This window comes from Rhinatrema bivittatum, chromosome 14 (genome assembly GCF_901001135.1).
Source record: "Rhinatrema bivittatum chromosome 14, aRhiBiv1.1, whole genome shotgun sequence".
Lineage (NCBI taxonomy): Eukaryota > Metazoa > Chordata > Amphibia > Gymnophiona > Rhinatrematidae > Rhinatrema > Rhinatrema bivittatum.
The window spans coordinates 75,318,838-75,463,016 of NC_042628.1; the positions used below are offsets into that span (position 1 = coordinate 75,318,838).

General features: G+C 44.3%; 1 protein-coding gene across 1 annotated transcript; it reads left to right on the forward strand.

The window, feature by feature from the left end:
* Positions 1 to 45,411: 45,411 nt before the first annotated feature.
* On the forward strand, positions 45,412 to 97,827 carry LOC115076266 (phospholipase A2 inhibitor and Ly6/PLAUR domain-containing protein-like). Its single transcript, XM_029577521.1, has 5 exons — positions 45,412 to 45,544; positions 65,569 to 65,685; positions 67,779 to 67,931; positions 83,499 to 83,645; positions 97,288 to 97,827. The coding sequence occupies exons 1-5, from the start codon at positions 45,493 to 45,495 to the stop codon at positions 97,404 to 97,406; spliced, it is 588 nt and encodes a 195-aa protein (XP_029433381.1). The 5' UTR covers positions 45,412 to 45,492; the 3' UTR covers positions 97,407 to 97,827.
* Positions 97,828 to 144,179: the final 46,352 nt, after the last annotated feature.

Sequence of the window (144,179 nt, forward strand, 5' to 3'; positions counted from 1 at the left end):
GTGTGATGGTAAATGGAACCTTCTCTGAAGAGAGAGCGGTTTTAAGTGGTGTACCGCAAGGATCGGTGTTGGGACCGGTCCTGTTCAATATCTTTGTGAGCGACATTGCGGACGGGATAGAAGGTAAGGTTTGTCTTTTGCGGATGACACTAAGATCTGCAACAGAGTGGACACGCCGGAAGGAGTGGAGAGAATGAGATGAGATCTAAGGAAACTGGAAGAGTGGTCGAAGATATGGCAGCTTAGATTCAATGCCAAGAAGTGCAAAGTCATGCATATGGGGAGTGGAAATCCAAATGAACTGTATTCGATGGGGGGGGAAGGCTGATGTGCACGGAGCAGGAGAGGGACCTTGGGGTGATGGTGTCTAATGATCTGTAGTCGGCGAAACAATGCGACAAGGCGATAGCTAAAGCCAGAAGAATGCTGGGCTGCATAGAGAGAGGAATATCGAGTAAGAAAAGGGAAGTGATTATTCCCTTGTACAGGTCCTTGGTGAGGCCTCACCTGGAGTACTGTGTTCAGTTCTGGAGACCGTATCTACAAAAAGACAAAGACAAGATGGAGGCGGTACAGAGAAGGGCGACCAGGAAGGTGGAGGATCTTCATCGGATGACGTACGAGGAGAGATTGAAGAATCTAAATATGTACACCCTGGAGGAAAGGAGGAGCAGAGGTGATATGATACAGACTTTCAGATACTTGAAAGGTGTTAATGATCAAAAGACAACGACAAACCTTTTCCGTAGGAAAAAAATCAGCAGAACCAGGGGTCACGATTTGAAGCTCCAGGGAGGAAGATTCAGAACCAATGTCAGGAAGTATTTCTTCACGGAGAGGGTGGTGGATGCCTGGAATGCCCTTCCGGAGGATGTGGTGAAGACCAGAACTGTGAAGGACTTCAAAGGGGCGTGGGATAAACACTGTGGATCCATAAAGTCAAGAGGCTGCCAATGAAGAGTTGGTGACTCGCCAGAATGATGGCTACTGCCTGGAGTCAATACCCTTATTAAATAAACATACACATGCTTACTGTGACTCCAACATCGCTCTAAGCTTCAACAGCAAGAGGAAATGTGGAAAAAAGGATTCACACTCACAAAGAGGGGAGTAGCTGGCTTGTTACGGCGGTTACTACCTTAAATCAAATAAGCCTGATACTTCACTTTCAATGCATGTACAGCATAGTTCTCTGATTCAACGGCAGGGGAGAAGAAAAACTGATACTTCACACATCCAGCAGAGCTCTCTGCTTCAACGGCAGGGGAGAAGAAAAGAGGGTTCGCACTCACAAAGCGGGGAGTAGCTGGCTTGTTACGGCGGTTACTACCCCAAACCAAATGTGCCTGATACTTCACTTTCGATGCACATCCAGCATGGCTCTCTGCTTCAACAGCATGGGAGAAGACTGATACTTCACGCATATTCAGCATAGCTCCCTGCTTCAACGGCAGGGGAGAAGAAAAACAACCAATAAGGGCTGTATAACATAGTCTGGGTAAAACAAATAAGCATGGGTGTAGCTTGCTTATTGCGGCGGCTACTACCCCTAACTAATCAAGCTAGATATTTCACTTGGATGCAGCTCCATCACTGCTCTCTACATTAAAGGTGAGGGTGGAAGGGAAATAGAACCAAGAGCTAAGAGAAACAGATAAGTATGAGAGAAAAAATGTGTGAAGCTTGCTGGGCAGACTGGATGGGCCATTTGGTCTTCTTCGCCGTCATTTCTATGTTTCTATGTTTACCACTCCACCACCTCGCTTGGGAAAGTAGAACATTTTTGAGACTTGAGGAATATTATTATCACTATACATAAGTATTTTCTTAAGAAATGTTTTGAACATTACCTATGGAGACATTAAAGGAGTTGAGGAAAATTTACCAATCTAAGATTTTTTGATCAAATTAAATTTTCAATGTTATCTATTTCACCATGTAAAGCTAGGTTGTCTTTAATATACATACCTTATGAGTTTTGTATTAATTGATATTTGGAGGTTAATTGACCCACAGTTGTTTCTAAATTAACAATTCTTTTAGCTTGTTCATCAATAATGGCTCTATTTGCATTTATCAATGAAGTCAAGTGTACATTTATATGAGAGACATTCATAGCTAGTTTAGTTATTAAACTCCACAAATCCATCAAAGTGACATTAGATGGAGGTACAGTAAGTTGTTGTAATCTACCTACATTTACAATTGTACCTTCCTCAGTAAGAGACTGATTCAGTTATAGCTACAGTCTGTGTTGAACCCATTACCAAGGTATTTTCTTTGCCACCCATACTTATTACCTAACACCTCTAGTTCTTAGGTTACCCAATGGTTGAGGAGGAGAAGAAAGACATTTGCCAGGACTCAAGGTGGTTGAAAAACCATCACTCTCGCAGTCCTCTATGGGCGTTTCGGACATCCTGATCACATGGGTATCCATTGGGCCATGGGGTAGTTGTTGCTTGGGAGGAGAGGTAGTTATTTTTACCTTCCTTTTCTTCCCCATGCAGATATGACCAAATAATCAACAATAAACAACTAGCCAAACAATCCGCACTATGCCGGACAAAGCCGCGCATAGGTAACCTGCCGGTGGCGGCGGGGTGCCACCCTGCTGCTGGTTTAAAGGGCCGTCAGCCACTCCCCTCCGATGCTCCAGGCCACGCCTCGAGGTCTCAATTGGCAGCAAGGCTGAGCTGTTCAAACAACCAGATCTGATGAAAAACACTCGTTCTGCAAGGGGAAGAACACAGGAAGCTCAGCAACTCCTCTCTCTCATCTCCGGAGCTCCTTTCATTTTTTAAATGTAATCTGGCTCCCTCGTGGCAATCCCCACCCACCTCCCATCAGCAAACATTTTGTCATTTTCCCCCTCCCTAGATCCTCTCTTGGATTTCTATAACCCCCAGAGAGGTTTGAGGTATTCTCCTCTGCATTCCTGGTGCTTTTGGCATCACTGTCAGAGACTGTTATTAATGCAGTTTAGGAAGGATTTGAGGATGTGGTAGGTGATAGGCTTGACAAGGCCATTTGTAAATTTTTGGGTGGGAAGGAGAATTGCTTTGCAGGCTAGCGAAGTACCACTTAAATGTCTTTATTTTTTTAAATATAAAAAGTTAAGTCTTAAGTTATCTGGCCAGACAAAGCCGGACTTTGATATCTAATGGTTATCTTCAGACATAGCTGGTTAGAATATCAGAACAGATTAATTCTGTGCTGGGTCAGACCAAGGTCCATCAAGCCCAGCATCCTGTCTCTGGCAAAGTCCAATCCAGGTTGCCGGTAAATGGAAGATCTCATAAAGTAGATCTAATTCCTGTTACTCACTCCCAGGGATAGCATCCCAGTGATGTCCAATACGTTTTTAAACCCTGCTTTGCTAGTTGGCATGATCACATCTGGTAAGAGATTGCACAGCTGTTATGGTCCCGGACTGTACCCCGGGACCTCCGCTTACCTCGCGGCCAACCCGGGCCGCTGGAAGCCTTCTCCGGTCATCTAGGCCCGAATCGCAGCCTGCCGCAGTGTTCCCTCTGCGAGGGAGATGCCGCCGATCCTCCATCACTGGCCCCGCCCTCTAGGTGCGTTCACGCGCAGGGGTTCCAGATTTAAAGGTGTCAGAAAATATTTTAATATTTTGTGCTTTATTGATAATTACTTATATTTAGTGTAGTCAGTAATCAATTAGCCATAAAGAGACATGTTAGCGTTAATACCCATACGCCTTTTCTTCTTTTAAAAGCCATGGCTTTAGTCAAAGGCCTGTGCTGGAAAAACTCCAGTCCCCTTTTCTCCCCCTTTACAGACCTTGAGAAAGGTTGTTTTCGACTTATTGCTTATCTCTAGTGAGAAAGAAGTCTGCATTTTATGGCCTTGGGCATCCTTAAACATGTGGTCACTCAGGCGTAAATCCTGGGATGGAGGGGAGTGCATAAGCTCTTCTCTCAGAACTACAAAGAAAGTTTAAAAAAAGACTAAAAGATTGTTTTTTTTTGCCTGGCACACCTTGGCATTAAATAAAAGACTGAAAATGGGCACTTCTTTAAACAGGGTAAGAAAAACTCCTATTTTCCAAATTCTGATATGGATAATATTGTTTGAACCTCATTCAAGGTTTTTAGAACTGAAGTTCTTCAAAGGCTAAAAAAGATAGATGTATTGACAGAAAAGATACAGTTATTCTGGATCAAAAGGATTCAAAGAGTTTTTCAGGGTATAAAACTTGAAGCAGTCACAGAAGGAGAGGAGTGTGACTTTGGATTTTCCTTGCACGTGACTATAGAGAGACAAGAGCGGGCTGCTTCAGATATCTGGTAAAGATATAATCATTTATTCAAGTATATGAGAACCTTTAAATTGCTATTATTTCTAGATTGGCAGATGTATTAGAAATGTAATAATTAAGCAAAAAGATGACTGATATTTACCTGATTTTAATATTTTCAGTTACCCTATTAATGGTTGTCACATTGATTGTAGGATATACTCTGGTAAAGTTAAGATTTGAACATAAAAATGTTTTAGTCATTTAGAGATTTTTATTGATACCTTTCTTTATCTGAAATAAAGAAAATATTTTTTACTACAAACTGACTGGTTTATTTTAAATGCATGCTGTGCTGCATGAATTATTGGTGAATAAAGTTCTGTGGTAGATCAGAACACATATCTCTGAAATTAAACAATAAGGGGCGGATTTTCAGAGCCCTGCTCGCGTAAATCCGCCCAAAACCGGGCGGATTTACGCGAGCAGGGCCCTGCGCGCCGGTGAGCCTATTTTACATAGGCTCACCGGCGCGCGCAGAACCCCGGGACTTGCGTAAGTCCCGGGGTTTTCGGAGTGGGCGTGTCGGGGGGCGTGTCGGGGGCGGGGCCGGAGCGCGCAGCGTTGCGGGGGCGTGTCGGCAGCGTTTTGGGGGCGGGTACGGGGGCGTGGCTACGGCCCGGGGGTGTGACCGCGCCCTCCGTACCCGCCCCCAGGTCGCGGCCTGGCGCGCAGGAGGCCCGCTGGCGCGCGGGGATTTACGCCTCCCTCTGGGAGGCGTAAATCCCCCGACAAAGGTAGGATGGGGGTTTAGACAGGGCCGGGCGGGTGGGTTAGGTAGGGGAAGGGAGGGGAAGGTGAGGGGAGGGCAAAGGAAAGTTCCCTTCTAGGCCGCTCCGATTTCGGAGCGGCCTAGGAGGGAACGGGGGTAGGCTGCGCGCAGGCTATACGAAATCGATAGCCTTGCGCGCGCCGATCCAGAATTTTAGCCGATACGCGCGACTACGCGCGTATCTACTAAAATCCAGCGTACTTTTGTTTGCGCCTGGAGCGCAAACAAAAGTAGGCTGTTCGCGCTCGTCTGAAAATCTACCCCTAAACTTTTTGTCTGTAGGCAAGAAGGGTAAAAGGGAGGATTTAAGTAAGGGGTTTTCATCCAAGTAGGATTTCCTGGTAATAGTTTTAATTGTTAGTGGTAGAAACCTCTATAATTCCATCCAAACTTTTTACATGGCACCCCAGATGGTTTAATCTACTGTAGAATTTATTGACCAGAGAATAATTGAATTTGGATTTATTTTCCAGTTTTTGTGATTTTGCCTGTTGCAGCTGTTTTTGTATTCAGTTCTTATGGCAGACCCTTATCGTATTCGGGCTTCACAGGAAGTGACGTTCCGCCAGTGGGTTGAAGCCAATCATATCAGGGAAAATCAGTCCTTTGTGTTGCATTTACAGGTGGACAGTGATTCTTCGCCATGCTTTCATATTGACATATGTCGTTTAAAAAATCTTACTGCACAGGGCAGACACCAGGGTTTGAATCGCAGGACTGAAGAGGAATTTGTTCCTTTTGCACTTCCTGACTGTCAGATGTCTTTCTCACTTAGTAAATGTTTGTTTGTGGAACATCCTGTGATTCCGGTTTCTGAGTAAAGGGGGGGTTTGGCATTCACTGAGCAGCGACCCCCTCTTGATGCCATTTTGTCATTTGATGCACCGACCGTGGACCAGGTACCGGCTGGGAAAAAGAATGTTTTCTACACTGCTGTCTTACGCTGCTTTCAGACAGAGATCATTATGGGATACATTCTGTTTCCATGGGGACGCCTGTGGAATTCGGAGCCTGTAGTGAGATCGATCGTAAAGCAGACAGAGTAAGGCGGGCATTGGGGACACTTCCAGCTGATGTTAATCTGGTACCAGAGCATCTGGCTACAAGGCTAGTTGCCCTTGAAGCCGTTACTGGCACGAGTGATGCGCGTACCAGACATTATATTATTTCTACTCTGATGCCACAGAATTTGATTCCTCCCCCCCTCTGCTTGTGATTCATGGGGGAGCTATTATGCATGGACTTATCATGCTATTTTTGGCAAGCCTTTGATTACAAATCTTGGTGAGGTGTTGCGTCATATTTTCCAAAAGTTTGGTATTTCAGCTGCATATTCTCTTGGCATGCTGGTTACAATGGGTAATTTTGAACAGGTTAGGGAGATTTTAAAAGACATAATGCCTGATACCTCTATTCGTGTTGATCTTAGTAATCGTTTAAATGCATTAGCGCCAGGTGAGAGACATGAGCGCTTTCCTTTCATAATCCAGCAGGTTTTTGAGGCGGCTGGTCAAACTTTAATCCCTTGTAAGACCCTTAAACAGGCGCAGCCAGGGTCCGACAGGCAAAGGGAGAGGGGCAGAGATATCCAGCACACTCAGACTGAGAAACCTTCCAGAAGGGTGAGTTTTAACTTTAGGAATCCTTCTTCCCAGGATAGAAATCAGAGGGACAATAGGGGGTTTGGGAATTCTAGACAGGATTATACACCCCCCCCCCCTCCACGAAATCCCTCTAATATTGGGTGGGTTGCACGTTATCCTGTAAGGGATAATCGAGGGACCTTCCCCCCTGCCCGCTTTCCAGCTCCTGAGAAACCTCCAGTGGTGTCTGGGGCTGTAGCTAAAGCTGAGCGCCCACCCTATTCATCACAGAAGAAGCCAGCTAAACGTGCCTCTCGCCTTGGCAGTGCTGGCTCCACGACTCAACCCCCTTTGGGTCCAGAGTAAGGAAAGGGGGGATTTATTTGTGGGGATGGTGGATTCTGGTACTTCTATTAATATTCTGCCTAGAGAATGGGACACAATTCAGTACTTAAATGAGGATGTTACAATGACTATGTTTGCAGGAAAGCAGACTCAGGCTCCCTTAGCAACCATAGAGATCTTTTCTCCTTACTTCAAAGGGTCTCACACCATAAAAGTGGCTTGTTTATTTGATGAGGAGGATCAGTTTGCTGTTTATTTCACAAAGGCTGATGTGCCTGTTTTGCCTTCAATGATGAGGGAAGGACCCATTGTATGGCTTTGAGGCTGTAAAAGCTTCAATTTCTCCCCAGCTCAAATCCTAATAGGAGAAGCAGAGCTGAAAAATATGTTTACTGAATGGCTTAAGATAGGGGTTGTTCAGCTCTACCATACACACACAGGTTTAGTGCAAATCCCTAAGCCAATAGAGGTTATTTTAACTAAGCCTTTCAGTGCTCAAAAACAGTATCCTGTACATAAGAAATTTTGGAATGACCTAAATATTATAATTTCTCAGAAACTTACTCAAGGTGTTTTAATTGAAGAATATTCTGAATTTAATTCACCCCTCCTTCCTGTGCCCAAACCAAATGGGAGTACCGGGTCCTTAATGCCTCTTCTGAGACAGTAGCGGCGCAGACTTTAAATCTTGCCTCTACAATTGATAATTTGCCACGTCCTAGGTGGAAAGCCACCTTGGATTTAGCTAATGGTTTCTGGAGTATTCCTATTAGCTCTTCACCTATCACTGCTTTTACATTTAGGGGTAAGCAGTATCAGTATACCAGGCTCCCTCAGGGTTTAAAAATTCCCCTGTGGTGTTTTCTGCTGCTGTTGAAGAACTCCTTCAATGACATAACATTGATAATGCCATTCCTTATGTTGATGATATATATCTAGCTTCAGATAAACTGGATGTGCTTTGGAATTCTGTTGTTAAACTGATACAGGTACTGGGTGAGAAGGCTTTGTAATACATTTTGCCAAGGCCAGAATTGGTTTTGAGGAAGTTAAGTTTCTGGGATTTTTAATTGGGGTAGCAGGTGCTAGCCTTGCCCCCAAACTCCAAGAAAAGATTATATCCTTCCCAGTGCCTAAGACATCTCGCCAACTGCAAGTAATAATGGGGACCCTCAATTTTGCACGTAAAACTGTACCTAGTTTTGCTTCATTAGCAGCCCCCTTATATGATTTGCTTAAAGGAGATGCCGTTGTGGCAAGGGATTGGACTACTGTTCATTCTGAATGTTTGAGAGCACTACAGGAGGCTGTCAAAAATTCAGCCCCGTAAGCCATCTTAAGATTTAGATGTCACGCTGCAGGTTTCTGACTCTCATTTCTTGGCTATAATTAGTAACCATACTGAATCTCAGCCCATATGTTATATCACACACACACTTTCTCTCAGCCTGAGAGGAAATGTAATATTGTTGAGCGTACACTGACAGCTGTCAGATATTGCTTGTCTAAAGTCTCTACTCTAGCACAGGGTAATACCATTCATTGTTATACTGGGATACCCCAGTTACAGGCTGTCACTTGCCATTCCCTCCCAGAGAGTAGGGCTCTCTCCACACGCTGGGTGCAATGGAGAGCTGATCAATATAGAGATGATGTACAATTCCATTATGAGAATGGTTTGGCTGATTCTGACATTGTTTTGACATGTGAGGATCTTTGTGCTGATCATAGCATTACTCATCGATTGTCCTACCCACATCGTCCAGAATCTAATGGAATGGTTGAAAGGATTAATGGTGAGGTTAAGCGTAGTCTGCAAATTTTTGCCTTGAAATCTAGCCCCAGTACCATAACTGCCAATCATGAAGCTCCCGCTATGTCTCTCTTTGGGCTCTCTATGCTTGAAAACATGGCTTCCTCAGATGCAATGGTTACTTCTGACGAGGCCTCTTGGACTCCAAATCCTTTTCAGATTGGTTCCGTAGTTTTGAGCAAAACGCATGTTCGTGGCTCTTTAGAACCATACTGGTCTAATCCCTTTATTGTTACAGAAATTCTAGGTACCTCGGGACTGTTGCTTTCTGACTCTGAGGATCCAGAGAACAGAAAAGTTGTGTCTATTAGAGATGTCAAGCTGGTATCCGAGACATTGGGGTTTTCCAGTGCCAGAGCCTCCGTTCGATCCCCAGCCTCTGCTGCATCCGCAGTTTCCGCTGACGCCAATGAGTCAGGAGGAACTACCGCTGCCCAGCGTTCCCACTGCTCCAGCAATTGATGTCATTCTGCGCTGTGACATGACTGTGCCTACCCCGGAGCAGGAAGGCCAGGTCGTTCTCAACGTAGCTAGTCCCGTGTCTGAGTGGCCTCCATGTTTAACCCGCTTTCAGCAGAAGCTTTTGCTTGCATGATGTATGGTTTGTTCCCCAATCAGTACCTTTTTGCATGCTGTGTTTCTTTTTTACAGGCCTTATTGTAAGTATGTTATTGCATGTTGGGTGTGTTTGATTATTGCATCCCCTATCTCACTATTTTACCTCTTGTCTCATATCCAGCTGCATTCCACCTCTTCTCCCGCAGCTTCACGGGAGCTCTGTTTTTCTCACTCACATGTCAGTAAGCGCTCACTTTCTGAGCCCTTGTCTCTTCTAGCTGTGCCTTTGCCTTCTGGTGTCATTCTTGTTCCATATCATGGCTGGCTGGTGCAAGATCCTGTTTTGTTGCATATTGATGTTCCTTTCAGGTTTTACACTCACCAGGTCTGGCAAGGCATCTCTCCGGAGTCCCTGTCTGCGGGTCTTGAGTCCAGACTATTTGCTCTGTTCCAACAGCTGGAGTGTTCCTCCTTGCAGCTTTCTTCCATCACTTCGGAGTCTCCTCTTGATGGCTTCCGTGCTGAGTTCTGTTCAACCAGGTATCAGAACTTGTTCCTGGGTTTCAGGAAAGTGAGTGTCAATCTTACTGGGATCCTTGAAACTCCCTCCTGGAAACTGCAGCACTGCTCTCAACCACATATTGGTGCTTCTGAACAGTTCCAGCGGCTGTTTACCATTCATCCTTATTTTCGTGATGGATCTTGTGCCTGCATAAATCCCCTTTCAAAGGTGCCTCCGGAGGACTCCTTGTCTGGACCTAATTATGGATTTTCAGGTTTGATTAAAGGTCTCATTTTCTCCTGGATGGACATCTTTCCTGAGATAACACTTTCTTACGAGAATTATTCCACATGGGGGGAGAGGATACAGGATTCCCCTCCCAATGCTTAAGGACTCTCTGTCTTATGTTTGTAGACTACCATATGAAATTCTGTTTTTAAATAGTACACATTATCATGTTTTTTGTGATGAATTGCATGTTTCTTTTACACATTGGAGTGGAATCCCTTATCATAATTTACCTTTATGGAATAATGCATGTGGAAATAATAAGTTCTTTTGTACCCATTCCTTGTCCACCCAGGACTACTGCTTTTGTTGCCCTAGTTGGCGATATCAGGTTAATCTTTGTAATAAAAGGTTTTTCAATAGGGTATGGGGACCCTTCTTTACTCAGGAGGCTAATTGTTTTCAAAATGCACCTGTGCTAGGCCGGTCTTTGACCGCTGCCTGTATCAGGGGTTTAGCTGAGGGATTAAATGACACTGAGGTTACTTCTGTGTTAGATTTAATTGTACAGACAAAATGGCTGAATGACTCATTTCCCCTGCCTGCTTGGGTGATGAGAACAGCCAACAGAAAACGTAGGAATGCTTTGAAACATGAGTTTCAAAATACATTCCTTAATCTTAATGATAGAATTAAAACTGCTATAAAAGGTATCCAATCCAATGAATATCAGCTAAGAGCAGGTATTTTTCAATTAAGGGATTAGCTCAAACCTTACAGTTGGGGATTGAAGCCATATCCACAACTGATGAGAAGATACAGGTTCTAGCAAGAATAGAACATCTTACTCACTTTATTGATGGTCTTACTTCCCCAAAACCCAAATGGGGAGACCTTCAATTGGGAAAAATGTTAGAGGAAATAAACCTCACAGCTGAGCAAATTCAGTATGCCCATGTTGAGGCCTCACAAGTTATTTTGCAGGTCAGCAAACATGAAATGGATAAAGAACCATGGGCGACCTTAGGTTCAACTCTAGTACAAGGGGTTAGACGTATTTTTCTCCCAATCACTACCCAGGTCTATAAACATTGCTGGGAAATCTAGAACTTTGGTCAGTTCTTGGAGAGCTCAAATGGAAGCAACACCTGGATTAAAACAATTAAAATCTTTGAACCAACACACTTGTGTATTAATAATGCCGGTTATTTATTTATTTATTTATTTTATTTATTTGAGGTTCTTTATATACCGCCATTCGTTTAGTAACATCATGACGGTTCACATACAACAAAGTTTCAGCAACAGTGCTTTACAAATAACGTTCAACTAAAGAAGGACCATTAGAAAAAATATAACAATGCTACTAGAGCAACTGAAAGAAGGTATATGGCATATAGGGGGAAACAGCAGTAGTAGTGAAATAAATACAATATGTTGATGCATTCATTACAAAAGGTTGATGCATGAAATATATACATATAGTACAAATAATGCAATATTTATATAAGGGGGTAATAGGGTAAAGGGGTAATAGGGTGAGGGTAGTAGGGTATAGGGTAAAAGTGTAATAGGGTAGTGGGTAGCAGGAGGGGAATTAAGGTAGCATAGAGAGATAATACATATTTACAGAGCTTAGATTCAGGTAAAAGCATAGGGGGAAATGCTGGGGAAGATGTTTGATGCTTTATGTGAATGCTTTTAAGAATAACCATGTTTTAAGTTTTTGCTTAAATTTTTTTGGGCATGATTCCTGCCGCAGATCAGGTGGCATAGTGTTCCAGCAGGCAGGGCCGGCTATAGCGAAGGCGCGTTTTCTGGTTGTGTCTAGTCTGGTAACTTTGTGAGGGGGTAATTGAAGTGTGGCTGCATGTTGAGATCTGGGGATTCTAGAATGTTTGCGGAACTGAATGGCATTACTAAGCCAGGTCATATTCTCAGTGTATAGGGTCTTATGTATTAAGGATAATATTTTGAAGATGATTCTTTGTGCAACAGGTAGCCAATGCAATTCTTTAAGTATGGGAGAGATATGATCTGACCTTCGTGTATTGGTGAGGATGCGGGCCGCAGCATTTTGTAACATTTGTAACGGTAGGGTGGTGGAATTGGGAAGGCCTAACAAGAGGGCGTTGCAGTAGTCAATTTTAGCAAATAATAGAGCCTGAAGCACTGTACGGAAATCACATTGGTATAGGAGGGCTTTGAGCTTTTTTAGAGTGTGTAGCTTGAAGTATCCGTCTTTTATAATGTTATTGATATGTTTTTTAAAATTAAGCTGGTTGTCTATAGTGACACCTAGATTTTTTACATATTCAGTAGAGATAGCCGAGGGGAGAGGAGAGAGTGTGGAAGAGTCTTTGTTGTTGTTTTTGTTGGGGGAGAGTATCATAATTTCGGTTTTGTCAGGGTTGATGGCTAAGTTAATGCTGGTAAGGAGTGCGCTGATGTCAGTAAGGGCAGTTTCCCATTTTTTAAGGGCATTGTTCAGAGAGTCAGTAATAGGGATGATGATTTGTACATCATCAGCATAGATAAAGTACAGGATACCCAGTTCAGATAGGAGGTGACAGAGGGGGAGGATGTATATATTAAAGAGGGTAGAGGATAGGGCAGATCCTTGGGGTACTCCGTGGTTTATATTATATAATTGCGATTCTTTGTCCCCAAACTTGACTCTGTATTGTCTATCCCGTAGGTAGGATTCAAACCAGCGCAGGGGGGTATCGGCTATACCTATTTCACTGAGGCGTGTGATGAGGATATTGTGGTTTATGGTATCAAAGGCTGCCGATATGTCAAGCATGGCTATGAGGTAGGAGTGCCCTTTGTCGAACCCAGTAAGGATGGCATTGGTGAGTGAAATGAGAAGGGTTTCGGTGCTAAGATGCTTGCGAAAACCAAATTGTGTAGGTGCGAGAAATTTATACTTTTCTAGGTATTCTGTAAGTTGTGTGTTGACAATTTTTTCAAGAATTTTTGCTAGGAAAGGTAGATTGGAAATTGGACTGTAATTAGAGAGGTCGGAGGGCTCAGCTTTGGGTTTTTTTTAGTATGGGTTTGATGATGGCTTGTTTCATTGCGGTAGGAGCTTCACCATGAGTAAGGGAGCAATTGATGATGTTGGCAATGTGGGGAGCAATTATTTGAGGGATAGATATGAGGAGTTTTGTAGGTATGGTATCACTTGGGTGTGTGGCTGGTTTCATTTTTTTTATAGTGTTTTCAATTTCTAAGGAGCCGGTGAGGTCAAAGGAGTTGAAGGTGGCAAGAGGCATATTGTGGATAGGTTTGGTTGGGAGATTATTATTAGGAAAACGAGTCATGATTTTTGCAATTTTCTCATGAAAGAATTTGGCAAGTTCTTCGCTTCTCTTTTCAGCATTTTTGTCAGTGCAGGGGGTAGAATTGGGTTTTGTCAATTCAGTGACGTATGTAAAGAGTGCGTTTGAGTTAAATTGCAAGTCATGAATTCTTTTGGCATAGTAGTCCTTTTTTGCCTTGTGGGTTAGTTCTCTGTATTTATTTAAGGTTGTTCTGTAAGCATTGCATCGTGTAAGAGAGGGGTCATTACGCCAGTCTCTTTCTAGTTTTCTAAGGTTGCGTTTGAGCATTTTTACTTCGGGGGTGTACCAAGGTTTTTTTGTGGTATTGGGGGATTTGATTTTCTTTGTGCGTAGAGGGCAAATTTCGGTTGCTACAGTGTTGGTGAGAGTGTGCCATGATGTGAGTGCAGTGTTAGCGTCAGATAGGTTAAGATTGCGCAATTCGTTATTGAGGGCATTGGTAAGTTCATCCTTTGAGCATAGTTTGCGCACCTGAATAGTTTTACCTTCTGAGGATTTTTGAGATGTGTTGTATTGAAGTGTAAGTGTGGTGTGAATAAGGTGGTGGTCTGACCAGGGTATTGGGGTGCAGGTAGGAGCGGTGGCGTTGATGGAGTCCTTAGTGAAGATCAGATCTACTGTATGGCCTGCTTGATGGGTAGGGTTAGATACAATTTGAGAAAATCCCATAGCCTTTAATGCTGTGATAAAAGTTTCAGAAGCAGGAGAGAGTGGTAGGGCATCAACATGTATGTTGAAGTCACCTAGAATAATGGCTGGTGCGTCAAATTTGATATTTTGAGCAATAAATTCGATAAGGGGAGAAGGGTTTTTTTCAAGTATGCCTGGAGGTATGTAAGCAAGTCAGATTTGGAGGTTGGGTGATTTAAACAGACTAATTTCACATTTTGTGTTGATTTGGACTGGATATGAGATTAATTTTAGTTCTTTTCTAGCAGCGAGTAGAAGCCCGCCTCCCTTTTTTTTGGGTCTTGGGATGGAGTAAATGTCATATGTATTGTTGGGCAGTTGGTTAAGAAGGATCGAGTCGGTATCCTTCAGCCAAGATTCAGTTATGGCACATATGTCAGGTTTGTCGTCCAGTAGTAAATCATATAATATGTCAGGTTTTTTTTTTGTGATGGATTGAGCATTAAACAATAAAATGGATAGGGTCGTGAGGTCTAGGAATTGCGTGAAAGGTGTGAGCATGATTGGGATAAGGTGCCTGTTTAGATGCCTGTTATCACTGGATTATAGCACAAGGTTGTCACAAAGTTCCTGTAACTGTGTGTAATTCCCTGGTGCAGGTCTATAATACTTGCCTCACACTAAAGGGAGAAGCTGATTGTCCTCTAGAACCGAATCCTGGTCCTCTAGTAGAAGTTTTTTTGAAATTACCCAATGGATCTTATATCCTTCGGTCAAACAAGGCACAGTGTGGGTTTCAACCGGGAATATTGTATTTAGTTACTGCACAATCTGTCATTAAGTTTGGACCGTGGGAATTTTATCCTACATTTAGTGCCTGGTTAACTGAAACTATAAAATATATGGAATTTAATCCAATACAATTCACTGAGATAAAAATGTTATTGACTCATGTTTTAAATGTAAATGTATTATTGAGAAATTTGTCTTCACTTTGGTTAATGTCAGAGGATGAGTTTCTTCAGCATCTGAGAATGATAGAACTAACAGCTAGTGAATGGGAACTGATCCTGGAAGAGCTACTGAAGCCAGAGGTATTTTCAAATGCACTGGGTCATGCTTTCTCTGGATTAGTGGGTGGAATAGTTAAAACAGCTGTTGGTGTAGTTAAAACCATAATGGAAGGGGCAGGTGGACTCCTTCATGATTTAGGGATCAATTTATTCCCATTAATCCTGGGAATCATAGTAATAATTGGTGTTCTATTCTTCTGTCTTAGGAGAAATTAGAACGAAGAACAACAAACCAGAAATGGCAGGTGTAAACTCAAAGATACATTTTCCAGCTAATCCTAAGAAGAATGCAATGATTGTCAGCCTGGGACCTGATCTCATAAATGAGTATGCTGATTATGGAAGCTGGATGTATTCAGAAAACAATCCTGATACATGTGCGCCTTATTGTCTGCATAAAAACTGTGATGTTTTATTTAAGTTCCCACAATATTCCTATTGCTGGACTTGGCCAAGAAGACTGGCATCTGTTCGTGAAGCACTACGAAGAACCGTGAATGCCCACATTTGTCAGTGCGCTCCCTGGGAACTTGTGCCCTGCTATTTCAGTATCTACTCTTTAGCAAAATATCAGTTAGGATATAGATGTGGCCTATCAGATGCCTCTCCTGTTGCTTCAGGTGGAAACCCTAGAGCCTCCAGCCCGGGGGTAAGCTCGAATTGGTTTTCAGCACCTAGTCCACAGTCTCTTGCGACGGATGAAGAATTGGTAACTCTGGATCCAACGCACCCTACTCCAGTTAATTCTCCAATGGATGAAGGACATGACTTTGTGGTTTGGCTGGATGCAGCTCTCTCTCTTGAGGATGGTCAATCAGTCATCCTGCAACATCAGCAACCAAATCCTGCTCAAGATTCTGCTCTAACTAGACCAGCAGTGGAAGGCGAGCAAACAGTTCCCACTACCTATTATTATTCAGGCTGACCACAGATATCTGAAACGTCTGATCCGGCTGGATCTACTGAGAACTGTGAATAACTGTCTATCATTGACTGGACTGGTATGTGTCTTATTCATAATGCACCTTGCCATTTCAGGATCGTTGCTCATCAATTGGTAAGTAGAATAGGCATTTATTGCCCACAGATCCCTACACATGATGGAATCGGTGAAGATACATCATGGATTTCTAAAGAGTAGAGATTATTGTAGTTATGAACCCTCATCTTAAGTGATTGGATGAGCAGCTTTAAATTTAAAATTTACATTCCCTGGGTATGAATGTTCTTTATTTCCCATAAGGAAATATTGAGAAAATCTTTAGATCCAGTTATCATTTGAAACTAATTCAGATTTGTAAACCCATATCTCTTTTTAATCAATTTGGTAATGTAACCAATTTTTATTACACTTGTATTATTACACTTGTATTTTCACTTGTATTTATGCAATGCTGAGCACTAACACAACTCATATGTAGTTTATTGTGTGATTACTTTTCCCCCAGGCTTATTAGTGCCTCACTGATTTATATGTATCTAGCTATGCCTGGTACTTGCTTTACTGACTCCATGGGGGGGTGTCAGAAAATATTTTAATATTTTGTGCTTTATTGATAATTACTTATATTTAGTGTAGTCAGTAATCAATTAGCCATAAAGAGACATGTTAGCATTAATACCCATATGCCTTCACTTCTTCTAAAAGCCATGGCTTTAGTCGAAGGCCTGTGCTGGAAAAATTCCAGTCCCCTTTTCTCCCCCTTTACAGACCTTGAGAAAGGTTGTTTTTGACTTATTGCTTATCTCTAGTGAGAAAGAAGTCTGCATTTTATGGCCTTGGGCATCCTTAAACATGTGGTCACTCAGGTGTGAATCCTGGGATGGAGGGGAGTGCATAAGCTCTTCTCTCAGAACTACAAAGAAAGTTAAAAAAAAGACTAAAAGATTGTTTTTTTGTCTGGCACACCTTGGCATTAAATAAAAGACCGAAAATGGGCACTTCTTTAAACAGGGTAAGAAAAACTCCTATTTTCCAAATTCTGATATGGATAATATTGTTTGAACCTCATTCAAGGTTTTTAGAACTGAAGTTCTTCAAAGGCTAAAAAAGCTAGATGTATTGACAGAAAAGATACAGTTATTCTGGATCATAAGGATTCAAAGAGTTTTTCAGGGTATAAAACTTGAAGCAGTCACAGAAGGAGAGGAGTGTGACTTTGGATTTTCCTTGCACGTGACTATAGAGAGACAAGAGCGGGCTACTTCAAATATCTGGTAAAGATATAATCATTTATTCAAGTATATGAGAACCTTTAAATTGCTATTATTTCTAGATTGGCAGATGTATTAGAAATGTAATAATTAAGCAAAAAGATGACTGATTGATATTTACCTCATTTTAATATTTTCAGTTACCCTATTAATGGTTGTCACATTGATTGTAGGGTAAACTTTGGTAAAGTTAAGATTTGAACATAAAAATGTTTCAGTCATTTAGAGATTTTTATTGATACCTTTCTTTATCTGAAATAAAGAAAATACTGACCAGAAGAGCAGCCCGAAGAGGTAGTCCAACGAAGCAGCAGAGCCCAGGAGGTCAGAAGAGACTTCACCCTGGGAAGCCCGCGGTTCCCCCGGGAAGAGCCTATGAGGACCCAAGCCGCTGGGACTTATGCAAAACCTCCAGGCAAGTGAAGAACTGGATAACTGCGGAAGAGGAGAGAGCTGAAGCCTGAGTCCAGGGACAAACCAAGGTCGGAAGCCAGAAGTCAGATGCCGAAGACAAGCCAGGAACGGAAGATGAAGCCGGAGTCAATAGACTAAGCAGGGTCAGAAGCCAGAAATCAGAAGCCGAAGACAAAACCAGGGACGGAAGCTGAAGCCAGAGTCAATGGACGAAGCGTGGTCGGAAGCCAGAAGTCAGAAGCTGATGACAGTCAGGGATCCTGATGCAGCAACTAATAACTCAAACTGAGAGAACCTTGTTGCAAGGCAAGGTATTGAGGCGGCTGTAGGGTTGAAATAACCCAGCAGCATCTGACATCAGTAGGGGCTGTCCCTGAGTTCTCGCGCTGGCCGCTTTGTAAAAAGTTTGGATGGAAGTATAGAGGTTTCTACCACTAACAGAATTAAAACTGACTGGTTTATTTTAAATGCATGCTGTGCTGCATGAATTATTGGTGAATAAAGTTCTGTGGTAGATCAGAACACATATCTCTGAAATTAAACAATAAACTTTTTGTCTGTAGGCAAGAAGGGTAAAAGGGAGGATTTAAGTAAGGAGTTTTCATCCAAGTAGGATTCCCTGGTAATAGTTTTAATTCTGTTAGTGGTAGAAACCTCTATACTTCCATCCAAACTTTTTACAAAGGGGCCAGCGCGAGAACTCAGGCTTCTGATTTCTGGCTTCTGACCCTGCTTAGTCTATTGACTCCGGCTTCATCTTCCGTTCCTGGCTTGTCTTCAGCATCTGACTTCTGGCTTCCGACCTTCTTTTGTCCCTGGACTCAGGCTTCAGCTCTCTCCTCTTCCGCAGTTATCCAGTTCTTCACTTGCCTGGAGGTTTTGCATAAGTCCCAGCGGCTTGGGTCCTCATAGGCTCTTCCCGGGGGAACCGCGGGCTTCCCAGGGTGAAGTCTCTTCTGACCTCCTGGGCTCTGCCGCTTCATTGGACTACCTCTTCGGGCTGCTCTTCTGGTCCTTGGTCACAGAGGATCACACCTAAGTCCAAGAGGCCCGGGTCCCTACAGGCTCCTCCTTGGGGGACCTCGGGCTTCCAGTGGTGAAACCTTCTCCGGACCACCTCTTCAGCACTGCCTCCCAGCTGCGACGTCTACTGTGGGCTCCCCACAGTGCAACATCATCAGTCTCAGCTGGCCCAAGAGTCCACTAGCAACAGCTTGATAGTGTGCTAAGTAAATAGGTACTTTCTATGATTTGTTTTGAATCTGCTGTTCTTAATTTCATGTAGTGTCCCTTGTTTTGGTGTTATTTGAGTATATTCAATGTGACGTTTATCCCACTGAACATCCAGGGCAAGTTATCTGGCTAACTTTGGCCAGATATGTTGTCCGCTCGCCTGCTTACTGAATATTGATCACACAAATTCTTAAACTCCTATGGGTGGCATTAGGTAGGAGAAAAAATGAGGTAGCTAGTGCTGATTTACAGTGTTAGTCACCTAACTTGGTCAGCCAAATCTAGTCACTACAACTGCAGGCCTAAATCTAGATAGCTGATACAAACACCTACATTCCCCAGATCCACTGATCCCTCCTGCTTTCCATCACCCTGGAAGCTTTATGTAAAAACTCATCTTGGCTTTCAATCCTGAGTCCCGCTCCTTGAAACTTCAAATAACTCTTTGGAGCATCCAAGCCTGAAACCACCTCTCTCTGCCCCTTCTTCCACAAATACTTCACATAACCTATCATATCCCAGCATTTGATCTCGTCTTTTCCTAGACTCATCTTTTGCCCTTGGCAGTATTCCTCTATCTGTTGTGAGGGAAGAGCTCAGTAACCCACAATCAAGTGGAAGCACTGAAAAGAGAGGATCACCTTGCTAGTGGCTGAAAGAATCGGTAAGTAATACTTGGGGAAATTTTAGAACTGAAAACTTTTGGGGAAAAGTAAACTATTGGAGTATGTTCTTTAGTGTGTTTGTGTGTCTGTATTAAATAGCTAGTCAGCAGGCAAAATAATCAGGAGTTTTGTGTGTTTGTTTAAATAGCTAGTCAGAGGGCAGGCAAAAACCAGGAGTTTGTGTGTTTGTATTAAATAGCTAGTCAGAGGGCAGGTAAAAACCAGGAGTTTGTGTGTTTGTGTTTGTCTCCCTCCCATCTGTCTCCCATCCACCCCTAGCTCATCCTTTAATTTATAGACAAGTAACACTTTCACACTAAAAACAATTCCCAATGCCTTATTAAGAATTTAATCATTCCCTTATAGGTCATTACCAGATAAATAGTGAATACACTAATACATTTAAAGGGATCCTAATTGTACACATTCCTACTCCCATAGCAACCTAAATTTAAATAGGAACTGAAGAAATTTAAGATGAAGACAGCAGCCCATTAGCAAGAGGGGAGCCTCCCAGTCTTTTGCATCACATCACATGTATGATTTTTTTTACCCATCAGTGAGAAGTTGTATGTGTGCAGTCAATGCAGAGCTCCTGTCTCCCAGGGCATGAGTCCTATCTCTGGTGGCTAAAGTGGCAGACCTGGTAGTGGTGTGGCAGACAAAGAGGTATATAGATGAAACCTTCATAGACATAGTAGCCAAGTCCCACTCCAGTCTGGCAGCCTTGGTTGTTGAGGGGGATGCTGGAGAGGTAGTGTACCCTTGGGCATGATGTGCCCGCAGAGGAGCTCTAGGACGTGCTGTTGCAGGCAAGGAGTGCCCAAGCACGGGCAGACAGGCTGAAGATGCAGGACCCTAGCCTCCGCCGAACTTGACACTTTGGAGAGACCCAGCAATGCAATGTTGGTCTCTGAAGTAGCCCTCCAGCCACTTGATAGCCCTTTCGGACCTGCTGTAGGGAATGGCAGATGCGACAGGACGGACAGAGGATGAGGGCAGAACACACGGACAGATGAAGACTCAGACGAAGGTTCAGATGAAGATTCAGGATGTGAAGAGGTGTTGCTTGAAGATTCAGATGGGGTTCAGGATAAAGAAGAATACTGAAGGAGTGCTGTCATGCACCCTACACAGCCAATGAAGACAGGTCATGGACCACGTTAAAGGTGAAGCAGACTCCAAACTCTGACATTGACTCAAATTACAAAGAGTTCAAGATGACGGTGAGTATTGAATGAGTACTGCCTCACCGTGCACCCTACACAGCCACTCTAGGCTGGTCGTGGAAGCCAGATTTAGGTGCTTAGGTAGAAAGCTGAAATCCAGAACCTCCATGATAGCATTCTCTGAAATGCTCCCTGTTCCACACCTAGGTCCCCAGAGGTGGGCAGAGCTCCCGAGTGTCAACGCGTGGTGAGCCAATGGTGCAAAGAAGAAGCATTCAGTTTTTACAGGAACTGGGGAACCTTTTGGGGAAGGTGGAGTCTGTTCCAAAGGGATGGGCTCCACCTTAACCAGGTTGGAACAAGGCTGCTGGTGCTAACCTTAAATAGCTAGAGCAGCATTTAATAGGGATGAGCAGCAGGGACGGATTTGTCCCATTCAGCATTCATATTCATGGGGACCCAAATCCATTGCATCCGTTCTCGGGGGACCCCGATCCGCTCTTTGTTACATATGTATTTGTTTTCCCCCCCCCAAAAAAACCCCATCCCAACCCTTTAAATTTAATTAACTACAACCCCCCACCCTCCTTACCCCCCCCCCCCCAAGACCTACCAAAAGTCCCTGGTGGTCCAGTGGAGCTCCTGGAGTGATCTCCTGCACTCAGGCTGTCGGCTGCCGGTATTCAAAATGGTGCCGATAGCCTTTGCCCTCACTATGTCACAGGGGCTACCGGTGCCATTGGTCGGCCCCTGTCACATGGTAGGAGCAATGGACGGCCGGAGCCATCTTGTGCTCCTACCATGTCAGATGTCCCCCCATAAATTGTTCTTTTATAGAAACATTAGCTATACAAGCTTTGAACAGTCTATTTGATTAGAACTGTTATACTCGACTTTTTAATCATTGATTTCCAGCCATTATGTAGAGTGGTATGGGACACTTAACTTTAGCTTCAACTTATGTTTTGCCTTCTTTAGTGTCAAACCGTAAAACATTGTCTAGAGTCGCCACTCTCCCCTGGAACTTTGCCCAAGAGCCACCACTCTTTTGTTCGGGAGCCGCCGCTCTGCTTGCTCTGACTTTGAAACAGGCTGAATACTATAATTGTATTAGATCATATTTTTCAACTGTTCAATGCTTGTATAGCTAATGTTTCTATAAAGAACAATTTATGAGATTTCCAGTCATATATAGTAAAATATTTTGTTTCCATATATGATGTTTTCTTGTTGAATTGTAATTGTATTATATCATATTTTTCAGTTATTGTAATATTAGTGCAATAGATTTAAACAACACAAGAAACTGGGAGTTCAAAGGTCTTGAGAGTATTTCTGAGTTTAAGATTTTTTGTGACAAAAAGTTCAAAGGATACACCTTCATAGCACATAATTCTAAAGGCTATGATGGTTATTTTGTAGTTAGAGAGCTGCTAAAAGAAAAGATGGATGTAGCTTATTAGCTCAGGGTACTAAGCTCTTACAAATCACGATAGAACCCCTGGGTATACGGTTTAAAGACTCTTTAAATTTCCTGCCCATGAAGCTTAGCAAGCTTCCGCAAGCCCTGGGGTTTCAAGGCTGTAAGGGCTATTTCCTGCAATTTTTTAACACCAGGGTTAATCAAAATTATGTGGGGTCTATGCCCGGTGTTGAGTATTATGGACATGGGTATATAATGCCTGGAGAAAGAGAGGAATTTTTAAAGTGGTACAGGGACATGAAAGCCTGTTTCCTGCACACATTCACAATCATAAAATATATATTTTTCAGATATTTGTGCATGATCAATAGGGGGCATAAAACTCAAATGCTTGTCGCCAGCAGTCAAAGGTTCAGAACACAGATTACACTGTCTGCCCCAGCATTTATGTCTCTTATCCACATATGCTGCACATTTTTCACACAGTATTTTAAGCAAGCACTCAACCTCTTTTTTTAAAGCCACTCTTTAGAACGGCAATACAGTCTGCATTTGGAACATTTCTGTTGTGTACCAACATTGTCTATACATGTTGCTGTTAAGCAGAGATGGTACCATTATGATCGTGACTATACGGCTTCTGGCAAAATTTACAGAAGTTTTGCTCCCCATAGAGCTTTTTTACATCTAAGGTTCCATAAAAATGGTCATCATGTAGCAATATAAAAACATTTTTCTGGAATTCAGGCCTGTCCTTTGTCTTAAAGCAACCCCATTCTTTTGTATAAAGCATAACCCTTATGTTTATACCTAAATGTTGTTCAAATGTTGAGACATCATCTAGCACGATCTTTTTATGTTCTGACCACCCTAGCTCCACGTGCAGTTTTTTAGCACAGTCTAACACCTCTGCATCTGTGAGCTTTATTGGCGACATGAGGGCTGTAAAGCAATCTATTAAATGTATTCTCTTTTTATGTACAATTTGACTGTATAGAATAGACCTTAAAACCCTTCGTGCCCCTCCCCCCGTTCCTTATAACAAGAATGACTATACAGAATGTATCACCAAACTGTATCTCTCTATAACTCTGCAGGAGTTTACTAACTTGATCTAAGAAATCATCAGCATTCAGATCCTGAGGGTTTAACTTTCTCGAATACAAAGAATTATGAAAACCTGTAGAATGTAAATGTACCTGTATATAATCATGTGGCAAAATTCTATGGTTTATTTCGTTTAGAACATGCTGTATGCCTTGTCTCACAATATTTTTTGCATCTATGAATGAATCTATTCTATCTAAATTAATAAAAGGAAATTCCTCTGAATAAAGCACGCCATTAAATTTTTCTAAATCACGGTTCCACCTTCTCACAATTGCACAAAATTAACCGGTTCATTTTCTGCAGCTGCATTTTCAGAGGTCCCTGATATACAATTATTTACCATCCCCCCTGAAACATTGTCATTGGTACAATTATCTAAGGCCATGCTTTCACATTCTTTCTCTACTTCCTCCCTGTGCACAGGTCTGCTGCTGTCTGAGTTTCTCGTCTTTTCTTTCAGAAATAGACCTTTTTGTAGCCTTTTCATGGTCTAAAATTAAAAATAATAATAAAAAATTAACATGGGGGTGTCATACTTTTTATTGATTTTACAATATTTTAAGAAGAATTTTGTTAAACTATAACAGTATAAATTCTTACTCATTGGTTTATCTCTTGGCTTTTGGTATGGTCTTTTGTCAGATTTCTTTGGCATATGCTGCTCATGGTCTGTTATGTAAAAAAAAAAAACAACAACCAGCTGTGAACTAATTGGCGGTTTACCCTGTGCAGATATAAAACTGTTTCTTACCTTCATCTGTATCTTCAGACTATTTTCTTTTCTTTTGGAAATAGTTTCGTTTGCATCATTTTCACATTCTAAAAATTACAAAATAAAAAACACAGGGTCACACATGCTTTTGATGTCTTTGTAAATAGATCTCTGCTTCATTGGCTGTTATGAAGGAAAAAGAGAGACATTTGGGGCATAGACATTAAGGAAAACTGTTTCTCACCTTCATTTGTATTATTGTCAAAAATGTCTTTGGGGTCTGTTTTTTGCTCTGAGGCCTTACTGCATCCCGGTTGTTGGTCTATGTTCAACTCTGTGTCTGTTTTTGCAATATTTTCTTGTTGTAATGATAAAACAGACAAACACTGTTTTTACTACTGTTTTTTTAAATCATATCTAAAAAAAGATACATTAAAACTATTAACTCACCTTTCAGTTTTCTTTGTTGCCTCCTTTTAGTAAGTGACATTTTATTAATAAACACAGACTTCCGCCTTTCTTTGTTTGAAAAATCCATTTCTGTTTCAAACTCCAGACTGCTGGTCCTTTTCTGGTCACTGGCTATACCCTTTTATCACCATCATTAGGGGGCGTAACCATCAACAAACTTCTCAACTTGTGTATTGTAACAAAAAAAAAAAAAAGCTACCTGGCCTTTCTGTCATGTGATGGACATCTGCTACACCTACCGCCCCCCCCCCCCACAGAAACCCCCCTTATAGAATAAGATAGTTCTCTTGCTTGTTTTATCATTTACAGGCCTTTTGTGTGTATTATCAATATCTCTTTAGATCTGAAGCCCTTTCACAAAACTACAGTCTGTTGAACCTTTTGGTGATTTAATGGTTCCTGATCATTGTTTCTCCCTGATTAGAACATGAGTCCAGACAACTATCCGCACCTATGTCATTACAATATACAACCCCTTTTGTTCATGAAAAGTAGTGTGTTATCAACGCCCTCTTTAGGTCTGGGGCACTTTACAAAAATGTAGACTGATGTGCTTTAAGAGCCACCCCTCTGTGTATGCCTTCACCCCACCCACACAGCAATCCTAAAAAAACAAACGAAAGGCCTCTCTGAACTATTGTCATCCTGGTCTTTTTTTTCCCCTTCCAAACATTGTCTCATCCTGATTAGATTAACCATTTACAGATCTTGAGTCTAGACATCTTCCCCACCCTTAACGCATTGCAATATTCGTTCCTTAGTTAATGAAATAGTTGCTGTATCAAACATTTTACAGGCTGTGCATTGATATCAATGAGACTTAATAAAACCATAAGATATCCCCCCAAAAAACTTCCATAGCACCTTAAAGCACGATTAACACATTTTGCTAATTCTGATATATTTATTAGTTGTTATTATTAACTAATTTATACACATGGCAAAATTTATTAAAATATTACAAAGTATTTCATTGTCAATACACATTCTGAAATACAGACAAGAAAAACATTACTAGCAAACAAAGACTGTTTTATTATGCATTTATAAAAAAGGACTGGTGCTTTCGCCCATAGATGATGGTATTTATATATTTTATCATTAAAACCTCATCTGTAGGTTTAAGCAAACTGTTTAGTTTTTGAACAGGATTTTCAGCAGTTTTCACGCTGTGGGGTAGATTTTATAAATTTGCGCTAGCACGTACTTTTGTTCGTGCACCAGGAGCATGCGCTGCCTGTTCCCTCCGAGGCCGCTCCAAAATTGGAGCGGCCTCGGAGGGAACTTTCCTTCCTCCTCCCCTCACTTTCCCCTCCCTTTCCCTCCCTAACCCACCCCCCCAGCCCTATCTAAACCCCCCCTACCTTCGTTGGCAGATTTACGCCTGCCGAAAGCAGGCGTAAATCTGCGCGCGCCATCACCCGACCCGGGGGCTGGTCAGGAGGCCTCGACCACGCCCCCGGGCCGGCGCCACGCCCCCGGTCCTGCCCTGAACCGCCCCTGACCCCGGACATGTCCCGGACATGCCCCCTCCCCGCCCCTTTTACGAAGCCCCGGGACTTACGTGCGTCCCGGGGCTGTATGCTCGCCGGCGGCCTATGCAAAATAGGCACACTGGCGCTCAAATGCCCTGCATGCGTAAATCCAGCCGGATTTACGCGTGCAGGGCTTTTAAAATCCGGCCCTGTGTATAAGATATATGACCAGATTCAAATCGTCATTGTTTAGGCTTAATACGCCTCTTTTATATGCTGCTAATACTATTCTAGCAGCCTGACAGCCTTCTTGTGCTGATTTCGTCTGGGGAACGCCGCGGGAGAGCTCCATGGGGGCTGGTACGGTAAGGATCTAGGCACAACTTGTTACAAGCGGTCCTTAATTTTTCCTGGGTGTCAGAGGCAGTCCAATAAATGCAACTATGATCATCCTGACTCAGTTCTTCGATACGACATCCTTCGTAATTATCGTAACTTATACCAGCCAGACATTTTGTAAGAATACTGTACACAGCCACCCTTACGATTGATCTAAATGTCGTTTTTTTGAAAAAGACCGTGTACCAGCAGTGGTTTTGGAAACCCTATATAGCTCCACCAGCTGAAATCGTGCACATCTTCAGCATTGATGTTTTTTTTTTGATCGCTTGAATCTGATGGTTCTTTGATGCTTGGACAGAAACAACAAATACAGTTCATTTTGATATCTGGTGTGTCCCCATATTCTGTTTGTAAAAATCCGTCATTTTCCTACAAAACATAATGTAAACATTAAATTAAAACCTCTTCTAAACAAACTATTATAGATAGTTCCCAAACATCCCCACCCCTAAAATGCATAATTAGAAGGAAAGAGATTTTTATTTCTTACCTTACACTCAAGCTTTTACAACAAATAATCTGCTTCGGCATCCAAGGCAGCTTTGTGCAGCTCTATATCTTCAGAGTCCATTGCTTTTTCATTGACCAGGTCTGGATCCTGCAAATCAAAAAGCTTTTGTCCCAACAGTAGTTCATAAAAATCTGGCTCAGTGCTTTCTTCTTCTGCCCTCTGCTTTCGTTTATGGTACCTCTTTAGTTTTCGCTGCTGCACGATTTCCATTTCAAGCCATTTAGGTGTTTCATGCATGCCTATTTTCAGGAACAATTACAACACGTCTGCTTGAAGATTGTTCTCACGTGATCACTATCACATGCTTACTTCTATATCTGGTCTTGCAAGTTTGGGCATGCCTATGCAAAAGAGGTGTTATACCGGCAAAGCTACCTATAGAGCCTGGGTCATAATAAATTTTCTTTAAGATCCGTTGGTGCATTCTTGTTTTTTATATAGCTGTAAATACAGAAGTCTGTTTTTTTTTTTTTTTAAATGAAACTAAAACCTTGTGTTTTACCTTTAAAACCTACATATGACACCCCCCACTGCTTTCAATTATCCTCTGCTCAGGTTTAGGGCTGGGCAGGGAGGGTTGAGGCATGCGTATCTACAGTGAGGGGAGGAGGGAAGGGGTGTGGGGAAGATTCTCCCTGTCTCTGTGTACAGAATAAGTCACAGCTTCCTGTCACCTTGCTGGTAACTTTTATCGGAGCATGCCTAACTACAGTGAGGGATTGGAGGGGAGGGGTGGACTTCTGGTGACATCATTGGTGGTTTGGCTTGGGGATTTTAGTGACAGCATACCCATAATACTAACCGGTCTCGGTCTTTGCAAAACAAAAAACCTGTCTCTGCAAAGTTTGATCGTGCCTGTGTGAAAAAATACATTGTCTGCAGTTCATACAGTTCACCACATGTAGTTCCAATCAATCACTTCTTTTAAAAACCAAATTTCTTGTCAACAGAATGAGCCACAGTTTTTCTTCCACCTAACAGCTTGTAATTTTTATAAAAACAGAGGGGCTAGAAAAAAGTGTACTTCCTGCTCTGTCATCATTAAAAGATGTCAGGATGTTCTAGGGGTGCATTTTAAAAGCATACTTCCAGCTCCGTCATCATTAAAAGGTGTCAGGATATTCTAGGAGCGCATATTTTGGGGCTTTTGTATTGTACTACCGGTGAGATCACCAAAAACAGCCAGAGTCCATTAATTCTAGCATCATTAAAAAAGCGACAGGACCCTTTCTGATGTTTTAGGAGGTGTGTTTTTGGGGGGTGGTGAGGAGGTGGACTTCCAGTGATGTCATATCTGTGACATCACAGGGGGAGTGGCTTGGGGCCGGGGTGTGAGCGGGGCCATCCGTGATATGGGGGGGTGAAGTGTGGGTGGAGTGTGGGAGGGGCTCCCCATTCACTTCTATTGGGAGGAGGAGCATAGATGGGGTCTGGGACAGGGTCAGGGGAAGAAGGGGTGTGGCCTGGGGGGCATCATCGAGGGCGGGATGAGGCGGGAGGGAGCGTGGCTACGCCCCCATTCACTACTATGGGGAGTGGGCGGGGCTTAGACCAGAATTGAACACTGATTGGCTGCTGTCATCCTTATCTCACCTGTCAATCAGATTGATCATGTACCCATTATACTACTACTGGGGCTTAAGGCTGATAGGGATAGAGGAGGGTGAGGGAGATCTGTAAGCACAGAGTGTGATCTCTTTTTGTACTATATGGGATTGATCTTTTGGGTTGGGGAGGATTATTTTGATCTTTTTTCAAACAGTTCCACAAATATTTGCCTAGATCGATTAGAATTGCAGTGTGCTTGGGTAAGGCTTTTTTTTCACCTTTTAGGTGAGGATCTATGCTGGGAGGGTTCCTGACCTTTTTGATAGGTGTCACTGGTGTACATTTTAAACTATGGTTGGATGTCAGATAATGTCACAGAATGGTATCAAAATATTCTCATGGAATGTGTGTGGGATAAAGTTTGCAAACGGTCCAAAATTCTTGCTTCATTGAAAAAGTAAAAAGCTTACTTTGTTTTTCTACAAGAATCCCACTTAAGTGATTTAGAACGTGTTCAATTGAAAAGGGACTGGGTAGGCTCTGTCCATTTTGCTTCAGTTACCACGAGATCTGCTGGAGTGGCGATACTAATACATAAAAAATTGTCAATAGCGAGGAAGTGACGGCACCACCGGTTGTGGCTGCCTGAATCGGGAGCTCCCGACCCGACCTTATCGTATCAGCCCCCATGGAGCTCTCCCGCGGCGTTCCCCAGACGAAATCAGCACAAGAAGGCTGTCAGGCTGCTAGAATGGTGGCCCAGAGAAAAATAATTGACCTGCAGCATTTTTCTTTTACCGCTGCGGCATCACACGTGGATGTGGGCCTAGATGGAGCAGAGCAGGCTGCACACGCGACTGAAGAGGTGAGCGGGCGTCGCTCAGCCGGGGCAGGAGACGTACCGCCGAGTCGTGCTGACTTCATTAAGTGGTTTGGGGAACCCCGCGGGGACATGGAAGGGTAAAAAAAAAAGCGCTGCACGGGGTTTTGGTTGAACTACAGCAGGATGTAACTGCACTTGGACACAGGGTCGCAGACACGGAGGTCCGCTTGGAGGATTAAGCCTCTGAGATCTCCAGCTGCGAGTTAGCGCAGGACAAACTTTTAAAAGTTAATGATGACCTCCTGAACAGGACTGAAGACCTGGAGAACAGGTCTCAGAGAGTCAATCTTCGGTTTCGGGGATTGCATGAATCTCAGGAAGTAAGCAACTGCAAACAGGTGTCAGTAATATATGCGCCCAAATTCTCAGCAGTGGAGGCGGCAACGATTAAGATAGAATGGGCACATCGCTCCTTGGGGACCAATCGCTCTGACAGACCTTGGGACATTCCCCAAAAGAAGAGGTCACCTTGCAGGCATGGGCTCTATTCAATGGGGAACTATAAAGTGGAGATTTTCCAGGATCTGGCACCGATCACCATCCGTAGATGGAGACGTTTCCGTGAAGTCATCATGATCCTGCGGTCCAACGACATCAAATACCGATGGCTGTTCCCGTTCGGTCTGAGCTTTACCATCACAGGAATAAATTGCGGGTATCCACTGTGGAGGAAGCGGCAGACGTTCTACAGGCTGCGGGCATGCCTCTGGCGACGGCAGGGGCTGCACCTGAATCACGCACTACTACCAGGCTCTGTGGCGACACACCAAGATGGCAGCGGGTTGAGAAGGGAGGCAGGTGCCTGTGGCGCCATTCCAGTGGATCTTTGCAGTTCTACGATCACCCTGATTGACCCCCTATGACACTCTCTGTCTCTCTTGCAGCTCGCGAAGATGGGCTAATTGCCAGTGAGATGATTTTGCCCGTGGCTGTTTCTCCATTACCTTCATTGGAGGGGGAGGCAAGACTATTTTGCTTATATTTTGGTTTGCATTAAGGTCGGGGGGATTCTTAGAGGAAGGGGCCAGAACTCCAATGATTTCAGCACAGGGATGCAGCTGAGGACTTTGACACTTTTTTCCTATGGGCTGAGCTCTAGGGGGAGAGCATATTTATTTATTTATTTATTTATTTATTTAAAGCTTTTTTATACCGGCATTCATGATAGGATCACATCATGCCGGTTTACAGGAAACAAGGGGGTGATAACCTAGAACATTTAGCAGGTGACAAGAAGCAAAAAAGTTATAATAAAACAGGGGAGGAGGAACTGGGAGAAGATAAGAGGCTTGAAAGGTTTTTAGGAATGAGAACAAAAAACAACAAGGATAACTATTTACATAGTACTGGAATGTAACTTAGTGGTTGTAGCAGTCAATCCGTTGGGTCTATTGGAGGAGTCCGTGAGTTTCGGGAAAGGCTTGTCTAAATAGCCAAGTCTTAAGTCTTTTTCTAAATGTTAATAAGCAAGGTTCCTGTCTGAGGTCCGGGGGAATTGCGTTCCAGATAGATGGTCCTGCCGTGGAGAAGGCTCATTCCCTGTAGGTGAGGTGGTGTGTCGCTTTGGATTGGTAAGATTGGATTGGATTGGTAATCAGTAAGACATATATATGTCTTACTGATTCCTGATGGCAGGGCTACGTCTAATCTCTTTAAATGTTAAGGGTTTGAATTCCCCAGCAAAACGGAAGCTACTTTTTCAAGAGGCGCAAAGGGGTCAGGCAAATATTATTTTTTGCCAGGAAACTCAGTTACCGAAACGTGCAGAATGGCTCCTTTGGAACAAATTTCTCCCCCGACAATTTTTGGCCTCTGCTTCTATACATCGGAAGTATGGGGGAGTGGGGATTTTATTCTCTAACTCACTTGTTACCGATGTTAAAGATGTCTGAAAGGACCCTGAGGGAAGATACTTAGCCCTAAAAGTCTTAATTGATAATATTCTGTTTACACTTCTCTCACTATATGGTCCTAACACCGAGCAGCGTTCATTTTTCTACCACATTTCTAGCCTGCTGGAGTCCTGGGCAGAAGGTAAAGCAATAATGGGAGGTGATTTCAACCTAACTAGGTTCCCTTATCTGGATAACTCGAGTTCTGCAGTAGGAGGAGGCAGGATCCATACAAGTGCTTTAAAAACCTTGATCAGCGATAGGGGTTTGATAGACATCTGGCGCTTCCAAATCCCACTTAGCATAATTATACCTTTTTCTCGCACTCTCATCAATCCTATTCTCGCATTGATATGTATTTAATTGATAAGAACATTGCAGAAATGGTAATTAAGACTGATATAGGGATTTTTACCTGGTCTGACCATGCCCCTATTTGACTGGAAATTAGGTTGCCCATCAGATCCCCTGGAGGTCGGCACTGGTGCTTAAATGATAGTTTGCTAAATGACAAAACCTTTGTGGGATCCTTGGCTGGTGACATTCAGGAATAATTGCATTTGAATTACACTGAGGACGTGACTCCTGGTACAGTTTGGGACTGTTTGAAAGTTGTTGTAAGGGGGAAACTGATCTCTTGGGCTAGCTTTCTTATGAAAGAAAGGAACGCCAAACGCCTGAGTCTAAGAAGAACTTCAAGCTGCTAAACAGGAGCTGCAAGCACTTGACATAGAGCCAATTGCTATCTAGCTTGACTTGTTACATCAAAAACACTTTGAATTTGCAATAAAGTAGGACGCATGCTAGCTAGGAAGCTCAAAGAGAGAGCAGCCAGTCTCTTATCACTAAAATCAAGGATTCCACGATGTCAATGTTATATGAGGAACTGTATGCTTCTGATGACCTAGGGAATGACTCTCTTATAGATGACTACCTACAAAGGGTGGAATTACCATCTCTTTTGGGCATTGCCTGCGAGTCCCTAAATGTTGAGATAACTCACACCAAACTCTTTCAGGTTATCTAAGGCCTGAAGTTGGAAAAGTCACCAGGGCTCGATGGTTTTACAGCTAAATTCTATAAAACCTTTCAGGCTGAGGTGATCCCACCCCTACTCCAGGTGTTTAATGCCTTACAGTCTGAGGGCTCCATCTCCCGGAAGCTAATCTAGCTGGTATCACTATCCTGGCCAAAAGCGTGAGAGACCCCTCATTGTGCGGGCCGTACCACCCCATTTCCTTGATCAATATTGACCTAAAACTCCTGGTCAAGATACTTGCTACCAGATTGGGGAGAATAGCTCCTCTACTAATTCACGAAGACCAATCAGGGTTTGTCCCGGACCGTATGGCATCCGACTACGTGTGCAGAGTGCTAGAACTCAACTGGAGGGCAAAACAGGATAATACACCCATGGTCCTCTTGGGAGTGGACGCTTAAAAGGCATTTGATAGGCTTCACTGGCCATAACTTTTCAAGGTTCTTATGAAATTTAATCTGGGACATAGCTATATCAGGTGGATCCAATGTTTGTACAAAAATCCTAGGGGATGTTTAAAAATCAGTGGTGATTATACTCAGCCATTTCCGGTGAAATGGGGCACCCGGCAGGGATGCCCGTTATCGCCTCTCCTGTTCGCCCTGTCCTTGGAACCCTTTGCAGCTCTAGTTAGGTCTCATCCAGGTATTCAAGGGGTGCAGGTAGGGTCCTCTGTGTATAAAATGTCCATGTTTGCTGACTATCTCCTTTTTACCGTGACAACACCAGCCTCTTCTCTTGAGCTTTTATTGCAGGAGATGCGTACATATGGTAATGTTTCCGGCTTTAAAGTAAATGAAAATAAATCAGAACTACTTAATATATCCATGCCACCTGTTAGTTTTGCAATTATTAAGGACACCCTGCCGTTTAGAATTGCTAAGGACTGGGTTAAATACCTGGGGGTAAAGATTGGCCCAGAGCATCGTGAGCTATTTCGCCTGAACTATGGCCCACTTTTTACTAGTATCGGGAATGACTTAGATCGATGGGATCGAGGGGACTTTTCCTAGTTTGGGAGAATAGCCATTGTTAAGATGAACATCCTCCCCTGCCTATGTTACTTTTTTCAGACCTTACCTGTCGTAGTCCCAGATGCTCTATTATCTCTAAGGCAGCGCAAACATTTTTGGTTAATTTGGAGAAGTGGGCCACCCAGAGTCGCTCGATCTAGTTTATACCAGGATAGGGCACGGGGTGGCCTTCAGGTTCCAAATCTGGCTTGGTACTTCGGTGCATCCCAGCTTAGTGCGCTTATTCAGTGGTACTAGCGGGAGACCCTGAAACCATGGCTTAGAATTGCAGCTGCAGGGGAGGGTGACCCACCCTTATATATCAGGGCCTGGCAAAGGGGTAGGGTGGATGTTGCAGGTCTATCACCTTACTCTTAACTAATTTTAACTGTATGGGGGAAATGGAGGTCTCAATTGGCTGGTGATAAAACCACATATTATCTAACATCATTTCTGTTTGACACATCCTTCATCCCAGGAATGGAACCCAACATGACTAGGTTTTGGCTAGGGCATAACCTATATACTTGGGAACATTTATGGAATGGTCGGACCCTCATACCTTTTAGCGATCTGCAGCACACACACTGCCTCTCTCCTAAAGATTTGTTTGCTTATAATCAAATTCTCCATTTTTTCTCCACAGCACATATTTGGGGGGTGGGGCACTCAAACAGGGCAAGTCCCTATTCAAAAACTTTTTCTCACATGCAGATAAGGTGGCCAAATCCATCTCCAAAATCATGACCCTCATTAAAGGGGTACCTCAGGTTCTCAGATGCTTAGAATAGCTTGGCATGAAATTTGATATGGAGCAGGGCAGAGTGTTTCTCCAAGAGATTCACCTTCAAAAGTTAATTACTCAAGTTTAGGCCCTGAGATCGACTAATCCTATGATGGTGTGGTCTTACATGGAGATCCTGAGATTGATGGCAGCCACATTGGAAGTAGTTCCAAGGGCAAGAGCGTGCATTGCTCTCCCAGTGGAATCTGCAGTCGCAGGATTACATAGTGGAACTCCACTTACCATTCGAAGTTAGTGCAGTTCTACTGACATGCATGAGGTTCGCCGAGCAACTAGAAGCTCGAGCGTGAAGGATAAAGTCGGACAATGTCAAGACAGTGGCCTACATCTATCTTCAAGGTGAAACCAAAAGCCAACAGGTGTTGGTGGAGGTAAATGTACGGGCTGTCCTAACCTCTTTAGTCTTTCCTCATAGGGGAGCTGTTCTATTCCCTTTATGTTAATGATCACCCTTCTCTATATCTTCTCCATCGCAACTATATATTTTTCGAGATGCGGCGCCCACAATTGTACACAGTATTCAAGGTGCGGTCTCACCATGGAGCGATACAGAGCCATTATGACATTTTCTGTTTTATTCACCATTCCCTTTCTAATAATTCCCAAATTTGCTTGCTTGACTGCCGCAGTACACTGAACCAACGATTTCAATGTGTTATTCACTATGATGCCAAGATCTCTTTCTTGGGTGGTAGCTCCTAATATGGAACCTAACTGTGTATATATAGCATGGGTTATTTTTCCCTATATGCATCACCTTGCACTTATCCACATTAAATTTCATCTGCCATTTGGATGCCCAATTTTCCAGGCTCACAAGGTCTTCCTGCAATTTATCACAAGTTGTATCATCTGCAAATTTGATTACCTCATTCGTTGTATTCCTTTCCAGATTATTTATAAATATATTGAAAAGCATAGGTCCCAGTTCAGATCCCTGAACCACTCCACTGCCCTCTCCCCTCCTCTGAGAAAATTGTACATTTAATCCTACTCTTAGCCATGAAAGGGACTTATCTGACTAAGCAGCAGCCACTAAAGGTAAGCGCATATTCAGAGGCCGCTACTTAACCACAAAAGTCCTACTTATCTGACTAAGTAGCGCTGAATGCGCTTTGAATATCAGGCCCCTATTTTTCTTGACTGTTTTGACATATTTATTCTTTTCATGGTTTTAATATTATAAATGTTGTCATATCTCTTGATTTCATTGCTTGATGTTTTGTGAGGAGTGATTTTTTCTGTTTTTCCATTGTTGCACTGTGTAATTCGATCGGGCTTATGGTTACCAGATCATTTTTGTGAGCAAGACAAAACGAATGAGCCAGCAAGCATCTGTTTGAACAAAAGGACTTTTTAAGCAGTGGGTCTGTGTGTGAGTGTAAGACAGAGCAACTGAACTAGTGAGCATATGTGTGAGTATGCGTATGAGGAAGCATGAATGAAGGAGTAAGCATATGTGTGACACAGTGACTATGTGAACCAGTGAACATGCAAACGACAGACCGTGACTGGAATCTAAAGTTCCCAGCTATAGAGAGGAGGGGATTTATTTTTACTTTAACTTGGGTGTTGCTTGCTATGTCTGCTATTTTGAAATATTGTATTGATGTTTGGGAAATTTAAAAAACTATGTTATATGTTTGTAGTTACTGGATGTTCTTTTCATCAGCTGTTTTGAAATATTTATTCTTTTTGTGAGTTTGGTTTTACTATTATGATTAATACTTTATATTTCTTGATGTTATTGTTTGATGTTTAGTGAGGAATGATATTTGTTTTGGCTTGTTGCGGTTTCAAGTTCAGTTTTTGTCTGCCTGTTTCTATTTATGCTTTATTATCTCTTCATTTTGCATTTGGTGAGGGTCTGTCTGAGTTCTGCATGTGTGACTGAGGTGAGGTATTCTGCTAGCGCGTAGCAATGCTTCCTCGAAGAAGTGACTAGGTGCGTACAAATTTTCTTTCGTGAGAGCAAACATTTTTTAAACCAACAATTTTGAGCGCCAGCATTAGTGTTCCATTTCTGTATAAAGCAATTTTCAGCAAAAAAGGTATTATCTGTGAGTTGTCTGACAGTTGGTGGGAGTACTTTTGATTTGTAGCGATCATGTAAAACCTGTGAGCAGTGCTCTAAAATATATGGCCAATCGCTCATACGCGTAGGGAACTTTCTGAGTACCTACTGTGCAAGGATCTATAACAGCTGGACTGTTCTCTTTTCCTAATAGCAGGTGTATTGGTGTTTTAGGGTCTGATGTAATATTTGCAATGTTGCCTTTTCATAGGTAGGGTTATTACTGTTTGAGTGCCGGCAGTTAGTGCTGTTTTCATATGGGAGGTTTACTATATTGCACTTCAGTTTACTCAAAGCCTTCAGAAGGCCACACCCACACTCAACACCCTTTACAAGAAGATGGAATACCAGATGGCTGCAGGTGACTTTTATGCAGAGTTTTCTGGTTGGTATCCTAGTAGTGCATGTAAATAATATGTTATGTGTGATGTTTTTACCTTAGAAGACTCTACTTTGAATGTTCTTTTTCATGGTATAAATTACCATTGCACCAGCCCTGGCTTCCTGGCTCCACAAAGAAAGCAGGACTCCCATCTGGAGCTGGGTTAGTGACTCTCCCGCATCTCAGCCAGGGCTTAAGTTTTTCTTTTTATAAGCCCGGTGAAAAGTATGGATCACTTCTGGCCCCCTTTCTTCTGATGTAGGGAGGCGGAATGAAGCCTGGGGATCTATAAAACCGGCAGACTGTGTAGCGTGCAGTCAATGGGAATGCACTGGAGTGGTGGCAGGGTGGTGGGGAAGTGGAGGCGAGCCGCAGGCACAGGAAGGGAGAGAGAAAGTGTGAAAGACTCTGAGAAACATTGCGTGTGTCACTGTATATGTGCCAATAAGTATCTTCACTCTATACATCTGTTACTGTATCTGAGCCTGTGTGTGTGTGTCTGACGCTGGCTGGCAGTGTGGCTGTCTCATTACTTTCACTCGCTCAAGAGCTGCTTGGTCGGCCAGACCAGGATATGCATGAGTGTATGGTAAAAGATTTGAATGGATGAAAAAGGCTCTACAGCTTTGTTTACTCACTGCTGGTCTAGAATTCCTAGTTATTTAGGAAGAATGTTACATTTATTTTGGAGATATTTGGGCTTAATTCTTCCAGGTTCCAGAGTAGACTTGGCGTGCTTTATGGAGCTGTTAACACATGCGCCGCAGAGAAAGTGCACGAGGTAGTCTGGTTATTAATAAAATCCCCTAGACTTATTTTCTTGCAATCCACCCTTGTTTATGCCATTCCGTTTTGTCAAACAGTTATTTGGCATTATTAACTCACATACATCGGAATGTCAATGTCAGTAATTTAAATTTAGCTCTCTCACCTCTCGGTCACCAATTTAAAAAGAGTACTGGTTCAGCCTTCTCCTGTCTAGTCTTTGCACATACTAATCTGGCTACAGTGCTCTGAGTTAACTGCAGTTTCTGGATAAAATGAACTAGTAGGCCCACAAACAAGGCATTGCAATAGTCCAAACCCCTGTCACAAAGATAGTCCTACAATGTTAAGTGTATTCATATCCAAAAGGATTGGATAAGTTCTTGGAGGAGAAGTCCATTACCTGCTATTAAGTTCACTTAGAGAATAGCCACTGCCATTAGCAATGGTTACATGGAATAGACTTAGTTTTTGGGTACTTGCCAGGTTCTTATGGCCTGGATTGGCCACTGTTGGAAACAGGATGCTGGGCTTGATGGACCCTTGGTCTGACCCAGTATGGCATTTTCTTATGTTTCTTATGTTTCTTAAAAAAGTTCATAACTGTCTTACTCTTTTCACTTGCATATGTGCCCTTTTACACACCTGACCCACAAACTCCAGAGGCATCCCAACCCTTTTAACCCAAATGAATGAAAAGCGTGCACTGAGCACTGGATGTGACTAATTTTGAGTGTTTGGAGCAGCAGCAGCAGCAGCAGTGGACATCTGGCTTTCACATGTGCCAGCTCCCATCTCCTGCTGTTATTATTAGAACCGGTCCACTGCGTTCATGTGTGACTTTGTCCCTATTCTCTCTTTGTCCCTCTGTGTATGGATAATTTTAGGCAAGCTACATAGATCTCTGGAAGCCTTTGTTGTTACACCTGCCAGTCAGATAATAGTGGAACCACAGTTTAGACCGCTTACCTTGAGGAGTAGAAGGCTGGACTCTGAAGAGGGCGTGTGCACTGGTGGACAGTCCGAGTCGGGACAGGCTGCAGGCAGCGTAATCCAGGAGACGATCCGAGGTCAGGGCAGGCAGCAATCAATCAGGAACCAACAGCAGATAATCCGAATAGGCAGGCAGCAGGCAGAGTAATCCAGGAGACGGTCCAAGGGCAGGCAGTAAGCAATCAGGAACCACAGCAGATAATCCAAATAGGCAGGTAGCAGGCAGAGTAATCCAGGAGACGGTCCAAGGTCAGGGCAGGCAGTAAGCAATCAGGAACCACAGCAGATAATCCAAATAGGCAGGCAGCAGGCAGAGTAATCCAGGAGACGGTCCAAGGTCAGGGCAGGCAGTAATCAATCAGGAACCACAGCAGATAATCCGAAAAGGCAGGCAGCAGGCAGAGTAATCCAGGAGACGGTCCAAGGTCAGGGCAGGCAGTAAGCAATCAGGAACCACAGCAGATAATCCAAATAGGCAGGCAGCAGGCAGAGTAATCAGTCCAGACCGGGTCAGAGGCAGCGAGACAGCAAGCAACACTCAGCGATAGCTCCCAAGAACAATCGTGGCCGAAGCAAAGTGCAGGAGAACTGCTCCTCTTTAAATAGCCCTTCTTCCCGCGCAAAAGTGGCCTCTATCGGCGTCTGACGTCAGGGGGCGTGGCTTGGGCCTAATCGCGCGGAACTTCCTTCTCCTTCGTGCGCAGAAGCCGGCGTTTCTCACGGGGAGAAAAACACCCTGAGCACTACCGACCCGCGCAGTTGTCTCCGCTGAAGCGCGCCACTACTCCCTGGACCCTGAACGGCCTCTCTCGCGCGTCGTGCCGCTGCGAGCCCCGATCGAGGTAACATTTGTACCGTGAATAAACAGCTATGGATCGGAGCAGGCTCTAATGACTGATGAGTATGAATCAATATATTACATGGGATTTGAGTGCAGGAATTGTATAAAGTTAGGACACTATCACCATTTGTTCCCTGCATTTCTGAGACATTCTGGCAAGTGAGCGCATAAAGAGCTGGATTGGCAGCAAGGAACATCTGGTATCTCTGGGGACATCAAAGACTAAGACATTTGGTATTACTTATTGTTACGGTTTTGAGGTGTCTGAGTGGATTCTTGGGTACCGTGGTGATGGCCATTCCCACGGGGAGGAGCCCCGTGAGGAACCACAGTACTAGGCTAGACTTGAGACACGCAGACACAGAGATTTGCCTTTTATTATACAGCTGAGTGATACCACCAGAGGTGGCAGTAGTGAGGTGATCCAGAGGTAGCAGTCCAGGGGCTCTTGGCAGAGGAGACCCATCTCACAATGATAGTATAGGGTGTTCTGGATGCAGGTTCCCAGTGCAGCAGAGCTGTAGATGAGACAGACTGACAATGTAAGATTACTCACTAAGTTGGTAGCTGTTTGGTGGAGATCCCAGCAGGCAGAAGTAGTTGAATACAGGCACCGAGCCAGGGAGAGCAGGCCATCAAGGAGCGAGTACCTGACCCCAGATAGGCACCTGAAAGAAAGCAAAGAGCCCCCGAGGAGTGGATACCCAGGATAGAGAAATACCCCGTAGGGCAGAGAGAGCTTCCAGCAGCAGCAAGGAAGCGGCAGAGTAGCTCAGACCGGAGGCTTTCCATCCATTCACAATCCTTGCTAACTCGATTAGCTAGCAAACGAAGGGCAGGCTAAATACCCAGATGGCATGACGTCACTCAAGGGGGACGCCCCCGAGGTTCCCGCCATGACATGGATAAAGACGTGGGTGACATCTTAATGGACTACGCCCTATTGTGCAATACAGAGAGAGCAAGTGGAACATCAGCTCATCCGTTATGTCTCCAAGTCTGCATTGCTGCTAGATTGGAGATAGCACACGCGTGGAGGTTGCCTAAAAGTCCGCAATTTGCGAATGTGATCCGAAGACTGGACTCTGTGTGTACCATGTATAAAATTACAGCTGCCAAACGTCAAAAGCTACAATCATTCTATAATACATGGGATGTTTACTTACGTTGACGAGAACTGAACGATGGGACACTATAATATAAGGAAAAAGGTTGGGAGAACTCGGTAGATATTGGAATCTGAGAGGTGTGCTATTTTAATTATTCCTTTCTTCTACTGCATTTATGGGACCGGATAGTAAAGGGGAGGGGGAGGGGGGGCTTTCATTTAAAAATTTACAATGTAACGTTTGGTATTGTATTATTTGTATAAGGTTGTTTGTTGTTGTGATGGATACCAATAAAAAATAAATGTTAAAAAAAAAAAAAGATGTTACCTATTAAACTGGCCTCTGAGGAGTGTCGTCCATGGTTGGAAGGGGCCCAACACCAAATAACAGTGTATGCAGATAACAAAAATCTGGAATATCTACAACATGAGCAGCGACTTAATCATCGGCAAGCCAGGTGGTCATTGTTCTTTAACCGATTCGATTTTCTGCTCAAACACCATCCTGTGGAAAAGAATGTCCAGGCGGACGCCCTCTCACATTCCTTTCTACCAGAAGATGTGCCTGACGAACCTCGACACATCATCAGCCCTGAGAAGGTGGTCTTGGCCGCCACCCATGCGGTGTAGTGGCTCGAGGTATGAGGAAAAAGGTATTAAGATGGGCACATGATTCTTGATTGGCCAGTCACCCTGGCCAAGCCCGCATGCTAGCCATACTTCAGTGCTTCTATTGGTGGCCCACGATGAAGGCAGATATACAAGCTTACGTAGCCTCATGCGCTACCTGCGTGAGGCAGAAACCTCCGGCTGGATGTCCCTGGGGCCTCCTTCAACCCTTGCCAGTGCCAGAAGAACCATGAACACATATCGCAACCGACTTCATGGTAGACTTGCCACCTTCTAACAGGAATAACACGATCTGGGTGACTGTCATAAGAACATAAGAACATAAGAAAATGCCATACTGGGTCAGACCAAGGGTCCATCAAGCCCAGCATCCTGTTTCCAACAGTGGCCAATCCAGGCCATAAGAACCTGGCAAGTACCCAAAAACTAAGTCTATTCCATGTAACCATTGCTAATGGCAGTGGCTATTCTCTAAGTGAACCTAATAGCAGGTAATGGACTTCTCCTCCAAGAACTTATCCAATCCTTTTTTAAACACAGCTATACTACCTGCACGAACCACATTCTCTGGCAACAAATTCCAGAGTTTAATTGTGCGTTGAGTAAAAAAGAACTTTCTCCGATTAGTTTTAAATGTGCCCCATGCTAACTTCATGGAGTGTCCCCTAGTCCTTCTACTATCCGAAAGAGTAAATAACCGATTCACATCTACCCGTTCTAGACCTCTCATGATTTTAAACACCTCTATCATATCCCCCCTCAGTCGTCTCTTCTCCAAGCTGAAAAGTCCTAATCTCTTTAGTCTTTCCTCATAGGGGAGTTGTTCCATTCCCCTTATCATTTTGGTAGCCCTTCTCTGTACCTTCTCCATCGCAATTATATCTTTTTTGAGATGCGGCGACCAGAATTGTACACAGTATTCAAGGTGCGGTCTCACCATGGAGCGATACAGAGGCATTATGACATTTTCCGTTTTATTCATCATTCCTTTTCTAATAATTCCCAACATTCTGTTTGCTTTTTTGACTGCCGCAGCACATGTTGATCATTTCTCGAAGATGACCCACTTCGTGCACTACCAGGGTTACCATCAGCTGCAGAACTGGCCAAGTTGTTCGTGAAACGCATCTTTCGCCTTCATGGCATGCCGAGATACATCCTGTCAGATAGAGATGTCCAGTTCACCGCTAAATTCTAGAGGGCACTGTGTCAGAAATTTGACATCTCGTTGGACCTAACATTGGCCTGTCATCCGCAATCCAATGGCCAGACCGAGAGAATGAATTGGACACTCAAACAATTCCTAAGTTCTTATGTGAACTCAAGGCAAACCTCTAGTCAGATTTACTTCCCTGGGCTGAGTTTGCCTTGAACTTTCATCCTGCTTCTGCTACTGGATCAACTCCATTCCAGATCGACTATGGTCGTCAGCCATTACCTCCACTATCTTTACCTCAGTCCGTATCTTCGCCAGTTGCTCAAACCACTGCAGAAGAGCTGCAACAACTTTGGAGGCAGACCAAGGACCTCTTACTCAAAGCAGGGCAGAGAGTTAAAAAGACCTATGATGCTCATCATCGAGTGGCATCTCAGTTCCAGCCAGGTGACAAATTCTGGCTCAGTACAAAGTACCTTCGCCTAACACTACCCTCTGCGCGCTTCATGCCACGTTACTTTTGACCCTTTGCTTTTCTCCGACGCTTGGGGGCATTAACTTACAGTTTAAAATTATCTCCCTCCATGAAGATTCACAATGCCTTCCATGTGGCACTCTTGAAACCACTTATCCTTTCTGAATTCTCAACCAAGACTCCTGAGCCAGTACCGCTAGATGCTTAAGAAGATATTGCTTATCTAGTTCACGATGTCCTTGACGTGCACAAGAGAGGTAAACACTGGGAGAACTTAATCTCATGGGAAGGATATGGACCAGAAGAGAACTCCTGGGAACCTGCTGTCAATATTCTTGATAAAGCTTGACTCAACGCTTTCATCAAGCACATCCTAAGAAGCCAAAACCCCCTGGGAGGGGCCCTAAGAAACGGGGTACTGTTGCGCCCGTCGGCCGCAGATGGCTGCGGCCTCTCTGTCTCATCTCTTTTCTGCCTTTCTCCGTTCCAGTTGGCAAGATGGCTGCCTTCGCTTCCATACGCCGATCGCTCCAGCGTCCCCGGACCAGCAAGGACGATTGCGCTTGTCATTTTCCTTATGGGATCACTTATGGCAAGTGTGCACATATGCATTGGCCCTCCTTTTACGTACATCATGGTGAGAACCTTGGGGGCGTCCCTTCCGCATGACATTACTACCTCCAGGTATTTAAAATCCAGTTTCCATTCCAGCTACGAATTAGCAAGGATTCCTTCCTGCTGATTTCGCTCAGGTTACAGACGCCTTCGGGTATTTAAACTCCAGTTTCTATTCCAGCTACAAGTTAGCAAGGATTCCTTCCTGCTGATTTTGCTCAGGTTACAGACGCTTTTGGATGACCCAGGTACCTGCTCTTCGGGGGCCTTGCTACGTTACTGTTTTACCCTTCGGGGTCAGCTTGTTCCAGTTAGAATGCCCTTGGTACCCGCTCCTTGGGGGTCTTGCCTCGTCCTGGGCCTCCGTTCCTCAGAGGTCCCTCTCTTCTTCAGCCAATCTCTATAGAGTGAGTACCCCAGCTTTCCAGCTTGTCTCTCTCGTTCACCTTTCTACAGTGTGGATTCACGGCATATCCCGCTATGCGGACCACTACAGATCTACCTCACAGGCTTACCATCTACAGCATGGATTCACGGCGTACCCCACTCTGCAGACCACTACTGGATCTACCTTACAGGCCTGCCATCTACAGTGTGGATTCACGGCGTACCCCACTCTGCGGACCACTACCGGATCTACAGTCCTCTGATGAGAGTTCATCTCCGCGGATCATGCTGCGGAGTATCAGGGAGACCACTCCTCTGGGACCACCCTTCTCTGTGCAGAGGCTCTCTGCCCGCTCCTCGAATTACTTCATCATCGGCTGTATAATAAAGACTCTCTTGACTCCTGTGTGTATGCACCAGTAGACCCAGCTTATCGCAGCAAGTCCCCACAGGGCTCCTCCCTGTGGGAGGTTACATCTCTTGCTACAACCAAGGGCCCACCAAATCATAACACAACTTCAGACACCTGTGTCCTTGGACGCTTAAAAAAAGTATAAGAAACTTTACTTCTTATCTTTGTTCTTGGGGAGTTAGAAAATGAGAGCTCCCATCTGGCTACCCTTGTTGGGGGAAAGGGGCAAAAAAGTTAACTTTCCTCAACTGGGATTCCTTCCAACTTTCTTATCTTTGTCCTTGGGGGGCTTCAAAATCTGAGCCGCACCGGCCTGGCTATTCTGTCTATTTAAACCCGTTAAGAACAGTACGGGGAGAGGAACAGTAGCGGAGCAAGATAAACTCTGACTGACTGCATAAGAAAGACAGTAAATGGGCTAATTGCTTCATTACATTGGTAAGCCTTTTAATTAGTTATTTTTCTGCATAAGAGAACCCTAGCTAGTATTAGCTAAGCATTTACTAGAAAGAATTTATTTTACAAGAAAAAATGTCTTTAGTAGGTATTTATCTAATTGCTATAGTAGCAGTAACTATTGTTATCATACTTATACTTATAGCTCTGTACTGTTTGATTACGATAAGATTTGAGAAGTATAGAGCTTCATAAATTTAATCACATGCCTTAAAAGATTATAACTTTTATCTGACTAAAGAGCTGTTATTTTCATATATCCAGTCTGGTTTATTTCTCTAAATTATTGGAGAACTCTTCTCTCTAAACAATAAACTCCATCTCTAAGGGCTGGAAGGTCTTATGAAAAGGTAGGATAGGAGCAGAGCATATCCTGACTTTCACTGACAGGGGAGGGTATTTCTATGCACTGGGGCCTAATGACAAGCCAGCAAAATTAAAGGTAGGAGAATTTTCAGCCACAACCTGAAATCTCCCTACTTTTTACCAACTGAAATTTAACCACTGAGTGGCTTACTGAGAATTTACCCCTTAAAATCTCCCTGTGATCAAGCTTGGGAGAGGAGCACTGTGATCACATGGATGGGATTAAATGTATATGTACTACAATTATATCAGTATGACAAGGCAAAGTTGCCTCATAATTAAAGAAAAAGCTTTATTTAATAAAAAGATTCTGGTAATTAGCATTTAGGCTCTCAGATATGTGCCTCCATGTCCTGGTTGCAGACACTTAGGATAAATAAATAAGAGAAGGAATAAATGAGAATCAGGTAAAAAGTGTTCCCACGGCACCGAGGGGAAGCTCCTCTCATTATCGTGGTGCGGATCCTTTTCATGACTGACTGTCTTTGAAGTGCCACAGCCACATTGCATATTCAGCAGTAGACATTTCTCACATCTGAACTTCCTGGTCAGGCAGGAACTTTCTGTTCCCCAGAGGATAAATACTGTATCCTGAGCAGGAGGTGTTATAGAGGACCAGAGGGTGAGCTCGGAACCTGTCATACACAGAGCATCCAGCTCCATCATCTCTCCGGCACCATGAGGGCTTCTCTCATCAGCATCTGCATCTTCTCTGCTCTGATTGTTACAGGTGAGGCACCTTCCCTGGTTTCTCTTCCTAAATTACCATTCCCAAACTGATTCCCATTAATATTCCTTCCCTTCTACTTCTTGTAGCTTAGTCGGTTCATTACTGTTTGCCATATGAACTCTTGAGACGTTACACACTTGCAGGTGAGCTTCTTTTCAAAAAGAAAACCAAACTGTGTCTATCATGTCAGATGCTGTTGCACTGGAAGGAAGGGCAGTAATAGAAAAGAACTTTTTTTCCTATCTCTTTTAATTTAGAAGTTAATGATCACTCTCCATGTCACCTGGTCCTCCTCCTCCTCTAGACTCCCTCCTCCTTTCCTCACTACACAAATCATTTACTAAACATTAAGAACATAAGAAATTGCCATACTGAGTCAGACCAAGGGTCCATCAGTTCCAGTATCCTGCTTCCAACAGTGGCCAATCCAAGCTACAAATACCTGGCAAGTACCCAAACACTAAGAAGATCCCATCCTACTGCTGCCAGTAATAGCAGAGGCTATTCCCTAAATCAGCTTAATAGCAGTTAATGGACTTCTCCACTAGGAACTTATCCACCTTTTTTTAAACCCAGTTACACTAACCGCCGTAACCACATCCTCTGCTAATGATGTACGGAGCTTAACTATGTACGGAGTGAAAAAGATTTTTCTTTGATTTGTTTTAAATGATCTACTTGCTAACTTCATGGAGTGTCCCCTAGTCCTTCTATTATGTGAGAGAGTAAATAACTGATTTACATTAACCCGTTCAAGTCCTCTCATGATTTTATAGACCTCTATCAAATTTCCCCTCAGTTGTCTCTTCTCCAAGCTGAACAGCCCTAACCTCTTTAGCCTTTGCTCATAAGAGAGTCAGCCGTTCCATGCCCCTTATCATTTTGGTTCCCCTCCTCTGCGCTTTCTCCAGTGTAACTATATCTTTTTTGAGATGTGGCAACCAGAATTGCACATAGTATTCAAGGTGCGGTCTCACCATGGAGCTATACAGAGGCATTCACCTTTTTATTTGCCAATCCCTTCCTAATAAATTTTAACATTCTGTTTGATTTTTTGACTGCCACAGCACACTGAGCTGATGATTTCAATGTATTATCCACTATGATGCCTAGATCTCTTTTCTGGGTGGTAGCTCCTAAGATGGAAGCTAAAATCGGGTAACTACAACAAAGGTTATTTTTCCCTCTATGCATCACCTTGCACTTGTCCACATTAAGCTTCATCTGCCATTTAGTTGCCCAATCTTCCAGTCTCACAAGGTCCTCCTGCAATTTATCACAATCAACTACTCTGCATGATTTTGTGTCATCTGCAAATTTGATCCCCTCACTCGGCATATTCCTTTCCAGATCTTTTATAAATATATTAAAAAGCACCGGTCCAAATACAGATCCCTGAGGCACTCCACTGTTTACCCTTTTCCATTGTGACAACAGACCATTTAATCCTACTCTCTGTTTCCTGTTTTTTAACCAGTTTGCAATCCACAACAGGGTATCACCTCTTATCCCCGACTTTTTAGATTTCTTAGAAGCCTATCATGGTTTCAGCAGTTAGTGTAACTGGGTTTAAAAAAGGTTTGGATAAGTTCCTAGAGGTTACATCCATAAACTGCTATTACGGTAATTAATAAGCAATAGTGGTTTGAGATTTATTTAATTTTTGGGTACTTGACAGGTATTTGTGACTTGGATTGGCCACTGTTGGAAACAGGATACTGGGCTTCATGGACCCTTGGTCTGACTCAGTATGGCAATTCTTTTGTTCTTTTGTTCTTATCTGCACTCATATTTGGCCCCTGCCTATTCCACCTGTTTCTGTAATACCTGCATGGTGGTTTCCAGAATTGCCCCTTTCTTTCTATATTCTGGTCCAAGAAAGCAAATGGGTAGGCGATCTATGATACCGATAGGTGAACACAGAGGAATAGATGCCTGCAGAGACGTGTCAAATAAAATCACGATTTTATTTGACATGTCGCTGCATCAATAAAGGTTTGAAAAAGAATCAGGCATCTATTCCTCTGTGTTCACCATTTTTCTATATTCTGGTACATTCGTGTACCTTGTGCTGGTTCCGTGTTACAAGTCTGCTAGCTGCTGTGCCAGCTCCACATGTGCTTCATTCAACTCTGCACACTCTTGCTGGACTGCCTCTTCTCTCTCTCAGGTCCTATTCTCCCAGAGGTTTACCACCTGCACATGGGCTTGAAGCTCAGCATTGGTGACCTACAGATCCCATGTCTTAAGAACATAAGAACATGCCATACTGGGTCAGACCAAGGGTCAATCAAGCCCAGTATCCTGTTTCCAACAGTGGCCAATCCAGGCCATAAAAACCTGGCAAGTACCCAAACAGTAAGTCTATTCCATGTTATCGTTGCTGTATGGCCGGCGCCATTTTGTACGGCAAAACGATTCGAGTGCAGGAGGTCGTTCCCGGACCCCCGCTGGACTTTTGCAAGTCTTGTGGGGGTCAGGAGGCCCCCCCAAGCTGGCCAAAAGTCCCTGGGGGTCCAGCGGGGGTCCGGGAGCGATCTCCTACGCTCCTGACATCGGGGGACAAAAAACAAAATGGCGCCGGTGCTACCTTTGCCCTGTCATATGACAGGGCAAAGGAGCACCGGCGCCATTTCTACAACGCACCGGAGGCCCGAGAGTAAAAGATCACACCGGGACCCCCCCCACTGGACCCCAGGTAATTTAAGGCATTTTGGGGGGGTTTTAGGGTTGTTTTAGTGTGCCGGTTTTCCCGCCCTCCCCTTCCCCCGATTTACGATTTTTGACGATAAATCGGGGGAATTCCTATTAAATATCGCCTCTAACGATTTTTGACGATTTAAAATATATCGGACGATATTTTAAATCGTCAAAAAACGATTCACATCCCTAGTGGCTATTTTCTAAGTCATCTTAATTAATAGCAGGTAATGGACTTCTCCTACAAGAACTTATCCAATCCTTTTTTAAACACAGCTATACTAACTGCACTAACCACATCCTCTGGCAACAAATTCCAGAGTTTAATTGTGCGTTGAGTGAAAATGAACTTTCTTCGATTAGTTTTATGTGTGCCACATGCTAACTTCATTGAGTGCCCCCTAGTCTTTCTATTATCCGAAAGAGTAAATAACTGATTCACATGTACCCATTCTAGACCTCTCATGATTTTAAACACCTCTATCATATCCCCCCCTCAGCCATCTCTTCTCCAAGCTGAAAAGTCCTAACCTCTTTAGTCTTTCCTCATAGGGGAGCTGTTCCATTCTCCTTATCATTTTGGTAGCCCTTCTCTGTACCTTCTCTATCGCAATTATATCTTTTTTGAGATGCGGCAACCTGAATTGTACAGTATTCAAGGTGTGGTCTCACCATGGAGCGATACAGAGGCATTATGACATTTTCCGTTTTATTCACCATTCCGTTTCTAATAATTTCCAACATTCTGTTTGCTTTTTTGAGTGCCGCAGCACACTGAACCAACGATTTCAATGTGTTATCCTCTATGATGCCTAGATCTCTTTCTTGGGTTGTAGCACCTAATATGGAGCCTAACATTGTGTAACTATTAGAGATGTGAATCGTGTGATCGAACGTCTTAACGATCGATTTTGGCTGGGGGGGGGGGGAGGGAATCGGATCGTCGCGGTTTTGTTTTTTAAAATATCGTGTAAATCGTAAATCGGGGGAGGGCGGGAAAACCGGCACACTAAAACAACCCTAAAACCCACCCCGACCCTTTAAAATAAATCCCTCATCCTCCCGAACCCCCCCAAAATGTCTTAAATTACCTGGGGTCCAGTGGGGGGATCCCGGTGTGATCTTCCACTCTCGGGCCACGGGTGCGTTGATAGAAATGGCACCGGTGCTACCTTTGCCCTGTAATATGACAGGGCAAAGGTAGCGCCGGCACCATTTTGGTTCCTGTCCCCCGACATCACGAGCGTAGGAGATCGCTCCCGGACCCCTGCTGGACCCCCAGGGACATTTGACCAGCTTGGGGGGGGCCTCCTGACCCCCACAAGACTTGCCAAAAGTCCAGCGGGGGTCCGGGAACGACCTCCTGCACGCGAATCGTGTTGCCGTATTGCAAAATGGCGCCGGCAATACGACAATATGGCCATACGGCCGGCGCCATTTTGCAATACTCGGACTGTTTTGCAAACTGGCGCCAGCCATATTGCTGTATTGCAAAATGGCGCCGGCCATATGGCTGGCGCCATTTTGCAATACGGCAACACGATTCGAGTGCAGGAGGTCGTTCCCGGACCCCCGCTGGACTTTTGGCAAGTCTTGTGGGGGTCAGGAGGCCCCCCCAAGCTGGCCAAAAGTACCATTGCATGCTTCTCTGTGGGCTCTTGCTGTTACGATTCCTCCTGAAGGTGCGCTCCAGGAGGCATCTCGCCTTTTTCTGGAGGCCGCTCCGAAGCCAGGGTCTCACCTGAGCAACTGTCCGGATCCTTCTCCATGGCCTGGGAGGCCTTCTGTGTTTGGGGCCTACTCGAGGCCTACTGCACTGCAGCCTGGATGCTCTGGTATGGGCCACGCCCTTCTCCTAAGGGGCGGGCCTGCAGCTCCTCTCCACTCTTATAGAGCCAGCGAGGGACGGGCCATCTGGACTCCTCCCAGTGAGTTGCCTGCTCCTGGGCTATAAAAGCTTTGGGGCGGATTTTAAAACGAGCGCGAACAGCCTACTTTTGTTTGCGCTCCAGGCGCAAACAAAAGTACGCTGGATTTTAGTAGATATGCGCGGAGCCGCGCGTATCCACTAAAATCCTGGATCGGCGCGCGCAAGGCTATGAATTTTGTATAGCCGGCGCGCACCGAGCCGCGCAGCCTACCCCATTCCCTCCAAGGCCGCTCCGAAATCGGAGCGGCCTCGGAGGGAACTTTCCTTTGCCCTCCCCTCACCTTTCCCCTCCCTTCCCCTACCTAACCCACCCGCCCGGCCCTGTCTAAACCCCCTCCTTACCTTTGTCGGGGGATTTACGCCTCCCTCTGGGAGGCGTAAATCCCCGCGCGCCAACGGGCCTCCTGCGCGCCGGGCCACGACCTGGGGGCGGGTACGGAGGGCGCGGCCACGCCCCCGGGCCGTAGCCACGCCCCCGTACCCGCCCCCAAAACGCTGCCGACACGCCCCCGAAACGCCGCGACGACCGGGCCCGCCCCCGACACGCCCCCGACATGCCCCCCTCCGAGAACCCCGGGACTTACGCGAGTCCCGGGGCTCTGCGTGCGCCGGGAGGCCTATGTAAAATAGGCTTCCCAGCGCGCAGGGCCCTGCTCGCGTAAATCCGCCCGGTTTTGGGCGGATTTACGCGAGCAGGGCTCTGAAAATCCGCCCCTTTGCTCCTACACTCATGCTTTTTATTTATTTATTTATTTAGTATTTTTACATACCGATAATCGTTTGGAACATCTAATCGGTTTACAGCGAACAGCAATTCAGCAACAGGCTATACATATAACTTAGTAATCAATGTAACTAATAGCTATGAGAGGAATATTTACTAGATAGAACTTAGATTAGAATAAGTGGTCAGTACATAGAAACATAGAAATGACGGCAGAAGAAGACCAAACGGCCCATCCAGTCTGCCCAGCAAGCTTCACACACTTTTTTCTCTCATACTTATCTGTTTCTCTTAGCTCTTGGTTCTATTTCCCTTCCACCCCCACCATTAATGTAGAAAGCAGTGATGGAGCTGCATCCAAGTGAAATATCTAGCTTGATTAGTTAGGGGTAGTAGGGGTAGTAACCGCCGCAATAAGCAAGCTACACCCATGCTTATTTGTTTTACTCAGACTATGTTATACAGCCCTTATTGGTTGTTTTTCTTCTCCCCTGCCGTTGAAGCAGGGAGCTATGCTGGATATGCTTGAAGTATCAGTTTATTCTTCTCCCATGCTGTTGAAGCAGAGAGCCATGCTGGATATGCATCGAAAGTGAAGTATCAGGCACATTTGGTTTGGGGTAGTAACCGCCGTAACAAGCCAGCTACTCCCCGCTTTGTGAGTGTGAACCCTTTTTTCTTCTCCCCTGCCGTTGAAGCAGAGAGCTCTGCTGGATGTGTGTAGTATCAGTTTTTTCTTCTCCCCTGCTGTTGAAGCAGAGAACTATGCTGTATATGTATAGAAATTGAAGTAACAGGCTTATTTGGTTTGGGGTAGTAACCGCCGTAATAAGCCAGCTACTCCCCTCTTTGTGAGTGTGAATCCTTTATTCCACATTTCCTCTTGCTGTTGAAGCTAGAACGATGTTGGAGTCACAGTAAGCATGTGTACGTTTAAGGGCGGATTTTCAGCGCCCTGCTCGCCTAAATCCGCCCAAAACCGGGCGGATTTAGGCGAGCAGGGCCCTGCGCGCCGGTAAGCCTATTTTACATAGGCCTACCGGCGCGCGCAGACCCCGGGACTCGCGTACGTCCCGGGGTTTTCGGAGGGGGGCGTGTCGGGGGCGTGTCGGGGGGCGGGCCCGGTCGACGCGGCGTTTCGGGGGCGTGTCGGCCACGTTTTGGGGGCGGGTACGGGGCGTGGCTACGGCCCGGGGGCGTGGCCGCGCCCTCCGTACCCGCCCCCAGGTCGCGGCCCGGCGCGCAGCAGGCCCGCTGGCGCGCGGGGATTTACGTCTCCCTCCGGGAGGCGTAAATCCCCCGACAAAGGTAAGGGGGGGGTGTAGACAGGGCCGGGTGGGTGGGTTAGGTAGGGGAAGGGAGGGTAAGGTGAGGGGAGGGCAAAGGAAAGTTCCCTCCGAGGCCGCTCCGATTTCGGAGCGGCCTTGGAGGGAACGGGGGGAGGCAGCGCGGCTCGGCGCGCGCAGGCTATACAAAATCGATAGCCTTGCGCGCGCCGATCCAGGATTTTAGTGGATACGCGCGGCTCCGCGCGTATCTACTAAAATCCAGCGTACTTTTGCTTGAGTCTGATGCGCAAGCAAAAGTAGGCTGTTCGCGCGCCTCTTAAAATCTACCCCTTATTGAATAAGGGTATTGTCTCCAGGCAGTAGTCATCATTCTGGCGAGTCACCCACTCTTCATTGGCGGCCTCTTGACTTTATGGATCCACAGTGTTTATCCCACGCCCCTTTGAAGTCCTTCACAGTTCTGGTCTTCACCACATCCTCCGGAAGGGCATTCCAGGCATCCACCACCCTCTCCGTGAAGAAATATTTCCTGACATTGGTTCTGAATCTTCCTCCCTGGAGCTTCAAATCGTGACCCCTGGTTCTGCTGATTTTTTTCCTACGGAAAAGGTTTGTCGTTGTCTTTGGATCATTAAAACCTTTCAAGTATTTGAAAGTCTGAATCATATCACCCCTGCTCCTCCTTTCCTCCAGGGTGTACATATTTAGATTCTTCAATCTCTCCTCGTACGTCATCCGATGAAGATCCTCCACCTTCCTGGTCGCCCTTCTCTGTACCGCTTCCATCTTGTCTTTGTCTTTTTGTAGATACGGTCTCCAGAACTGAACACAGTACTCCAGGTGAGGCCTCACCAAGGACCTGTACAAGGGAATAATCACTTCCCTTTTCTTACTCGATATTCCTCTCTCTATGCAGCCCAGCATTCTTCTGGCTTTTGCTATCGCCTTGTCGCATTGTTTCGCAGACTTCATATCATTAGATACTATCACCCCAAGGTCCCTCTCCTGCTCCGTGCACATCAGCCTTCCCCCCCCCCCCCCCCCCCCCCCCATCGAATACAGTTCATTCGGGTTTCCACTCCCCATATGTATGACTTTGCACTTCTTGGCATTGAATCTCATCTGCCATATCTTCGACCACTCTTCCAGTTTCCTTAGATCCCGTCTCATTCTCTCCACTCCTTCCGGCGTGTCCACTCTGTTGCAGATCTTAGTGTCATCCGCGAAAAGACAAACCTTGCCTTCTATCCCGTCCGCAATGTCGCTCACAAAGATATTGAACAGGACCGGTCCCAACACCGATCCTTGCGGTACACCACTTAAAACCGCTCTCTCTTCAGAGAAGGTTCCATTTACCATCACACATTGTCTTCTGTCCGTCAACCAATTTGCAATCCAGGTCACCACCTCGGCACTCACTCCCAAGCTTCTCGTTTTATTCACCAGTCTCCTGTGCGGAACCGTGTCAAAAGCTTTGCTGAAATCCAAGTATATGATATCGAGCGCTCTTCCTCGATCCAATTCCTTGGTTACCCAGTCAAAAAAGTCAATCAGATTTGTCTGACAGGATCTTCCCCTGGTGAATCCATGTTGGTTCTGGTCCATCAATTCTCCGGACTGTAGATAGTTCACTATTCTCTCTTTCAGCAGTGACTCCATTACTTTTCCCACCACCGAAGTGAGGCTGACCGATCTGTAGTTGCCAGCCTCCTCCCTGTTCCCACTCTTGTGAAGCGGGACCACCACCGCTCTTCTCCAATCACTCGGCACCACTCCCGTTTCTAGGGATCTATTGAACAGGTCACACAGCGGAGCTGCCAGAACATCTCTGAGCTCCCTCAATATCCTTGGATGAATCCCATCAGGCCCCATGGCTTTGTCCACTTTCAGGTTCTTTAGCTCTTCCCACACATTTTCTACTGTAAAAGGATTTTCATCTATTCCACTTCCCTCCAGTTTTTTGTTGTGTAGAGATGGTCCTTCTCCAGGGTCTTCTTTAGTGAACACAGAGCTGAAGTATTCGTTTAATATTTCTGCCATTTCTTCGTCTCCCTCCACACATTGATCATTACCACCTTTCAATTTCACTATACCACTTTGGACCTTTCTCTTTTCACTGATGTATCTGAAAAATGTTTTGTCACCATTTTTTATCTCCTTGGCAATCCTCTCTTCCGCTTGACTTTTTGCCAACTTGATTAATTTCTTTGTCTTCCTCAGTTGATACAAATATTCTTCTTTGTGTTCCTCCCTTTGGGATCTTTTATATGTCTTGAATGCTGTTCTTTTAGCTTTCATTTTGTCAGCCACCTCCTTTGAGAACCAGATAGGTTTCAATTTTCTTTTGCTTTTCTTTACATTTCTAACATATAGAGCAGTTGCCTTGGTGATTGCTCCTTTTAGATTGGTCCACTGCTGATCCACATCTCTCTCGTTCTCCCATCCTTTAAGTTCTTCCTCCAGGTACTTCCCCATTTCCTCAAAGTCTGTGTTTTTGAACTGTAAAACTCGGGTCTTTGTGGTTCTTTTCCCTATTCTTTTAGTGATATTAAACCATACCGTTTGATGATCACTGCTGCTGAGGTGGGCGCCCACCTGGACATCTGAGACATTATCTGCATTAGTGAGCACTAAGTCGAGTATAGCTCCTTCTCTGTTGGGTTCCAACACCATTTGTTTGAACAAAAATACTTGCATGGCATCCACTATCGCTCTGCTATTTTTAGTTTCTGCAGATGGGATTTTCCAGTCTACATCTGGCATATTAAAGTCACCCACGATCACCACTTCTCCCTTCTTACCTATCTTATGGATGTCTTCAACCAGGTCTCTGTCCAGCTCTTCCTTTTGGTTTGGAGGCCTGTAAACCACTCCAATATAAATGGACGCTCCATCATCTTTTTTTAGGTCGAGCCATAGAACTTCTTCCTTACCCCAACTTCCTTGTAGCTCAGATGCTTGGATGTTGTTTCTGACATAAAGAGCCACACCTCCCCCTTTTCTATCCTCTCTGTCCTTCCTTAACAAGTTATAGCCTGGTATTGTTGTATCCCAATCATGAGATTCTGTGAACCATGTCTCTGTGATAGCAACAATGTCCAATTCTGCCTCAGCCATTAGGGCTGCAGATCTGGGATTTTATTTCCCAAACTATGAGCATTTGTGGTCATAGCCTTCCAGGTACTCTCTTTAAGGTTATTGCTTTTCCTGGACTCCTTATAAGATATTAGTTGAGATTTGCTATTCACTTCACTCTCTCTTTTTGTAGTTGTGCCACTGTTGACAGAGTTATTCATCTGAATTAGATTTTTCTTTTGGTTATGGATCTTGAAATACTGCATGCATTGTGTTTTTTCTCTCATTTCTGGTAACATTTCAATGTTTTTCTCAAGAACTTCTTCAGTTTTTAATATAGAGATGGCTTGTTGTTCTTTTTGAATTTGGTACATTGTGTGTCTCCTCATCACAGGTCTAATTCTACCTGAGCCCACTGTATTCCTGGATTTTAAAGAACTTAATGACCTGTTTGAGTGGGGGGGTGTACCTGTTGGCTGCCCATCTGTCAAGAATGGGTGACTGTGGGTCCTACCTGAGCTTAATGAATCTCCTTTTCTTGACTCCTGGTTTTTTTGTGATATTGGGGAATTATGTTCTGAGTAATGCAATGTGGGTGTATTACTTTTAATTGAAGCTAATTGATCTTTAATCTCAGTCAGCTCCTTTTTCAAGGAAGAGAGTTGTGCACAAATTGGGCAAGCTCTAAGTGTCCAGATGCTTTCCCTCAGAATAAAGGCTCCACAGCAGTTACATTGGATAGTCCTCATCATGGTAATTTGTGAATTGTATTTTCTTGACTTTTACCAATGCACTAATTTATCTCGCCGCCAATTGTACGTTAGGCAGTCTTTATTAGAAAACAAGCCCCAGGGGTGGGTGGTTACAGGGGCAGGGTGGGAGGGAGTCAAACAGTTAAGCCTGGGACAAGTCTCTGGATATCTCCTCTTCCAGAGCTCCGTCAGGCCTTCGTTTCTGTTTCAGCTTGGTGTCCGGTGTCTTGCACGTCCTGATGTTTCATGATGTTCCTTGACGTTTGTTCCTGACCCTGATGTTTTAAGCTGCTTCAGACTGCCGGTGGGCAGCCTCCTGCTTCAGACTGCCGGTGTGCAGTACATTACCCTGGACTGCTTTGTGCAGCATATTTCCTTTGCGGCGCTGGTTCCGCTCCCGTGGATGTGGGACAGGGTGGTCCGTGACCAGACCGGTCATACTGGCTGTGTAGGGCGCCCTGAGGGACAGTGCCAACGTCTGAACCTCCCTACTTGTTTCAGAGTCTACGTCTACAGTATCTTGCTTCAGAGTCTACATCTACAGTCTGTGTTTCCCGAGTCTTCGTCGTCTGTTCCTGATCCTTCGTCTACCCACGCCCTGAGTCTGGCCTGCTGCCTTTTGCCATCCCAGCGGCAGGTCCGAAAGGGCCGGGAACGGTCGGAGGACTGTTCATCACCAACACTCCACAGTTGGTTCCAGGGGCATGCGGGTCCGGCTGGGGGTCGGTCTGCCTCTCGCCACCCACGCTACACCTACCCTTGGTGCGGGATCGTGCCAGGGGCCCAAGGGCACACTCTCTCTAAGGGGGACCGCTCTCCTAGCGCTCCCTGGTAACACTTGCCAGTCAGAATCCGGTCTGATGTCAGCTGCCGTGTTACTTCCAGCTTCCTCTAGAGCAGTGTCCCTTTTCAGGGTAGAGCAGAGTCACAGCTGATTTGGGTAGCTGAGACACTTTCTCTGTTTCCAGCTGTTCTGAGTCCAGCCCTGGTTTTACTTTAGCCAGACTGGCAATTATCCATGCCCTGCCTGCTTCTGCTTTTTCCCAGGTGTTGGTCCAGAGACTCTGGTACTTCAGGACACTATCCTGCAGCTGCTTCTGCCCTTGTAGGAGGCTCTGAACCAGGGCTTGCATATTTACAAGAATTCTAGGCTTAGTTCAGAGTGGGGTTGCCCACTGCCCAGTTTTGGACCAGACAGCCAGGTTTTCAGATATGCTGTACAGTGTCCGATCAGAAGTACTGATAGACACTGAAAATCCGGTTTTTGTAAGAGGCTCCTCTTTCCCACAACTTCCTGATTACAGGGGAAGACAGAACCCAGAGCTGAGCTGGTTCCTGACTGCTTTTGCCTCCGTTCCAGTGTTGTGATTGGATGGGATGGGCAGAGGATGTGGGTCCGGCAGGTCTCTCAGTTCCCATTGGCTCTACAGATCTCTGCTGCAATGCCCTCTGGGTCCCTCCCCTCCCTCACTGAGTCTGGGCCAAGACCTGAGAGAGGGGCTGCAGTGAGCCAGACAAGGGATACAGTCACAGAGGAGGGGAAGATGGAGAAAGAGACAGTCAGAGTCACAGGATGGGGAAAGGGGAAAGACAGAGGGGGCACAGAGAAAAGCAGAGGGAAAGGAAGATGGCCACATAGGGATGAAAGAGACACATAGGTGGATTGGAAGGAAGGTCAGAGGGAAGGTGAGAGGCACAATGGGAGAGACAGATGGGGAAGGGAAGGAAGAGACAGATGAGGAAGGGAATAGAAGGAAGAGACACAAAGGAGAAAGGGGGTCACAAGAGGAAAGGAGAAAGAGGAAGGCACTGGGGAGGAGGGAAGAAAGAGGGAGAAAAAGATAAGAGCATGGGGAGGGAGGGGACTAAAGACAGGAGGGCCACACAAGAGAGGAGTGCACAGAGGAGAAGGACAGGATATTCAGAGACAGGTGGCACAAGGGAGATATATGAAAAGCTGGGAAGGTTTTAAGGAAAGGGACAGTGAACCATCTCTGTCTGAGACAGGAGGCTGTGTGTTTGGGACTGTGCATCTGTGTTTGAGAAGGGACAGCGAACCACAAGTGTATAAGAGAGGAGGCTGTGTGTTTGGAGGTGTGCATGTGTGTATTTATTTATTTATTTATTTAAAATTTTTATATACCGGCATTCATGTTGCAAACACATCATGCCGGTTTACATATAACAGGGGTGTACAGTAAACAATTCAATAACCTATTTGTGTAGAAGGAAGCAGTTACAAATAACAAGGTAATAGAACTGGGAGGAGAGAAGAAAAGAAAGAGAATAACATTAGGTATAGGTATTTACATTAGTAATAACATTTTTACATGTGGAAGTGGTTAGAATCTGGCTGAATAGAATTAATCGGTGTCCGGGAAAGCTTTTTTAAACAGCCAGGTCTTAAGTCTCTTCCTGAAGGTTGGGAGGCTGGGCTCCTGTCTAAGGTCCGGTGGGATGGAGTTCCATAGAAGGGGGCCGGCTGTTGAAAAGGCCCGATCTCTCAAGGTAATGTGTTTGGTAGTTTTGGCTGGGGGCACTTGAAGAGATCCTCTGAGTGTGTCTCTTGTTGGTCTGGAGGAGTTATAAATTTGGAATGGGACTTGTAAGTCGAGTGGGGTGTGTTGATGGATGGTTTTGTATATTATGGAAAGAGATTTGTAGAGGATTCTAAAGTGAACAGGCAACCAGTGGAGATCTTTTAGGATTGGAGATATATGGTCCCTCCTCCTGGAGTTTGTCAGTAATCTTGCCGCAGCGTTTTGTAACATCTGGAGGGGTCTAGTATAGGAGGAAGGTAGGCCCAGAAGGATAGAGTTACAGTAATCGATCTTAGAAAAAATGATAGCTTGTAGAATGGTTCTGAAGTCCTGAGTGTGGAAGAGTGGTCTAATTCTTTTCAGAACTTGGAGTTTGTGGAAACAGTCCTTGGTGGTTCTGTTGATGTAAGCTTTAAGGTTCATCCGGTTATCAATTAATACTCCTAGATCTCTCACCTGTGTAGTAGTTGGGATAGTTGGAGGATTAGAGATGGCATTATTATCTGGGGAGATGAGAAGCAGTTCTGTTTTAGAGGAGTTTAAAACTAGGTTTAGGTTAGCCAGGAGATGTTTAATTTCGAAGAGACAGTTTTCCCAGTGAGCCAATGTTTTTGTGTAAGATTCTTTAATGGGTATCACGATCTGGATGTCGTCGGCGTAGAGGAAATGTTTGAGGTTAAGGTTGGAGAGGAGTTGGCAGATAGGTAAAAGATAAATGTTAAAGAGTGTAGGTGACAGTGAGGAGCCCTGGGGGACACCTATGGATGCGTCCATTCGTGAAGATTCTTTGTTCTGTATCTTAACCTTGAAGCCTCTGTTGGAGAGAAAAGATTTAAACCATGAGAGAGCTGTGCCTGAGATACCTATAGAAGCCAGAATGGAAGTGAGAATGGAATGATTGACCGTATCAAAGGCGGCTGATAGGTCCAGTAGAATTAAGAGGAAGGATTGGCCTTTGTCAAGGCCCATTAATATGAAGTCAGACATGGAGATGAGGAGGGATTCTGTGTTCAGTGACTTGCGAAATCCGTATTGTGATTGGAATAGGATTTTGTTTTCTTCTATGTATTCGGAGAGTTGAGTATTGACAACTTTTTCTAGAATCTTGGCTATGAATGGGAGATTGGCGACAGGACGGAAGTTGTTGGGGTCTTTAGGATCCAAGTTGGGTTTCTTGAGTAGAGGTTTGATGGAGGCCAATTTGAGGTCGTCAGGATATAGTCCTTGGGAGAGTGAGCAGTTATGATGTCCGACAAGGTTTTAGCGATGGAGTCAGGGATGGCCAGGAGCAGTTTGGTGGGGATAGTATCCAAAGGATGGGAGGAAGGTTTCATTCTTCTTATAAGAGTTTGTATCTCTAAGATAGAGATGGGTTCAAGTGTTTCCAGACCATTGTTGTTGAGGGATGCTTGTTGAAGAGACTGGTAAAGAGCAGGGTCGGTGGGATTAGAAGGCAGATGAGTTAGAAGGCTGTTGACTTTGTTGTGAAAATGAAGAGCAAGTTCTTCAGCTTTGGGTTGTGCTAGGTCGTTGGGAATCTCCTGTGGGATGATTTGGGTGAGATTGGAGACATAGGCGAAGAGGGCTTTTGCGTCGAAGATTAAGTGGTGAATCTTGGATGCATAGTAGTCCCTTTTGGATTTAGAGGTAGTTGACTTGTATTGATGGAGGGTGGCTTTGTAGATGGATCGTGTATTGGTGCTTGGGGATTTGCGCCAGTCGCTCTCTTTCTGTCTTAGATTTTGTTTTAGCTTTCTTAGTTCTTCCGTGAACCATGGTTGTCTTTTGGAGGCGTTTGGGAGTGATTTTTTGGTTGCTAGCGGACAAAGCTTGTCGGCTATGGAATCTGTGATGGCTTTCCAAGAGCGGAGAGCTGTGTTCGGGTTTGAGAGATCAATGGATGGAAGTTGAGAGGCTAGGTGGGAGCTGAGGTCTTCTGTAGAGCAGGATCTTCTGTATGGGAAAGATGGTGAGGGCCCTTTGGAGGTGGAGGGTTTGTTCAATGAGAATGCGGTTGAGATAAGTGAGTGATCAGACCAAGGGACCTTCTTGCTTTTGAGGCGTGAAGAATGTTGATGCCTGGGGTTAATAAAGATAAGATCCAGCGTGTGGCCTGCTTTGTGTGTGGGTTTGGTAACTAGTTGTTTGAAACCCAGGGCTGAGAGGGCAGAGAGAAAGGATTCACAGCTGGATGATGGGTAGGGTAGGGTTGTCCACATGCAGATTAAAATCTCCTAGGATAATTGCTGGAGCGTCCAGTTTGATGAGGGTTGTGATTTCCTCTACTAAGGGGGAGGGGTCTGTCTCAAGGAGGCCCGGAGGGGCGTAGACGAGTAGGATTTGTAGTTGTTCGAGGTGAAGAGACCCATTTCTAGTTTAGAGTCTGAGTTGTATGGGTGCTGGATGAACCCGAGGTCTTTTTTTGATGCAAATAGGAGTCCTCCTCCTCTTTTTTTCAGTCGGGGGATGGAGAAGATGTCGTAGTTTGATGTGGGAAGTTGGTTTATAATTGCTGTGTCCGTGGGTTTGAGCCATGTTTCTGTTATAGCACATATATCTGGTTTGGTATCAAGGAGATAGTCGTTGAGGATTAGAGATTTCTTGGACAGAGATTGTGCATTGAATAGTGAAAGTGAGAATACAGTGAGGCCTAAGAGTTGGGTGATGGGTGTTATCAAAATTGGGGTGAATGATTTAAGGTTTCGGTGTAGCGCCTGTCGTTTGTGTTGTAGTATGAATGATCTGTTCGGTTTTCCTGTTGCTGACAGGCTGTGTTGTAAAATAGGTATTGGGAAGGTGGGGAACATTTTAGCGTGTAGTGCTTGTGTTGTAGTAGTGCTGCGTTAGTGCTGTTGATGGACCGAGGGGCGAAGGCAGTCTTTGTGAGTCTTTTGTTTTAATGTAGAGTGCTGAGAGGTAGTTGTTTTGCTGTTGCTTGAGTGTTGTTTGCTCAGGATGGTTGCTTGTTCAGGATGGTTGCTTGCTGAATGCTTGCAGGATGGATGCTTGTTGAGAGCTTGCTGAGATGACACTGGCTGGGTGCAGTATGGTGCTTGTTGGGAGAGAGCTGGAAGAACGTGCAGCAGGATGGATGCTGGCTTACTTATGAGGGTTCACATTGGTTTCAATATAACCAATTAGGTTACTTGCTGTTAGGAGGATAATGGATGAACCAGCTATTATCATAGTCATGTGAGACGTTGGTGGAAACCATCAAACATTTAGAGGAAGGATCCCTCACTATGGGAAGGGACTTTTTGTTTAGCCTGGTGTTGCTTGGGCTGGTCGTCCGGGGGTTTCACTGTTCATTCCGAGGGAAGCCGTGCGGTGGTACTGCTTAGAGATGTCCGAGGGTGCAGGGAGCCACATCTATGTCCTTCTGGGCTGTCTGCAGGGGCTGCTCGAAGGGGCGCTCAAAGGGGCAGGCCCCTTTGTCGCGCTCCTTCGGCGCGTGACGCTAGGCGCGTGACGCTTGACCAGGTTAGATTTTTATAGATGACTCTTTTTTGTGTCGCTCAAAAGTGATGTCATCAATATGGGTCTTAGCATCCAGCACAGAGATTTAAAAGCGGAGTCGTTAGAAGCAGGGCAGTCTTCCAGCTGGGGGAGGGGTCAACAGCCACGAGGTGGAGGAGGAGGAGGGGGTCCAATGGAGGGCTGGGTGCAGGAAACAGCTCAATCCAAGCCCTGGATCCTGGCTTGCAGAGCAGAGAAGAAAAGAAAGGCAAGTACCTGTACGGAGATTTAAAAGCACATTCGTTAGAAGCAGGGCAGTCTTCCAGCTGGGGGAGGGGTCAACAGCCACGAGGTGGAGGAGGAGGAGGGGGTCCAATGGAGGGCTGGGTGCAGGAAACAGCTCAATCCAAGCCCTGGATCCTGGCTTGCAGAGCAGAGAAGAAAAGAAAGGCAAGTACCTGTACGGAGATTTAAAAGCACATTCGTTAGAAGCAGGGCAGTCTTCCAGCTGGGGGAGGGGTCAACAGCCACGAGGTGGAGGAGGAGGAGGGGGTCCAATGGAGGGCTGGGTGCAGGAAACAGCTCAATCCAAGCCCTGGATCCTGGCTTGCAGAGCAGAGAAGAAAAGAAAGGCAAGTACCTGTACGGAGATTTAAAAGCACATTCGTTTAGAAGCAGGGCAGTCTTCCAGCTGGGGAGGGGTCAACAGCCACGAGGTGGAGGAGGAGGAGGGGGGTCCAATGGAGGGCTGGGTGCAGGAAACAGCTCAATCCAAGCCCTGGATCCTGGCTTGCAGAGCAGAGAAGAAAGAAAGGCAAGTACCTGTACGGAGATTTAAAAGCACATTCGTTTAGAAGCAGGGCAGTCTTCCAGCTGGGGAGGGGTCAACAGCCACGAGGTGGAGGAGGAGGAGGAGGGGGTCCAATGGAGGGCTGGGTGCAGGAAACAGCTCAATCCAAGCCCTGGATCCTGGCTTGCAGAGCAGAGAAGAAAAGAAAGGGCAAGTACCTGTACGGAGATTTAAAAGCACATTCGTTAGAAGCAGGGCAGTCTTCCAGCTGGGGGAGGGGTCAACAGCCACGAGGTGGAGGAGGAGGAGGGGGTCCAATGGAGGGCTGGGTGCAGGAAACAGCTCAATCCAAGCCCTGGATCCTGGCTTGCAGAGCAGAGAAGAAAAGAAAGGCAAGTACCTGTACGGAGATTTAAAAGCAGAGAGGAGGCTGTGTGTTTGGAGGTGTGCATGTGTATATGAGAGAGGAGGCTGTGTGTTTGGAGGTGTGCAAGTGAGTATGAGAGAGGAAGTTGTGAGTTTGGGAGTATGTGTGTGTGAGTAAGAGAGAGGCAGTTGTGTGTTTATGGGGAAGCATGAAGGTGGGTGTGTATTAGAAAGGCTTTAGTTGAGGTAGAGAGCAAAACTGCATGAGAGAGGCTGGGCTGATGTGTTTATGAGGATAGTTGAAATAACCTTTTATAAAACAAAGTATATTGAAGGGGTGCTTCAAAGCCAAGTAATGAGTGGATCAACAATTGACAGTAGTCTGTGACCACCTCCCCTCCAAAAGTACGAAGTATAGTGGGATGTCCAATTATGGTCCATGCAAAAGTTGGCCACCCTAGTTTAGAGCCATTTTACTGCTGGAGGCTTCCGCCTGTGCACACACTGGCAGTTTCACTTCCCTCCACAGCTCACAGTGCTTTTTCTTCAAAACACAGTTTATGTAAATCCCTTCTTCTCCAGCACTAACTTCACTGAGTATTAAAATTCAGATGGAGCTTGCCTTTTGTGTCTGCTGAAAATCCTAAACCTGCTTCCCGTAAGGCCCACAGACCACCCTCTGCTTTAAAAGCAGTTTCACTTTTTTTTTTTCCTTCTGTGCTCTTCTTCGAGCCAGAAAGGCTTTATTTCAGTGCTTTGGTGCACATTAGAGCATTGCTTTGACTCCAAACATCTTCTCTGGCCTTGCATTGAGAAAATCCCTGACCTGATGCTACATGAGAGGATGAATGAACAACATCTTGTGGGCTGGAGCAGGAACCACACTGACTCCAGACTTTTCCAATACAATTTCACTTTATTATCCTATCAGCAATCACTGCCTGCCTTTACAGTGCTCTTACAATACAAAACTTCCCAGAGAGGGTCAGGAGCTCCTCCTTCTGGAGACGTGGGGGGGGGGGGGGCCTCCTGACCCCAGCTGGGCTCTGCCTCTTAACCTGCTCAGCAGGGCCCTACCCCTCCATGGGACCTAAGGTGGACCAGGCGTCCAGCCAAGTGCCGCACAGGAGAAAGAATGGTAATGAGGCTCCTCCTTTACAGCGACACAAAAAACAATTTCCATACTTGCATAATAAAGCACATAAAATATTTTACACATGGATTTCCAAAGCTTTACTGAATCAGCCCCATAATCTCATTGTTGGACCAATTGAATTAATCCTTATTCTGTGCTCAGTGTAAACGTTCTTCTTCCTCTTCTGATTTATTTAGCACATGATCCTCCATCTCCTTCTCTATGTAGTGCTAAAATGATTGTAGATAGTGAATTGAATAAATGTGCCTTATCCCTATTAATAATCCATTGGTTCAAATTTCACATTGTGTGGCCTTGACACAGATCCCTCTGTAGGGTATGAAAATTGATTCTGTTCATTTATTCCACTCTGCTCTGCTGCACTGATCCTCATGCTCATCAACAGGATTGGATAAGTTCTTGGAGAAGTCCATTACCTGCTATTAATTAAGTTGACTTAGAAAATAGCCACTGCTATTTCTATCAACGGTAACATGGAATAGACTTAGTTTTTGGGTACTTGCCAGGTTCTTATGGCCTGGATTGGCCACTGTTGGAAACAGGATGCTGGGCTTGATTGACCCTTGGTGTGACCCAGTATGGCATGTTCTTATGATAAAAGGGATGGAACAGCTCCCCTATGTGGAAAGGCTGAAGAGGTTAGGGCTGTTCAGCTTGGAGAAGAGACGGCTGAGGGGTGATATGATGGAGGTCTTTAAGATCATGAGAGGTCTTGAACGAGTAGATGTGAATCTGTTATTTACGCTTTCGAATAATAGAAGGACTAGGGAGCATTCCATGAAGTTAGAAAGTAGCACATTTAAGACTAATCGGAGAAATTTCTTTTTCACTCAATGCACAATAAAGCTCTGGAATTTGTTGCCAGAAGATGTGGTTAGTGTAGCTGGGTTCAAAAAAGGTTTGGATAAGTTCTTGGAGGAGAAGTCCATTAACGGCTATTAATCAAGTTTACTTAGGGAATAGCCACTGCTATTAATTGCATCAGTAGCATGGGATCTTCTTGGTGTTTGGGTACTTGTCAGGTTCTTGTGGCCTGGGTTGGCTTCTGTTGGAAACAGGATGCTGGGCTTGATGGACCCTTGGTCTGACCCAGCATGGTAAATTCTTATGTTCTTATGTAAGGGAAGAAAGGGTGAGGTGCTGAAGAAAGAAGGGTGCAGGTGTGATATAGGGAGGAGATGAGAAGAGAAGAAAGATGACTGGACTTTGACAGTGTGTATATAACATGTTTTCTCCTTTTTCTCAGGACTCTCTCTGAATTGCCATAAGTGCTTGAATATTACTGGAGTTGAATGCTCACCTATCTCTGAGACCTGCAACGAGGGTGAAATGTGTATGACAAGGCTGGAAAATAACACAGTGGGTGAGTGACGTGGCTTTCAGGTGAAGGCTGTTCCATTTCTGGTTAGGTTCTAGATCCCTGCTTTGATCAATAATCCCCAAAATGCAGCTTATATATTCAATTAAATGTTCTCAAAAATGAAATATTAACCTCTTTTTTTCCAATTATACACAAGCATGTGTCACTCATGCTGGCAGGATTTAAGTCCCAAGGGCACCCAAACGTATCTTTACTCTTCGGGTCGTGCATCCGGCTGGCACTCTTCCCATGCTGACTCTCTGTCCCAAGGGTGCATCCTTTTTGTGGGGAAGCTCTCGCTTATTGCCCAGGTGATGGTGTCTTTCTCTTTGTGTGGTGTTAGCTGCTGCATCCCAGGGTATAAGATGCTGAGACAAACTAGGTACTGTGTATTAAATGTTTACTGATTCGGTAATAATTAAATTAAAGTCCATTTTTTAGTAAAGATGAATTTACAGCTGACTGATGTACAAAGGTGTTTTTTCTCTTCTGGGTAGGTGTCCTTTATCTCCGGTATCTGCGTAAAGCTTCCCAAAATGCACAAAGTTTTCCCAGTGTGCCAAATGGGAATCCTATTGAGGTCCTCTCAAATATGAAAAGTCCTACCTGAGTCCAGTTTATTCACCATCACCCAACCTGTCCTGGTCCCATAAGGTGGAGATCCGAGTGGGAAACTCCAGAATCTTGATCCTCCTTTCCTGATGTTGGTACTGGTGACTTCTCTTGCAGGAAAAGCCTTTAGGAAGTGAGAACCAGGCTATCCCAGCCCTGGAGCCCTGTGCAGAACCTCCCCACAAAACAATATCTGAATACTTGTTCTCTGAGAAATCTCTCGGTGACTGCTGCTTCACCATCACTGGTGCTTGCCCCGCTAGGGAGTACATTAATGCTACAGGTCCTCAGCTCTTGTCCTTTGTGTTGGGAGGAGGCTGCTCCAAAGTGAGCAAGGTCTCCAAAGCCATCCCTTCTTGAAAAACAGAAGACATTTTGGCCATAAATAATCTCATGCTGCAGGGTACTGTCACTAGAGTGGGCTCACAGGTCTGCAGCCCCTTTACGAGACTTCCCAAGGGGGAATCTGGCAAAAATCTGTGTCATTGCAACTAAATAAAGGATGGCCCTCTGGCAGGGCATGCAAAGAGAGAGGAACCTCTTCCAAAATAAAATTCACAACCAGGCTGGGAGACCTCTTCAGGGAATGGAAAAACTGCATCCTCTCTGCTCTGCAGTAAATGATTGCAAAGATTCCTAAACTGGCTGTACCAAAAAGGATGAGGCATCCTATCCAAATCCTCCAGGTTAGGAGGGGCAGAGAGGGATGGAAGGCTCATAGATGTAAACTGGTTCATTTTAAAAGCCCTACTTGTGCCAAAGCTGGCAGATATGCACGTGACTCAGCCCGCTGCACACCGCATGGATTTGGAAACCTGCGCAGGTACATGCCTATCTCCCGTTATGCGCATATATTTTTTTCCACCAAAAACGGTGGGGCATTAGTGTGGTCTGGGAGGAGCATGAGTGGGTCAGAACTGCTCCATGAAGTTTGCGGGTATTTACGCACACCACCGCGTGCCGGTGTCCAGAACCACGTGACTTCTGCTGGGGACGGCATGTAAGTTGTGTAACAAACAAAAACTAGGCTAGTCAGTAAGGTTTTAGGGCTTGGGGGCTAATAGGTTAAAAGGGAGGCAAATTACCTAGGGGGTTCAAGTAGTCCTCTCCTTTACTAAGGCAAAGTGGGAACAAACTGAGGAAACAGGTAATTGCTTCGGTGTGCGTAGCTACTAAATGTCCCCCCACTTGCGGGCTCGCGTCGCCATACGCACGCAAATGCGTACATCAATATAAAATCATGTGCACATGGATGCGCGTATAGCCGATATCATAACTTGTGCGTAGGTTATAAAATCGCCATGTCCATGTGCACACACTGGCAAATGACGCACATGTGCACTCACACATGGGTCTTACATTTTACCTCAAAGGTTTTAAGCAGGGATCTCGTGGCAGACCCAAGGTGCGCCATACAAGTGTATCACCAATCTTGTGAACTATGCAAAGTATGACCTCTTACAAATATTTTCTTGTTTCCACAGGAAATGATGTGCGTATGTCAATTAAGAAAGGGTGTAAAAAATATGACCCATTTCTCTGTACAACTCCAATCTGTTTCAACGGCGGTAACTTTTCCTATGATGAATTCACTTTATGTTGCGATGAAGACAACTGTAACAGTGGACCTGTCACAAGTAAGGACTCAGAGATAGATTTTCAAATGGACATAGCTGGCTAACTAAACAGGTTACCTGCTAGATTTATTGGGATGAAATTCTATGATGGATGCACAATGTTTTTTCTAATGAAATCAAACTAAAAAAATGTAAAAAGCCTCAATTTGTTGTGGGTAATTAGACAACAAACAAAAAGAAAATCACTGAAATCTGAAATTTTTTTGTGTTCTTTTAATTTTTCAATGAGAAATAAACAGTGCTCCCAATATTTAAAAATGTATCCTTCAAGTCTTCTTGTAGGTCACCTTCCACCCCGCCCCCACCCGCTTGTCTTTTATCCCATCCTTGCTGTCTCCTAAGTCGAAATGGGGCAGGAGTGTTCCCCAGTCCTCCCTGTCCCTCCAGATCTGGTATTCAAAATGACGTTAGATGGCCCTGAGGCAAACAAGCAGTCTGGAGCTAATTTCCAATTCCTTATAGCTGTATCTGCTCAGAAAATGACATGCAATAGAATGCAAAGCTCAGGGTGCTTTGTCTGGAGCTGACAATAAAGGAAAGGACTCAGCAACTTGTCTCCTAAAGTGATGCATAGTTTTGCTGGGCAGTAAAAAAACATGAGGATCAATTGTAAAGTAGATTCACTAATGGTGCCAGTCAGAATACATCCAAGTGAATTAAGGGAGGGAAGTTCTGGCAGTTCCACTGTTGGATCTTCTAACATTTCTTTGAAATCAAGTATGGTTTCAGAGGAGTGGAGATAGGTGGATATGGCTTCTCACAAAAGTGGAAGTAAGGAGGAGGCTGGGAATATCAGAATTCCCAGGAAATTCGTCTCCCTGTATTCCAGTTCTAGACTTTCCCAGAGAATTTGTCTCCCTGATTTTGGTCTGTCTAGACTGCCCCAGCCTATTTACCTTTGGCTATATACCCAGGGATTTCACCTCCCTGTATTCCACCGGACCCAGTATTTTTTTCCAGGAGGTCAATTCCCTAAATTGCTTTCCTGCTCCCTGTATTAATCTGCCAGCTTGTAATTCTGACTGGTTTGTAATTCAGAGGAACACACTAGTCTCCACATAATAGTGCAAAAACAATAAGTAAGCACATAACCCTTAAAGGTCTCAGTGTTAGTGCAATACAAATGGTATAGCACAAAAAAACAAAGAGAAAAAAATTAAAAATACCTTCAGGGATCTTGTGTCCTGTATTCCATTCGAATCGAGAGAAGGGCCCTCGGACTGTGCTGTTCTGCTTCAGGTCAGCTGGCGTCCTCTCCGTCTGCCCTGCTTCAGGCCAGCATCCCTTCTTTGATTCCCGGAACAATGTACCATCTGCAATGAAAAAGGTTTACCAAGGACACAGAGACAGTGTATTTCTCATGATAAAAGCTATATTTCTTATGCGCATAAGGAAGTCAGCTCCAAAGTTTGAGAGACTGACTTAATCAGATATCCAATTGACTGGACTTAAATATAATTTTCCTTTGATTTTCCTTTGATTTAGGATCAGAAGGTGAAAAGAAACATTTGCTTACATTAACATTCCTGAGTGCCATGGGAACACTAGCTAACCTTGAAGACTTGCATCTTTTATAACTCTTCATTGTGGTGTCTAAAATTACAAAGCGATACACTATTTCTTCTGTTATCTAAACTTGAGGCAGGTTCAGAGAGGACCTCAAGATCTAGCAGTGCCTCATGGAACCCTTCTGGTAAATTTCCACTAAACAGATGCCCCTAATAAATTTTATTATCACAGTGGGTAGATGTGAATCAGTTATTTACTCTTTCAGATAATAGAAAGACTAGGGGGCACTCCATGAAGTTAGAACAAACAACATAAGAACATGTCATAATGGGTCAGACCAAGGGTCCATCAAGCCCAGCATCCTGTTTCCAACAGTGGCCAATCCAGGCCTTAAGAACCTGGCAATTACCCAAAAACTAAGTCTATTTCATATTACTGTTTATAGTAATAGCAGTGGCTATTTTCCAAGTCAACTTAATAGCAGGTAATGGACTTCTCCTCCAAGAACTTATCTAAATGCACTAATCACATTCTCTGGCAACAAATTCCAGAGTTTAATTGTCCGTTGAGTGAAAAATAACTTTTTCCGATTAGTTTTAAATGTGCCACATGCTAACTTCATGGAGTGCCCCCTAGTCTTTCAATTACCTGAAAGAGTAAATAACCGATTCACATCTACCTGTTGTAGACCTCTCATGATTTTAAACACCCCAATCATATCCCCCCTCAGCCGTCTCTTTTTTTAAAAAAAAAAATTTATTTCTGAATTTTCAATAAAGAACATACGTTAATAGACATTAAGTGAATACAGATTATGATACTGCATATAACAACAATCGCCAATATATGAAGGTGTAATTGTAAACTACATTATCTGTATTTTCTCAAGGCAATCCAGGGAAAAAAAAGTTTTTTACATGAGCGATTTAAGGAATCCAGCATTAAGAAAGAAAAGAGAAATTAATCACTTTTCTCTTCGCATATATAGAGAAAAAAACCCCAACTTAAACCTTAATTACCCTATGCTTTACTTCCCACATTTGGGGGGTGAGAATCCAGAAAAGACCGTAACTGAGATATCTCATGGAAAACATATTTCTGATCTAAGTATTTTTTTTTTTATTGTTTATTTTAACATTTTCAACAGCATAGAACATAAACAGTCATTCTCCAACTAAGTCTTTATACAATCCACCCCTGTTCCCTACCCTCCCCAGCCACCTTCCCTCCCTCCCACATTTCGGTTAAAGGAATAAGCATATAAGTCCAGCTTTAATTTAAGCCTCTGTAGTCAGTCGTGTAGACTCCTGATAGGAATATGTCGTACAAGTTGTGATAAGGGATCTTGTGGTTTGTGGCAAGGAATCCCAAAATCGATTCCAGATGGAAACACACCCTCTCCGAACCTCCAGGGACGCCGAGCTGACCGACATATATTCATGTTGCATCAGTTGAAGCAGGCAGCCATGCCATTGCGCTCTCTTTGGACAGTCCTCGCTGATCCACGCAGCCATAATGGTCTGTAAAGCAACCAGTAACGCTTTGCCCAAAAACAAAAAATCATGTCCCGAAAGATCCAACAATAAAGCTGGATACAGACGTAGAAGACAAAGCTTAGGGTCCATCGGAAGCTCAATGCACAACAAAGTACTTAGTTCACTCAAGACAGAGCTCCAAAACGATTCTAGATAATTACATTCCCACATACAATGGATATAAGTTCCCCTTTCTCTATGACATTTAAGACAACGATCTGTGTCGCATAGCTTAGCTGCAAATAATTGGGTTCGGGCGAGATACATACAATGTAGTGTCTTAAAACCTGTTTCCCTCAACAGCACATTTTCTGTTAATTTATGACATAGTTCTAAGCATTTCACAATATCTGAACAAGACAGATACAGATCAGCCTGATGCACCCATTTGTTTTGTACCTCCTGTAACGCGAATGAGGATTGGAGTTCCCGCAACGCCTTTGAAAACGCGGAGCAGGAAGTCCCCCTCAAAGTAGGGGGGTGAAAGAAGACCAACAAACAGTTCCATTCAGGTGCCAAGGTGCTCGTTCCTAATAACCCCTGTACATAATGTCTCATCTGGAGATAAGCAAAGAAATCTTTCGAACCCAACTGATAATGATCCTGTAGGTCTTGAAAGCTCTCCAATACTCTTGGGTTATGAGCAAAACACGGATAGACATTTGTCAACCCCCTACTCTTCCACCGCTGGAAAACGGATTGGGAGAGGCCTATCGGGAATTGAGGGTTACCCCAAAGCGTGAGTAGCGGCGTTACGCTTTGGCATAGTTTGAAAATCTTGAAACATAGATAACGCCAAGCGTGCCGTACCGCCTTAACAATCAGATGCGTTCGATAGGTACTCGGCACCAAGGCCAGTGGAACCTGCATAAGGTTAACAGGGTTATACGGACCCATCCATTCGTGCAAGAATGTGTATGGGGTGTACCTCTCCGTCCCATCCATCCAATCTTGGATGTGGCGCAGCAAGCATGCCAGATTATACTCCCTCCAATTAGGACAGGCAAGCCCCCCCCTTCTGCTGTGTCATATGTAGGACTCTTAGGGCTAGTCGGGCTGCCCACTTCCCCCAAATATATTTGCGCACTAGATGATTAATTTTGTCAATATCTTTTTTTTGTAATCCACAAAGGGATTTGCTGTAGGATATACAGCCATCTGGGCAGTTCTAGCATTTTAAGTAGATAAATTTTTCCGGTCAATGACAAGGGGAGCGCACCCCACAATTTCAACTTTTGTTCCATATTGTGTAATAATGTACGTATATTCCCTTCATACAAATTAGCCGGGTCCTTGGTGAGTTGGAGACCCAAGTAGCGCATTGAGCCAGTAACCCATTTAAGTGGGAAATGACCGTCCCATGTTAATTGCATCTGAGGCCCCACCACCATCGCCTCCGACTTGTCCACATTGATTTTTAATCCTGCAAAAGTACCAAAATTGAGCTGATGTTGTAGTACCCGTGCCAGAGACCTCTGAGGGGACAGTAAATATACCAGAACGCAGAAACTTTAAACACCTGCCCCCCCCCCAGGTGAAACCCGACACCAAAGGGTCAGATTCTATTTTGCGCAATAATGGATCAATGGATAGTATGTACAGCAGCGGAGAGAGTGGACAGCCTTGTCGGGTTCCCCTGTGTAGACTAAAATCCTCAGAAACCCACCCATTGGCTAAGATTGCCGATTGTGGGTTATGATAGAGTAAAGATATATTACGCACAATATCTCCCTGAAACCCATAACGTTGTAGAACAGAGAACAGGTACTCCCATGATACTCTGTCGAAAGCTTTTTCGGAATCGAATCCGACAACCAGGGCTTCTGTCCCAGCCTTCCTGCTTTCTTCTATAGCAATAATTAATTTGGTAAGATTAGTACTGATAGCTCTGCCTTTTACGAATCCAACTTGCGTTGGTGTGATAATCGTAGGGAAGACATGACTCATTCTGTCCGCCAAGATTTTAGCATATAGCTTTGCTTCAAAATTTAACAAGGAAATTGGGCGATAAGAAGCCGGGGATGCTGGGTCCTTGCCTGGCTTCCCTCCGGGAATTTCCCTCGGCTCTGCGCTTCATTATAGAAAGTTAGGAGATCCCCTGAGGCCTGATAGAGGAGACATTTAAAATATTCCGCACTCAGTCCGTCCGGGCCCGGTGCCTTATTTAATTTGCTCCCTTTAATCGCCCCGATCAGTTCTTGTAACTGAATGGGTTTATTGAGTGCTATTAGTTGGGACTCAGTAATCTTAGGAATATCTAGCCCCGCAAAGAATACGTCCTCCTGAGCTGTACCGCCCGCCCTATCCTCCATATATAGTCGCTCATAGAAAGAACGAAATGCGGCACAAATGCTGCCCCAGATTGTAATAGGTTCCCTTGGGTGTCCCTCAATTTGTCAATTACTGTTCGCCCCCGAGCTAATTTTACCATATTGGCCATCAAACGCCCAGGTTTATTCCCGAACCGATATAGGTTGTGGGCCCGCTTACGCAATATCCGTTGCGCTCGTTCATGGAGCAGGGAATTAAGCAATTGCAGGGTCATTGTGTACTCTGCCTGCGTCTCCTTACTCGTCTGCTGGGCCAGCCGAGATTTTGCCCTTTTTAGCTGTCTCTCCAACTGTAGGATACGGGCATTTAAAGCCTTATTTTTAGCGATCACATAAGCGGTGATATGCCCCCTCATGACCGCCTTGCTAGTCTCCCAATAGAGACATGGATCCCCTTTATGGGCTTCATTATCCCTCTCGAACTCCTTCCATTTCAGCTGTAAGAACTCCTGGGCTGCATAGAGAGAGGAATATCGAGTAAGAAAAGGGAAGTGATTATCCCCTTGTACAGGTCCTTGGTGAGATCTCACCTGGAGTATTGTGTTCAGTTCTGGAGACCGTATCTCCGAAGAGACAGAGACAAGATGGAGGCGGTCCAGAGAAGGGTGACCAAAAAGGTGGAAGGTCTTCATCAAATGACTTATGAGGAGAGATTGAAGAATCTAAATATGTACACCCTGGAGGAAAGGAGGAGCAGAGGTGATATGATACAGACTTTCAGATACTTGAAAGGTTTTAATGATCCAAAGACAACGACAAACCTTTTCCATAGGAAAAAAATCAGCAGAACCAGGGGTCACGATTTGAAGCTCCAGGGAGGAAGATTCAGAACCAATGTCAGGAAGTATTTCTTCACGGAGAGGGTGGTGGATGCCTGGAATGCCCTTCCGGAGGAAGTGGTGAAGACCAGAACTGTGAAGGACTTCAAAGGGGCGTGGGATAAACACTGTGGATCCATAAAATCAAGAGGCCGTCAATAAAGAGTGGGTGGCTAGCCAGAATGACGGCTACTGCCTGGAGACAATACCCTTATTCAATAAACATACACATGGTTACTGTGACTCCAACATCGCTCTAAGCTACAACAGCAAGAGGAAATGTGGAAAAAAGGATTTGCACTCACAAAGTGGGGAGTAGCTGGCTTGTTACGGCGGTTACTACCACAAACCAAATAAGCCTGATACTTCACTTTCAATGCATATCCAGCATAGCTCTCTGCTTCAACGGCAGGGGAGAAGAAAAACTGATACTTCACGCATATCCAGCATAGCTCCCTGCTTCAACGGCAGGGGAGAAGAAAACCTGATACTTCACGCATATCCAGCATAGCTCTCTGCTTCAACGGCAGGGGAGAAGAAAAACTGATACTTCACGCATATCCAGCATAGCTCTCTGCTTCAACGGCAGGGGAGAAGAAAAACTGATACTTCACGCATATCCAGCATAGCTCTCTGCTTCAACGGCAGGGGAGAAGAAAAACTGATACTTCACGCATATCCAGCATAGCTCTCTGCTTCAACAGCAGGGGAGAAGAAAAAAGGATTCGCACTCACAAAGCGGGGAGTAGCTGGCTTGTTACGGCGGTTACTACCCCAAACCAAATAAGCCTGATACTTCACTTTCAATGCATATCCTGCTTCAACGGCAGGGGAGAAGAAAAACTGATACTTCACGCATATCCAGCATAGCTCTCTGCTTCAACGGCAGGGGAGAAGAAAAACTGATACTACAAGCATATCCAGCATAGCTCCCTGCTTCAACAGCAGGGGAGAAGAAAAACAACCAATAAGGGCTGAACAACACAGTCTGGGTAAAACAAATAAGCATGGGTGTAGCTTGCTTATTGCGGCGGTTACTTCCCCTACTACCCATAACTAATCAAGCTTGATATTTCACTTGGTTGCAGCTCCATCACTGCTCTCTACATTAATGGTGGGGGTGGAAGGGAAATAGAACCAAAGAGCTAAGAGAAACAGATAAGTATGAGAAAAAAATGTGAAGCTTGCTGGGCAGACTGGATGGGCCGTTTGGTCTTCTTCTGCCGTCATTTCTATGTTTCTATGTTTCTATGTAAATGATTAGGAAAACGCCACAATCTAGGTGCGGCCTCAATTGGTCCAATATTGATATCCACCCAGATCTGTGCATGATCTGATACCGCAATTTGTCCTATGTCAGCACTCTCTACGCCACCCAGCAGCGATGCCGCCATCAAGATATAATCAATCCTGGATAGGGTAGAGTGCGCTCGGGAGACATGAGTATAATCTCTGGCCATAGGGTTGAGAGTACGCCAGATGTCCAAAAGCCCAAGTTCATTGCACAAATACCCAATGCCCTTCTTTAGTGTGTTCACCTGCGTGGTAACGGAACCTGATTTATCTAGCGCTGGGTCGTGCACACAATTAAAGTCCCCCAGCATAAGAGTAGGTCCCCGCTGCATCGGTAGTATTTTTTGGATTAAAGTTTGAAAAAAGGCATGATTATAAGAGTTAGGGGCATAGCAGTTACAGATCGTTACTTCTAGGCCATGTATTTTACCAGCTAATATTAGGTATCTGCCCTCATCATCTACTAATTGCTGTAATAACTCGAATTTAACATTCTTATGAAATAATGTAGCCACACCCGCCTTTCTGCCCGCTGCAGCTGCATAATAACATTGTCCCACCCACTGTTTCCTTAGTTTTTTACTCTCCTCTGCAGACAGGTGGGTTTCCTGCAAACTCGCAATTCCCGCCTTTTGTCGTTGCAAAGCACTAAGTACCTTTTGCCGTTTGATAGGGGTACCAATCCCTCCCACATTCCACGAAACATAACGTAAGTTAATAATCCAGTCTGAAGAGAGGTTGAGAAATGACACACTCTTCCAAAGCTTATACGGCTAACTGGTCTCCCAGCCTGCACCAGCAGCCGTACCCCCTCTTCTTGTTCCGCCTCCCCACCAAGCAATCTCATACGAACTAACTGCGCCCATTCTTGCTTTCTTAGCCCCATGCCCCAAACCCTTCCTCCCCTCCCCCCCTCCACAACCAACCCCCCCCCCCCTTTATGCCCCTTTTTAGGGCTCTGGAAAAAAAAAAAGATTAGGGTTGCCCGAGTAACTTCGAGCTAGGGTCCGTAATCCGTGCGTTCAGGTGCTAGCCCTCCCCTACACCTTTCCCCCCACCAACTCTGCACCTGTAAGAGAACAAACAGTATTCAAACAGTAGACCAACCAAACTCAGAAAACCTCACTTAAGACTGATGCATATCACCCGGATTCACCATCAGGTGACTCTCCATTTCTTGTCCAGTCCTAAAGCATCGTAATAACAAGGATTATCTGGTCTCTGTATAGATCACTTAAGTCCCGGATTTTTAGTCATCCACTCCATGGCCTTAGCGGGGGAATCAAAAGAATGCACTCTCCCGTCTCTCCAGTTTTTGAGAGTGGCCGGATATTGCAAAGCGAATCTGATATTTTTATTGTACAGATCTGTACACATGGGCGAAAACAGTCTCCGCTTGGCCGCCACCGCAACGGAGAAGTCCTGGAACAGAACAATCTTGTGATCCTGATATGTAAGATCTCTTATTTTTCTGGACGCAGTTAAGATTGCAGATTTCTGTGACCAATTCAGAAATTTGGCTATGACCAGCCTGGGACGGCGTTCCTCGTCCCTCCTGGGGCCCAGCCGATGCGCCCTCTCGATCGCCATTTTTCCGGCCAGGGAATCAATCTGAAGGGCCCCGGGGAGCCACTCCTCCAAGATTTGTTGCAAAGATCCCTCCGGGATCGTTTCTGGAAATCCCATAAACTTAAGATTGTTACGGCGCGCTCTGTTCTCTAAGTCCTCAAGTTTGCTATCTGCTTGCTTAAGCGCAGTTTCGAGCGTTACCACTCACGCTGTCAGGGCCTGCTGCTCTTCCTCGGTGGCCGCGATCCTCCCCTCTGCATTGTCTATTCTTTTGCCGATATCGCCCAAAGAGTCTTTCACCACTTTAAAGTTGTCGTTTATACCTTCAAATTTAGTCTCCAGGGCTTCCACGACCGCCGCCGTCAGTCGCGCCACCGCATTTTCGTCCAGCCCCACGCCCTCCGACAGCCTCCGACTATCCGCCATTTTAGTATCAAAGGCGCCAACTTTGCTCTTTTCCTTTTCCCTCCGCTGTGGCTTCACTGACATGTCTGTCACCCAGAAAAATCAAAATTTTGGTGCGCGAAGTTTGGAGATGCAGAATTCTGCTCTTTACCAGGAGATTGCGCCGCCTTGCACTTTATAAAAGTAAGGTTTTGGATGGCTAGCACCCGGAGCTCTGGCAAGTGCGTCCTACCAGGCTCACCGCATCACGTGACCCCCCCTGATCTAAGTATTTTAATTCACATCTACACAGAAATTTTAGTATAAATGTAGCCCCCCTTACAAGGATTTCTGATTTTAACTTGAGAAACTCTTTTCTTTTTGAGTGATCCTTGAGAGGTCTGGATAAATCCATACTTGTTGTCCATGAAATTTCTCAAGACGATGTCTGAGAAATAATCGGAGAATCGTATCCCTCTCAGTTGTAAACAGAAATGGTACAAAAAGTGTACTTCTAGTAGCAATATTAGTTTCAATTGACATTTCTATCACCTCAGTCAAATTGAGTGGCCCTTCTGATTGTATATTTCCCAATTGATCTTCTATATTCCTTGGATGTATATAATAGGCCTTTGCTAAAGCAGGCAGTGATTGTATAGGCATTTTTAATACATGCTGCATATAATCTTTGAACATATCTACAGCTGATGTTAAATTCTGAAAAGGAAAATTCAATACCCTAAGATTAGGGTATCTTAATGAGTTTTCAAGAAATTCTAACTTTTTTTCATTAATCATTTCAGATTTTATCATTGTTGTTTGCATTTTTTCTACTTTACCCAATCTATCTTCAACTACAGCTACTTTATTATTGCACAATAAAGCTGAATTCTCTACTTTTAATACTCTCTGCTGAAAATTGTTAGTATTCAAAGTTAGTTTTATAATATTTATTTATTTATTTATTTATTTATTTATTTATTTAAGGTTTTTCTATACCGGCATTCATGATAAGATCATATCATGCCGGTTTACAGATAACAGGGGGTGCAAAAACTGTTCTTTTAACAAGTGCAGAGGAAGCAAAAGTTACAATAAAACAAGGTTGTAGAACTGGGGGAGGAAGGAGACAAGGATAGCGGCGTAAAAGATTTACAGAGGTAACTTATTTACAATGTGCAGTGATGTCTCTTTATGGATATTTACATTGGGCAGTGAGGTCTCTCAATGGATATTTGACTCCGGAAAGGCTTGCTTAAATAGCCAAGTCTTAAGTTTTTTCCTGAATGTTGGTAAGCAGGGTTCAAGTCTAAGATCCGGTGGTAAGGTATTCCAAAGAGAGGGGCCCGGTCTCTGAGTGCCTTATGGAGTGTAGCTTTAGTTGGGGGAACGGTCAGGGAGCCTTTGTGGGTGTCTCTGATAGGTCTGGATGATGTGTGCATTCTGAGGGGGATTTGGAGGTTGAGAGCGGCCTGTGAGTGGATGGATTTGTGGATGATGGTGATGGACTTGTGTAGGATTCTGTAGTGTATTGGCAGCCAGTGAAGATTAGATAGAATTGGCAAGATGTGGTCTCTTCTTCTGGAATTTGTCAGGATTCTGGCTGCCGCGTTCTGTAGCATCTGAAGTGGTTTTATGGATGAGGACAGGAGACCTAGCAAGATTGAATTGCAATAGTCCATCTTGGAGAAAATTACGGATTGTAAGACTGTTCTGAAGTCATGAAAGTGTAGTAGTGGTTTCACTCTCTTGATTACCTGCAGCGTGTAGAAGCAGTTCCTGGTTGTGTTGTCTATTACTACCCCTAGGTGTCTATTACTACCCCTAGGTTTCTTGCTTGTGTAGCAATGGTGTTAGCTGGTGCAGTTTGTGGGGAGTTGCTGTTTTCGGGGGTGATGAGGACGAGTTCCGTTTTGGCCGAGTTTAGAATCAGGTTTAGGTTGGCGAGGAGTTGGTTGATCTCTTGTAGGCAGTTTTCCCAGTGTTTGAGGGTTTTTGAGATAGATTCTTTGATGGGTATCAAGATTTGTACGTCGTCGGCGTATAAGAAATGTTTTAGTTGTAGGTTAGTTAACAGTTGGCATAGAGGAAGAAGGTATATGTTGAAAAGAGTTGGGGATAGTGAGAAACCTTGAGGAACTCCTTGTGAGGAATTGTAGCTGGGAGATTCTTTATTATTGATTTTAACTTTGTAGCGTCTGTTACAGATGAAAGACTTGAACCAAGTGTAAGCAGAGCCTGTTATTCCAATGTCTGAAAGGCGGTTGAGGAGGGTGGCATCGTTGACCGTATCGAAGGCTGCCGACAGGTCCAGTAGAATTAGTAGGAACGATTGTCCTTTGTCCAAGCCCATGGTGAGGTGATCAGTTAGCGATAAGAGAAGAGTTTCAGTGCTTAAGGTCTTGCGGAACCCGTATTGTGTGGGGTGTAGTATTTCATGATCTTCGAGGTAGGTAGAGAGTTGCGAATTGACCAGTTTTTCCAGAATCTTTGCTACAAAAGGCAGATTGGAGATTGGGCGGAAGTTGTTTGGGTTCATGGGATCCAAGTCTGGTTTCTTTAGTAGTGGTTTAAGAGAAGCCGTTTTTAGTGCCTCAGGGAAGATCCCCTGTGTTAAGGAGCAGTTTATAATGTCCGCAAGTGGTTTTGAGATGGTTTCGGGTATTAACAGAAGAAGTTTTGACGGTATTAGGTCGAAGGGATGGGATGAAGGTTTCATTTTCTTTAGCAGGGATTGGATCTCTAAGGCGGTGGTAGGTTCAAATGAGTCCAGTGAGATTGTCTTGTTGGGTATGTGGGGGGAGTTAGTCAGAGGGGTGGGGTTAGGTGGGAGGAGGGTTAAGAGATTGGAGATTTTATTTTGGAAAAATAGGGCTAGTTCATTTGCTTTAGCTTGTGCTTGTTCACTAGGGAAAGAATGTGAGTTAGGTTGAGTTAGTTCGGATACGTAGGAGAAGAGGGCTCTTGCGTCAAAGATAAGGTCGTGAATCTTGTGAGCGTGGAAATCCCTTTTTGCCTTTAGTGTGGTGTTCCTGTAGTGGTGGAGGGCAGATTTGTAAGTAGACAGTGTACTGGCACAAGGGGTTTTGCGCCATAGGTTTTCCTTTTTTCTGAGGGTTTGTTTGAGTTTCCGTAGGTCCTTGGTGAACCATGGTTGTCTCTTAGGTGAATTTAGGTTGAGTGTTTTTGTTGAAAGAGGACATAATTTATTTGCTATTTCCTCTGTGATATTGCTCCAGGATAATAGCCTGTTCCAATGATTTAATTGCAGACCATAACATATCCCTGGTAATCTCTGAAGATGTTTGATGTAATATAATCTCCACCTTTGCCCTGGTTTCTTCCCCACCCCCTGTGGGAGAGTCTCCTTTCCTTAAAGGATCTTTTGTGTTTTTACTTATTTCCTCAATACCCTCATCCAAAATAAGAGGGCCTATGAGATTTTCTGTGTTCATAGATGGTGGAGAGGAGGGCATAGGCGCTCCGGGGCTTAAAGAGATGGCTTCAGCCTGTAGATTTGCCTCTCGCTCTGAAGCAACATCTACTGCGGCTCCTTCCCCCGGCCTCTCAGTTGTAGCCATAAAAAAGGAAGATATTTGCGGCTGTGATGGAGTGGTTAAGGGGGGTTGAAGTTTGAACCTCTCTTAGCCGTGCCTTTCTTTTAGTATGTGGCATTCCTTTTAGGGAAGCAGTAATTAACAAACACTCCTTCTTTATGGATCTCTGTTTGTTTTCTAATTCCCTGGGTCGGTGGGGGATTGAGGAGAGAGGATATATTATAAACGTTACTTACAAAGTCTTTTCAACTTTCCAAGAAAAAGTCTCTCCGCTCCTAAGGTTTCAATAAATAAGTTCCAACAAAGCTGCGCGCCGGCGGCTCCTGCACGCGCCGCAGGAGGGGCTGCTTTTATAGATCTTCCGGGGCCCTTTGATGATGTCACCACCGCCGCGACTCCGACTCGGTGTCCAGGATCGGGATAACATGAACTCCCTCAGGTACACAGGAAAAGTAGTAAGAGGTAAAAAGTATACTGGCACCTCGTGTTCCCTCTCTCCTCTCCCCCAGCCGTCTCTTCTCCAAGCTGAAAAGTCCTAACCTCTTTAGTCTTTCCTCATAGGGGAGCTGTTCCATTCCCTTTATCATTTTGGTCGCCTTTCTCTGTATCTTCTCCATCACAATTATATCTTTTTTGAGATGCGGTGACCAGAATTGTACACAGTATTCAAGGTGCGGTCTCACCATCGAGCGATACAGAGGCATTATGACATTTTCCGTTTTATTCACCATTCCCTTCCTAATAATTCCCAACATTCTGTTTGCTTTTTTGACTGCCGCAGCACACTGAACCGACGATTTCAATGTGTTATCCACTATGACACCTAGATCTCTTTCTTGGGTTGTAGCACCTAATATGGAACCTAACATTGTGTAATTATAGCATGGGTTATTTTTCCCTATATGCAACACCTTGCACTTATCCCCATTAAATTCCATCTGCCATTTTGATGCCCAATTTTCCAGTCTTGCACGGTTTTCCTGCAATTTATCACAATCTGCTTGTGATTTAACTACTCTGAACAATTTTGTATCATCTGCAAATTTGATTATCTCACTCGTCGTATTTCTTTTCAGATCATTTATAAATATATTGAAAGGTAAGGGTCCCAATACAGATCCCTGAGGCACTCCACTGTCCACTCCCTTCCACTGAGAAAATTGTCCATTTAATCCTACTCTCTGTTTCCTGTCTTTTAGCCAGTTTGTAATCCACGAAAGGACATCGCCATATTTCATGGCAATGAGGACTTTCTCAAGAAAATAAGAAAAGGATGGTTGCTCTATTTTAATTTAAAACCAAAGTGACATTTCATAGCTAAAAGTGTGTAACTTATATGTCTTAACTTGGTAAATTTTTGGACTTGGTAAAATTTATATACAGATTAAAGAATGACATGGCTTTCAAGAAAATCCTAAAAGGTAAATTTTAAGAGCCCGCGCATGACAAAACTGGGTGATACACGCACAAGTTGAGCCGGTGTGTGCTGTGAAAATTTTAAAAGCTGCCCAAGTACACGTATGTGCTTGCAGCTACGCACATACATGAAAACTTCCATAAAAGGAATGGTGCTTGATTATGGTCTGGGCGTGGCATGAGCGACCCTGGATTTCTATTTGAAATTTGTGTGTAAATACATACACGCACTAGCATGCACAGGGTCCCATGCCACGTAACTTTACTTCTGCTATGGAGGGTGTGAAAGTAATAAAACGAAAAAATATAGGCAGATCAGCTGGGTTTTAAAGATAGGAGCTAACAGGGAAGAAAGGAGGCTATTTAACTAGGGAGGATTGAAAGTCCTATCCCCTATCTGGGGAAAATTGGGATCAAACTGGAAAAAGTGGTGGTTGCGTTGGCATTCATGTGTATTAATATCCCCCAGTTACAATGGTAGAAGCAGCATTTACATGCATAGGCACGCGTCCACTTAAAACTGCAGACACAGGGGCGTGCGGTCAGGCTATTTTACAACATAAACTTGTGTATGTTATAAAATGGCAGAGTCCCTGGGCACGGGATGATGAACACGGGCAAATCTGCGCCCCCGCACCTCTGTAAACATTACCATCTGAGTCCTTTAAACTAGAAACTCTTGCCACAGAATCATGAAAGATCTGCCGCAGGAAACTTGGGGCTCTGATTTTAAAGGTTGCTTTAATTGTTTTTTCTTGTCATTGTTGTACATGCGTAACCTGGAAGATTTTTGTTTATTGTAATCTGTAAGAGCTATGTCAGTGACCCAGCACACTAAACATCAAATTAAATAACTAAAAACTTTTTCCTAGAAGAGTCTTGCTGAAATCTTTATTTTACAATATAAATACATATTTATATTGTACACTTGTATATAATTAACCTCCTCTATCTTTCTCTATTTCTTACAATCCCAGTTCATTAGCCCTTGTTCATTGTAACTGCTTCTCTTCATCATGTTATTTATGTTTTTGGTTGTATTATTCGCACCCCTGTTTTCTGTAAACCGACATGATGTGAACGAGTTCATGAATGCCGGTATAAAAAAACCTTAAATAAATAAATAAAATAAATCCTTTTCCTTCTTGGTTCTTAGTGCCTGAACGAAACACCACGCTGAATGGCTTGCAGTGCCCATCCTGCTATGTTGAGGGTTCTTCAAAGTGCACCAAGGAAGAGACGATTAAGTGCACTGGGAATCAGGGACAATGTAACGAGTTCAAAGCTAACATAAGGAGACCAGGTAAAGTACTGCAGTTCTCAGACAGTTTGATGAAAATCTTATCTAGTCAAAAATGAACAGAACCATTATCAAAATTTTGATCTTCTAAATGTAGGCGAAAGCTGTAAATCCACCCTGAAACCTTTCAAAAATGGTCAAGTATGCAACAGTTTCTGTGTGTCAAATATTATATCTCACATAAATCTAATCAGATTGGACTAGATCCCAGGGCCAGATCCTGGAGCTGGAGAACAACGTAGAAGCAATGGAGGGACATAAAGGGGGTATTTTTCAAAAGAATGAAATTGGAAGTTAAGCGTGTACCTGACATGTACGTGTACAAGTAGAAGTTTGTAAAAACCTGAAGTCTGCGCAGTTTAGGGGTGTTCCCAGGTGGGGTTTGAAGGGTTGCACACAAGTTAAATAAGCAGTAAGGACCAGATTTACACGCATAACCTGTCTTACGCGCGCCGGGCCTATTTTAAAAAGGCCAGGCCGCGCACGTAAAGCCCCGGGACGCGTGTAAGTCTCGGGGCTTTACAAAACAGGCGGTCCGGGGCAGGGTGGGAGCGGGGCCAGAGGCCGGAGGCAGGCGCAAAATGTAAAATAAAGGTCAGGAGGGTTAGAGTAGGGCTAGGGGGGAAAGGTTAGGGGAAGGGGTGAGAAGGTTAGGTTAGGGGGAAGGGAACGGAGGAAGACAGTGCGGCTCGGTGCCTTGCGTATGCCAACCCCAGATTTTATAACATGCGCACGTCTGCTGTGCATGTTATAAAATCAGGCGTAGATATGCGCACGCCGGATAGCGCGCACACATGTAGGCCGCTTGCGCTTCTTTTAAAATCTACCCCTAAATGCGCATAAATGACCAAACTTATATGCAAGCTTTTAGATATGAAATCCCGTTTGATTCTTGTCTGCAGTCTTTTGTTGGGACGTCAAGGATGAAGTAGGATGGAGGGTCTGAGTGACCTGGTACACCCAGATTATAAGTACCTGCATACTTTATAAATATCTCTCTCTGCATGTAAACTGCAGTAGTTACAAATTCATTACAATTACTTTGCACATAAAAAATGTGCTTGCACTTTTCTAAAATAGGAATGAAATATACGTGCATACTTGCAGGGTAGAGATATATGGTATTTTATAATCTGAACAGCTCCTGCCACACAGTTTATAAAATACAGATATAACTTTCCCCATATCCACTTCAATGTGGATCGGCTCATTTATGAACATTTTCTCAAATTACATTCGTTATGTGAATGGGATAGAGAGAGAGGGATGCAACCCATGGGGCATTGAAAGAGGATCCTTCCTTCAGCATTACACAGTTTTAGTTAATACAACTACAGACACATGAGTACCTCATTGAGAGGATGATACCTTCATAAAAGGTTAGTAACCCTCCTTTTTTCCTCACCTCTCATGACATTATCATGGTGAGAGCGCCCTCTTTAAGTGGCAAGGAAGGCATTTGGCCAGTGATCCAGAGATAGCAGGAGTAGGAGAGAAGGACGGCTCCACTAACACTGCCCACGAGCTCTTTCCTTACCCCCTGCAGCATCAAAGTGTGAACAAGAGCTTACCGACTCTCCTCCTCTGGTCCATCCCTCCCAACATCATGATGAGATGGCCCCTTTAAGGGGTATGCTCCTTTGTATGCAACTCTGGGCACAACTTTGCAAAGACTTGCAGAAAAAAAGACCACTACAAAGCTCTGCTCCCCTAAACATTCTTTCAGTGTCCAAAAAGTTGCTCCACTGTCCAAAAGTGAGTAACGATTTTAATCTTCTACATGTGAGGCAATGCATAATTAAAAAGGGGTCTTCTGAAAGTTGTAACTAATCTCATAGTAAACCCATTCTAAAATTTGAAAGTGATAATACAACCCTCACTCAGAAAAAGCATTCAAAGTTCCTGAATGTGATATAAGTCTTTCAATGTGATACACCTCCCTAGCAAGAAAACCATTTGGATGTTCTAACTGTGATACAAGAGAAGAACCATTCAGAATGTGAAACAATTTTCAAAGCTTTTTAAGTGTTTCAGCAGTGATATAACATCCAGACACAGAGAGGGAAGAGGGAGATAAGAATTCCACACCAATATGCTACAAGAAAGTCACTCTACCTCTGAAGGTATTATGAGGCAAGAGGAAACTTCACCCACAAAAATCAAGCCACCTATCACTTTGCACCCCATTAACCGCATCAACCCAAGCAAATCATTCCCCTTTATGCTTGGCTTGCTCAATATACCATACACATACAACATAGCTTACCTCATCCTAGACCTAATTGAAGAATTTAAACTCCAAATCCTTTGCCTCACAGAGTCCAGGATAGGAGAGGACAATGCAGTCACCCTCATTCAGGTTGTCCACCAGGTTTCCAAGTATACCATACAACCTACCCATCTTTCATTACTTCCTAGCTCTTGATCTAGCTACAGCTAAACAAATAGTCAAATCTGACCACCTTGTATTGAATTTAAAGGTTCCTCACAAGTCAAGTTGATTATCAAGTGGGCCATAGATTAGGGCGAGACAGAAACTTGCCCTAATCTATGGCCCACTTGGTAATCAAATTGACTTGTTTCTTAAGCAAACAACTTGTTGCGCTTGGGGGTGGACCCTTGTCTTGGGGCAAGGATGGAATAGCTCCTGAAAGGGAACAGGAGGTAACTGGCCCCTAGGTGTGGAGCACTGAAGGAGACAAAGGCTAGGTAGAGCTTCACCACTGGAAGCCCGAGGTCCCCCTGGGACGAGTCCGTAGGGACCCGCGCTGCTTGTACTTAGGTGGGCCTCGCAGGGTCTCCTGGGAGCGTGGAAGTCCAGCGTGCCCACAGACATAGAAGGAGTGCGGTCGGGATCGAGCTGGAGCAGGAAGAAGCAGAACAGAGTTGGTGATGACAAGGCGAGAAACAGAGCCAGAGTCTGGCGACGAGGTCAGGCAGGTGAAAGGTCAGATACCTCAGGTCAGATGTAGTCAGAGGCAAGCAGAGGTCTAGAGGCAGGCGGCAGACAGGCGAGTAGATCTGGAGCAGGCTGATGTCTCTGAGGCAGGCGGCAGCCAGGCAAACAGTTCTGGAACAAGCTGAGGTCTTGAGGCAGGCAGCAGACAAGCAGGTCAGGAACAGGCTAGGGTCTTTGAGGCAGGCGGCAGACAAACGAGTCAGGAACTAGCTGGGGTCATAGACAGGCGGCAGACAGGCAGGCAGGTCAGGAACAAGCCGAGGCCAGTACCAGAAGTAAGTACGAGGGTACTACCTGGGAAGGCAGATAGACGAACACAGGAACAGGCAGGACTCAGGAACGAGGATGAAGGAACAAGTCAGGAAGGGAACTGGAAGAGAAGGCTCCTGGAACGAGACTAGGAACAAGCAAGAAGAAGCGCGAAAACAATCTAACATACAAGCAGACCCGATGGCAAGGCAAGGAAGTGAAGTCATGGAGGAAGACTCAAAACCTCAGTGTGAGGCCTGGCGACTGCCGCCGCAGGACGCTGGGGCCTAGCTGGGCTAGCAACTACCGCGAGGGAGATCGTCCCGGGACCCGCTAAGGAACTATGCAGGTGAGCGATCCCGTGCTCGGGACGGCCATGGTCAGGGTGCGTAACAGTAGCCCCTTCTACTAGGCCTCCCCCTACATGGTTGTGGTTTCTCAGGGTGCATTCTATGGAATGATTTCAGAAGGTCTTTATCGAGAATAGTTTGAGATGGTTCTCAAAAATTCTTCTCGGCCCCATAGCCCTCCCAGGCTAAGAGATACTCCCACTCGCCTCGGCATTCTGCAGCTTGCGCCAATCGCTCCTTTACTCGGGTCCACACGTGGTGAATGGTTTGAGCCATGGATTGAGCCACTGGAGATGGAACCAAGGTACAGGAAGAGGCAGTTGGGACTGCCGTCTGAAGACTACTACAAACAGAAATGTGTTGGTGGCTGTTGCAACATGAGTGTTGTGTGACAGCTCAGCCCAGGGGAGGAGCTCCGACCAATTGTCTTGCAGATCATTAACGTTGGAACTTAAAAATGTCTTCAAGGTCCGATTGGTCTTCTTGGCCTGTCCATTCGCCTGAGGATGATAGGCCGACGTATAGTTCAGGGTAATATTGAATGTTCGGCACAAGAAACACCAATACTTGCCGGCAAACTGTGGTCCCCGGTCGGATACAATCCCCTTGGGGAGTCCGTGAAGACAGAAGATATTTTTCAGAAAAAGTCTAACAAGTTCTGGGGCTGAAGGAAGACCCGGTAGAGGGATAAAGTGTCACATTTTCGAGAAGGGGTCGAAAATGACCCATATCACCGTGTTGTTCTGGGAAACAGGAAGATCTGTAATGAAATCTGTAGAAATGCTGGTCCACAGTTCAGTAGGTGCTGGGAGAGGCTGAAGCAAGCCCCAAGGCTTCCCCCCGTAGGTGGTTTTTGCTGAGCACAAGTAGGACATGAGTCCATGTAGTTTCGGGAATCTTGTAGGCCACCAATAATGCCTTCTCAGCATCTCCAAGGTCCAGGCACGACCGGGGTGACCTGCCATTTTGGAATCGTGAGCCCATATTAACACATGCTCACGTAACCAGCGGGGAACGACGGTCTTCCCAACTGGAACTGTGGTAGTAGCCGCCAGGGTAATATAAGCAGGGTCAATAATGAAACTGTGGACCTCTGGAACATCCTCCGGCTCAAAGGATCTGGAGAGCGCATCAGCATGTGAGTTTTTTGAACCTGGATGGAAGCAAAGGTTGACGTTAAACCTCTGAAGAACAAAGCCCACCGGGCCTGACGGGAGTTCAGAAGTTGTGCTTCTTTGAGATGTTCGAGGTTCTTGTGGTCCTTGTAGATGGTAAACTTATTTTTCTCCCCTTCCAACCACGGGCGCCACTCTTGAAGTGCCAACTTGACCGCAAGGAGTTCGCGGTCACCAACAGTGTAACGTTGCTCCGTGAGGGAAAACTTAGAGTAAAACGAGCAGGGTATTAGCTTGCCTGTGGGAGAATGTTGACTCAGGATGGCTCCGGCAGCGACCGCGGAAGCGTCAAATTCCACAATGAGTCGATGCCTGGGATCGGGGTGGTAGAGACAGGGACTGGAGCTGAAGGCCTCTTTAATTCTCTGGAAGGCAGTAATAGCTTTCGGCATCCAAACTCAGGTGTTGGCCTCCTTCCTAGTCATAGCAGTGAGTGGGGCAACAATCGAAGAGTAGTTCGCAATGAATCTCCAGTAATAATTAGTGACTGGTAAGAAGCGTTGTAACGCCCAGAGGCCTATTGGCTGAGGCCAGTCACAGATTCCCTGAAGCTTCTCTGGGTCCATCGCAAATCCCTGATCAGAGATGATGTATCCCAGGAAGGGTAAGCGGTTCCGCTCAAATAAGCATTTTTCTAGCTTTGTGTACAGGTGATTCTCCCTCAGATGTTGGAGAACAATGCAAATGTGTTCATGGTGTGACTCTATATCTTTAGAAAAAATCAGGATGTCATCGAGGTAGACTACAAAATTGTATAGGAGATCTATGAAGATTTCATTCATGAGGTGCTGAAAGACGGCTGGAGCATTGCATAGCCCAAAAGGCATTACCACGTATTCATAGTGGCCGTCTCTGGTATTAAACGCCGTCTTCCAGATATCATCTGGTTGAATGCGTACCAAATTGTACTCACCTCTCAGATCCAGTTTGGAGAAGATTCGTGTCCCTTCCAGATGGTCGAAAAACTCGCTGATCAGGGGTAATAGGTAACGATCCTTATGGGTTATCACATTGAGTCCCCTGTAATTAATATAGGACAGAGTCCACCGTCCTTTTTCTTCACAAAGAAGAACCCCGCTCCTGCGGGGGAATCAGAAGGACAAATGAATCCTATTTCAAGATTCTCCTTAATATATTCTGACATGGCCTGGGTTTCAGGCTGAGACAACGGGTAGGTTCTGCCTATGGGAGGCATGGTGCCCAGCAGGAGTTCAATAGAACAGTTGAATTTGCGTAATGGCGGTAAGGTATCCACTTTCTGCTTAGAGAACACATCACTGAAGTCAGAGTACTGTGGAGGTAAACCTGGAAGTGTAACCAATTTCAAAACAGGTATCACGTGGGATTCTGGATGCAGACAAGTCTTCAGGCATTTCAGGCCCCACTGTTCCAACTGCAGGGACTGCCAATCGAACAGAGGTTCATGGGCCTGGAACCAGGGGAGCCCCAGGATCACTGGATGGGAAGAGCATTTTAGGACATAGAAGGATGTTTCCTCCTGATGTAAAGTACTTACAGTGAGATGGATCGCCACTGTCTGGTGAGTAATAAGACCTGGAAGATGTTCCCCCTGATGGAAGGTAATACGAAGACTCACCTCAAGGGGTTGAAGAGGTATTTTCCGAAGTTTGACGATGTCGTCCGTTATGAAGCTACCGCTCGCTCCGGTATCGATGAGAGCAGTGGTCGCAAAGGTGTGGGCCTTAATGCCCAAGGTTACAGGAAGCAAGAGTTGAAGGCCAGAAACAGTTGCGCCCAAGCTTGGAACCCCTGCCAGCCTCAGATGTTGCAGTTTCCCAGACAGACTGGGCAACACTGCAGACGATGTCCAGAAGAGCCACAGTAAAGGCAAAGCCCCTCCTTCCTCTGACAGAGATTCTCGGTCGGGGATAATCACCCACGATTCACCTCCACAGATTCCAAGGTAGAAGAAGATGTTAACACCGGGTTCTTCCCTGGAGAGCAAGATGCACTTGTGGGGCGTGCAGTAGAAGGGCGTGGAGCCTTTACTTCTCGGCGTCTTTGCCGGAGGTGATGATCAATCCTACCGGCAAGAGAGATCAGGTCTTCTAGAGACGTGGGAGTCTCATGAAACGCAATCTCATCATTTAGAGCACTAGAGAGTCCATCTAGGAAGATGGTTTGCAGATAATCTTCTTGCCACCCAAGCTCTGTGGCCAAAGTCCGAAACTCCACTGTACATTCGGAGAAGGTTCTTGACCCTTTGCGGAGGTGGAGTAGACTATGACTGGCAACAGCTATGCAACCTGGGTCTCCAAAGGTCTGCTTAAACAGACTAATGAAGTCAGATAATTTGGAAAGGATGGGGTCAGAACGTTCCCATAAGGGAGAGGCCCATGCCAGAGCCTTCCCTTCCAACCGGGATAGAATGAAGGTGACTTTGGTAATCTCCTTCAAAAACAAGGAGGGTTGCAGTGCGAACTGCATAAAGCACTGATTAAGGAAGCCACGACAGGAGCATGGATCCCCATTGTACGTGGGGGGTGCAGGAAGTGCCAGAGTTGCTTTGGGAAGCACAGACGCTGAGAGGCCCACCGGATTGGCCATCGTTGTATCTTGTAATTGAGAACAAAGTTCTTCTACCGAAGAGGCCAGCGTCTGTAAGGCTTGGTGATGTTGTTTCACTGTGGCGGCCAGTTCTGGCCTTGGCAACCTGTTGCGCTCAGGAGTGGACTCTTGTCCTGGGGCAAGGATGGAATGGCTCCTGAAGGGGAACATGAGGTAACTGGCTCCAGGGGGCGGAGCACTGAAGAGACAGAGGCTAGGTAGAAGCCTGAGGCTAGGTGGAAGCCTGAGGTCCCCCTGGGAGGAGCCCATAGGGACCCAGGCCGCTTGGATTTAGGTGGGCCTCGCAGGGTCTCCTGGGAGAGTGGAAGTCCGACGTGCCCACAGACACAGAAGTAGTGCGATCGGGTTCGAGCTGGAGCAGGGAGAACCAGAACAGAGTTGGTGATGACAAGGTGAGGAACAGAGCCAGAATCTGGAGAAGAGGTCAGGCAGGCAAAGGGTCAATGTCCATAGGTCAGTCCGAGGAGTGGTCACCGAAGCAAGGGTCAGATATCGGAGGTCAGATGTAGTCAGAGGCAAGCAGAGGTCTAGAGGCAGGCGGTAGACAGGCGAGCAGATCTGGAACAGGCTGAGGTCTTGAGGCAGGCAGCAGACAGACGAGCAGGTCAGGAACAGGCTGGGGTCTATGAGGCAGGCGGCAGATAGACAGACGAGTCAGGAACTAGCTGGAGTCGTAGACAGGCGGCAGACAGGCAGGCAGGTCAGGAACAAGCCGAGGTCAGTACCAGAAGTAAGTCAAAGGGTACTACCAGGGAAGGCAGATAGATGAACACAGGAACAGGCAGGACTCAGGAACGAGGATGCAGGAACAAGTCAGGAACAGAACTGGAACAGAAAGATCCTGGAATGAGACTAGGAACAAGCAGGAACAAGCGTGAAGACAATCTAGCATACAAGCCGATCTGAATGCCAAGGCAAAGAAGTGAAGTCAGGAACTTCCTTATAGTGTATATCAATCAGGGTGCACCGCGGAACCCAGACCCGCCCTCGTCCCTACAAATATTGGGGCAGGCCGCGCACACGCGTACGGGCATGGCTAGCATGGAGGAAGATGCCGAACCTCGTTGTAAGACCTGGCGCGCAGTGGAAGGCCCGGCGACCGCTGCTGCAGGATGCTGGGGCCTAGCTGGGCTAGCAACTACACCTCCCGGGACCTGCTGAGGAACTATGCAGGTGAGTGGTCCTGTGCGCTGGACGGCTGCGGGTGGGGCGTGTAACACAACTCCTGAAGATACCAGCCTTTTTTTTTTTAATCAAAATAATTTTTATTAACCGGAAGACGTTACACACACATGGGAGAACAATAACATATGTAACACAGAAAACAGTGTGCCATACAAGCATTGCACATAAATGTTCGGTCCAACAACCAGTTCCACTATAAACATATTCCCTGGTTTTCCTTTCTTATTCCCTTCATCCAATCCTGGCTCAACCACCCCTCCCCGCAGAACCATCTCCCAAGCATCCCCAGTCACACCTCTTGCATACCACATTCAGACCTCTCTTCCCCCCCACATTCCCTTCCCCTTCCTCGGAACCTCAGTTAAGACCATATGGGCTTATAGCCAGTGTTACTGAGCTCAGTTTGTAAAGCAAAAGGAAACAGGGCATAACATGCATTCCAACAAGCACTATATATCTTGTCCGGTTTTCTCTTGCCCAAGCGGAAGTCCATATATTCCATCTGTAGTAGAGAGGCCATCCTGCCAAACCACGCATCAACTGAAGTTTGCACCAAGGGATCAGTCCAGAGAGCCAATATGGTGTGGCATACCATCATAACCACTAGGTGTTCAAACATTGCTCTGGAAAGCGTACCAGGAACCCGACCAGTCTGTTGGTGAGCCAATAAAAGGCAACCCGCATGAGAAATTACAGTGCCAGTACTTTTATGAATTACATCAAGAACTGACTTCCAAAAAAGCTCCACGCATGGGCACGCCAGCAAGCAATGGTATAAATTGCCCTCAGCAGCGCCACACCGGCTACATAGAGGAGACTGTGTAAGCTTCATACGAAACCGGTGATCATCATCATAGTAAATGTTATGAAGAATTTTGAATTGGACCTCGCAATTGGTCGTTAGGCAGCAACTGGTAAAGATCCGTAAAGCAGCTCTTCAGGTAGTTCGGGGCTATTGGGGAGTCCATAAAGGCAGCCCAGCAGGTTGTAAGATGCAAACTGCCTGGGTGACCCAGTGACTGACCTAGTTTTTCCAACTGGTAATCGTGTTATTGAGGCAGACAGTGTCAAAAACCTTGGTAGCAAACGTTGTTTCCGCTGTCAGTTGTTCTACAGACCGTGCGAAGGACTGGATATAATGGCGGGCTTGCAGGTACGCATAAAAGTACTTAAGAACATAAGAATATAAGAAATTGCCATGATGGGTCAGACCAAGGGTCCATCAAGCCCACTATCCTTTTTCCCCAACAGAGGCCAAATCAGGCCACAAAAACCTGACAATTACCCAAATACTAAGAGGATCCCATGCTACTGATGCTGCGGGGAGGGCCGCACTGCTTTTTGTCTCCTTGCCGGCCTCAGAAGCTTCGTTTTCACCGCAAATCACAGCGAAACGGCAGCCCCAGACAGGCTGATCAGCCTCCCATCAAAAAAAAGGGGGATCACATTTTTTCGGGGGAGGATGGCTTCTGATGGAGGGGAAGGGAGGTCTCGAGCGAACTGACTACGCCGCCGACCCCAGCGACGCCACCCCGGAAGTCCAGCTTTTTTATTTTAATTAACAAATACAGTTACCTAAATACAGACTCCTTCATTATCAGACACCCTTCCCACTTACTCTCCCAAAGCAGAAATGATTTAAGTACCACAGATACTTCTCCTTCAACCTCAATCATATCAATTCAACTCCCTCTAAACTGTATTCCACTATCCAAGCTAAGGGCCATGTCTCCAAAAATGGTAGAGTAGATCCTCCAGAAGATCATTTGATCCATTTCCCTGTTAGATGCTCCCCTCCTCCAATTTATCAGTGGCCTGAAATAAGACATAGCCCCCCTGACTAACCACCATCATAAATGCCAAGTTAACCCAAGGGATACTGCTAATCCCGCTAAAAAAGGCTGTAATTAAACCTAACTTAAAGAAACCAGGATCTGATCAGAGAATAGTCGAATACAAGTTTCCATTTTCTAGCATTCCCACTATCCAGTGGGAGCACTGAAAGGAAAGGATCACTTTGCTGGTGGCTGAAAAGAATCAGTAAGTACTGCCTGGGGAAATTTTTAAAACATAAAAGTATTGTGGACAACTAAGCTTTAGTGTATTTTATTTAGTGTGTCCGTGGTGTCTGTATTGAATACAGGGTGTGCATTCATTTTTGCCGTATCGGCGATCCGCAATGTATATGTCGATATTCGTTGTATTCGTGGGAGGGTGAAACGCATCGCGACTCCCCATGAATATAACTTATCATCCGTTTAATACATTGCACGGCGTGCGTGCTTTTCTTCGCTGCCATTTGCAATCATTTCACAAAATGTCAGCGCTCCGTGCCAACCTGTCCGACCCATTCCTGTGAGTCAGTGTGAATCACAGAAAAGGGTCGGACAGGTTGGCACGGATACCGGAGTGCAGCGTATCAGCGCTGACATTTAGTGAAATGCCCTGAATGCAGCCAATCGCGCTGTCATTCAGTGCTCTGTGACGATTTTACTGATGACCCAGTACTGATACCATGCACTTTCTTTGTGTGGGGAGGTTGGCTTTGTGGAAGGAGAGGTCTAGAACGGGTAGATGTGAATCGGTTATTTACTCTTTTGGATAATAGACAGACTACGGGGCACTCCATGAAGTTAGCATGTGGCACATTTAAAACTAATCGGAGAAAGTTCTTTTTCACTCAACGCACAATTAAACTCTGGAATTTGTTGCCAGAGGATGTGGTTAGTGCAGTTAGTATAGCTGTGTTTAAAAAAGGATTGGATAAGTTCTTGGAGGAGAAGTCCATTACCTGCTATTAAGTTCACTTAGAGAATAGCCACTGCCATTAGCAATGGTAACATGGAATAGACTTAGTTTTTGGGTACTTGCCAGGTTCTTATGGCCTGGATTGGCCACTGTTGGAAACAGGATGCTGGGCTTGATGGACCCTTGGTCTGATCCAGTATGGCATGTTCTTATGTTAAGGAGGCTGCACTGAGAGCAATTTTGGCTAGTTAGGAAAGAGAAAAAAAAGCATTTTATTCTTAGTTTGGCTGCAGTGTCTGTGCCAACTAGCCCTGTTTGTGTTTCTTTTAAGCAGTTTATTATTTAGGTGATCTTAGACAATCTCTCTGTGCCAGGGAGAGAAGCTGCTAGCAGTGCCAATTTTTTCATTCACCCTCTGGGCTAGGCTGCAAGCAAGCACGATTTTGGTGGTGTGGCTGGGAGAGATACATTCAATTTTGGTAGAATTTGCATTGGAAAATATATTTCATCCATTTTCCTGCTGTGCCAACAATTCCAGCTTTTTTAAACTGAGTTTGTTTAAGTCAACTCACTCAGTCTCTCTGTGCACTGGGCTTCAGTGGGCAGTGGGCAGTTTAACAGCCTGAACTTTATTATTGGGACGGTCTGTGCAGTGAAATCCCCAGTCTGCCCCTTTTGTGCTTACAAGCAAGCTGCGTGTGTAGGCACACCACACACGTTACATTAGTGCACAGCAAGGCACCGTGACAGTGGGCAGTGGGTAGTTTAACAGACTGAACTTTATTATTGGGACGCTCTGTGCAGTGAAATCCCCAGTCTGCCCCTTTTGTGCTTACAAGCAAGCTGCGTGTGTGTGCACACACCACACACGTTACATTAGTGCACAGCAAGGCACCATGACAGTGGGCAGTGGGTAGTTTAACAGACTGAACTCTGTGCAGTGAAATGGGGCTAACGGTGCGCTCGGCCTTAAGCACACCATACTGTATTGGCCTGTAAGTTAACTGGCTGTGACATTCAGAGTTAGCCTGATGTCTTAGCCAGCTAAGCCCTGTCAGACAAAAGAGTTAACTTTAAGGTAGCCAGTTACATTCAATAGTGCAGCTGCACTACTGAATATACCTCCAAAGTTAGCCAATTAAGTTTATCCACCTAACTTTGCTATCTGGACTGTTCCTGAATATGAACCTTGATGTTACTACACCCTAAGGGCTGGATTTTAATAGCTATGCGCGGGTGTAGATTTGGCGCCGAGCCCTAGGGGAGCCCCGATGGCTTTCCCTATTCCTTTCGAGGGCAGCCTCGGAGGGAGCTTTCCTTGGCCCCACCCCACCTTCCCCTCCCTTCCCCTTTCTAACCCGCCCCCCAGCCCTACCTAAATCCCCCCCCCCTTTATTTTATAAGTTGCGCCTGCCTCCGGGCAGGAGTAGGTTGTGCGCACGAGCCGACGGCCGGCCCACGATCCCAGGCACAGCAGCAAATGTCCGCTGTGCCTGGAGGCTTCGGTCACGCCCCTCCCCGCCCCCAGACCGCCCCGCCCCTTTTTTTCGAGCCCCAGGACATACATGCATCCTGGGGCTTTACATGCGACACAGGGCCTTTTAAAAATAGGTCCGGCGCACGTAACCCCCCCTTACGCGCATAAATCCGCCTGGATATGCGCGCATAGGTTTTGAAAATACGCCCCTAAGGATGTTATTTTCAAAAGGATTCTGCATGCAATTTGATAAATGTCAAGAGTATGTGTATATTTTTGGATCTGAGTGTACATTTCCCTGAGGAAAATAAGGGGTGGTTTTGCGGGGTAGTATTCAGAAGTATGCACAGTAGTTGCTATTTTGTAAAAGATATACATGTATGCACTACCAAACTTATTCATACACTTTCACTTCTGCTAAGCGATTTGTGCAAATGAAATTGGACTTGCCAGTTGTCAGCAGTTTATGAGTGGAAGGTCTGGGTAAACTGATGGGGAGTTAAGTTGAAGGGCGAGAGGATCTAAGTGAAATGGAGAAGGACTGAGTGAAGGAGTGAATGTATCAGCAAACTGGTGAGTCTACACATGAGTGAAAGCATTTTAAAAATGGGATACACAGATACATGCTTAGTTCAGGGTGTTTATTTGAGCAATGTCACAATTATTTCATGCGTAAAAAAAGTGTCTATGTTTATAAAATGGATTAAGAAAGTATGCATTTGTTTTTTTGCATTGAAAAGATATATCACTACAGGTACAGTTTCCACAATACAGTTTAAAAAATACTAGCATTACTCTCTGTGCATGCACTTATGTGCACAAATGCTATACAGCAGATGGGCTCTTACTGCACAGATGGACACAAGGAAAAGAATTGGCCTGAAAATAAGCTGTGATTTCTCTCTGTCTACAGACCAGCCATTTAAAAACGTTGCCTGGAAAGGATGCGTTACCACTGGAGCCTGCGAGCGTAATACTAACCTAACTGTAGCAACTACATCCTTGACAGATGTCCAAAGCACTTGCAAGTAACACAGTGGGAAGCATCAATCAAATTCTATGTTTTGATCCAATACTGCTTTTTCTTTCCCTTCACAATTACTTTGAATAGAAAAGGTCAAGTTCTGTGCAATGACCAATTCTGGCTGACCCTTAACTATGTTTAAATCCTCAGTCCCTGGAGGCTTCCATGATCTGTACAGCTTTACTTTGAATCCTGTAGTCAAGTATTAGAATTATGCAAGTGAAAAGAATTTAAGAAAAGATTGTTATGCTATGTTTACTTTTCAGTATATAATATGGCTGTGCCAAGAGGCTGCACATTAAAAAGATAACACGAAAAAGAATTTCTCCACATTTATTCATTCTTTCCTTTATTCGTGCAAAGTAGCTGCATCTAGTATATCTGTAGCTGCACATCTGTATACCTTAGGGGAAAGGCGAGATAGGGGAAATATGATAGAGAAATGTAAATGCCTCCAAGGTCTCCATGCTCAGGAGGTGAGCCTCTTTCAACAGAAGGCAGGCACTAGAACGAGGGGTCATGGGATGAAGAGGACTCAGGAGTAATGTTAGGAAATATGTGATTGCCATACAGACTGCATCATATTCTAAGGGAAGAGCAGCAAGTTGTCGAGTATCCACAGAAGCAGAGAACACATTCCCTCACCAATTTGTGAGACAACTAAAACTCTTAAGAGAGGTACAGTAATCATACAAGTTTGAGAACCGCTGCCCTAGAAAACATAATGCCCAACTCCTACTAGAGGTGCAGATTGGAAACCAGAACAAGTTGGACTCCTGCTGCAGATCCTGATTCAGGAATCCTGCACACAAACAGAAAGCTTACCTTGGTCCCAGGTGCAAAACACAGACAGACCCTCAACAAATACAACATAAATGACCACAAATTAGAAATAGAAGCATGGAGACAAGACCTGAACTGGAAGACCTTCAGAAGCCAGAAACTGGAGTGTAACACCAGACAGATAAATAAAAGTATTTTTCCTGTACCATCTCAAAGAGAAGTATTCAAAAATACACATTTCACAAACTTAGCAGAAGAAATCAAATTCTTACTGTTTCTGAAACAAAATAAACAACAGCTACAGCTTCTGCACCAGAGCCCCACCATTCCCCCAGCAGTCTCCTTCTCAATCCCTCTGGTCCTCAGCAGTGTCACTTAACCCTCTCTTCCACTCGCCTACGAACTCGGGCAGTCTCGCTCACTCAGCCCCCCTCACCCCTCACCCCTCCCACATACCCCCTGACCCTCCCACATCTTCCCAGTCTTCCTCCCCACACCCATTTCCCCATGGTCCCCTGCAGCCTCACTCCCTCAAGAGCTTTTCCCCCCAAGTTCCCCACAGTCTTGCTCGCCTCATCCCCCAAGGTCCCCACCAGCCTTGCTGTCTCAACCTTCTCTCCTTGATGTCCCCACCAGTCTTGTCCCAAACACATTCCCCCCCACACCAGCCTTACTCCATCCACCTCCCCAAGTCCCCAGGAGCCTTACCCTCCACACTCCCTTCCCCCAAGTCCGCATCATTCTCTCTCCTTCTCCCTCCCAGGTCCTCCAAGCCTAGGCTCCAACACATCCCACACCTAGCAGTCTCACTCCCTGCTAGGTTGGGGGGGGGACGGGGGGACGGACGGACGTTGAGATAAATGTGAAACTACTGTTGGAAACAGGATATTGGGCTTGATGGACCGTTGGTCTGACCCATTATGGCAAGCCTTATGATCCTTATGTTATGTAATTATCTACTTGTTTGGATATTTGTTTATTTTTGAAGAATCACACTAAAGTTTAGGTTGAACATACAATCTGTGTCCTGCCTGTTCCTGCATCACTGCCACTGGTAGACAGCACATGAGCACACAGCAGGGAGGATGTTACTATACCACCTGGGAAAGCAGGAAAATGGAGGAAGTGAACCAGATCCTTGCCACAGGGCAGTAACAACTGCAGAGTGCCCAGGAAACCCAAGGAACCTATTCTAGACTCAAAAATGTCACTTGGAAATGGAAGTCCAGATTGGAGGCAGCCTAAGTGGTTCTGCTGGAATACATCCTAATGAGCCTGGAATGGCTTATGTGGCAGTGGGTATGCCGACACCCAAACCTTATGCTGGAAAAAGAGCTGGAAGTAGAGGAGGCATAGTAGCAGGCTCAGACCATGCCTGAACCAATACGGTCCCCAGAGAAGCCACTCAACCCAGATAGAGGATGATGGAGTCCTATGAGCCAGAGACTCTGACAACCAGTAGAGCAGATCCAGCCACTTTTATAATTTCGTGAATGTCCCCAGCCAGGGAGTATCTACTTTTGTGATTGAGGTTGAGCAAGATGGTGTTCAAACTCAGGCATTACTGGACTCTGGAAGTGTGAAAACACTTATTCGAAGAGCGTTAGTGACATGAGTCTAGCTTGACTAGGGCAGAGTAGTGACCCTGGCATGCATTCACAGGGACCAATAGCAGTATCCAGCAAGTTGGGTACAACTGAAGACTCCAGTCAGCCAACTTCAAATTGAGGTGGGATTTCTTCCTTGGCCGCTTCACCCCATGGTGATAGGATGGGAATATCCAAACTTTAAGAGACTCTAGAACCAGCTTATAATGGGTTCATCCAGCCACAACAATGAAGAATTGGAGTTTCCAGTACTAGTTCCCTTGAATGAACTAGATCTGTATCATAAAGTCTCTAAAACTCCTAAGTCCCGAGGCAACATTGACAGGATAAATACAGTTATGCTACTAATTTAGAGGCAGCTGGGAAGGAAGGGTCTGAGTCAGGGGCAGAGCAACAACCCCTCCTGGCCCCTTTGAGTGGAAAAAGAGGGTGACCCGAGGAGTTTCCATTAAGTGGGCCTGGGAGCATATACAAGTGGTGAACAGAAAGCTAGTCCCTGGAATGCAGGTTACACACCCTAATCCTTCATATTTTAAGATGAAAGGGGACCTACCTTACTGAACCACAAAGGAAAGTGTGGAGGGGGAATTGATAAAACAACTCCTAGTTCCCAAACCATAATGCCAGGTCATACAACTAGTACATAGCCACTTCTAGGGGGTTCCCTGGAGAAGGAAAATACCTGAAAGAAAATATTGGCACAGTACTATTAGCCGGACCTCCATGAATAAGTCAAGTTGTATTGCCATTCCTGCCCTACCTGCCAGCTCACAAAGCCTGCTGGCATATGGGCAGCATCTCTCATACCAATACCCGCAATGAAGACCCATTTGAAAGAGTGGGTATGGACTGTGTGGGGGCCACTTGAGAGATCTACGGAAGGAAATAAGTACATCCTCATTATTCTGTACTATGCCACAAGATATCCAGAGGCAGTACCACTACAAAATATGACCTCAATGGTGGTGCCTGCTCTAACGAAGGTTTTTCCATGACTTGGGCTGCACAAGGAAATCTGGATGGATAAGGAAATGTCGTTTATTTCCAAGGTAATGAAACACCTCTGCATCTTGCTCAAGGTAAAAACTCTGTGTACATTGGTGTATCATAAGAACATGAGATATGCCATACTTGGTCAGAACGAGGGTCCATCAAGCCCAATATCCTGTGTCCAACAGTGGTCAATCAAGTCACAAGTACCTGGCAAGTACCCAAACATTAAAAGAATAGATCCCAAGCTACTAATGCTGGTAACAAACAATGGCTTGGATAAAGGTGAACCGGTAGATGAGGTGTATTTGGATTTTCAGAAGGTGTTTGACAAAGTCCCTCATGAAAGGCTTCTAAGAAAATTAAAGAGTCATGGGATACGAGGTGATGTCCTTTTGTGGATTACAAAGTGGTTAAAAGAGAGGAAAAAGAGAGTAGGATAAAATGGTCAGTTTTCTCAGTGGAAAAGGGTAAACAGTGGAGTGCCTCAGGGATCTGTACTTGGACCGGTGCTTTTCAATATATATCTATATATATATATATAGATATATATATATAAAAATGATCTGGAAAAGAATACGACTAGTGAGGTTATCAAATTTATGGATGATACAAAATTATTCAGAGTAGTTATATCACAAGCGGATTGTGATACATTACGGGAGGACCTTGCAAGACTGGAAGATTGGGCATCCAAATGGCAGATGACATTTAAAAATGATTTCTGGTCAGTTCTACAGGCACTCATTTTTACAAGTACAGAGTATTGCAATTCTTTATTCTTAGGTATGTCCTAAGATTAAAGAATTGCAATACTCTGTACTTGTAAAAATGAGTGCCTGTAGAACTGACTAGAAATCAAGAATAAAGAATTGGCAGGCAGTGTCAGGCAAAACAGGAATTCAGGAACAAGTAGCGAAGCTTCCGGAACAAACAGGAGCCAGGAGTAGCCAAGGCAAGGCCTGAGGAGCAGGCCTTGCCTTAAAAATCCTGAGGCCCATTGGTTAGCTGGGAGGCCAGCGAGGGATCTGACCTCGGCCCGGGTCGCAGCAGCAGCATGGGAGAGCCAGAGAGGAGGTCGTGTGTCAGATTTCCTGGCCACCGTGAGGCATTCAGGTCCAGTCAGCTCGGGTTTGTGCCGGTAAGTGAAGGGAGCCGGCTGCGGGCCTCTGCGGACTGTTCCCATAACACAAATGTCATAAAGACTCTTCCGGTTGCAATACGCAAATCAATAAGTCATCTGCAAAGGCATATATTTTGGAGGCGTGGGTTCCCACAAAGATTCCAGATATGTTTGGATTTCCATCTATTATCCTAATCAATGGTCCAATGCCAGGACAAATAAAAGTGGTGACAGGAGTAACCCCTGTCTAGGCCCTCTTTGCAATATAAATTCCTCCATGAAATTCCCATTAACCAAGATCCAAGCTTTTGGTTTGGAATGTACAACATGTAAAAAATAGCTTGCAAAGAAGCAAATAAAAAGAACCATTTTGCCCTGTCAAAAGCCTTTTCAGCATCAAAACCGATGAGCATTGATCTTAAATTCTGCCGAATAACTTGCACTATGGTTCCAGGACTTTCCAAACATTAAATACTGATAGTCACCCTTTAACACAGCCCATTTGATCAGTCGTTATCAAATGCTGTAAAAAGGGGCCAGTCTGTCCGCCAAAATTTTAGCAAACAGTTTTATATCATAATTCAATAGAGATATCGGGTGGTATGATCCTGGAAGATTTGGGTCTCGACCCAGTTTGGGCTTCTGTTAGCCATGTATTGCATCACTGTCTGCATCACAAGCAGTTCATGACTGAGGACAAAAACAGGCAAATGACATCTATCAATAATTTATAAAGCTCTCCAGGTAGACCATCTGGGCCAGATGCCTTATCACGTTTTGATTGCTGAAGTTCCCGAACCGTTACAGGTGCATTCAGAATACCCAGTTGCTCATTGGATAGCTTGGGCAGAGCTGTTTCCTCCAAATAGCGCTGTTGTGCGAATTTACCTTTCTTTTCCAAAGTACATAAATCTTTCTAATATGTTAAGAAAAGTGTATGTATTACCTGGGCCTCTTTCCCAGAATGATCTTGCAAAGTGGTAACATATGTGTACCATTCTCTGTTTAACAAAAATGTATGCTTATAATAAAGAAGAAGACCTTTTCTAGTTCTCCGATGGATTAATGTGTTCAATTTAACCTGAGTTGTAATGTACTTAGTTATGTTTTGTACAGATGATTGCGGACTATACAAATTCTTATCTTTTTGTAATTGTTTCTCCAATCTTAAAATCTCTCCAGCCATAATTCTTTTTTTACATTGTATATGCTATACTGTCATTCCTTTAAAACAGCCTTCGCCATTTCCCACAACAAAAAAGGGTCATAACTGTGTTGTTCATTGTGTTCACAATATTCCTTCCATTTCCCTCTCAAAAAATCATGAAATCCTACATCTTCATATAAATGTCCTGGAAATCTCCTCCAACGAGACTGAGATTGTGAAAGAAACCCATCCAAATCTACTCATATCGAGGCATGGTCTGATATTTCTGTAGGACAATTTCAGAGCCAGCAGTACAAGAAAACAAAGAAACTGAAATTATTAAATAGTTTAAATCGTGCTTGAGAATTGTGTGCCCTAGAAACATGGGTATAATCCCTTTCCATGGGGTGCATACATCTCCAGGTATCCAACAAATCTAACAAGTTGCATAAATAGGGAATCCCACATTCTGTGATATAAAGTTCCCAGTGGTTGTGAGGATAATTTATCTAACTGAGTGTCATGGACTATATTCAAATCTCTTCCCATTATGATAGGTGTAGGTGAATAATGCGCAAGGAGATTTATACGTTGTATAAAAAAGTTGGGTGTGTAAGAGTTGGGAGCATAAACACCACACAAAACAACTGGTTTCCCACAGAGCAACCCCTCCCAGAATGCATCTCCCTTCTGGGTCCTTTAGAACATTTGAAAGGCTATGGAACAATGAGACAAGATTGCTGCTCCTGCTTTCCTACTGCCAGAGGACGAGAGAGAAACCTGCTCTTTCCAGCGCTTCTGCAGCTTGTTATATTTCACATCTGTAAGTTTCGTTTCCTGTAGAAAGGCGATACCCACTTTAAAATGCTTTATCGCATTCAATGGCTTGTTTCTCTTAATGGCTGATCCAGTTCCACACACATTCCATGTTATCACTCTAATTGCCTTAGTCATTTAACTGTTAACAGCAACATAAAGTAATATATATGAACGTACCTTGACCAGGGAAGATGTCTCCCAACTGGACGCTCTCTGTTCCCAGAAATAAATGAAAGTAATCAGAAAATAGACCTTTATGTTAGCAGTCCCTCCCATCCTCTCATCTTTTCCCTTAGGTAGGAATAATAAATTTATTTATTTATTTATTTATTTATTTATTTAACATCTCTTTTATACCGATATCTGTTCGCACATCGCATCGGTTCACAATGAACAAAAACTTTTGGGCGGTGCCCTTACATATAATCCAGTTCTTCTCCCTTCTTTGATTCTGTTTCCCACTCCCTACACCCCCCATCTAAAAACCCAACTCTCTCTTTGGAGAGTCAGCCTCACAATTGCATATGAACAGGTATCTGCCTCTTACATAACCATTTCCCCCCACTCTTATTTAGGAAAATATACAAATCAAGTAATGAATAACTCAGCAGTAACAACTCACATTTAAACCATGACATGGAAGAACTTCCTTGAAAATTAACGGCTCCAGAGCCAACGTTTAGCCTCCAACAGGCATTTTTTAAGAGACGATATACTCAAAAATAATCTACACAGTCATGCAGATTGCCATTAGTCTCTGTGCATCCAATTGAACCAACCCGCTGGGCTCAGCGTGAAAATCTCCACTCTGGTATGATGTGTTGATATCCAGCCATGATCCTTATATCAGAACTTTATACCATTACTAGATCAGAGAGGCAACAAATTGATTAGCCTCTACCTAAGAGACTGCTCTATCAAGCCCCCCTCCACCTGAATTATACCACCATCCAGACCCTAATACCTCTTGATCAAAGAGTAGGAAGCTCAAAATCAAAGTTTTAAAAACTCACCAGCGCCTAGTGTCTGCTCCCAGACTTCAAGGCTCCTGCCATCACAACCTCATTACCAGACATCACCTAGGTCACCACTCATCCCACCAACATCACAGGATGCACCTATTCCATATACACACAATCCCTCACACACCCAAACTCACTGCCAACAAACCCAGGACTCTAGGCATCCGACACCAGAGATTGATCCCTATTATGATCTCCCCCATCTCTCAAATGCTAGGACTCACACTATTCACACTTACTCTATTCAACGCCCAGTCGATTACAAAGAAACTCCACCTACTCAATGACCACCTGACGGACATCAACCCGGACATATGCGCCATTACTGAAACATGGCTGAAACCCACAGACACAGTCTTATTAAACCAGCTCCCCAACCATCTTTACGACATTCACTCAATCCCCAGAATAAAAAAAAGAGTTGGAGGGATCCTACTAGCTAAAAAAAAGGGTCTTGGACTCTCACTACAACGTTCTACTACAATAAATAATACCGAACTTGCTTTTTTCAACTCGGACCATCTACAAATAGCCTTAGTCTACTCACCACCAGGAACCCTAGACACTGATCCCTCTCCATTAATTGAATTCACAGCTAAACATTTCATTCAGGATAAACCGGCTATCTTGATGGGGGACTTTAATTTACATGCCAACAGCACCCGTCTATCACATAACTGCGACATCCTACTCACAGCACTCAACCACCTAGGATTCAAGCAGATTGCCAAAGATCCCACACACAAAGCGGGACACACACTTGACTTGATTTTTCTCAACGATGGCATAACCTCGGCCTCTAACCCTACCTCCATCCCGGTCCCATGGTCCGACCATCACATCATCTCTGCCGAACTCCGAATTAAAGACCAGCCTCGTCCTATCTTCCCGGTAACCACCATACAATTCAGGAAACCATGCCCCTTAGACAGTCTCAGCAACCTGCTCAATAAACAGCTCGACCGACTGGATCTCGCAGACGCTCCCTCAGCCATCAACTCCTGGCTCAAGATAACAAACGAGGTCGTGGATCTATCATGTCCCTCCATCACCAAAACCTTGAAACCACCTCAAGCTAATAGACATCCATGGTACACCCCGGAACTTAAAATCCTTAAACAAGAACTTCGGAAAAAAGAAAGCAGCTGGCGCAAGTCTCCCTCCACCGCCTCAACGTTAAACTACAAAACACACCTCAACACTTACAGAGCAGCCATCCTCAAGGCCAAAAAAGATTTCTTTGCAAAAAAAATACATAACTTCTCATTCGACTCCAAAGCCCTATTTTCATTTGTATCATCGCTAACAAAAACAGCCCCACCAATCATCCCTGACGAACAAGCATCCAACAAAGCCACGGAACTAGCAATATACTTTGACAAGAAGATCACCAACCTCCTCAAGCCTATCTCTTCTCTACAGCCGGCAGCAATGCCCCCCAGCTCCTCAACACCCACCAAGAATTGCAGCATGTCATCCTTCGAAACCCCATCATCAATGGAAATCGAAATTATCCTCAACAAGCTCAAACCCTCCTCACATCCCTTGGATGCCATACCCTCCAATCTGCTACTAGCCATCCCTAACACCATTTCCAAAGCATTAGCAGACATCATAAACTGCTCCTTAACTCAAGGAAAAGTCCCAGAACAACTAAAAATAGCCATACTGAAACCCCTAATAAAAAAACCTAACCTCTCAACGGATGACCCTGCAAACTACCGTCCAATCGCTAACCTTCCCCTGATCTCAAGAGTGATGGAAAGATTCGTTAACAAACACTATTCAGCTTGAACCTCATACTCAATCACAACAAAACTGAAATCCTCATCATCTCACCAGATGAAAACCATATTCTCACCAACTCTCAAAACGCAAAACAATTTGCAAAAGCATATATAAACCACTCCCCATCCGTCAGGGACTTAGGAGTACGACTCGACAACCAATTTAACCTCAAATCCTTCATCCACAATACCACTAGAGAATGTTTTTTCAAACTTCAAGTGTTAAAAAATCTGAAACCACTCCTCCATTTCAGCGACTTCCAATTAGTAATTCAGTCCATAATTCTGTCAAAATTAGACTACTGCAACTCCCTTCTACTAGGTCTCCCAGCCATATCCACAAAACCTTTACAAATGGTGCAGAATGCTGCGGCAAGGTTACTCACCAACTCAAACAAAAGAGCACACATCACACCAATTCTACACAGCCTTCACTGGCTTCCGATAAAATCCAGGATTACCTTCAAGACTCTAATGATGATTCACAAGGACATTATGGGCATCGCCCACCTTCATCTAAACACGCAACTCCGCCCTCACACATCACAAAGACCCATCAGATACAATTACAAAGGATCTTTATATGCCCCCCCGATCAAATCCCTATTAAGAAAAAGAGCACTCTCCACAGCAGGACCCACCCTCTGGAACTCATTACCTCCAGAACTTCGCCTTGAAACATGCCATCAAACTTTTAAGAAACACTTAAAAACATGGCTCTTCCGGCAAGCCTTCCCGGAACTGAAGCAACACTCAGACACTGGTCAACAGACAATTTAGAACAATACAAACCTCGTGAACTCATCACTCCCCAACGCCTGATTACACCTTATATGGACTGTCACGAAAGGCACCACTGTAGATGCTCTACAGCTAGTGTTATGCCCAGATCATATCACTCAATTTTGTACACTATTACCTGATACACTCAATTAATTCATTATCTTGTAGACAATTATTTTCTACGACACTTAAAATCTGTTTTAACATGTTATTGATATTTATTTAATAGTCACGTTCTTATGTTCAGAAACCTTGTTTGACATGTTCAGAACTATGTTTGAGTTGCTTTAACATGTTATTGATATTTATCTAATAGCCACGTTCTTATGTTCAGAAACTTTGTTTTATATCTACATTCCCATGCTCTAAAAAACCATGTTCTATGTAACGCCTTTTCAGCGACTGTTTTGTTCTATGGAAATCGACCTGATTCGATATGTCTATCGAGAATGTCGGTATATAAAAATTCTAAATAAATAAATAAATAAGTGCTGAAAACGCCCTTGTTCCAGACACGTAGCTTGGCTGGATAATGGAGCATAAAGCAAATTTGTTTGGAGGCCAATATTGCACAGATCAGAGTGAATTGTTTCTGCTTAGAGGACACTAGCTGTAAAATTAAAGTCTTGTGCAAGAAATTCAGGATTTTTGCAATTATAACTGTAGGCCACCTCCCATCCTCTCTCTGTGGCCCTAGACAATGTGCATGTTCAATAGCCAGTTGGTCTAGCAGGTCAGGACATTCTGCTGCATGCAATAACTACAAGGTAATCTCACTCAATTTTGCTCTGCTGTGTCTTCCGGAATTCCACCAAATCTTAAATTATTACATTGTGCTCTTTTTTAAATCATCATTTTTGTCAGTTTGCCTTGCAAGAAGAGATTGAAGTTTCTTAAGCTTCCCAGATGTCACAAGCATCTCATGTTCAGCAAGGATCATGCAGCTCTCAAGTGCTTCAACCTGTGGGCTAAACTCTCGCAATGAGTCCTTGAGGTCCGCGATCTGTTCAGATATCGCGTTTACTTTGCCTATAATCTTGGCTGATACTGCTGTTGTGATTTCACTCACTGCAGTGCTGCTCGAGGCCTCTGGTGTACCAGCTTCTTTGTGAGTGGTCATTTTAGGTTCCCTGGGCCTTGTCTTCGATTTAACGTTTTTTACTAGTTTAGTCAGCATTAGGGATGTGAATCGTTTTTGAACGATTAAAATTATCGTCAGATAATTTTAAAATCGTTCTAAATAGTTAGAGTGCATGATACAATACAAATGCCCCCGATTTATCATCAGGGGCATTTGTATTGTATCGTTAAATAGGAAAAACAGACCAAACCAGAATGCTACAGATTATTAGTGGTGGCCAAGGAATGGGAATGCACAGTGCCAAAGAGCCTCCCATTTTCAAGAGATAGGGAGAGATGCTTTGAGGACTTTGGGGAATCCCCGACAGAAAACACCCCCCTCATATCCATCAGTATCTCTCCTTATCTCATCAGCAGTCTGTCTCAAACCTTCCACCGATCTCTTTCAGTTCCCTCACCCTGTCTCAACCAGTTTCAGTCCTTCTACTCTGTCCCTATCAGTGTCTCTTTCAGTTCCCTCTGACTTTCATTAACAAACACCCTCCCCCCTTTCTCACTCCCTTTATTCTTCCCACCCTAGCCCTAGCCCCCTCACACTTATAGCAATGACTTTGGAGATGAATAAGGTGCGAGAGAGCTCAGTTTGCATTACTTACTTCAGGAAGGTGGGTAGGAAGATGAATTTCACTCCTTACTTGCTTCCTTCCTGCATTAATCCTCCTCCTCATCTCTCCCAAGATTTTCCCCTTTTCATGTCATTCCCCTCAGAAGCATTGCCCCACCCTGCACCATTCCCTCTATGTTGGGTTACCTGCAGTTATCTTAAATTGTTTATAAGCTGTAGAGAATGCAGCTTCCAGAATAATTACAGGTGCTAAGCTCCATGGCCAATTACAGGGGACAGGGCACCGGGTGGTTTCTCCTTCCCATCCTATCACCAAGGAAGACCCTGCAGGTCAGTACTGTCACTTTTTTCCCTAGGAAAAAAACAATAAATAAAATTATCTGGTTATATTCAAAAAGATATTGCCAGTTAATTGGCACTTTTTGGTAAGAAATAGTTCACTGTAGGCTTGCGTGTCCATTCACATCCCCCTCCTAATATTTCACAAATGGCCCTGCCCACCTAAACTCCTACAAAGGTACATTTAAAAAGTTTTGTAGGATTCACAGGTTGAACCTCATTCCTCTTTTTTTTTTTATAATTTTCTCTTTATTATGTTTTTTAAATGTATATACATTTTAAACAAGGCAAAGAAGTAGTGCAGCCTAAGAAATCACAATTCCATAAATTCTAATCTAAGGAAAAAAATCAATAAATCTGCACTACTAATACATATAATCAAGGGGGAGGAAGGAAAGAAAGTGTCATTATGCAAACATACATATAAGAATATGTATATATACACTTAGGGGCAGATTTTCAAAGCTTACGCGTGTAAATCCAGGTGGATTCACGTGCATAACCGCTCCTGCGTGCGCCGAGCCTATTTTGCATAGGCCCAGCGACGCGCACAAGCACCGGGACATGCGTATATCCTGGGACTTGAAAAAAGAGGAGGGGTGTGGGCAGGGCGGGGGCCGGAGCCTCTAGGCACAGCCGCCGTTTGCGGCTGTGCCTGGGATCGTGCGCCGGCCGTTGGCCAGCGCGCGCAACCTACGCCTGCCCGGAGGCAGGCGCAACTTATAAGATAAAGGTAAGGGGGGTTAGGTAGGGCTGGGGGGCAGGTTACGTAGGGGAAGGGAGGGGAAGATGGGGGGGCAGAGGGAACGGAGGAAGGCTGCGCGCGCATGTTATAAAATCAGGCGAACATTTGTGCGCGCCGGGTTGCGCACACAAATGTACGCCCGCGCGTACCTCTTAAAATCCGGCCCTTTTTTTATATAAAACAAATGTGAGAGAGAGAAACTAAGTAATTAATTTTATACGGTCTATTTCTCTAATAAAACTACACTAGATTTTCATTCAAAGCTATTTTATCACTCAAAAATGTCTCTCGGTGTAGAGGATCTGTAAACATAAATTTCTTTGCCTGAAGCGTAACTTAGCAGGAACAAGGGAATTTCAAACAGAAAGTGGCTCCAATTGCCACAGTTTTACCCTTCAGGAAAAGAAAATGTTTCCTATGGGCCTGTGTGGCTCTGGAGACATCAGGGTACATTTGGATTTTCTGGCTGCAAAATTTTGCGTCCTTATTCCTAAAAAAATTCCTAAACACTTGCTCCTTGTCTTGCTCGAACATAAAAGAAACAAATAAAGTTGTCGTATTATTGGTTATGTCAATTGATTCCCCTAAGAAGGTGGAATCTCCTAAATTAACTGAATTATCAGCATCTCCACACATTAAGAAAGGTGGAAAGAAGGCAAAATGATTACCAGCATGGTTAAAAGGGAAGGTGAAAGAAGCTATTTTAGCCAAAAGATTTTCATTCAAAAATTGGAAGAAGGATCCAACAGAAGAAAATAGGATAAAGCATAAACGTTGGCAAGTTAAATGTAAGACACTGATAAAACAGGCTAAGAGAGAATTTGAAAAGAAGTTGGCTGTAGAGGCAAAAACTCACAGTAAAAACTTTTAAAAATATATCCGAAGCAGAAAGCCTGTGAGGGAGTCAGTTGGACCGTTAGATGATCGAGGGGTTAAAGGGGCACTTAGAGAAGATAAGGCCATCGCGGAAAGATTAAATGATTTCTTTGCTTCGGTATTTACTGAAGAGGATGTTGGGGAGGTAGCCGTAATGGAGAAGGTTTTCATGGGTAATGATTCAGATGGACTGAATCAAATCACGGTGAACCTAGAAGATGTGGTAGGCCTAATTGACAAACTGAAGAGTAGTAAATCACCTTGACCGGATAGTATACACCCCAGAGTTCTGAAGGAACTAAAAAATGAGATTGCAGACCTATTAGTAAAAATTTGTAACCTATCATTAAAATCATCCATTGTACCTGAAGACTGGAGGATAGCAAATGTAATCCCAATATTTAAAAAGGGCTCCAGGGGCAATCCGGGGAACTACAGACCGGTTAGCCTGACCAGTGCCAGGAAAAATAGTGGAAAGTGGGAAGAAGAGAGCATGCCGGTGCCGCCGACTCCAGCTATTCTGCCACGTTCCGCCCGGGCGGAGGAGGACCGGGGAGCAGCTGGGTCAGCGGGGGACTGGAAAGTGTGGCGACACACTGATTTAGATTTGTCTGCGAGCCAGATACAGCCATCAAAAGAGCCATATCTGGCTCGCGAGCCATGGGTTTCCGACCCCTGGTTTAATGGAACAAAGTCAGCATGGCTTTACCCAAGGCAAGTCTTGCCTCACAAATCTGCTTCACTTTTTTGAAGGAGTTAATAAACATGTGGATAAAGGTGAACCGGTAGATATAGTATACTTGGATTTTCAGAAGGCGTTTGACAAAGTTCCTCATGAGAGGTTTCTAGGAAAAGTAAAAAGTCATGGGATAGGTGGTGATGTCCTTTCGTGGATTGCAAACTGGCTAAAAGGAAACAGAGAGTAGGATTAAATGGACAATTTTCTCAGTGGAAGGGAGTGGACAGTGGAGTGCCTTAGGGATCTGTATTGGGACCCTTACTTTTCAATATATTTATAAATGATCTGGAAAGAAATACGACGAGTGAGATAATCAAATTTGCAGATGATACAAAATTGTTCAGAGTAGTTAAATCACAAGCAGATTGTGATAAATTGCAGGAAGACCTTGTGAGACTGGAAAATTGGGCATCCAAATGGAAGATGAAATTTAATGTGGATAAGTGCAAGGTGATGCATATAGGGAAAAATAACCCATGCTATAATTACACAATGTTGGGTTCCATATTAGGTGCTACAACCCAAGAAAGAGATCTAGGTGTCATAGTGGATAACACATTGAAATCGTCGGTTCAGTGTGCTGCGGCAGTCAAAAAAGCAAACAGAATGTTGGGAATTATTAGAAAGGGAATGGTGAATAAAATGGAAAATGTAATAATGCTTCTGTATCGCTCCATGGTGAGACCGCACCTTGAATACCGTGTACAATTCTGGTCGCCGCATCTCAAAAAAGATATAATTGCGATGGAGAAGGTACAGAGAAGGGCTACCAAAATGATAAGGGGAATGGAACAGCTTCCCTATGAGGAAAGACTAAAGAGGTTAGGACTTTTCAGCTTGGAGAAGAGACGACTGAGGGGGGGGGGGGGATATGATAGAGGTGTTTAAAATCATGAGAGGTCTAGTATGGGTAGATGTGAATCGGTTGTTTACTCTTTTGGATAGTAGAAATACTAGGGGGTACTCCATGAAGTTAGCATGGGACACATTTAAAACTACTCGGAGAAAGTTCTTTTTCACTCAGCGCACAATTAAACTCTGGAATTTGTTGCCAGAGGATGTGGTTAGTGCAGTTAGTATAGCTGTGTTTAAAAAAGGATTGGATAAGTTCTTGAAGGAGAAGTCCATTACCTGCTATTAAGTTCACTTAGAGAATAGCCACTGCCATTAGCAATGGTAACATGGAATAGGCTTAGTTTTTGGGTACTTGCCAGGTTCTTATGGTCTGGATTGGCCACTGTTGGAAACTGGATGCTGGGCTTGATGGACCCTTGGTCTGACCCAGTATGGCATTTTCTTATGTTCTTATGTTCCACTTTGTACTTTTACCACTCCACCACCTCGCTTGGGAAAGTAGAACATTTTTGAGACTTGAGGAATATTATTATCACTATACATAAGTATTTTCTTAAGAAATGTTTTGAACATTACCTATGGAGACATTAAAGGAGTTGAGGAAAATTTACCAATCTAAGATTTTTTGATCAAATTAAATTTTCAATGTTATCTATTTCACCATGTAAAGCTAGGTTGTCTTTAATATACATACCTTATGAGTTTTGTATTAATTGATATTTGGAGGTTAATTGACCCACAGTTGTTGCTAAATTAACAATTCTTTTAGCTTGTTCATCAATAATGGCTCTATTTGCATTTACCAATGAAGTCAAGTGTACATTCATATGAGAGACATTCATAGCTAGTTTAGTTATTAAACTCCACAAATCCATCAAAGTGACATTAGATGGAGGTACAGTAAGTTGTTGTAATCTACCTACATTTACAATTGTACCTTCCTCAGTAAGAGACTGATTCACTGTTATAGCTACAGTCTGTGTTGAACCCATTACCAAGGTATTTTCTTTGCCACCTATACTTATTACCTAACACCTCTAGTTCTTAGGTTACCCAATGGTTGAGGAGGAGAAGAAAGACATTTGCCAGGACTCAAGGTGGTTGAAAAACCATCACTCTCGCAGTCCTCTATGGGCGTTTCGGACATCCTGATTACATGGGTGGCCATGGGGTAGATGTTGCTTGGGAGGAGAGAGTTATTTTTACCTTCCTTTTCTTCCCCATGCAGATATGACCAAATAATCAACAATAAACAACTAGCCAAACAATCCGCACTATGCCGGACAAAGCCGAGCATAGGTAATCTGCCGGTGGCGGCGGGGTGCCACCCTGCTGCTGGTTTAAAGGGCCGTCAGCCACTCCCCTCCGATGCTCCAGGCCACGCCTCGAGGTCTCAATTGGCATCAAGGCTGAGCTGTTCAAACAGCCAGATCTGATGAAAAACACTCGTTCTGCAAGGGGAAGAATACAGGAAGCTCAGCAACTCCTCTCTCTCATCTCCGGAGCTCCTTTCATTTTTTAAATGTAATCTGGCTCCCTCGTGGCAACCCTCACCCACCTCCCATCAGCAAACATTTTGTCATTTTCCCCCTCCCTAGATCCTCTCTTGGATTTCTATAACCCCCAGAGAGGTTTGAGGTATTCTCCTCTGCATTCCTGGTGCTTTTGGCATCACTGTCAGAGACTGTTATTAATGCAGTTTAGGAAGGATTTGAGGATGTGGTAGGTGATCGGCTTGACAAGGCCATTTGTAAATTTTTGGGTGGGAAGGAGACTTGCTTTGCAGGCCAGCGAAGTACCACTTAAATGTCTTTATTTTTTTAAATATAGAAAGTTAAGTCTTAAGTTATCTGGCCAGACAAAGCCGGACTTTGATATCTAATGGTTATATTCAGACATAGCCGGTTAGAATATCAGAACCGATTAATTCTGTGCTGGGTCAGACCAAGGTCCATCAAGCCCAGAATCCTGTCTCTGGCAAAGTCCAATCCAGGTTGCTGGTAAATGGAAGATCTCATAAAGTAGATCTAATTCCTGTTACTCACTCCCAGGGATAGCATCCCAGTGATGTCCAATACGTTTTTAAACCCTGCTTTGCTAGTTGGCATGATCACATCTGGTAAGAGATTGCACAGCTGTTATGGTCCCGGACCGTACCCCGGGACCTCCGCTTACCTCACGGCCAACCCGGGCAGCTGGAAGCCTTCTCCGGTCGTCTAGGCCCGAATCGCAGCCTGCCGCAGTGTTTCCTCTGCGAGGGAGATGCCGCCAATCCTCCATCACTGGCCCCGCCCTCTAGGTGCGTTCACGCGCAGGGGTTCCAGATTTAAAGGTGTCAGAAAATATTTTAATATTTTGTGCTTTATTGATAATTACTTATATTTAGTGTAGTCAGTAATCAATTAGCCATAAAGAGACATGTTAGCGTTAATACCCATATGCCTTTTCTTCTTTTAAAAGCCATGGCTTTAGTCAAAGGCCTGTGCTGGAAAAACTCCAGTCCCCTTTTCTCCCCCTTTACAGATCTTGAGAAAGGTTGTTTTCGACTTACTGCTTATCTCTAGTGAGAAAGAAGTCTGCATTTTATGGCCTTGGGCATCCTTAAACATGTGGTCACTCAGGCGTGAATCCTGGGATGGAGGGGAGTGCATAAGCTCTTCTCTCAGAACTACAAAGAAAGTTAAAAAAAAGACTAAAAGATTGGTTTTTTTTTGCCTGGCACACCTTGGCATTAAATAAAAGACCGAAAATGGGCACTTCTTTAAACAGGGTAAGAAAAACTCCTATTTTCCAAATTCTGATATGGATAATATTGTTTGAACCTCATTCAAGGTTTTTAGAACTGAAGTTCTTCAAAGGCTAAAAAAGATAGATGTATTGACAGAAAAGATACAGTTATTCTGGATCAAAAGGATTCAAAGAGTTTTTCAGGATATAAAACTTGAAGCAGTCACAGAAGGAAAGGAGTGTGACTTTGGATTTTCCTTGCATGTGACTATAGAGAGACAAGAGCGGGCTGCTTCAGATATCTGGTAAAGATATAATCATTTATTCAAGTATATGAGAACCTTTAAATTGCTATTATTTCTAGATTGGCAGATGTATTAGAAATGTAATAATTAAGCAAAAAGATTACATTGATATTTACCTGATTTTAATATTTTCAGTTACCCTATTAATGGTTGTCACATTGATTGTAGGATATACTCTGGTAAAGTTAAGATTTGAACATAAAAATGTTTCTTAGTCATTTAGAGATTTTTATTGATACCTTTCTTTATCTGAAATAAAGAAAATATTTTTTACTACAAACTGACTGGTTTATTTTAAATGCATGCTGTGCTGCATGAATTATTGGTGAATAAAGTTCTGTGGTAGATCAGAACACATATTTCTGAAATTAAACAATAAACTTTTTGTCTGTAGGCAAGAAGGGTAAAAGGGAGGATTTAAAGTAAGGGGTTTTCATCCAAGTAGGATTCCCTGGTAATAGTTTTAATTCTGTTAGTGGTAGAAACCTCTATAATTCCATCCAAACTTTTTACATGGCACCCCAGATGGTTTAATCTACTGTAGAATTTATTGACCAGAGAATAATTGAATTTGGATTTATTTTCCAGTTTTTGTGATTTTGCCTGTTGCAGCTGTTTTTGTATTCAGTTCTTATGGCAGACCCTTATCGTATTCGGGCTTCACAGGAAGTGGCGTTCCGCCAGTGGGTTGAAGCCAATCATATCACGGAAAATCAGTCCTTTGTGTTGCATTTACAGGTGGACAGTGATTCTTCGCCATGCTTTCATATTGACATATGTCGTTTAAAAAATCTTACTGCACAGGGCAGACACCAGGGTTTGAATCGCAGGACTGAAGAGGAATTTGTTCCTTTTGCCCTTCCTGACTGTCAGATGTCTTTCTCACTTAGTAAATGTTTGTTTGTGGAACATCCGGTGATTCCGGTTTCTGAGTAAAGGGGGGGTTTGGCATTCACTGAGCAGCGACCTCCTCTTGATGCCATTTTGTCATTTGATGCACCGACCGTGGACCAGGTACCGGCTGGGAAAAAGAATGTTTTCTACACTGCTGTCTTACGCTGCTTTCAGACAGAGATCTTTATGGGATACATTCTGTTTCCATGGGGACGCCTGTGGAATTCGGAGCCCGTAGTGAGATCGATCGTAAAGCAGACAGAGTAAGGTGGGCATTGGGGACACTTCCAGCTGATGTTAATCTGGTACCAGAGCATTTGGCTACAAGGCTAGTTGCCCTTGAAGCCGTTACTGGCACGAGTGATGTGCGTACCAGACATTATATTATTTCTACTCTGATGCCACAGAATTTGCTTCCTCCCCCCTCTGCTTGTGATTCATGGGGGAGCTATTATGCATGGACTTATCATGCTATTTTTGGCAAGCCTTTGATTACAAATCTTGGTGAGGTGTTGCGTCATATTTTCCAAAAGTTTGGTATTTCAGCTGCATATTCTCTTGGCATGCTGGTTACAATGGGTAATTTTGAACAGGTTTGGGAGATTTTAAAAGATATAATGCCTGATACCTCTATTCGTATTGATCTTAGTAATCGTTTAAATGCATTAGCGCCAGGTGAGAGACATGAGCGCTTTCCTTTCATAATCCAGCAGGTTTTTGAGGCGGCTGGTCAACCTTTAATCCCTTGTAAGCCCCTTAAACAGGCGCAGCAAGGGTCCGACAGGCAAAGGGAGAGGGGCAGAGATATCCAGCGCACTCAGACTGAGAAACCTTCCAGAAAGGTGAGTTTTAACTTTAGGAATCCTTCTTCCCAGGATAGAAATCAGAGGGACAATAGGGGGTTTGGGAATTCTAGACAGGATTATACACGCCCCCCTCCACGAAATCCCTCTAATACTGGGTGGGTTGCACGTTATCCTGTAAGGGATAATCGAGGGACCCCCCCCCCTGCCCGCTTTCCAGCTCCTGAGAAACCTCCAGTGGTGTCTGGGGCTGTAGCTAAAGCTGAGCGCCCACCCTATTCATCACAGAAGAAGCCAGCTAAATGTGCCTCTCGCCTTGGCAGTGCTGGCTCCACAACTCAACCCCCTGTGGGTCCAGAGTAAGGAAAGGGGGGATTTATTTGTGGGGATGGTGGATTCTGGTACTTCTATTAATATTCTGACTAGAGAATGGGACACAAGTCAGTACTTAAATGAGGATGTTACAATTACTATGTTTGCAGGAAAGCAGACTCAGGCTCTCTTAGCAACCATAGAGATCTTTTCTCCTTACTTATTTATTTATTTATTTATTTAGCATTTTTATATACCGACTTTCCAATAACAGAATTACTGATCAACTCGGTTTACATTATAACAGAACAATCACATTTACAAGTAAATGTCTTACAATGAACAGGTCGATATAACTTGGATAGGTATATATGGGGTTAACCATATATACTTCAAAGGGTCTCGCACCATAAAAGTGCCTTGTTTATTTGATGAGGAGGATCAGTTTGCTGTTTATTTCACAAAGGCTGATGTGCCTGTTTTGCCTTCAATGATGAGGGAAGGACCCATTGTATGGCTTTGAGGCTGTAAAAGCTTCAATTTCTCCCCAGCTCAAATCCTAATAGGAGAAGCAGAGCTGAAAAATATGTTTACTGAATGGCTTAAGTTAGGGGTTGTTCAGCTCTACCATACACACACAGGTTTAGTGCAAATCCCTAAGCCAATAGAGATTGTTTTAACTAAGCCTTTCAGTGCTCAAAAACAGTATCCTGTACATAAGAAATTTTGGAATGACCTAAATATTATAATTTCTCAGAAACTTACTCAAGGTGTTTTAATTGAAGAATATTCTGAATTTAATTCACCCCTCTTTCCTGTGCCCAAACCAAATGGGAGTACCCGTATGGTCATAGACTATCGGGTCCTTAATGCCTCTTCTGAGACAGTAGCAGCGCAGACTTTAAATCTTGCCTCTACAATTGATAATTTGCCACGTCCTAGGTGGAAAGCCACCTTGGATTTAGCTAATGGTTTCTGGAGTATTCCTATTAGCTCTTCACCTATCACTGCTTTTACATTTAGGGGTAAGCAGTATCAGTATACCAGGCTCCCTCAGGGTTTTAAAAATTCCCCTGTGGTGTTTTCTGCTGCCGTTGAAGAACTCCTTCAATGACATAACATTGATAATGCCATTCCTTATGTTGATGATATATATCTAGCTTCAGATACACTGGATGTACTTTGGAATTCTGTTGTTAAACTGATACAGGTACTGGGTGAGAAGGCTTTGTAATACATTTTGCCAAGGCCAGAACTGGTTTTGAGGAAGTTAAGTTTCTGGGATTTTTAATTGGGGTAGCAGGTGCTAGCCTTGCCCCCAAACTCCAAGAAAAGATTATATCCTTCCCAGTGCCTAAGACATCTCGCCAACTGCAAGTAATAATGGGGACCCTCAATTTTGCACGTAAAACTGTACCTAGTTTTGCCTCATTAGCACCCCCTTATATGATTTGCTTAAAGGAGATGCCGTTGTGGCAAGGGATTGGACTACTGTTCATTCTGAATGTTTGAGAGTGCTACAGAAGGCTGTCAAAAATTCAGCCCCTCTGGCACACCGTAAGCCATCTTAAGATTTAGATGTCACGCTGCAGGTTTCTGACTCTCATTTCTTGGCTATAATTAGTAACCATACTGAATCTCAGCCCATATGTTATATCACACACACACTTTCTCTCAGCCTGAGAGGAAATGTAATATTGTTGAGCGTACACTGACAGCTGTCAGATATTGCTTGTCTAAAGTCTCTACTCTAGCACAGGGTAAGACCATTCATTGTTATACTGGGATACCCCAGTTACAGGCTGTCACTTGCCATTCCCTCCCAGAGAGTAGGGCTCTCTCCACACGCTGGGTGCAATGGAGAGCTGATCAATATAGAGATGATGTACAATTCCATTATGAGAATGATTTGGCTGATTCTGACATTGTTTTGACATGTGAGGATCTTTGTGCTGATCATAGCATTACTCATCGATTCTCCTACCCACATCGTCCAGAATCTAATGGAATGGTTGAAAGGATTAATGGTGAGGTTAAGCGTAGTCTGCAAATTTTTGCCTTGAAATCTAGCCCCAGTACCATAACTGCCAATCATGAAGCTCCCGCTATGTCTCTCTTTGGGTTCTCTATGCTTGAAAACATGGCTTCCTCAGATGCAATGGTTACTTCTGACGAGGCCTCTTGGACTCCAAATCCTTTCAGATTGGTTCCGTAGTTTTGAGCAAAACGCATGTTCGTGGCTCTTTAGAACCATACTGGTCTAATCCCTTTATTGTTACAGAAATTCTAGGTACCTCGGGACTTTTGCTTTCTGACTCTGAGGATCCAGAGAACAGAAAAGTTGTGTCTATTAGAGATGTCAAGCTGGTATCCGAGACATTGGGGTTTTCCAGTGCCAGAGCCTCCGTTCGATCCCCAGCCTCTGCTGCATCCGCAGTTTCCGCTGACGCCAATGAGTCAGGAGGAACTACCGCTGCCCAGCGTTCCCACTGCTCCAGCAATTGATGTCATTCTGCGCTGTGACATGACTGTGCCTACCCCGGAGCAGGAAGTCCAGGTCGTTCTCAGCGTAGCTAGTCCCGTGTCTGAGTGGCCTCCATGTTTAACCCGCTTTCAGCAGAAGCTTTTGCTTGCATGATGTATGGTTTGTTCCCCAACCAGTACCTTTTTGCATGCTGTGTTTCTTTTTTACAGGACTTATTGTAAGTATGTTATTGCATGTTGGGTGTGTTTGATTATTGCATCCCCTATCTCACTATTTTACCTCTTGTCTCATATCCAGCTGCATTCCACCTCTTCTCCTGCAGCTTCACGGGAGCTCTGTTTTTCTCACTCACATGTCAGTAAGCGCTCACTTTCTGAGCCCTTGTCTCTTCTAGCTGTGCCTTTGCCTTCTGGTGTCATTCTTGTTCCATATCATGGCTGGCTGGTGCAAGATCCTGTTTTGTTGCATATTGATGTTCCTTTCAGGTTTTACACTCACCAGGTCTGGCAAGGCATCTCTCCAGAGTCCCTGTCTGCGGGTCTTGAGTCCAGACTAGTTGCTCTGTTCCAACAGCTGGAGTGTTCCTCCTTGCAGCTTTCTTCCATCACTTCGGAGTCTCCTCTTGATGGCTTCCATGCTGAGTTGTGTTCAACCAGGTATCAGAACTTGTTCCTGGGTTTCAGGAAAGTGAGTGTCAATCTTACAGGGATCCTTGAAACTCCCTCCTGGAAACTGCAGCACGGCTCTCAACCACATATTGGTGCTTCTGAACAGTTCCAGCGGCTGTTTACCCTTCATCCTTATTTTCGTGATGGATCTTGTGCCTGCATAAATCCCCTTTCGTAGGTGCCTCCAGAGGACTCCTTGTCTGGACCTAATTATGGATTTTCAAGTTTGATTAAAGGTCTCATTTTCTCCTGGATGGACATCTTTCCTGAGGTAACACTTTCTTACGAGAATTATTCCACATGGGGGGGGAGAGGATACAAGATTCCCCTCCCAATGCTTAAGGACTCTCTGTCTTATGTTTGTAGACTACCATATGAAATTCTGTTTTTAAATAGTACACATTATCATGTTTTTTGTGATGAATTGCCTGTTTCTTTTACACATTGGAGTGGAATCCCTTATCATAATTCACCTTTATGGAATAATGCATGTGGAAATAATAAGTTCTTTTGTACCCATTCCTTGTCCACCCAGGACTACTGCTTTTGTTGCCCTAGTTGGCGATATCAGGTTAATCTTTGTAATAAAAGGTTTTTCAATAGGGTATGGGGACCCTTCTTTACTCAGGAGGCTAATTGTTTTCAAAATGCACCTGTGCTAGGCCGGTCTTTGACCGCTGCCTGTATTGTTGATTACAATCAGTCCTGTATACTAGTGTTTATTATAGCCTTATGTATATATCTTTTATTATTTATGTCTGAGACTAAATATTACCTATTTCTATGCTAGCCATTACTCTGGCTTTTCCTCCTCCCAGTTCAAGTGCCCCTGTTTATTGTAACTTTTCACTCTCTTCTTCTCTCCCAGCCTATTGTTCACGTTGTTGTTAATGTTATTGCACCACTGTTTATTGTAAACCGATACGATATGATTGGTATCATGAGTGTCGGTATAAAAAAGCCCTAAATAAATAAAAATAATAAATATCAGGGGTTTAGCTGAGGGGTTAAATGACACTGAGGTTACTTCTGTGTTAGATTTAATTGTACAGACAAAATGGCTGAATGACTCATTTCCCCTGCCTGCTTGGGTGATGAGAACAGCCAACAGAAAACGTAGGAATGCTTTGAAACATGAATTTCAAAATACATTCCTTAATCTTAATGATAGAATTAAAACTGCTATAAAAGGTATCCAATCCAATGAATATCAGCTAAGAGCAGGTATTTTTCAATTAAGGGATTAGCTCAAACCTTACAGTTGGGGATTGAAGCCATATCCACAACTGATGAGAAGATACAGGTTCTAGCAAGAATAGAACAGCTTACTCACTTTATTGATGGTCTTACTTCCCCAAAACCCAAATGGGGAGACCTTCAATTGGGAAAAATGTTAGAGGAAATAAACCTCACAGCTGAGCAAATTCAGTATGCCCATGTTGAGGCCTCACAAGTTATTTTGCAGGTCAGCAACCTTGAAATGGGTAAAGAACCATGGGCGACCTTAGGTTCAACTCTAGTACAAGGGGTTAGACGTATTTTTCTACCAATCACTACCCAGGTCTATAAACGTTGCTGGGAAATCCAGAACTTTGGTCAGTTCTTGGAGAGCTCAAATGGAAGCAACACCTGGATTAAAACAATTAAAATCTTTGAACCAACACACTTGTGTATTAATAATGCCGGTTATCACTGGATTATAGCACAAGGTTGTCACAAAGTTCCTGTAACTGTGTGTAATTCCCTGGTGCAGGTCTATAATACTTGCCTCACACTAGAGGGAGAAGCTGATTGTCCTCTAGAACCGAATCCTGGTCCTCTAGTAGAAGTTTTTTTGAAATTACCCAATGGATCTTATATCCTTCGGTCAAACAAGGCACAGTGTGGGTTTCAACCGGGAATATTGTATTTAGTTACTGCACAATCTGTCATTAAGTGTGGACCATGGGAATTTTATCCTACACTTAGTGCCTGGTTAACTGAAACTATAAAATATATGGAATTTAATCCAGTACAATTCACTGAGATAAAAATGTTATTGACTCATGTTTTAAATGTAAATGTATTATTGAGAAATTTGTCTTCACTTTGGTTAATGTCAGAGGATGAGTTTCTACAGCATCTGAGAATGATAGAACTAACAGCTAGTGAATGGGAACTGATCCTGGAAGAGCTACTGAAGCCAGAGGTATTTTCAAATGCCCTGGGTTGTGCTTTCTCTGGATTAGTGGGTGGAATAGTTAAAACAGCTGTTGGTGTAGTTAAAACCATAATGGAAGGGGCAGGTGGACTCCTTCATGATTTAGGGATCAATTTATTCCCATTAATCCTGGGAATCATAGTAATAATTGGTGTTCTATTCTTCTGTCTTAGGAGAAATTAGAACGAAGAACAACAAACCAGAAATGGCAGGTGTAAACTCAAAGATACATTTTCCAGCTAATCCTAAGAAGAATGCAATGATTGTCAGCCTGGGACCTGATCTCATAAATGAGTATGCTGATTATGGAAGCTGGATGTATTCAGAAAACAATCCTGATACATGTACGCCTTATTGTCTGCATAAAAACTGTGATGTTTTATTTAAGTTCCCACAATATTCCTATTGCTGGACTTGGCCAAGAAGACTGGCATCTGTTCGTGAAGCACTACGAAGAACCTTGAATGCCCACATTTGTCAGTGCGCTCCCTGGGAACTTGTGCCCTGCTATTTCAGTATCTACTCTTTAGCAGAATATCAGTTAGGATATAGATGTGGCCTATCAGATGCCTCTCCTGTTGCTTCAGGTGGAAACCCTAGAGTCTCCAGCCCGGGGGTAAGCTCGAATTGGTTTTCAGCACCTAGTCCACAGTCTCTTGCGACGGATGAAGAATTGGTAACTCTGGATCCAACGCACCCTACTCGGGTTAATTCTCCAACGGATGAAGGACATGACTTTGTGGTTTGGCTGGATGCAGCTCTCTCTCTTGAGGATGGTCAATCAGTCATCCTGCAACATCAGCAACCAAATCCTGCTCAAGATTCTGCTCTAACTAGACCAGCAGTGGAAGGCGAGCAAACAGTTCCCACTACCTATTATTATTCAGGCTGACCACAGATATCTGAAACGTCTGATCCGGCTGGATCTACTGAGAACTGTGAATAACTGTCTATCATTGACTGGACTGGTATGTGTCTTATTCATAATGCACCTTGCCATTTCAGGATCGTTGCTCATCAATTGGTAAGTAGAATAGGCATTTATTGCCCACAGATCCCTACACATGATGGAATCGGTGAAGATACATCATGGATTTCTAAAGAGTAGAGATTATTGTAGTTATGAACCCTCATCTTAAGTGATTGGATGAGCAGCTTTAAATTTAAAATTTACATTCCCTGGGTATGAATGTTCTTTATTTCCCATAAGGAAATATTGAGAAAATCTTTAGATCCAGTTATCATTTGAAACTAATTCAGATTTGTAAACCCATATCTCTTTTTAATCAATTTGGTAATGTAACCAATTTTTATTACACTTGTATTATTACACTTGTATTTTCACTTGTATTGATGCAATGCTGAGCACTAACACAACTCATATGTAGTTTATTGTGTGATTACTTTTCCCCCAGGCTTATTAGTGCCTCACTGATTTATATGTATCTAGCTATGCCTGGTACTTGCTTTACTGACTCCATGGGGGGGTGTCAGAAAATATTTTAATATTTTGTGCTTTATTGATAATTACTTATATTTAGTGTAGTCAGTAATCAATTAGCCATAAAGAGACATGTTAGCATTAATACCCATATGCCTTCACTTCTTCTAAAAGCCATGGCTTTAGTCGAAGGCCTGTGCTGGAAAAATTCCAGTCCCCTTTTCTCCCCCTTTACAGACCTTGAGAAAGGTTGTTTTTGACTTAAACATGTGGTCACTCAGGTGTGAATCCTGGGATGGAGGGGAGTGCATAAGCTCTTCTCTCAGAACTACAAAGAAAGTTAAAAAAAAGACTAAAAGATTGTTTTTTTGTCTGGCACACCTTGGCATTAAATAAAAGACTGAAAATGGGCACTTCTTTAAACAGGGTAAGAAAACCTCCTATTTTCCAAATTCTGATATGGATAATATTGTTTGAACCTCATTCAAGGTTTTTAGAACTGAAGTTCTTCAAAGGCTAAAAAAAGATAGATGTATTGACAGAAAAGATACAGTTATTCTGGATCAAAAGGATTCAAAGAGTTTTTCAGGGTATAAAAATTGAAGCAGTCACAGAAGGAGAGGAGTGTGACTTTGGATTTTCCTTGCACGTGACTATAGAGAGACAAGAGCGGGCTACTTCAAATATCTGGTAAATATCTGGTAAAGATATAATCATTTATTCAAGTATATGAGAACCTTTAAATTGCTATTATTTCTAGATTGGCAGATGTATTAGAAATGTAATAATTAAGCAAAAAGATGACTGATTGATATTTACCTCATTTTAATATTTTCAGTTACCCTATTAATGGTTGTCACATTGATTGTAGGGTAAACTTTGGTAAAGTTAAGATTTGAACATAAAAATGTTTCTTAGTCATTTAGAGATTTTTATTGATACCTTTCTTTATCTGAAATAAAGAAAATATTTTTTACTACAAACTGGTTTATTTTAAATGCATGCTGTGCTGCATGAATTATTGGTGAATAAAGTTCTGTGGTAGATCAGAACACATATCTCTGAAATTAAACAATAAATTTTTTGTCTGTAGGCAAGAAGGGTAAAAGGGAGGATTTAAGTAAGGGGTTTTCATCCAAGTAGGATTCCTTGGTAAGAGTTTTAATTCTGTTAGTGGTAGAAACGTCTATACTTCCATCCAAACTTTTTACAAAGGGGCCAGTGCGAGAACTCAGGGACAGCCCCTACTGATGTCAGATGCTGCTAGGTTATTTCAACCCTGCAGCCGCCTCAATACCTTGCCTTGCAACAAGGTTCTCTCAGTTTGAGTTATTAGTTGCTGCATCAGGATCCCTGACTGTCTTCAGCTTCTGACTTCTGGCTTCCGACCACGCTTCGTCCATTGAATCTGGCTTCAGCTTCCATCCCTGGTTTTGTCTTCGGCTTCTGATTTCTGGCTTCTGACCCTGCTTAGTCTATTGACTCCGGCTTCATCTTCCGTTCCTGGCTTGTCTTCGGCATCTGACTTCTGGCTTCCGACCTTGGTTTGTCCCTGGACATGTCCCGGACATGCCCCCTCCCCGCCCCTTTTACGAAGCCCCGGGACTTACGTGCGTCCCGGGGCTGTATGCTCGCCAGCGGCCTATGCAAAATAGGCACACTGGCACTCGAATGCCCTGCACGCGTAAATCCAGCCGGATTTACGCGCGCAGGGCTTTTAAAATCCGGCTCTGTGTATAAGATATATGACCAGATTCAAATCGTCATTGTTTAGGCTTAATACGCCTCTTTTATATGCTGCTAATACTATTTTAGCAGCCTGACAGCCTTCTTGTGCTGATTTTGTCTGGGGAACGCCGCGGGAGAGCTCCATGGGGGCTGATACGGTAAGGATCTAGGCACAACTTGTTACAAGCGGTCCTTAATTTTTCCTGGGTGTCAGAGGCAGTCCAATAAATGCAACTATGATCATCCTGACTCAGTTCTTCGATACGACATCCTTCGTAATTATCGTAACTTATACCAGCCAGACATTTTGTAAGAATACTGTACACAGCCACCCTTACGATTGATCTAAATGTCGTTTTTTTGAAAAAGACCGTGTACCAGCAGTGGTTTTGGAAACCCTATATAGCTCCACCAGCTGAAATCGTGCACATCTTCAGCATTGATGTTTTTTTTTTTTTTTGATCGCTTGAATCTGATGGTTCTTTGATGCTTGGACAGAAACAAACAAATACGTTCATTTTGATATCTGGTGTGTCCCCCATATTCCTGTTTGTAAAAATCCGTCATGTTCCTACAAAACATAATGTAAACATAAATTAAAACCTCTTCTAAACAAACTATTATAGATAGTTCCCAAACATCCCCACCCCTAAAATGCATAATTAGAAGGAAAGAGATTTTTTTTTCTTACCTTACACTCAAGCTTTTACAACAAATAATCTGCTTTGGCATCCAAGGCAGATTTGTGCAGCTCTATATCTTCAGAGTCCATTGCTTTTTCATTGACCAGGTCTGGATCCTGCAAATCAAAAAGCTTTTGTCCCAACAGTAGTTCATAAAAATCTGGCTCAGTGCTTTCTTCTTCTGCCCTCTGCTTTTGTTTATGGTAGCTCTAGTTTTCGCTGCTGCACGATTTCCATTTCAAGCCATTTAGGTGTTTCATGCATGCCTATTTTCAGGAACAATTACAACACGTCTGCTTGAAGATTGTTCTCACGTGATCACTATCACATGCTTACTTCTATATCTGGTCTTGCAAGTTTGGGCATGCCTATGCAAAAGAGATGTTATACCGGCAAAGCTACCTATAGAGCCTGGGTCATAATAAATTTTCTTTAAGATCCGCTGGTGCATTCTTGTTTTTTATATAGCTGTAAATACAGAAGTCTGTTTTTTTTTTTAAAAACGAAACTAAAACCTTGTGTTTTACCTTTAAAACCTACATACGACACCCCCCACTGCTTTCAATTATCCTCTGCTCAGGTTTAGGGCTGGGCAGGGAGGTTTGAGGCATGCTGTATCTACAGTGAGGGGAGGAGATGGAAGGGTGTGGGGAAGATTCTCCCTGTCTCTGTGTACAGAATGAGTCACAGCTTCCTGTCACCTTGCTGGTAACTTTATCGGAACATGCCTAACTACAGTGAGGGATTGGAGGGGAGGGGGGTGGACTTCTGGTGACATCATTGGGGGTTTGGCTTGGGGATTGAGTGACAGCATACCCATAATACTAACCAGTCTCAGTCTTTGCAAAACAAAAAACCTGTCTTTGCAAAGTTTGATCGTGCCTGTGTGAAAAAATACATTGTCTGCAGTTCATACAGTTCACCACATGTAGTTCCAAGCAATCACTTGTTTTAAAAACCAAAATTCTTGTCAACAGAATGAGCCACAGTTTTCCTTCCACCTAACAGCTTGTAATTTTTATAAAAACAGAGGGGCTAGAAAAAAGTGTACTTCCTGCTCTGTCATCATTAAAAGATGTCAGGATGTTCTAGGGGTGCATTTTAAAAGCATACTTCCAGCTCCGTCATCATTAAAAGGCGTCAGGATATTCTAGGAGCGCATATTTTGGGGCTTTTGTATTGTACTAACCGGTGAGATCACCAAAACAGCCAGAGTCCATTAATTCTAGCATCATTAAAAAAGCGACAGGACCCTTTCTGATGTTTTAGGAGGTGTGTTTTTGGGGGGTGGTGAGGGGGTGGACTTCCAGTGATGTCATATCTGCAACATCACAGGGGGTGTGACTTGGGGCCGGGGTGTGGGCGGGGCCATCCGTGATATCATGGGGGGGTGGTTTGGGGGTGGAGTGTGGGAGGGGCTCCCCATTCACTTCTATTGGGAGGAGGAGCATAGATGGGGTCTGGGACGGGGTCAGGGGAAGAAGGGGTGTGGCCTGGGGGCATGGTCGAGGGCGGGATGAGGTGGGAGGGAGCGTGGCTACGCCCCCATTCACTACTATGGGGAGTGGGCGGGGCTTAGACCAGAATTGAACACTGATTGGCTGTTGTCATCCTTATCTCACCTGTCAAACAGATTGATCATGTACCCATTATACTACTACTGGGGCTTAAGGCTGATAGGGGTAGAGGAGGGTGAGGGAGATCTGTAAGCACAGAGTGTGATCTCTTTTTGTACTATATGGGATTGATCTTTTGGGTTGGGGAGGATTATTTTGATCTTTTTTCAAACGGTTCCACAAATATTTGCCTAGATCGATTAGAATTGCAGTGTGCTTGGGTAAGGCTTTTTTTTCACCTTTTAGGTGAGGATCTATGCTGGGAGGGTTCCTGACCTTTTTGATAGGTGTCACTGGTGTACATTTTAAACTATGGTTGGATGTCAGATAATGTCACAGAATGGTATCAAAATATTCTCATGGAATGTGTGTGGGATAAAGTTTGCAAACGGTCCCAAAATTCTGTGCTTCATTGAAAAAGTAAAAAAGCTTACTTTGTTTTCTACAAGAATCCCACTTAAGTGATTTAGAGAACGTGTTCAATTGCAAAGGGACTGGGTAGGCTCTGTCCATTTTGCTTCAGTTACCACGAGATCTGCTGGAGTGGCGATACTAAAATATAAAAAATTGTCAATAGCGAGGAAGTGACGGCACCGCCGTTGTGGTCTGCCTGAATCGGGAGCTCCCGACCCAACCTTACCGTATCAGCCCCCATGGAGCTCTCCCGCGGCGTTCCCCAGACGAAATCAGCACAAGAAGGCTGTCAGGCTGCTAGAATGGTGGCCAGAGAAAAATAATTGACCTGCAGCGTTTTTCTTTTACCGCTGCAGCATCACACGTGGAGGCGGGTCTTAGATGGAGCAGAGCAGGCTGCACACGCGACTGAAGAGGTGAGCGGGCGTCGCTCAGCTGGGGCCGAGTCGTGCTGACTTCATTAAGTGGTTTGGGGAACTCCGCGGGGACATGGAAGGGTTAAAAAAAAGAGCTGCACGGGGTTTTGGTTGAACTACAGCAGGATGTAACTGCACTTGGACACAGGGTCGCAGACACGGAGGTCCGCTTAGAGGATCAAGCCTCTGAGATCTCCAGCTGCGAGTTAGCGCAGGACAAACTTTTAAAAGTTAATGATGACCTCCTGAACAGGGACTGAAGACCTGGAGAACAGGTCTCAGAGAGTCTTCGGGGATTGCATGAATCTCAGGAAGTAAGCAACTGCAAACAGGTGGTCAGTAATATATGCGCCCAAATTCTCAGCAGTGGAGGCGGCAACGATTAAGATATAATGGGCACATCGCTCCTTGGGGACCAATCGCTCTGACAGACCTTGGGACATTCCCCAAAAGAAGAGGTCACCTTGCAGGCATGGGCTCTATTCAATGGGGAACTATAAAGTGGAGATTTTCCAGGATCTGGCACCGATCACCATCCGTAGATGGAGACGTTTCCGTGAAGTCATCATGATCCTGCGGTCCAACGACATCAAATACTGATGGCTGTTCCCGTTCGGTCTGAGCTTTACCATCACAGGAATAAATCGCGGGAATCCACTGTGGAGGAAGCGGCAGACGTTCTACAGGCTGCGGGCATGCCTCTGGCGATGGCAGGGGCCGCACCTGAATCACGCACTACTACCAGGCTCTGCGGCGACACACCAAGATGGCAGCGGGTTGAGAAGGGAGGCAGGTGCCTGTAGCGCCATTCCAGTGGATCTTTGCAGTTCTACGATCACCCTGATTGACCCCCTATGACACTCTCTGTCTCTCCTGCAGCTCGCGAAGATGGGCTAATTGCCAGTGAGATGATTTTGCCCGTGGCTGTTTCTCCATTACCTTCATTGGAGGGGGGGTGAGACTATTTTGCTTATATTTTGGTTTGCATTAAGGTCGGGGGGATTCTTAGAGGAAGGGGCCAGAACTCCAATGATTTCAGCACAGGGATGCAGCTGAGGACTTTGACACTTTTTTCCTATGGGCTGAGCTCTAGGGGGAGAGCATATTTATTTATTTATTTATTTATTTATTTATTTATTTAAAGCTTTTTTATACCGGCATTCATGATAGGATCACATCATGCCGGTTTACAGGAAACAAGGGGGTGATAACCTAGAACATTTAACAGGTGACAAGAAGCAAAAAAGTTACAATAAAACAGGGGAGGAGGAACTGGCAGAAGATAAGAGGCTTGAAAGGTTTTTAGGAATGAGAACAAAAAACAACAAGGATAACTATTTACATAGTACTGGAATGTAACTTAGTGGTTGTAGCAGTCAATCCGTTGGGACTATTGGAGGAGTCCGTGAGTTTCGGGAAAGGCTTGTCTAAATAGCCAAGTCTTAAGTCTTTTTCTAAATGTTAATAAGCAAGGTTCCTGTCTGAGGTCCGGGGGAATTGCGTTCCAGATAGATGGTCCTGCCGTGGAGAAGGCTCATTCCCTGTAGGTGAGGTGGTGTGTCGCTTTGGATTGGTAAGATTGGATTGGATTGGTAATCAGTCGCTTTGGATTGGTAAGATTGGATTGGATTGGTAATCAGTAAGACATATATATATATATCTTATTTTGTTGTTTAAATTGTACTCTCCTTACTCCGTTGAAGTTATTTATTGTTCTCATTAAGTTATTTTATTTTATTTTTCCAAGTTAAATCTTCCCTGTTCTCTGTAAGACATTATTCTACATTCTGTCAATTTTATTGTTACAATGTAAACCGAATTGATTAGTAACTTTGTTGCTAGAACTTCGGTATATAAAACTGTTAAATAAATAAATAAATAAATGTCTTACTGATTCCTGATGGCAGGGCTACGTCTAATCTCTTTAAATGTTAAGGGTTTGAATTCCCCAGCAAAACGGAAGCTACTTTTTCAAGAGGCGCAAAGGGGTCAGGCAAATATTATTTTTTGCCAGGAAACTCAGTTACCGAAACGTGCAGAATGGCTCCTTTGGAACAAATTTCTCCCCCGACAATTTTTGGCCTCTGCTTCTATACATCGGAAGTATGGGGGAGTGGGGATTTTATTCTCTAACTCACTTGTTACCGATGTTAAAGATGTCCGATAGGACCCTGAGGGAAGATACGTAGCCCTAAAAGTCTTAATTGGTAATATTCTGTTTACACTTCTCTCACTATATGGTCCTAACACCGAGCAGCGTTCATTTTTCTACCACATTTCTAGCCTGCTGGAGTCCTGGGCAGAAGGTAAAGCAATAATGGGAGGTAATTTCAACCTAACTAGGTTCCCTTATCTGGATAACTTGAGTTCTGCAGTAGGAGGAGGCAGGATCCATACAAGTGCTTTAAAAACCTTGATCAGCGATAGGGGTTTGATAGACATCTGGCGCTTCCAAATCCCACTTAGCATAATTATACCTTTTTCTCGCACTCTCATCAATCCTATTCTCGCATTGATATGTATTTAATTGATAAGAACATTGCAGAAATGGTAATTAAGACTGATATAGGGATTATTACCTGGTCTGACCATGCCCCTATTTGACTGGAAATTAGGTTGCCCATCAGATCCCCTGGAGGTCGGCACTGGTGCTTAAATGATAGTTTGCTAAATGACAAAACCTTTGTGGGATCCTTGGCTGGTGACATTCAGGAATAATTGCATTTGAATTACACTGAGGACGTGACTCCTGGTACAGTTTGGGACTGTTTGAAAGCTGTTGTAAGGGGGAAACTGATCTCTCGGGCTAGCTTTCTTATGAAAGAAAGGAACGCCAAACGCCTGAGTCTAAGAAGAACTTCAAGCTGCTAAACAGGAGCTGCAAGCACTTGACATAGAGCCAATTGCTATCCAGCTTGACTTGTTACATCAAAAACACTTTGAATTTGCAATAAAGTAGGACGCATGCTAGCTAGGAAGCTCAAAGAGAGAGCAGCCAGTCTCTTATCACTAAAATCAAGGATTCCACGATGTCAATGTTATATGAGGAACTGTATGCTTCTGATGACCTAGGGAATGACTCTCTTATAGATGACTACCTACAAAGGGTGGAATTACCATCTCTTTTGGGCAATGCCTGCGAGTCCCTAAATGTTGAGATAACCTGAAAGAGTTTGGTGTGAGTTATCTAAGGCCTGAAGTTGGAAAAGTCACCAGGGCTCGATGGTTTTACGGCTAAATTCTATAAAACCTTTCAGGCTGAGGTGATCCCACCCCTACTCCAGGTGTTTAATGCCTTACAGTCTGAGGGCTCCATCTCCCGGAAGCTAATCTAGCTGGCATCACTATCCTGGCCAAAAGCGTGAGAGACCCCTCATTGTGTGGGTCGTACCACCCCATTTCCTTGATCAATATTGACCTAAAACTCCTGGTCAAGATACTTGCTACCAGATTGGGGAGAATAGCTCCTCTACTAATTCACGAAGACCAATCAGGGTTTGTCCCGGACCGTCTGGCATCCGACAACGTGTGCAGAGTGCTAGAACTCAACTGGAGGGCAAAACAGGATAATACACCCATGGTGCTCTTGGGAGTGGACGCTTAAAAGGCATTTGATAGGCTCCACTGGCCATAACTTTTCAAGGTTCTTACGAAATTTAATCTGGGACATAGCTATATCAGGTGGATCCAATATTTGTACAAAAATCCTAGGGGATGTTTAAAAATCAGTGGTGATTATACTCAGCCATTTCCGGTGAAACGGGGCACCCGGCAGGGATGCCCGTTATCGCCTCTCCTGTTCGCCCTGTCCTTGGAACCCTTTGCAGCTCTAGTTAGGTCTCATCCAGGTATTCAAGGGGTGCAGGTAGGGTCCTCTGTGTATAAAATGTCCATGTTTGCTGACGATCTCCTTTTTACCGTGACAACACCAGCCTCTTCTCTTGAGCTTTTATTGCAGGAGATGCGTGCATATGGTAATGTTTCCGGCTTTAAAGTAAATGAAAATAAATCAGAACTACTTAATATACCCATGCCACCTGTTAGTTTTGCAATTATTAAGGACACCCTGCCATTTAGAATTGCTAAGGACTGGGTGTAAAGATTGGCCCTGAGCATCGTGAGCTATTTCGCCTGAACTATGGCCCACTTTTTACTAGTATCGGGAATGACTTAGATCGATGGGATCGAGGGGACTTTTCCTAGTTTGGGAGAATAGCCATTGTTAAGATGAACATCCTCCCCTGCCTATGTTACTTTTTTCAGACCTTACCTGTCGTAGTCCCAGATGCTCTATTATCTCTATGGCAGCGCAAACATTTTTGGTTAATTTGGAGACGAGGGCCACCCAGGGTCGCTCGATCTAGTTTATACCAGGATAGGGCACGGGGTGGCCTTCAGGTTCCAAATCTGGCTTGGTACTTCGGTGCATCCCAGCTTAGTGTGCTTATTCAGTGGTACTCGCGGGAGACCCTGAAACCACAAAAGTCCTACTTATCTGACTAAGTAGCGCTGAATGCGCTTTGAATATCAGGCCCCTATTTTTCTTGACTGTTTTGACATATTTATTCTTTTCATGGTTTTAATATTATGAATGTTGTCTTATATCTCTTGATTTCATTGCTTGATGTTTTGTGAGGAGTGATTTTTTCTGTTTTTCCATTGTTGCACTGTGTAATTTGATCGGGCTTATGGTTACCAGATCATTTTTGTGAGCAAGACAAAACGAATGAGCCAGCAAGCATCTGTTTGAACAAAAGGACTTTTTAAGCAGTGGGTCTGTGTGTGAGTGTAAGAGAGAGCAACTGAACTAGTGAGCATGTGTGTGAGTATGCGTATGCGAAGCATGAATGAAGGAGTAAGCATATGTGTGACACAGTGACTATGTGAACCAGTGAACATGCAAACGACAGACCGTGACTGGAATCTAAAGTTCCCAGCTATAGAGAGGAGGGGATTTATTTTTACTTTAACTTGGGTGTTGCTTGCTATGTCTGCTATTTTGAAATATTGTATTGATGTTTGGGAAATTTAAAAAACTATGTTATATGTTTGTAGTTACTGGATGTTCTTTTCATCAGCTGTTTTGAAATATTTATTCTTTTTGTGAGTTTGGTTTTACTATTATGATTAATACTTTATATTTCTTGATGTTATTGTTTGATGTTTAGTAAGGAATGATATTTGTTTTGGCTTGTTGCGGTTTCAAGTTCAGTTTTTGTCTGCCTGTTTCTATTTATGCTTTATTATCTCTTCATTTTGCATTTGGTGAGGGTCTGTCTGAGTTCTGCATGTGTGACTGAGGTGAGGTATTCTGCTAGCGCGTAGCAATGCTTCCTCGAAGAAGTGACAAGGTGCGTACAAATTTTCTTTCGTGAGAGCAAAAATTTTTTAAACCAACAATTTTGAGCTCCAGCATTAGTGTTCCATTTCTGTATAAAGCAATTTTCAGCAAAAAAGGTATTATCTGTGAGTTGTCTGACAGTTGGTGGGAGTACTTTTGATTTGTAGCGATCATGTAAAACCTGTGAGCAGTGCTCTAAAATATATGGCCAATCGCTCATACGCGTAGGGAACTTTCTGAGTACCTACTGTGCAAGGATCTATAACAGCTGGACTGTTCTCTTTTCCTAATAGCAGGTGTATTGGTGTTTTAGGGTCTGATGTAATATTTGCAATGTTGCCTTTTCATAGGTAGGGTTATTACTGTTTGAGTGCACTTCAGTTTACTCAAAGCCTTCAGAAGGCCACACCCACACTCAACACCCTTTACAAGAAGGTGGAATACCAGATGGCTGCAGGTGACTTTTATGCAGAGTTTTCTGGTTGGTATCCTAGTAGTGCATGTAAATAATATGTTATGTGTGATGTTTTTACCTTAGAAGACTCTACTTTGAATGTTCTTTTTCATGGTATAAATTACCATTGCACCAGCCCTGGCTTCCTGGCTCCACAAAGAAAGCAGGACTCCCATCTGGAGCTGGGTTAGTGACTCTCTTGCATCTCAGCCAGGGCTTAAGTTTTTCTTTTTATAAGCCCGGTGAAAAGTATGGATCACTTCTGGCCCCCTTTCTTCTGATGTAGGGAAGCGGAATGAAGCCTGGGGATCTATAAAACCGGCAGACTGTGTAGCGTGCAGTCAATGGGAATGCACTGGAGTGGTGGCAGGGTGGTGGGGAAGTGGAGGCGAGCCACAGGCACAGGAAGGGAGAGAGAAAGTGTGAAAGACTCTGAGAAACATTGCGTGTGTCACTGTATATGTGCCAATAAGTATCTTCACTCTATACATCTGTTACTGTATCTGAGCATGTGTGTGTGTGTCTGACGCTGGCTGGCAGTGTGGCTGTCTCATTACTTTCACTCGCTCAAGAGCTGCTTGGTCGGCCAGACCAGGATATGCATGAGTGTATGGTAAAAGATTTGAATGGATGAAAAAGGCTCTACAGCTTTGTTTACTCACTGCTGGTCTAGAATTCCTAGTTATTTAGGAAGAATGTTACATTTATTTTGGAGATATTTGGGCTTAATTCTTCCAGGTTCCAGAGTAGACTTGGCGTGCTTTATGGAGCTGTTAACACATGTGCCGCAGAGAAAGTGCACGAGGTAGTCCGGTTATTAATAAAATCCCCTAGACTTATTTTCTTGCAATCCACCCTTGTTTATGCCATTCTGTTTTGTCAAACAGTTATTTGGCATTATTAACTCACATACATCGGAATGTCAATGTCAGTAATTTAAATTTAGCTCTCTCACCTCTCGGTCACCAATTTAAAAAGAGTACTGGTTCAGCCTTCTCCTGTCTAGTCTTTGCACATACTAATCTGGCTACAGTGCTCTGAGTTAACTGCAGTTTCTGGATAAAATGAACTAGTAGGCCCACAAACAAGGCAATGCAATAGTCCAAACCCCTGTCACAAAGATAGTCCTACAGTGTTAAGTGCATTCATATCCAAAAGGATTGGATAAGTTCTTGGAGGAGAAGTCCATTACCTGCTATTAAGTTCACTTAGAGAATAGCCACTGCCATTAGCAATGGTTACATGGAACAGCTTAGCGTTTGGGTACTTGCCAGGTTCTTATGGCCTGGATTGGCCACTGTTGGAAACAGGATGCTGGGCTTGATGGACCCTTGGTCTGACCCAGTATGGCATTTTCTTATGTTTATGTTTCTTAAAAAAGTTCATAACTGTCTTACTCTTTTCACTTGCATATTTATTTATTTATTTAAAATAATTTATATACCGGAGGTTCCTGTATAATATACATATCACCCCGGTTCACAAGGAACAGTAACTATCGCTACATTTAGCGGTTTACATAGAACAGAATAAAAAATGAAGTATTTACATTGAACAAACTAAGTAAACAAGTTTTTACATTGAACAAATTAATCGAAGTAAGCAAATAGTGTATGATATTGAACCGTTAATAAACATGCAGTTAATAAATCAATAAATAACATGGAAAATATGAAGTCAATATGAGTTTATGTAGTAGTCAGCATGCATATGTAAATTTCTGATTGAATAAAGGAAGAATAAAATAGATCTGAATAAATCGTTGTGGGCTTGAAAAGACTTTTCTTCCTGTTCTTGGCTCTAGGGGAAAGCTTGTTTGAACAGCCAAGTCTTAAGTTTCTTTTTAAATGTAGTGTGGCATGTTTCCAGACGAAGGTCTGGAGGGAGCGAGTTCCAAAGTGAAGGGCCCGCTGTGGATAATGCACGTTTCCTCAGAACGGATTTCGCCGGTTGTGTGATTAGTCTGTTCTGATAGGCGCTTCTGGTTGGTTTCACGGATGTGTGTAGTTGAATTTGAAATGTTAAGTTGAGAGGCGCGATGTTGTGTAAGGCCTTATGTATCATCATTAAAGACTTGTACTGGATCCTGTATTTAATCGGAAGCCAGTGGAGGTGGTGGAGGATTGGGGTGATATGATCTCTTTTTTTGGCATTTGATAGAATTCTTGCAGAGGCGTTCAGGACCATCTGAAGTGGTTTGATGGTGCATGCTGGTAGGCCTAGGAGGAGAGAGTTACAGTAGTCCAGCTTTGGGAGTATGATGGCTTGTAAAACCATGCGGAAGTCTCTGTATAGGAGGAGTGGTTTGAGTTTCTTTATTGTTTGAAGTTTAAAGAAACATTTTTTTGTTGTGTTGTTGACGAATTTGTTGAGACTGAGTCTGCTGTCTATGATGACTCCCAGGTCTCTAACTTGTTGCGTGGTGGAGAGCCCTGCGGTGTCCGGATGTTGGTTAGTGTTAGAATGTGAGGGGGGGGGGGGGGTATAGTTTTTCGGTGCTATAATGAGGATTTCAGTTTTGTTTTTGTTTAGAACCAAGTTGAGGCTGGTGAGTAGATTGTTGATAGCTGACAGACATTTATTCCAGTATGATATGGCTTTGTGTAGGGAATGTTCTATAGGGATGAGGATTTGAATATCATCCGCGTATAGGTAATGTCTTAGCTTAAGGTTAGTGAGAAGTTGACAGAGCGGGAGCAGATAAATATTGAAAAGAGTCGGGGAGAGGGATGATCCTTGCGGTACCCCCCTCTTGGATTCGATGGTGTGGGACTCTTTGTTATTTATCTTGACCTTTTATGATCTGTTCTCCAAAAACGATTTGAACCAGTTAAAAGCTGCTCCTGTAATGCCGATGTCTATTAGGTGTTGCAGGAGGCATGTGTGGTTTACGGTATCAAACGCTGATGAGAGATCCAGGAAAGCGAGGAGGCAAGTTTGGCCCTTTTCTAGGTTGAAAATGATAGTGTCTGATAATGATGTTAATAACGATTCGGTATTCATAGTCTTACGAAAGCCAAATTGGTTTGAGGTGAGGATATTGTTTTCGTCAAGATATTCTGTAAGTTGTTTGTTGACAACTTTCTCCATAACTTTGGCAATCATAGGGAGGTTTGCTATGGGTCTAAAGTTAGCTGGGTCTGAGGTGGATAAGTTGGGTTTTTTGAGGAGCGGCTTGAGCATGGCTAACTTGAGTTGGTTTGGGACATGTCCTTGGGTGAGGGAGCAGTTAATGATGTCTGCTAAAGGTTTGGCTATGGTGTTGGTGATCAGACTCAGTTTGTTGGATGGAATATCTTCTTGAGAATATTCTCTATTTCTAAAGTGGATGTGAGCTCAAAATTGTTGAGCACTGTTAGTGAAGTGTTGGGTTGTTTGACATTTGGGTGCGATGGTTGTTGATCTGTTGGGAGTGGTGGTTGTTGAGCGGTTGAGTGTGGTGTTTGTTGAGCGGTTGATCGCGATGATTGGGGGCTGAGGTTGATTACTTGGTTTGGATGTGTAGATGATCCCTTGAGGGGGGCTAGGAGTGAGGTGATTTTGTTGTCGAAGAAGTCTGCCAGTTCTTTCGCTTTATTGAGTGCTTGATCGTCTGGAATGGTAGGCGCCGGGTGTTTTGTGAGGGTTGATACATAGGAGAAAAGAGCTCTTGAATCAAAAATGAGGTGGTGGATTTTTTTGGAGAAGAATATTCTCTTTGTTGAGTTGATGTTGTTTCTGTATGAGTTAAGGCATGATTTGTAGATGAGGAGGGTGGTTGAAGATGGGTTTTTTCGCCAATTTTGTTCCTTGCATCTCAACTCGTGTTTATGATTTTTTAGCTCCGGTGTGAACCAGGGTCTCCTGTTGTCTTTGTTTGGATTGATAGATTTAGTTGTCATGGGGCAAATTTGATCTGCAACCTTTTAAGTGATGTTGGTCCATGATGAAGTTGCTGAGTTTACGTCGGAGAGGTCTAGGTGCTCAAGTTCCTTGGCCAGGAGTTCACTGAGTTGGTCTCCTGAACACTGTTTCCTAAGCGATATAGTTATTGGTTGTGTGGATTGTGGTGGAAGTTCTTTTATTTGTAACACCGAAGATATGATTCGATGGTCTGACCACGGTATTGGAGTGCAAGTTGGAGTGGTGTGGGTTGTGATACCTTCATTTATGAAGATAAGGTCCAGCGTATGGCCTGCTTTGTGGGTTGGTTCAGTCACTATTTGTCTGAAACCCATATTGTTGAGAGAGGAGAGAAGAGTTCTACAGTTGGTAGAATGAGGTTGGATATCTACGTGCAGATTAAAATCTCCCATGAGGATGGTAGGTTTTCTGGAATTTAGGTGTTTTGCTGTAAGTTCTATGATGGAGGAAGGGTCTGCTTCCAGTATTCCGGGGGGAGCATAAATTAGGCCGATCATCAGATGTTTTGAGTTGAATAGGGCAAATTCAATCTTTGATATGTTATTGGAAATCTGCAATGTCAGACCAAGCGTTTTTTTAGCTGCGAGGAGAAGTCCACCTCCTCTTTTTTTGGGTCTGGGAATAGAGAGAACATCGTAATCCTGTATGGGTAGCTGATTTATTAGAGCAGTGTCGGAGGGTTTTAACCAGGTTTCTGTGATAGCACAGATGTCAGGTTTTGTATCGGATAGGTAGTCGTTGAAAATATGACTTTTCTTAGCGATCGATAGCGCATTAATCAATGTGAGTGAGAAGAGAGTTAGTCCAAGGAATTGAGTGACTGGTGTCAGCAAGATGGGCCTGAGCCTCTGTTGACGATTGTGATGGGGGGGGGGAAGGGGGCTTTGGTGTTCTCCATTTGGGATTGTGGATGATGGGAATTGTGAGGGGGTGCATGTTGGGATGTAGGTGGCTGAAGTGGAAGACTGTAGGAATCGTTACAGTCTGAAGGAGTGCTAGGCGAATGCTGTCTGAAGAGTGCTGGACGAATGCGGTTTGAAGAGTGCTGGGCGGATAAAGTTAGAAGAGTGCTGGATGTATGATGGGCGTATGTTGGGCGAATGCAGTCCGGAGAATGATGGGCGAATGCAGACCGGAGAATGATGGGCGAATGCAGTCCGGAGAATGATGGGCGAATGCAGTCCGGAGAATGATGGGCGAATTCAGTCCGGAGAATGATGGGCGAATGCAGTCTGGAGAATGATGGGCGAGTGCAGTCCGGAGAATGATGGGCGAGTGCAGTCCGGAGAATGATGGGCGAATGTTGAGCGGGAGCAGACCTGATGGTATTGGGTGGACGTTTAATGAGATGTATAAAGATCCTCTGAGGAGACTGCTGGCAATTCTGGTAATTCCACGAGCTTTCGTTGTGAGGCTGGCTTGGATTGCGCAGATCTGGGGCTTGGAGTCTTGGGCGCCACTGCCTGTATGTGGTTTGCAAGATCTTTTGCAGGTAGCTGGGGCTTGAATATTAAAGCCGTTCTTTAGTGATGTTTGTGCTTTGATTTGTTGGTGCTGATGTTATGTTGTATGAGCTGGTAGGTGGGCAGAAAAAGATGGTATGGATATATAGAATCGGACTATAGACCAAGAGGTAGACTCGGGGCTTCCTCGGGGCTGAGCCGAAGGGGCGAGACAAAGGGGCAGGCCCCTTTGTCGCGCTCCTTTGGCGCGCGACGCTCGGCGCGCGGCGTCGAAAGTGTGTCTAAATTTAAAACCCCACAGGGCTGGTACCTGATTGGAGGCGCTGTAATTGTAGGCGGGGCTCAGCGTTTTCGGCGCGATTCGCTTTCTTTTTAGGAAGCTTTTTTCCTGTAATGTCTGCCGCGTTATCGGCGTTGAGGCCGGCTGGGTGGGGAGAGATTCTCAGTGACCTTCCCCCGGCGGGGCTCGGCGCCGATCGCGCAGGCCTTCCCCGTTCGCAGCAGCAGAGAAGCCGAAGAGAAATGGCGCCGCAAGTGAGTTCAAATTTAAAACCCCACAGGGCTGGTACCTGATTGGAGGCGCTGTAATTGTAGGCGGGGCTCAGCGTTTTCGGCGCAATTCGCTTTCTTTTTAGGAAGCTTTTTTCCTGTAATGTCTGCCGCGTTATCGGCGTTGAGGCCGGCTGGGTGGGGAGAGATTCTCAGTGACCTTCCCCCGGCGGGGCTCAGCGCCGATCGCGCAAGCCTTCCCCGTTCGCAGCAGCAGAGAAGCCGAAGAGAAATGGCGCTGCAAGTGAGTTCAAATTTAAAACCCCACAGGGCTGGTACCTGATTGGAGGCGCTGTAATTGTAGGCGGGGCTCAGCGTTTTCGGCGCGATTCGCTTTCTTTTTAGGAAACTTTTTTCCTGTAATGTCTGCCGCGTTATCGGCGTTGAGGCCGGCTGGGTGGGGAGAGATTCTCAGTGACTTTCCCCCGGCGGGGCTCGGCGCCGATCGCGCAGGCCTTCCCCGTTCGCAGCAGCAGAGAAGCCGAAGAGAAATGGCGCCGCAAGTGAGTTCAAATTTAAAACCCCACAGGGCTGGTACCTGATTGGAGGCGCTGTAATATGTGCCCTTTTACACACCTGACCCACAAACTCCAGAGGCATCCCAACCCTTTTAACCCAAATGAATGAAAAGCGTGCACTGAGCACTGGATGTGACTAATTTTGAGTGTTTGGAGCAGCAGCAGCAGCAGTGGACATCTGGCTTTCACATGTGCCAGCTCCCATCTCCTGCTGTTATTATTAGAACCGGTCCACTGCGTTCATGTGTGTCTTTGTCCCTATTCTCTCTTTGTCCCTCTGTGTATGGATAATTTTAGGCAAGCTACATAGATCTCTGGAAGCTTTTGTACCGTGAATAAACAGCTATGGATCGGCGCAGGCTCTAATGACTGATGAGTATGAATCAATATATTGCATGGGATTTGAGTGCAGGGATTGTATAAAGTTAGGACGCTATCACCATTTGTTTCCTGCATTTCTGAGACATTCTGGCAACAGTGAGCTCATAAAGAGCTGGATTGGCAGCAAGGAACATCTGGCATCTCTGGGGACATCAAAGACTAAGACATTTGGTATTACTTATTGTTACGGTTTTGAGGTGTCTGAGTGGATTCTTGGGTACTGTGGTGATGGCCACTCCCACGGGGAGGAGCCCCGTGAGGAACCGCAGTACTAGGCTAGACTTGAGACACGCAAACACAGAGATTTGCCTTTTATTATATAGCTGAGTGATACCACCAGAGGTGGCAGTAGTGAGGTGATCCACAGGTAGCAGTCCAGGGGCCCTTGGCAGAGGAGACCCTTCTCACAGAGACAGGGAGTTCCGGATGCAGGTTCCCAGTGCAGCAGAGCTGTAGATGAGACAGACTGACAATGTAAGATTACTCACTAAGTTGGTAGCTGTTTGGTGGAGATCCCAGCAGGCAGAAGTAGTTGAATACAGGCACCGAGCCAGGGAGAGCAGGCCCTCGAGGAGCGAGTACCTGACCCCAGATAGGCACCTGAAAGAAAGCAAAGAGCCCCCGAGGAGTGGATACCCAGGTTAGAGAAATACCCCGAAGGGCAGAGAGAGCTTCCAGTAGCAGCAAGGAAGCGGCAGAGTAGCTCAGACCGGAGGCGTTCCATCCATTCACAATCCTTGCTAACTCGATTAGCTATCAAACGAAGGGCAGGCTAAATACCAGGATGTGATGATGTCACTCAAGGGGGACGCCCCCGAGGTTCCCGCGATGATGTGGATAAAGACGTGGGTGGCATGCGCACCCTAGGAGGCCCTCAGGAGAAACATGGTATAAGGCTTTGCCATTGCCGTTCTGGGGACGCCGGAGAGAGCGGCATGCAGATGCGGTGGCAGCCATCTTCCCAAGGCTAGTTGGGAGAGCAGAGAGAAAGGTGAGGCAGAAAGGTCTAAGCCGTCTGAGTCCGGATGCAACACATCACCTAGGAAGATCAAATGCTAAAGACTAGTACCTAAAGCAATGAGCTGATAATAACTTAAACAGTTGGTTACTTTTACCAAATGGGAGATCAAGACTGGTGCTGAAATGGCTTTGAAATACCTAACTTGCAGGACATATAAAGCTTGGCATTTGCTTATTTTAGCTAGATGACCTGAAAGGAACACAGAACAAGTCTTTGTTTTTCAGACTCCCCAGGCCTGAGTCTTTCAGATTTTCTTTGCATACTGGCTTATATAAGGAGGACGTATAAGGGAGGTGTTCTTTTGTTCATTATTATTCTTTGATTAATGTTCTATCTTTATTTCTCTCTGTTTCCTATTTAACCTGTATTGCGTTATGTACAGCTTACTGTGATACTGTATTAATAAACTAAGTTTTATTTTGCAATATTTGCTTCTGTGTAATATTCCTATGATGCTCACCTTGCAGTTTTGGTGTCACGACAGGATATTTATTGCATCATAGTAACACTTTATTGATTGGTTGGTATCCTGCAGGACCGTGGTTTTCTGTTGCACAGCAAGTTGCTAGATCTCAGGTCACATATGATGAGTGGGAGAATGATTTGAATAACAAGGTAGGATCTTTATAGGATAAAGTGGATACAATTTTAGGGGGGAAAACGATTGGAGAAAATAGATGTGAATGGGGCTAGGGCATGTTGATTATTACTTTAATCTAATGTTTTACAACATTATGAGAAGAAAATATTGCATAACCAGATTGATTTTCTTGAAAAGCTCAGTTGGTAGCTTTAAGAACAACCTTTGTATCAGCACAGAGACAACTTGCTGTAGCATTGAAACAATCTTCCGTAGTTGTGCAAGATTCAGCAGCATGTAGGGCACAGGTTATAGCTCAAAGAATATAGCAGGGGTTACAAGTATCATCAGGAAAATTAGCTGCTATTATTTGGGGGGATGTCTCAGCTGCAAGCCCCAATATTTGGAAAATGTGTGACAGTGATGATGAAGAAACACAGGAGGATGCATTATAGGGGTAGTTACACTAAGAGATTGTGCTCCCTGGCAGTTATTAAACATTCAAAAAATGAAGCTGTACAGTCTGATGAGGAGGAAGAGTCCCGGGCTATGGATTCAG

Coding starts and splice junctions, on each gene's coding strand:
- LOC115076266 (XM_029577521.1), top strand. CDS start 45,493: ATGAGGGCTTCTCTCATCAGCATCTGCATCTTCTCTGCTCTGATTGTT. Junction 45,545..65,568: donor CTCTGCTCTGATTGTTACAG/GTGAGGCACCTT, acceptor CCTTTTTCTCAG/GACTCTCTCTGAATTGCCAT. Junction 83,646..97,287: donor AGCTAACATAAGGAGACCAG/GTAAAGTACTGC, acceptor CTCTGTCTACAG/ACCAGCCATTTAAAAACGTT.